Genomic DNA, 132,665 nt, shown 5'->3' on the forward strand with positions numbered 1-132,665 from the left:
TATGAGAGATAATTTGCCTCCACTTTGTTTCTTGCAACATGGCTAGTACGAAAACAGTTTTGCATGATTTTCACATGTATAATTGATATATTGTTTATATTCTCAGTGGGTGGGGAAGAGGCTGGCGGGAATTTGGAACTCAAATTTTAAAAATGAATATTTAAAATAGTGTTGTTAAAATGTGCTGACGGCCCTTCACGCTTTCCCCAAGCCATGTTTGATGCACATAACAGCCCTGTTGAGGGGGGTCTCAGGACATTTTGTGAAAGAGAAGTGTCTAGGAGCAGAGTTCCCTTCAGAGGAAAATCTCTTTTCAAAAAAGGATTAATGCCTAGTTAAGAACAAGGACTGTACAACCTTCGGTTTTCATATCCCCTTTGCCTAACACCAAGTAGGCCCAGAGGGACTTGACTGGCTGGCTGCTAGGTGAGGTCGTGGGGCAGAAAGCCTTGGACTTGAATCTTGCTTTTGACGTGGGAGCTGCAAGTCAGTGAACGTCTTTGAGTTTAATTTTCCTCATCTATTAAAAAAAAATGGGAATAATTTTTATCTGCAGTATTGATCTCTCAGTTCAAATGATCAAATGAAATCAGGTAAAGTGATTTGAAAATTTTATAGTGCTGTATGAATGTCATCTATTATTAGTAACTGAAGGGGCACAGTCACCTACCTTCCTTTTAGGAGTTTATGATTTGTGTGCTCTTGGGCATCTCTCTCCACTGTAGTTTCCTCCTCTTCTAATGAATAAGTTGGGCTACATGACCTTTAAAGGCCCCTTCCTGATCTAAATCCCGAATGAAAAAAAAAATGAGTGCAATAAAAATATTTATCAAAAATGGGAGTTAACATGTGTTTCTAGAATACTCCGTGATTTGATCAAGTCAGATTTCGCAGTTCACAGTCCCAAAGAGCAAGTAGAGGCTTGACTTATATTCATGTATTACTTCTTTCCTGGAACATAACGGATGAAATCATGTTTTATGAGACTTTCTATATGTATTCACAAGTATAATGTTTTATTTAAAGAAATTATTCTTTTTGCTATTTGTGATGGCAATCAAATTAGGATCTTTTGCTCTTTTTGTTTTACTAAAAGTGCCTGTGATTGAATAATGTGATTGAAGAAGATCTTCCCCACCCATTGATGGACCTACCCATTGAGGGAAGCTTGATTAGGGGAGCTGTTTTGTAGGAGGGTCCCAAGTACCTTTTGTTTTTTCTATTGAGGCGCTGGGTCAGAGGGTCATACCCTCTGGTTCTGAAAAATGTATAACTGCTTTGAGGGTGAGGTTTCACTTTGGAGCTTAGTTTTTGGAAGAAGGTCTGTATGCCAGATGAGACTCTGGGAAGCCGCCAAGCAGCCCCCCACTCCCACCCGCAGCTTTTTGAAAACCCAGATGTTGGTGCTTCCCTCTCTGGTACAGACATATGTATGTTAATGGTCAAGCAGTTTGGACTGCTGTCCGTTGATTGTGGATTTCTCTGAAATTTTGATTTTCTCTGATACCTGTCCATGATTAAAGTTATTGTTAACACCTCAAAAGTTGCCTTTCCTTTTATGAATGCAGATCTAAGAACCTCTGATAGCAGGCCCCCTTGTATGTTGTATTACACTATTACATTACTTTTTTAAAACATTGAGTTCCAAATTCTATCCCTCCCTCCCTGAGACAGTAAACAGATATGTTATACATGTGCAATTATGTAAAACATTTACATATTGGTCATTTGGTTCAAGAAGACTCAAAAGAAAAAATGAAAGTGAAAAATAGCATGCCTCAGTCTGTATTCAAACAATATCAGTTTTTTTCTGTAGAGGCAGAGAGTATGTTTCATTGGTAGCACTTTGGGATCGTCTTAGACCATTGTATTGCTGAGAACAGCTGCCATTCATAATTCTTCGTCCAACAGTACTGCTATTACTATGTACAATTTTCTCCTGGTTCTGTTCAACAAATGTATTTTATTAAAAGGACACTGGCTAGCATCATAGCTTGTGTCAGTGTCCATCCCAAAATATTCCATATTCTGTGATGTCACAACAATAAAATGTAATACTATCTGTAAATCCTGGGACTAAACATAATGGTAACAGTTCACAACTATAGAATAAAACAGACCAAGTCTCAATGTCTGTAGTCTGGATGTTCTTTGACAGAAAAGGCCTGATAAGAGCTAGGAAAAATTCATTGCCTTGTGGAGATGTTGGTTTAGTCAAAAAAGTTGAATTAGAATTATGGGAAAACATAGGCTGGGATCTTTGAATTGGTAATGGGAAGGAATTTAGTCCTATGAGAGTATAAACTCCGCAAGAATAACCCAGAATCAAAGCTTTGCGCTAAAGCAAACATTTAGAAGGCTTCTTGTTCCTCACAAGTAGCACTCCTTCTCTAACCTTTGTACACGTTGCCCCCCATTCCTGGAATGTACTCCCTCCTCTCACTTCCTCCTCATAGAATTCCATATATCCCTTTAAGCTCCAACTTCTACATGAACCCTTTCCTGATTTCCCCATTGTGATAGTAATTTAAATGGAAAGATCTGTAATTAATAGGCCCATATGATCTAGAAGCCTAGGTCACATGTGGTAGGAAGAGCTTGCTGAAGAGGTGGAACAGGAAGGGTGGAAGGGAACCAGGAGGAAGTGAGTGAGTGGGGTCAGGTCAGAGGAGAAAGAACACAGGCCAACTGACACAGGCCCAACTTGACACATTGTGACAGTTGATGGCGAAAAGGCCCTGGTTGAGGGAGGGGAGGTTTGAGAATGGCTTTGCCCTCTGCTATGATCATGTTTATTAACTTCTTTGTCACCATGATGGATTTTGCTTTCTGGTTCTGGGATTTGTCTTGGTGGTGTTTAAATAAATGTTTTTCTTCTGCCTTATATACAGAGAGTCTTTATATTTTGTGATTGAGAACTATGCTAGCATATTCATAGTCACCACCAGTGCTGTGAATATTGACTTGGCAATATGCCCATGTATCAGTCAGCACCCCAACATACACAGGGGGCCCTGCTACCACAGGTTCTTAGATCTGCATTCATAAAAGGAAAGGCAACTTTTGAGGGGTTGATCACTTTAGTCAAGCACATGTATCATTTGTTTAACCAAGCACATATATCATTCACCTTGTTCAGGGGAGTCATCACCCTGAACTTCAAAGAAAATACAGAGAAATCAAAGATCAACAGATATGGCTTCCTCTGCCTAACCATCAACAGACAGGTCCAACTGTCTTACCACAGTTACCAGAGAGGGAAGCACTGACATCTGGGTTTTCATGGCGGGGAGGGCTCCTTAGCAGCTTCCCAGAGTCCTCTTCTGGCCAAACAAACACACCCAGTAAGCCCCAAAGTAAAACATCAACTCAGACTATACCTTTTTTAGAGCCAGAGGGAGTCACAAACCTTGAGAACCAGTGCCTCATTAACAAAAGGCTTGGGCCTTCCCACAAATCTTCCATAATAAAACTCCCTTTAATGAACAGGCCCATTAATAGGTGGGAAAGATCTTTAATCACAATAAAATAATTAACAATACAAATACATATACCATTTCTAGTTAAAGAAACTCTTGTTTCTGTACTTTACTCCTAGTAAAGATTCTTGATTGATAAAGGCAAAATTCAATCAGAGGTACTTGATTATACTGAAACAAAAACAGCAAAACATCCTATTTAGCTTGCCATCACACTCCACCCTTCCAGAATCCTTGGCCTTACAATATAAATGGTCATAGATCCTGGAACAAACAGAGGCATTATACTTCCTGATTATACTAAAACAAAAACAGCAAAAAATTCCACTTTGCCATTACACCCCAATTGCTAGTATGCTCCCTCATTTGCATTAACTATCTTGTATGTATTCTCATTATATTTATTCTGTCTCCTCCAATAGGATATAAGATCTTTGAAAATAGGGATTGTTTTATTCTTTGTATTTGTATCCCCCAATACCTCCCAAAGTACCTGGGTTCAAATACCATCTCTGATGCTTACTATCTGTGTGACTTTGAGCTTAACCTTTCTAGGTCATATTTTCCTCAGCTGTAAAAATGACATTGGACTATTCAGACTAGACAGACAGAAGTTATAGATATATGGGTTATTAGTTATTAATGTTTTCTATTTTATTGATGTCACTTTTTTGCAGTAATTATTACATCTGGGATTTTTTTTCCTTAAGCACCCCTCTCCTTCCTTCAGATATCTTAATAATGCTTCAAAGCTGTTGTTCATCTTTTGTCTTCAAAGAGGACCAATGACATCATGATGTGATGGGTGATGTCTTGACCTATGAGTGAACTGGATTTAAATGAGATAGTTGTGTGATATCCTCAGCCTCACTCTCTCTTCCAGAGTCATCAAAGCCCAGTGGCAGGACAAAAATCAAGATAATTGGCTAAGGCCCAGGATGCAGTGGATGCCCTTGGCATCTTTTATGTCTGACCAAGTTCTAAGCGCTCCACAGGATCTGCTTCAGTCTCCTTCATGGCCACCGAAATCAACTGTTCTCATCTGCCCATTCTGATGGGGGAAGTCTTCACATGCTTCAGGCAGGCATTCCTTAATGCCTGTTGGGTTTGCCTGCCAACTTTCCACCCGGCTTACCCCCTCTGCCCAGATGGTTTTACTGGGGTTTGACAGCTGAGTATGCTGTAATTTCATGGAGTCAAGGAGTGTATCTGGTCTGGTTGAGGTGAACATCCCACCTGTTTTCTTTAGTATCATTTTTACTTCCTCATGCAATTTATAAGGATCTTTCCAAACGTGGTAGCCCACTGTCATTGACAGAGAAAATTAATTGCTATACAAGTTTTAGCAGACTTTTTTCCTTTTCTTATTGGTTTGTTGTCTTAACTTCATCTTTAAATACTCTTGGGATGATCTGATTTAGTTTGATTTTCATCAAAGTTTCTGTAAACTTATTTTTTATCTTCCATTGCTTCTTTCAGCTTTATGAAACAACACTTCTCATACTCTTCCACCATCATCCTCTGTAAGATTTTACAAACAAGTTTATATTATTCCTAGGAATTGTCTTCAGCTGCCAAATCTCTTTGCTTTGCAAGAAATAAAGTATTTGCTAGCTGAGATGATTTCTCATGCCTTTTAATTTCTCTGAGGTGACAATGAATTTATATTGCTAAAATTTCCTTAGCAAAAGGAAAAAGTCTGTGTGAATGTCTATTAACAACTCATTTAATAGGTTGGGTTGGAATTGTCTCAATTACATGTCACATCTCATTATTATTCTTTCTTTTAGGAAAAAATATATTTTAAATAGTCTGTGAAATTCCCCACACAATTTTTATACTGAATGTTAATTAATCTTAAAGATGTTACTAGCCAGGTAATATCATAGATAACTCCAGAAATAAACTTTAAAATACTGGAACCCTGGATCCAAGGTTGACCTGGCTTGAATCTAGGTCTAGTGCAGGCTTTACCACCCGCACTTAGAACTGAAAAAGATAAAGGAAACAGAACAGAACACCAAGCCTGATTCTCTGGATCACAGTACCTAAAAGTGGGTAGAGGAAGGTAGTTCTTCCCCTCACCCAACTCAGTTCATGGAGCTATCAATTCGCCCCATTTCAATCCAGCTGCAGAAGAGACTGTGCCATTTTGTTAGTTTAAAAGATACAGCCTGTTACAGCTGTTATCAGTCAACATGATAGAAGCTGTTTCCAACCATGTGGTAGAAGAATGCAAAATGTTTTTTTCCCAAAAGCAGGCCCCTGGAATCTCTGACAAAGGTGCCTCTATATTAGGTAATCTGGGAATGTGTCAAAGCCCAGTTACTTTAACAATAACATTTCAAAACTTTAAGTATCTGATTTCTTTGTATGGATACTCTCTCCTCTGAGAAGCAAATCAAATCAAATTAAGTCAATAAAACTAGATGTTTATTATGTGCCAGGCATGGGGATACAAAGAAAGGGAAAAAAACAGTCCCTGCTCTCTAATGGTGGACACCGTATGTAAACAATGATGTACAAAAAAGATATATAAGAAAATTTGGAACTCAATATCCTTGGAAGTAAATGTTGAAAACTAAAAATAAATTGATATATATTTTTTAAAAAGATATATACAGGATAAATTGGAGATAATCACAAGAGCAGGCACTACTAGCATTAACAGGATCCAGAAACTTAAGTGAAAATGCAAATCACAACCTCTCTATGAGTTAGCAGATAATCTTCAAAAATGGCTGTGGCAAAAAAAAAAAAAAAAATGTCAGCCAAGCCCAGCCAAATACCTGTAAAAAATGACTGAACAAATTCTGGAGCTGCAGAACTCACAGAATGATGTAATGAAGCACATCTTCAGCCCAAGACAGCCTGGAAGGTCACTGGGAAGTATCTATTGCACCACTCTGGGAGCAGGGCACAATCCAGTGTGGGCCACACGTGCACAGTGGGGACCTGAGCAGGCCTTAGGAGGACTGAATCTTTCGCACCTGTGGTGGTTCCCAGACTCCATGACCCCAAAACACTGAGGACAAATTGGAAGGTCAGTGGGAAAAAAAAATGTATCAACTCACTTTTGGTTAACCTAGAGAGGAGCCTCTCCAAACTTAATTAGGCAGGTCCTCAAGAGATCAGACATTCAATCTTTCTTCATCTCCCTACTTGAGGCCTTCAAACTTGGTGGACCTGAGAGACTTTGCAGTCTGATAGCCCTTTGTTGACCAAGGATCCCCTTCACACCACAGTTAGGCACCAGAATAGGATTTTAGGTAATGAGGTTGAAGGGGAAAAAGAGAATGACATAAAATTCAAACTGTCTTTCTGCTATTTTGTGGATGGAAATAATCTTGTTGTTTTTTATTTTGACAGTAATGATTTGCCACTTGAAATATAGTAACTAGTAGCCTGCTCTGGTAGACTCAAAAAAGCCCTCTAATTTATGAGTAGAGGATTGTTCTTTCTGATAGGCTGTTTCCACTCCAAAGTTGCCTCCTCCACCTCTTTAACCCGGCCTCCCTTTTCTGAAATGTTCTCTAACTAAAACCTTTCATGCTTGGAATCTTGATGCACTGCATAACCTTTTTTAAAAAACTGTATTTTTTATTCTGAACTTAAACACCAAAAAAGAAAAAAAGCATTTCCATAGAAAAAGTATAACACAGAAGAGGCTTATGTATGAAGCTATTAATTTAGATTTCATGCAACTTGCTTTTTAAATAAAAGTTTACAATAATTCCACACTACTTTCAAAACTCTCTTGCTTATCTAGTCTTTCTTTTGAACTTCATTTTATTGCCCTCTATATTTTTTTAAATGTTTCAATAGCCCTCTGCTCTTTTCATCACTATTACTAAACCTCCCTCCCTTCTTCCTTATTAAAAAGCAACAAAAAAGAAACAAAAAACCTTGTAACAAAGAAACATGGTCGAACAAAATGAAACCACACAATGGCCATGTCCCAAAAAATGTTTCTTTCTTTCTTTACCTTGAGACCATCAACTTTCTGTCAAGAGCAGGATAGCATGCTTCATCATATTTCTTGTTGAGACCCTTGGTTGAAAGTCTAGGACTCAGCCTCTGTCCAGCAGCTGCAAAGTTCTGAAGCTTCAGAGAGACAGAAATTCAGGCTTTGACCTTCCTGCACTGCTTATTACATGGAGGGCTTCAGAACAGTTTGGGGCTGGATCTGAGACCCCGCACTCCATTACTGAGGTCAGGGCCACGTAGCTGCTGCTTGGGTCCAAGCTCAGTGGGTCCAAGCTCAGTATCCATCTTAATGCCTATGACTTCTCCATTCCCTGAGCCTCCGGCGCTTGGTGTATTCACTTCCTCAGTCTGCCCTGTATCTTTCACTTGGAACTGGGTAATGAGCAGCAAAGCAGCCAATTGGCACCTGTTCCTGCTCCCTTCATAAGGTCAGGCCTCTCTGTGCTGGACCTGGTACTTTTTCTCTCCCTGGTGGTAAACCTCAGTCAGGTGAGTCTTCCTTTATTCAAGGACTGGAAGCTCTGTGAAGCATTTCCGGTCTAGGCTGTGTTTTCACTGTCCACACACCTCTTGGGTTTTCTCCATATACCAGTCTGGGCTGGAAAATAATTCACTGATTTTTTTCTTATATTTCCTGATCAGGACACTAGTCTTGAGTGTTTTCTGGATGCTTGTGAGTTTTGCTGGGGTGAGCTCAACTATACAACTTCCTTCTACTCCTGCATCTTGTCTGGTCTTCTACTACATGAAACTTCTACAAAAACTGGGGCACAGAGGTATTGCAAAGAAATGTAAAAAGGCAGGAGCAGGAAACACAATTATCACAGACAATAATGCAACAGAGAGTAATCAATTCAGGGAGCACAGATGAAAAACAGAACCAAATGTAGACCTGACAATAAATTCTTAACTAATGAGTAGATCAAAGAATAAATCATAGAAACAATAATTATGTGAAAAAAAATGATGATGAAACAACATACCAAAAATTTTGGAAGGCAGCTAAATCAGTTCTCAGAGGAAAAATTGTATCCCTAAAAAATTAACAAAATAAAAAAGGAGAGGATGAATTAAAATATGCATTTGAAAAATCAGAAAACCAACAAATAAACCCAAAGTAAGTACAAAAGAGGAGAATTTGAAAATTAGAGAAATAGATAAACTGGAAACCGGGGAGATTATAGGAATGATAAATATAACTAAAAGCTGGGTTTTGAAAAGTTTAACAAAATTGAGAAATCTTTAGCCAATCTTATTAAAAAGAAAAGGGCAGGAAATAAGATTAACAAAATAGCAAATGAACAAGGTAAAATTACAATGAAAAAAATGAAAAAAAATTTCAGAACCTACTCTGCAAAAAACCCACAAGCTAACAAAACTGACAACAAAATAGAGGAATACTTTCAAAACGTAAAATATGCAGACTGACAGAAGACCAAATAAAGATCATAAAGAGTTCAAATTCTGAAAAGGAAATACAACTAGCTGTTTAAAAAAAAAAACTACCAAAATGGAAAAAAAACCCCTGCTGGATTCTTAGGAGAATCCTATCTATCTTTTAAAGAACAATTAGTACCAATACTATACAAATTATTCTCAAAAAATTTAAAAAGGAAGCATTCTATCAGACTCCTTTTATGACATAAATATTATCTTAATATCTAAATCAGAGAAGGATGAAACAAAGAACTATAAATCAATATCATTTATGAATATCTGTTCAAAAGTTTTAAATAAAATTCTTTCTAACAGGCTACAGAAATTCATCCAAGAAATCATTCATTATGATCAAGTTGGAATCATGCCAGGGAAATAGAAGTCATTCAATATTAGGAAACCAACCAACATAATGAATGGGATTAAAACAAAATCTTCCAAAATTACATGTTGATCTCTTTGGATTCAAAAAAGGCCTTTGGCAAAGTACGAAACTCATTTGTGCTAAAAACTAATTAATTAAACAAAACAAAACAAAAATACCATAAGTAGAGATATAGAGGGGCTTTTTGTAATGTCATATAAAGTATGTCTGAAAGGAAAAGCAGACATCATATGGAATAGATGTACAATAGCAGTAAAACAAAGATGTCCGCTTTCACCACTATGATTTGATAGAGTTCTAGAAATGCAAACAATAGTAATGAAAAAAATAGAAAGAAATTAAAGGGGTAAAGAAAGGCAAAAACAAGTTGATCTACCTTTCTATTTTTTTAGCCAGTACCAAATAGTTTTCATGATTTATACTTTATAATATAATTTGAAGTGTGGAAGTGCTAATTCCCTTTCATTCCTTCCTTTTTCTTTTTTTCCCAATATTTTCCTTGATGTTCCCTTGATAATTTAGATGTTTTATTTCTCCAAATGAATTTTGTTACAATTTTTATCAAGTTCTACAAACATGTTCCTTTGATAGCTTGATTGCTATGGCATTAAAAGTGTAAATAACTTTGGTAGTATTGTCACTGTTATATTGACACAGCCCAGATGTGAGCACTGAATCATCAAAACCATTTGATATTGGCTGAAAAAATGGAAAGGCAAATTACTGGAACACATGAAGGATAATCAGAAAAAAATGAAACTCAATAACTCAATGTTAAATAAACCAGAATACGTAAATTACTTGGGAAAAGAAAAAACTCATTATTTGATAAAAAAAAACTGCTGGGAAAACTAGAAATAAGTCTGGCACTAATTAGGCTTACATCAACATTTTATGGCATATTCCACAATAAAATTAAAGGGATATATAACCTTCATATTAAATATTATACCATAAAAAGTTAGAAGAGCAACACGACACGTATCTCTCACAACTATAGGTAGGAAAATATGTTCTTAACCAGACAAGAGATAAAGGCAATTAAAAAAGATAAAATTGGTACCTTTGATAACATGAAAGTTAAAAGCTTCTAAACAAATAAAATTAATATAAATATAGAATAAGAAGACAAGTAGTAAGATAGGAAATAATCTTTGTGTCAGATTTCTCAGATAAGGGTTTAATATTCAAGATATATAGAGAAATAACTGCTTACATAGAGAGATATAGATAAGAATGATCAAAAGCCATTCACCAATAGATAAGTGATTAAATAATATAAACAAATAATTCTCAAAGGAATTGTATAACAACCAAATGAAACAATGCTCTATGTTAACTAACCGTTCTGGAAAACAATCTGGAAGTATGTTCAAAGGGCTCTTAAAGTGTGCATACCTTTTGATCCAGTAGTACCACTACTAGGTGTGTACCCCAAAGAGATCAAAGAAAAAAGAAAAGGATCCAGCTGTACAAAAATAGTTATAGTACCTCTTTGTATGGTGGCAAAAGTCAGAAACTGAGGGGATGCCCATCAATTGGGGAATGATTGAACAAGTAGTAGTATATGATTGTAATGGAATCCTGTTGTGCTATAAGAAATGACAGGAGGAAGGTACTTTCAGAAAAGCCTAGGGAGACATATGAATTAGTGCATGATAGGTACCATATTTCTTTCCTTCTCAATGGTGGGCAAAGGAGTGAGGGAGAGAATTCCAAACTGAAAATAAAAATATTTTCTAAAAGAATGTTCCGAATCACTAATAATAAGAAATGTAAATTAAAAATAACCCTATACTTTCATCTTACATCTGCAGATTGGCAAATATAGTAATAGTATTGGAGAGGCTGCAAGAAGAAAGGCATGCTAGTACACTGTTTAGAGATGCCCCAAAATTTTAGTTGCCCCAAAACAGTCCAACCATTTTGGAAGGAAATTCAAAATAATACAACTAAAGTACAAAGAAAGTGTCCATTCTATTTGACCCAAAAATTCTACAATTAGGCTACTATCCCAAGGAAGTCATTGATAAGAACCTCCCAGATATACCAAAATATTTATAGCATCACTTTTTTATGATAGCAAAAAATTGGAAACAAAGAAAATGCCCGTCACTTAAGGAATGACTAAAAGAATTGTGGTACATGAATGTAACAAAAATATTACTTTGTTATAAGAAATCGTGAATATGACGAATACAAGGGCACATGGAAAGATTTACGCAATCTGATGCAGAATAAAGCAAGCAAAGCCAAGAAAACAATATATACGATGATGACAACAATGTAAATGGAAAGAATCATAAAACACTTAAAAGTGAATGATGCAAAATTACAGAGTAAAAATAGTCCCAAAGAATGAAAATGATAAGCTAATCCCATCCCCACTCCAGTGGACTTGGTAAATATTTGTTACATATTTGCATATATTTTCAGACTTAATCTCTTTATTAATCAGTTTTGCTGGGTTTTTCCTCTTCCTCTTCTTTCTTTAAAATATATTAGTTGTTTTACATGGTTTTTCTGGAACATCAAGGGTTAGGGATACTGAAAAACAAAATATATCAATGAAAATTCATTTGTTAAGAAAAAAAGAAGTAGCAGATGTGATTGCTGAGCTACTATTAATGGTATTTTAAAGGTCATAAGTGGGAGAAGTACCAAGCATGAGGAAAGGCAAATTGTGCAAACTTTCAAAAAGGGGAAGAGAGCAGAGACTCAGGCGGTGAGCTTGACTTTGATTTCTGAGAAAATTGTTTAATATAATGACTAAAGATATAGTTAGCAGTGATCTAGTAATAGTGAGATCCAATGTCCTTTTTCCAGTCCTGATTCTTCTTGACTTCTCTGAAGCTTCTGACAGTTTTTTTCCCCCTGCTAATATTCTCCCATCTAGCTTTTCATGCCATTATTCTTTCCTGGTTCTCCTCCTGTCTATTTGAGCTATCCCCAGTCATTCTGATCTATATCTTGCCCCTTGGGCCAGATGGCTCCAGAGGAGAAAGTGAGGCTGGTGATTTTGCACAGCTCTCCCTCACTTAAATCCAATTCATTTGCAAGTCATATCATTCCCTTGATTCTCTGGTGTCATGATGTCATGGTTCTCTTCTAGAACAAGGACAAACAATAACAACCTGTCTTATCTGACCACTGCTTCTCAGTTTACTTTATTGGTCCTTCATCCATGTCATACCCACTAACAGTGAGTCCTGGGACTTCCTTTTTTCATTCTATACTATGCCACTTGGTAATTTCATTAGCTACCATGGCTTCTATTATCATTTCAATTCAGGTGATTGCCAAATTTGCAGATTTAGTCTTAGTTTCTGCTGAGTTTTGACCATGCATTACCAACCATCTCTTGGACATTTTGAATTGGAAGTCTCACAGATATCTCCATTTCAACATCTACAAAACAGAACTCATCTTTCCTCCAGTGGAAGGGGGTGATGTGCTGCCAGTTGATGTGCTGTTGGTCACTGCCCTAGTTTGGAGGCTGCACCATACAAATTAGGAGGAGTTACCAGAAAAATGAAGCAAGGGAGTGCCACAGGACCATTACTTAAATTCTTTCATCCTCTTGCCATAGTCTAAAGATTTGTGGGGTGTGTAGGTGTTTAGGGAAGACTAGCTCCTCTGGTGTGAGGGCTGCCTATTCACTTGTGGTGTCCATCTGCCACCTAGCTATCACCTATGGCAATACCCCCGTAAAACTATCTTGGCAGGCTACACTAGGTTGAGAGTCAATGGGCTTCAAACTTATTGGTGAATTAGTGGGGTGTCTAACCCAAGCATGTGAAAATTTGCCCAGAAGAATAGATGTTTGTGAACATTTTGTTTCAATGGGCCATGAAGGTGGCAAAAACAAGCGTTGTGGAGTTACTTAGAGTCTGATCAAACACAGAAGACACCAAGGTCATCCAGAAACATCCCAGTCATCTTGAATTTTATCCTGCCACTGGGTTCTGATAACTCTGGAAGAGGGAGTGAAGCTGACAATTTCATGTAACTCTGCCTCACTTAAATACAATTTACAAGTGAGTCAAAAGGCATCCCTCGTATCATTTTACTATTTTATTATTTTACTATTCAACTATTTTATTATTTATTATTTTTGCTATCTTACTATTTTATTATCTTAGTATTTTACCTACCTCAAAGTCCTGTGGCAATGGGCTAGTGGCAAAGCAGCAGGTACAGATATACTGGGAACTATAGTCACAACCCTGCACACAGGTGGCTCAGGCTAAAAGGGTTGTCTTCTCACTAGACTAAAGCAGCAGTGGGATTTGGTAGCCCCCTGGGTGTCTGAGCAGCCTTCTTATGGACTACACTGCTCATTTTCTGGCATGGAGATGGGGCTAGAAAATGTGCCCTAAAAACTGTCTGCTTTACCTAACCCTGGCCTGCTTACTGTGGCAAGCAAGAATCCCACAGTAGTAGAAACACACAAAAAAATATGCAAAAACCTTTGTGAAAATGATTTCACTCACCACTGATACATGGAATGTATACACACTTATGGACAAGGATTTCAGCATACCTGAAAAGCAAACACTTTTTGGAGAGAACTTAACAGGTATCACATCCAAATAGCAGCCCTGAGTGAAACAAGGTTGACAAATGAAAGCCAACTTAGCAAAGTCAGAGCTGGATACTCATTTTCCTCTAGCAGCCTCACTGATGGGGAATATCATGAAGCTAGCACAGGTTTTGCAATCAAATCCAATCTAGTCAGCAACCTTGTATGCCTGTCAGAAGGAAAGAGCAACAGACTCATGGCAATGTGATTGCCACTTAGAGGAAAGTACCCCACCACCATCATTAGTAGTTATGTTCCCACTATGATGAACCCTGATAAGGTCCAAGAAAAATTTTATGAGAAAAAGAGACTATCATTATCAATGTGCTAAAAGAGGACAAACTTTTAAGCAATCATCGAAAGTATTTGGTACTGGCTAAGAAATAGAGTGGTGGATGAGTGGAATAGATTAGGTACACAAGACACAACAGTCAATGACTATAGTAATCTAATGTTTGATAAACACAAAGACCCCAGCCTCTGGGATAAGAACTCACTATTTGACAAAAACTGCTGGGAAAACTGGAAAATAGTATGGCAGAAACTAGGCATAGACCAACATCTCATACCCTATACCAAGATAAGGTTGAAATGGTTACATGATTTAGAAAAAAAGGGGTGATACCATAAGCAAATTAAGAGAGCAAGGAATAGTTTCTGTCACATCTATGGAGAAGGGAAGAATTTATGACCACATAAGAGACAGAGAATATTGCAAAATGCAAAATGGATAATTTTTATTACAATAAATTAAAAAGTTATTGCACGAACAAAACCAATCCAACTAAGATGAGAAGGGAAGCAGAAAGCTAAGAAACAATTTTTACAACCAGTACCTCTGATAAAGACCTCATTTCTACAATATATAGAGAACTGAGTCAAATTTATAAGAATACAAGTTGTTCCCCAGTTGATAAATGGTCAAAGGATGTAAATAGGCAGTTTTCAGCTGAAGAAATTAAAGCTATGTATAGTCATATAAAAATACTTTAAATCAGTATTGATTAGAGAAAAGCAAATTAAAACAACTCTAATGTACCACATCACACCTATCAGATTGGCTAATATGACAAAACAGGAAAATGATAAATGTTGGAGAAGATGTGGGAAAATTGGAAAACTAATTCATTGTTGGTGGAATTGTGAATTGATCAAGCCATTCTGGAGAGCAATTTGGAACTATAAACAAAGAGCTATAAAACTGTGCCTACCCTTTGACCTAACAATACCGCTTCTAGGTCTGCATCCCAAAGAGATCATGAAAATGGGAAAAAGACCTGCATGTACAAAAATGTTTATAGCAGCTCTTTTTGTGGTGGCCAAGAATTAGAAATTAAGGGGATAACCATCAACTGGGGAAATGGCTGAAAAGTTGTAGTATATGAATGTAATGAATTACTATCGTTCTATAAGAAATGATGAGCAAGTAGATTTCAGAAAAACTTGGGAAGGTTTACATGAACTGATGTTGAATGAAGTGAGCTGAACCAGGAGAACATTGTACACAGCAACAGAAACATTGTATAATGATCAGTTATGATAGGCTTAGCTCTTCTCAGTAATACAATGATCCAGGACAATTCCAAAAGACTCGTGATGGAAAATGCTATCCACATCCAGAGAAAGAATTACTGTATTTTACCACATAATCATCACTACCACATAATTGTCATACCCTTTTTTTCAGTCCAAAACTTGGTTTGTAACCTTTCATCATGTAATTATAACATAGTATAATTCTGTTCATCATGCTGCTTAAAAGGTAAACAGAGCAGCAGTGAATTCACCAGTGTCATATGGACATGCATTTATCTCTCACATGTTGCAAGCTGGGAGTCTAGAATTCTCAGCACATGCACATTGCCAGTATCCAATTTTAATAAGTATTTGTTAGTATTCTGTGCATCCTAAACTTTCACCAAAGTCAATTTAGTAATAAATTATTTTAAAGTAATACTGGCACAATTTTTTAAAAAGTTTTATATAATGGCTGCACCCCACTTGTTTGCAAAAACTGACAAAATCTGTGACCATTATTTGGTGAAATACGGTATGGAGTCTGAATGCAGATTGAACCATACTGTTTTCACTTTTTTTTTTTTTGGTTATTTTTTTCTCATTTTTCCCTTTTGTTCTAATTCTTCTTTTATAATGACTAATGTTAGGTTATATGTATATAATCTATATCAGATTGCTTGCTGTCTTGGGGAGAGGGGAGGAAGTGAAGGAGGAAAAAAATTTAGAGCTCAAAATCTTACAAAAATGGATGTTGAAAACTATCTTTACGTGTAATTGGGGGAAAAACTATTAAGTTAGAAAAAAAGGACAAGCATTTAATTCTAGGTGACTTTAACACCAGAGTAGGTATAGACTAACAGACATAGCAGGGAGTCCTTAGAAGGAATGGAGTTAGAAATAACAACAGTAATGGTCACTAATTATTGAAGAAGTGTGCGTCTCATGGCCTTCTCATCACCAACACTGTCTTCCATTTATCTAAATACAACAAAACTTCATGGAGGAACCCTTGCAGCAAACATTGGCATTTATATGGTTGTAATGACTGTGTCATTATAAGGACAAGAAAAAGGCAGGATGTAAGTGTAACAAAGACAATATGTGTTACAGAGTGCTGGACTGATCATAGATTTATCCTCTCCAAGCTAAGCATTCATATTCAACAGAAACAGTGGCCCCCAAGGCAGAAGACTCAATGTCAGCAGATTAGAATACTTCTGTGTGTGTATGTAAATAGTTTGTTACTGACTTGGAGGGAAAGCTGAGCCAACACTCTTGGTAATGATGGAGCAGAAAAAAAGTAAGTAGTTTTCAGAGATTTGGTATACATCACTGCATTTACTCATCTGGGCCAAAACATTCATAATCATTGGGACTGATTGATGAAAATGATGAGGAAATTCAGAAACTACCAAAAGGGAAACAAAAACGCTACAGGGTCTACCAGAAGAATAGTTCATCTGTCTCTAAAAAGGCAACATTTAACTCCATCAAAAGTAAAGTACAAGAAAAGCTAAGAGAGATGCAGAATTTTTGGCCCAGCAAGAAGGCAGATGAGATTCAAGTTTATGCTGATAGTAACAATCCAAAGCATTTTTACAATGCCCTGAAGGCTATTTATGGGCCAAACACCTTTGGTGCATCTCAGCTACTCAGCCCCAATTGATCAGTGATCAAGGACATTATCCTGGAGAGATGGCCTGAACACTTCCATAGTGTTCTCCACAGACCATCATTAACCAATGCTGAAGCCACTGACCATTTAACTCAGGGTGAAATCAATCCCTCTGTAACTGAACTTCCAACTGAAAAAGAAGTGTTGAATGCCATTAGATTTCCCTCCTATGGCAAAGTACCTGGTGCTGATTCCATTACAACAGAGTTCTATGAGGCAGGAGGGTCCACTGTTCATACAAAAGCTGATAGAAATCTTTTGGGTTATGTGGCAAGAGGAGATTATCCCCCAGGAGTGTGAGGCTGCTTCCATTGTCCATCTATAAAAAAATAAAGAAAATAAGCTGTCCTGTAACAACCATAGCAGTGGGTGAAGTGGGGTTCTTTTTCTTAGTCATTGTTGACAAGATTCTTGCCGGAGTCCTCTTTAATTGGTTGATCCTTTACTTGGAAGATGGCCATCTACCCAAGAGCCTGTGTACCTTCAGAAAGGATCAAGGAACGGTTAACATATTGTTTGCTGCCTGACAACTTCAGGAGAAATGCCAGGATCAGAACAGAGGTCTATATACAACCTTTGTCTATCTAACCAAAGCCTTTGATAACTGTCTCTTTGTGAGAGCCTATGGAAGATCATGGTGAAATTTGATTGCCCAGAAAAGTTCATCAGTATTGTAGGTCAATTTTTGTGACAGCATGCTTGCATGGGTTCTGGATAATGAACAATGCTCTCACACTTTCCCAGTCACTAATGGAGTGAAGCAGGGCTGTGTACTTGCTCCCATACTTTTCAGCATGATGTTTTCAACAATGCTCTCAGAAAGTTTCAACAAGGACTAAAACAGTATTAATGTCAACTATCACACTGATGGCAAATTATTTAAATTGAAAAGGCTACAAGCCAAGACTAAAGTGGATGGAGAATTGGTGCCTGGTTTTTTGTTCACAGATGATTGTGCACTCAATGCAACCTCTGAAGCTGAAATACAACAAAGTATGGATCAACTCTCTGCCACTTGTGCTAATTTTGGCCTAACAACACCAAGAAAACAAACGTTCTCCACCAGTCAGCATCACACCATACATATATGAAACCATAGGTTTCAACAAATGGAGAAATTTTGAATGTTGTGGACAAGCTCCCTTACCTTGGCAGTGTACTTTCCAGGGATGATGAGATTGACACATGCATTTCAAGAGCAGCATTTGGGAGGCTCCAAAAGAATGTGTGACAGAGAAGAGGTATTAGGCTGCCTACCAAAATGAAGCTCTACAGGGTCAATGTATTATTGACTTCATTGTTGTATGTTTATGAAGCTTGGATAGTCTGCCCATACCATGCCAGGAAACTGAATCACTTCCATTTGAGTTGTCTTAGGAAGAGTATGAAGATCACCTGGCAAGATAAGATACCAGACACTGAGGTCCCTTCTGGAGCTGAACTGCCAAGCATTCAAATACTTCTGCAGAAAGTGCAACTCCACTGGGCTGGCCACATTGTTCAAATGTACATTTGCATAAAATATTATTTTACAGAGAACTCATAAAAGACAGGCAATGACATAGTGGTCAAAAGAAGAAATACAAGAACACTCTCAAGGTCTCTCTGAAGAACTTTGGTATCAACTGTGAGACATGGGAGATATTGGCACAGAATCTCTAGCATAGTGTGCCTGCATCAAAGAAGCTTCTATGCTCTGTGAGTAAAGCAGAATTGCAGTAGCTCAAAGGCAATGTGAGATGTGCACACTTAAAGACATTTTTCTCGTAAATGTTCACGTAGACTGTTTGTGCCTGACTTGTAGTATAGCCTTCCGAGCTTGTACTGGTATGATCAGCCACAGACAGACATGCTTTACATTGACCCCAACACTGTGTGGTCATTTTGGTTTTTTTCAAGTACAAAGGACAAACAACAACAACAAAGATTTCTGGAACCATCTGCATCATATTTTCAAATTCAGGCCATTTTAAATATTTCATGTATCCTTAATGCTAGTGCCTTCCCTTTATTCATTATCTCCAATTTGTCTGGTACGTTTCTTGTTTGTACAATTTTTTTCATCTTGTCTGCTCCATTAGACTATGAGGTCCTTGAGAACAGTGACTGTCTTTTGCTTTTTTTTTCATCTCCACAGCACTTAGCACAATGCCTGACACATAGCAAGCATTTAATAAGTGCTTATTGATTGGTTGACATCTGGTTACTCATTGGCTCAAATGTGTTGGCTCTTGTCTTAAAAAAGAATTTTTACAAACAGCCCCATTTATAATAATTCTGCATTTAGAAGAGTGTTTATGAAATTGCTTATGCTTGTGCCCCAATTTAAAGATGACAACTACCAAACAATCTAACAATGGGCTAGGGCCCTTTGCTAGGAAGGTCACTCTCCTGCATGGCTCCCATTGTGTTCTCATGTTGAAAATAGAGATATCAGGTGACATAAGAACAAGATCAAATACACATATCTAGATATTAAATATGACTCCTGTATTCTTTAAGATAAAAAAAATTAAGTGTAAAGGAAGTAGCCACAGGGTAGCAACCACCAATTCCTCATGGCTGCTTTTTTCCTCTTAGCTCTCTTGCTATTGGAGTGGCACCCTGTATCAGCAAGAACCCGAGCATACCCACCAGGGCCTGCTGTACAGTTTCTTAGATCTGCTTTTCTAAAAGAAAAGCAACTTTTGAGGGGTCAACAATTTACTTTAATCAAGCACATATATCATTCACTTAGTTCAGGGTGCTAAACTGCAGAAAAAATACAAACAGAAATTGCAAGCAGAAATTACAAACAGAAAGACCAACAGACAGGGCTTCCAACTGTCTGACCATAGACAATACATACACCATTACCAGAGAGAGAAGCACCAACATCTGGATTTTCAAAGCCAGGGGGCTTCTTAAAAAGACTGCCCAGAGTGTCATCTGGCACACAAACCTCCTTCCTAAAAAAATGAGCCCCAAAGTAAAACCTCACCTCAGAGTATATATACTCTTTTCAAGGTTGGAAGGCACAACCCTGTGCCTCATTAGAAATTAACAGAAGGTGTCTGAGGCCTATTAATGGGTGGGGAAGATCTTTAACTCTTCCTTCTACCCACCATTAACCTTAAATTAACCTTACACACCCCTATTTAAAAAATACTCCCTCTACATTTGTCTATTTAGAAGTTATCTCTCAAGATAACTGAAGAAAGGAATTGCAGATGTGGCAGAAACCAACTATCATCACCACCATGAGATGACCACCACCTCTCACTTCTCCTCTCCTGACTCTCCCAGAGTCTCCAAACACCATCTATTGCCCATAAGTAAAAAGCAAAACAAAACAAAAAACAAAAAAACTTCCACCTTCCTGTCCCAACTGGGAAGAACTATAAATCCCAGGGATCTGTGACCAGTCAGCCCCTTGTCAGAAGTTGTTACTTTAAGAAAACTAAACGTCTACTGAGATTTCTATTTCAATTCCTATAAGGAAAAAAAATAGTACTTTAGAGAATGAGTATGTTACTAGTTACTGACAGAATATAGGTTAAAGTTCAAATGTAATTGCTTGGTTCAGTGTTCTTGGGACAAAATGATCTTCATTTGTTCTGTGGTAAGACCAGAGATGTGCTGAAGCCAGCTTTAATGGGCACCAGAGAACAAATTGTTAAATTTTCAGTGTGAACATTTACATTTTGGAAATCAGCAAATGCTACCAATCAGGGCTTGATTTATTGTTTTGTTGATTGTCTGGACTTAAAAAAGTGATGGAAAAAATTTTAATAATGCAGTTTAAAAGTATGCCATGTGTACATTTCCCCCCTGAGAGTCGGTTGTTAAAACATTTACCAGAACCTCTGGCTTAGGAAAGAACTATCTACAGGATGTGGAATTGTTCCTGCTGCCTTTGGAAGGGATAGTAAGTTGTAAAATGCACTTGCCTCATGTTGCTGTTCAGTTGTGTCCAATTCCTCATGATCCCATGTGGGGTTTTCCTGGCAAAGATGCTGGAATGGTTTCCCATTTCTTTCTCCAGCTCATTTTACAGATGAGGAAACTGAGGCAAATAAGGTTAAATGGCTTGCCTAGGGGGTCACACAGCTAAATGTCTGAGTCCAGATTTGAACTCAAGTCTTCTTGATTCCAAACGTCTATCCACTGTATCACCTATCCACTGTGTCACCTAGCTGCCCTATTTGCCTCATAGCTTCTTTCTAATCTCTTAAGCAACAGGATTTAAGAGGAGGAAACAGGTTTCCTCTATATAACATACCTATTATACCTTCTTGGTATGTCCGCATTAAGCAGAGAAGAATTCAAAAACTATGAGCAAGCTACATTTTAATCTGAAAGCACGATATTTATAGTAATAGGAACTTCTATGTGCACAATTCTCTGTGTAGTACTGATGTCAGAGGGTATTTAGAACTTTCTCCTAAGTTAGAAAGACCTGATTATATTTTTCTCCTAAGCGTCAAGTCCTAGTGAGTTGTTATAACTCATTTGACCAAAGAATTTGGCATAAAGCTGATCCAGAATGTGAGAAGTTATTTCTGGTATAGAATTTGAAATTCTGCCTGTTTTAATTCTACTTGCATTTACATCAAGAACACTCCTCATATTATAAAAAGCAAAACTACTTGTATTCTTTTCTAAAATTCTCCTTTATTTTACCCTTTCCTATAATAAGGGCATAATTTTTCATTCCCTCCCCAACTGGTTTTGCTTTCTGCCTAATGCTTAATAATTCACCATATTTTTATGGGATATAGGGCTAAAAGGAATATTAGAAATAAATGTTTACTTTATATACAGAAAGACGTAGTACCAAGACCTATTACAGATGAATGCATACCTGGAGGTGGCAGAAATGTTAAACTGTAATTCTCTAAAACAGGGATTCTTAACATGGAGTCGGTCCATGGACCTACAGACAGATTTCAGAGGATTCATGAGCTTAGAAGAGAAAAAAATCATATCTTTGTTTTCATTAATCTTTAACTGAAATTTAACATTTCCTTCCATTGTGAACATAAGCAGCAAATATAAGCAGCAATACTTGTGACTTTGTCACCAATGGAAATGACAACTTTTCCACATCATGGAGTTGTCACAGATATCTCAAAATATTTGTCCTCCTTACTGCAAAATCCCTATAGTTATAGATCCTCCACTAGATCACACATGACCTTCCTGTGTACCAATTGTATTCAATAAAGTTGTTTTCCTTTTCAATCCTATGTATTTTATTTTGTGCATTTAAAAATATTATTCTGAGGTATCACCAAAAAAAAGAACTTCAGCAATCCCTTCACATAATCTCTTATAGTTTCATAAATTGATATAGAATTCCCTTCCCCCAGCAAATAATCTCTTTATATCAAACTTCTGGTGATGAATCTCTCCAATTTAGCTACACTGATCCTTGTGTAAGGGGAGGGGGTGTGTATGTGCTTTTGCATATAGGTTATGTATGTCCACATGAGTCTACCTAGATGAGGCTCACAGGGAGGCATGAATAGGTATCTCCCCTGTCCCTTTCTTCAAAGGAAACTTTGATTCCTACCAGGCAGGGGCAAAAGTTTGGAGCCTCAAGAATGGTCACTCTACTCTTTTCAGAGAGGCAAAATAGGCCAGAATTATATGTGTGTGTGTGTGTGTACACACACACACAACACATGTATACACATGTATATACACGTGTGTGCATGCACACATATAATACACATGTGTACATGCACACATACATGCACGTGCATATATATGCATATACACACACACACACATATCTGTTTCCCCTAAGGATTGTTAAGCTAGGGGAAATAATTGTTAAAGAGAATTAATTTTTAGGTTTAAGTCACCCTCCTGATTGCTATCCCTTTACAGGGAGGAAGTTTCGAGAAGTTTCCCAAACCATTTAGAAAGGTTCTCTCCCCACCAAATGCCAGCTACGTAAAGAACAACACACATAGTGGAGAGTGAAGAAAACCATTTATCTCAGCAGAAACAGAAGCCGGAGAAGTGTTAAAGGTTAGACTACACAAGACAATACACAGAGTGAATGGGGAGCACAATAGGTCAACAGAGGCAGGGAAAGTCCCTAATCTCAGCCAAGAGAAAGCTCAGTGAAGTCTCTCAAGTATGATGACTCTTCTACAAAACAGCTTCTTTCCAGAGTCTTCCTCTTCTTCTAGGGACCTCTCACTGAAGAGAGCTTGGAACTTCCTGTGTCCTTTCTTAAAGCCAGCAAAAGTCTGCTTTCTCTTTCTTACGTACTCCCCCCACCCCTACTTCAAATGAGAGAAAAATAAAACACCTGTTATAAATATTTATAGTCTGAACAGCGTACTAAAAAGCAGAGACGTCATCTTGCCAGCAAAGGTTCATATGGTCAAAGCTATGGTTTTTCTAGTGGCAACGTATGGTTGTGAGTGTCGGACTATAAAAGACAGCTGATTGGCACATAATCAAATTGTGGTGCTGGAGAAGACTTTTGGGAATCAAGATCAAATTAAATTTGATCAGAGATCAAATCAGTCAATATTTTAAAAAATTCAGACTATTCACTAGAAGATCAAATACTGAAGCTGAAGCTTAACTATTTTGGCCATAAATTGAGAAGATGGAACTCACTGGAAAAGACTGATGTTGGCAAAGATTGAAGGCAAAAGGAGAAGGGGAGGGCAGAGGAAGAGATGAATGGATAGTGCCAGAGATGGATAGATAGTGTCACGGAAACAATGGACATGAGCTCTGAGAGATAAGGAAGGATACAAGGGCCTAGCATGCTATATGGTCCAAGCAGCTGAACAGTAACAAAAAGCTGCAGATGCAAAGTGGAGTGAGCCACAAAGTCTGGGTTCTGCCTTCCATGAAGGAAAGCTTTGGGTGCAATTAAGCACTTTTCATTCCAATCAGGGGAGAGAAGAGGCTGAGGGTGTGGGGAAGGTGTTGAACACATCCAAGGCTGAGTTAAACAGCATTATGAGGTTTCTGGGCATCAGCTTATCCTGGGTGGCGCATCTTGTTTCTTGAAGTTGAGACCAAACAGGGCTGCAGATGCAAGCACTAGGGATAAAAAAAAAGATAAAACAAGGTCCCTGCTCCCAAGGAGCTCAAATTCTAATGAGTGAGAAAACATACAAGCAACTATGGACATACAAGATATTTACCGTGTGAATGGGGATCAAGGATGGTACTAGGGAGAAGGAGACAGGAAAGGCTTCTGTAAAAGATGGGATCTGAACTAAGGGAAGCCAGGAGGCAGAAGTGAGAAGACAAAAACATTCCAGGAATGGGAAATAGCCAGCAAAAAAAAAAAAAAAGACCCATCATTGGGAGAATGAGTTGGGTACAAGGAAAAGCAAGTAGGGCAGGTTTGCTGGATTGTAAAATAAACGTAGAGGATTTTATTTGACCCAGGAGGCAGCCAGTTGAGATCATTGAGAAGGAGGTGGCATAGTCAGACCCACACGTTAAGAAGATAATTTTGGAAACTGAGCAGATGATGGACTCTGGTCTAGGGAGAGATTTGGAGTGGGAAAATGCTGACAAATGAATGAAAGCTCTATCAAAATGTAAATGTAACTATTTTTAAAATTGCATAATCTTTTAAAATCATTATTTTCCATTTTTATGTCATCTTAATTTTAATGCCCTAGCAAAAAACACAAATTGCTCCACTATTATTTTGTTACATATTATAGGATCCATACATATTCTATATGTATAGATTTAAGAGGGTCCTTGTTTCTCTAAGTTGTTTAAGATGTTCCCTTTTGTGTCATAAGTCATGTATCAATTTGGAGTTTATCCAGTATGAGATATTGGTATATCCTAAATGACATACAGATGGCTTTCGAGTTTAATTAGCAGTTTTTATCAAATGTGGGTCTTTATCCCAGGAGCCCTAGAGTCTTTGGGTTTACTAAATGTATTTTCTTCTGTAGGCTATGGACCTAATCTATTCCATTTATCATCCTATTTTTTAACCAGTATCAAGCAAGTTTGAATATTACTGCTTCATAGTAAAGTTTGAGATCTGCTACTCCTAGGGACCCTTCTTTGCCATTTTTTTCATTATTTTACTTTAAATTATTGACTCTTTGTCTTCTGGTTGAATTTCATTTTTAATTTTTTAACTCTATAAAATAATTCTTTGTTAGTTTGATTGGTATGGCACTGAATATGTAAGTTAATTTAGGTAGTCATTATTTTTTTCATATTATTACTACTTACCCTTGGAGCAGTTGGGTGGCACAGTGAATATAGTACTAGGCCTGAAAGTCAAGAAGACTCACATTCCTGAGCTCAAATCTGGCCTCAGAAGTTTACCAACTAAGTGACTCTGGTCAAGTCAGTTAAACCTGTTTGCCTCAGTTTCCTCATCTGTAAAATGAGCTGGAGAAGGAAATGGCAAACCACTCCCATTTCTTCGCTTAGAAAACCCCAAAGGGGATCACAAAGAGTCAAACATGCCCTTTAGCAAATAGTATTTCTGTGATCATTTAGGTCTGCCTTTATTTTTGTGAAGAGTGCTTCACATATATACATATATACATATATAGTTACTAGTTGTGCCTTGTTAGACTCCCAAATATGTTATATGTTCTTAAGTAAATTTGAATGCATTTCTCTATCCTTTCTGGGTTTTGTTGGTAATATATAGGTATACTGATAATTTATGTGGTTTTATTTTATATGTTTCAATTTGGCTGAATTTATTGTTTCAATTAATTTCCTTGTTGACATTATAATTACACAATATTCATTTTCTGTTGTTTTAAAAAAAAATTGTTTTTCAGTTGTGTCTGACTCTTCGAAACCCCTTTTGGGATTTTCTTGGCAAAGGTCCTGGAGTGATTTGCCATTTTCAGCTCATTTTACAGAGGAAGAAACTGAAGCACACAGAGTTTAGTGACTTGTCTAGATCACACAGCTAGTAAGTATCTGAGGCTGGATTTGAATTCAGGTCTTCCTGATTCCAAGCCCAGCCTTCTATCCACTAAGCCACCTAGCTACCCTTTTTTTAAATTAGCAAGCATTTATTTTTTCTTCTTCCTTTTCCCTTACCTCAATTGAACAAGAACAACAAAGCCTTTGTAACAAATATGCATAATCAAGCAAAACAAATTCTCACACTGGCCATGTCTCAAATGTACATTTCCTTCTGCATCTTGAGTTTATCACCTTTAAGGGTGAGTAACATGCTTCATTTTCAGTTATTTGGAATCAGGAGTCAATTGTGCATTGATCAGGAAATTTTAATCTTTCAAAGCTGTCTTTATAACATTATTGTTTTATAAATTGTTTTTATCAATAAATTTTATAAATTGTTCTCTTGTTTCTCACTTCACTTTGCATCAGTTCATCCCTGATTTCTATGAATTCATCATTTTCGCAATTTTTTAAAGATGTAATAATATGCCAATACATCGACATGCCAAAATTTCTTCAGCCATTCCCTAATTGAGGAACATCTCCTCAGTTTCTAGGTTTCCATACTCAGGGGATAATTCTCTGTCCTTGGGCATGTAACCTTTTGAATGTATTACTAATAACCAATCATTACTTCTGTTTCTTTATAAATTATGCTATGATAATGAAAAAAAGAAGCTAAGCAACATTGAAAAAAATAAGCCCACTATGTCTATCTATAATATTAACTAATATCCTGAAACTATCCACCAATTTTAGGTTTAATTGAATTTCCATACAAGTAAGAGAGAATAAAATCTTGTACATGATATTTGAATGATAGTAGATCATGATGTAAAGAGGTCCCAGTCTCTTGTATTTGAGAATAAGTAGTAAGTTGCAGCCAGAACTTGAGCCTAAGCACAGGCTACTGCTGTTCCTGCATGGATGGACAGGATGACAATTGGGAACAACTGAGGAAGGCTCAGCTCAGATGCTGCCTCCTACAAGAGGACCTTCCCAATTTTTAGTCCCCAAGCCTCCCTCTTCTCCTGTCACCATACTTTTCTCCAACCACTTTACCCACTTGACAGAATTATTTTGTATTTTGTGTTTGTATATAATTTGCATTTGAGAGGTAGAATGAGTCAGTGAATTCCAGACCTCAGAATCAGGAAGCCCTGGGCTTAAGCCTTACCTCCCTCAGTTCCCCGAGCTAACTCTGTCCAAGATTAAGAAGTTTCCTCATCAGGATTTCCCTGTGTAAATGAAGTCACAGGGACCAGTTCCATTGCACATTTTTCTATTTATTTTCTATTTTCTATTTATTTTGTTATTTCTATTTATTTATTTTATTATTTCTATGTTCTATTTATTTATCTATGTCCATGTTGTTTCTTTCCAAAGAATGCCAGCTTCTTCAGAGAAGAGGCTGTTTAATACTTGCTTTTGTGTTCCTAGAACCTAGGACTATAAGATTGCTGTTTGTCGTTTGTTCTTCCTTTTTGAAGAGGACCAGTGGCATCACCCTGTTCTAGTACGAGTCCTCCCTGAACTGAGGAGGGCCATCTCCAATCATCCTGACCTGTATCTGGCCATTGGACCCAGATGGCTCCAGAGAAGAAAGTGAGGCTGGTGACTGCACAGCTCTTCCTCTCTTAAATCCAATTCACTTACAAGTCATGGCGTCACCTGCCTGATGTCATGATCCTCTTGAAGAATGAAGAACAAACCACCACCACAACTACACCCCATACCCCCACTGTAGGATTACTTGGCACTCAGATGGCTCTTAGAGGTCATAGAATGAAACCCCTTCATTTTACAGACAAGATAACTGAGACACCCCCCCCCCCAAGAAGTTCATTTATTTGCCCAGGGTCACACAAATATTATCTGGGGCAGGATTGGAACCCAAGTCATCCTAAATCCAAGTAAAATGCTCTTTCTGTACCTGAGGCTTAGAAATCTATGGCCTATTTAAAAAGAAACTAACATTTTCATGTTGCCTATCCTGACTTTTTGTGCTCAGCCATCCTATGGCTGACCAGTATCCCACAAAGTGTCTACCTGAATTCAGAGAAGAGAGAAAACTGTTACCATCTCAGCTCCCTGGGGCCCTGAGCCTCCTCTCAGAGGTCAGACCCCTAAGGATATTGGTAATCTATTTAAATCCATTCATCAACAATCAACAAACTCCCATCTGGTTATTCTGAACCCTCATTCTCGGTCCCCTATTACCCACTCTTTTATTCCCATCCTCCTGTGCCCACCCCCTTCCCTCAGGCCCTGCTCTAAAGCTCCTTCCACTGTGCTGCCTCAATTACCTGCTCCAGAAGTAAAGTCTTCTTTTCCCACTTTTTCTACCCTCTGACTATCCACCTGCCTCCCTCCTACTGACATAGCATCCCTAAGTTCCTTTTTCAAAACCGGCTGTACTTCATTAATTCCTTCTGACTCCACTGGTTGAAATAGCGAAGTTTAAATACTTCTTGTTCTCCATTGCCACTTCCATACTCTACCTCTCATTCAATAACTGCTGTTTCTTTGAAATTCATGCAAACTATCTCTGGGAAGATAAATGTTTTAGTGGACAGGGTGCCAGGCCAGGAGTCAGGAAGATTCCTCTTCTTGAGTTCAGATCCAGACTCAGACACTTACTGTGTGACCCTGATCAAGTCATTTAACTCCACCTCTGCTCCTCATCTGTAAATGAGCTGGAGAATGAAATTGTAAACCACTCCAGTGTCTTTGCCAAGAAAACCCCAAATGGGGTTGAGTGGGATAGGTTTAGTGAAGACTTCTCAGATTGTAATTCTTCTCCCAGGGGTGAGGTAATACTGAGAGGCTCAAGGTTACTATATTTTTAGAACAGAATAATTCCATATAAGGATATAAAGCTGTGTAGTACATTAGGGTCTCAATGATTGGATAAAGTTTACCTAATTCTTCAATGTCTTCATTTCAAAAGGGATTGGTTAGATTTTGTGTCTAGAATATAAGATCATATTCTCAGCTAATGAGAATAATGGTCAGTGGAGGGGGAGGGACTTGCATTAGGGTCTATATAAATCACTGCCCTTTTCTTTGTCTTTGGCTTTCCTACTCCTACAGGTTAGCCCCGCTTCTCGAGAATCGAATAAATCACTTTTCTGTCATCACTTTGAGAGGCCTCTGAGTAATTGATTTATGTAGGGACCTGAGCCATCCCACACAGGGTCACAAAGAGGCAGACAAGACTGGACAACAACGATCCATATCTATGACCCAATGAGATTTCTTGTAGTTTTTGTGTACCAATCTCCAGGACATGTCCCTTCTTTCCTCCATGTGTTCATTGCCTGGCTCAATTGTTTTGTTTTTCCTTTCATACCAAGAGACTTCAATATACATACTGATTATGGGGTTTGAAAGGTGGCAGGATTCAGGGATCCCCCAAGGACTGGAGTGCAGGAGAAGGTCATCTGAAATGAATTTGCAGACTCAAGCCACAACTTTTGAAGTCAAGGTAGCAAAAATGTATTGTTACTCTCTTCAGCGGGCAAGAGTTCTTAGGGAACGTGATTTAAAAAGGGGTACGGGGAAAGTTTACATAGGTTAAACTATGTAGTAAAACATGTGCCAAATATCCTTACTAGGTGATTCAGAGAGGGATTAGGGAGTGGTCAGTTCTTAAAGGAACATGCACTTTTAGTACCTATTACACAGACATCTTACCCAGAATTCACTCGGAAATAGCCCAAGGTGGGGCTGGTTTTAAGCCGGCAATGTCACTAAGTCAACTGACGGTCAGTTCTGACTGAGGAATGCCTAGGCTGCCCAACAATGTCTTGTTCTGACAAGATAAACATAAGGGAGTATACGTACATCTAAGTCTAGGCTATGCATAGTGAGGAGTCCGGGATGCCTATGATAGCTTAGTGAGGAGTAAAGATCTTTGTGAGCCAGTACACAGCCAGGTCAAATGAGTAAGTGCTGTAGGTGCAGCTGGCCACTGTATCAGGAAGAGAGAGAAATGGGCTGTCCTAGAGCTGGAGAGAAACTGCCAGGCTCGTGTTTTAGGGCTAGGCAGAAATGTAATTTTGGAATTGAGGTTCAAGCACCCCATCCCTGATACTCCCTCAAGTGCCCTAACTTCCCAGTTCCTCAGTTTGCTCATTTCATTACCTACTCATTAGTTCATATTTCATTATCTGCTCCTCTGCCTCATCTCAGCTACAAACATAGTCACTACTTATCATTATTTACAAATGTCCCACTTCTACCTTCATGATCTCTAAAGTTCCCTCATCTGACCATAATTTGCTATCCTTGTACCTCTCCCTTTACCTTGTAACCTCATACCCTGTCCTTTGTTCTCACCACGACCTCCAATCCTTTGACACCCCCACCCCAGTTCTTTCCCAGACCATTATCCCTGAACTAGCTACACACTCCTCCCTTTTCCATCTTGACCCTTTGTGAGCCAGTTCCATTCTACATGATTTTCTTCTTTCAGCTTCCTTGTGTTCTCATTCTATTTCTAGTTTTGCCTTACCAAGCATCAGCCTTTGATTACTCCCAGCATCTATTGCCTTCACTCCTACTTACATGCTGCTGAAAAAAGCTGGAGAAAATTGTGAAACTGTGCTGACTAGGTACACTACGAATTTAAATTATACGATCTCAACCAGGCCCTCTTTGCAGCAATGTAATTCTTTTTTACTTCTCTGAGTGACTCACTATCTCAGAACCCTGGTGACCTTTCCAAACCTTTTCATCCCTCTTCACACCTCCTGTGGCTCTCCCTTCTCTCTCAGCTTCACATTTCACTGAAAAACACTGAGGTCATTCAACAAGAGCCCTCTCTTCTCCCCTTCTCATTTAATATCATTTAGATGCTTTTTACCACTATCTCCTCCTTCAACACTGTTTCGCATGAAGAGGTGGCCCTTCTCCTTGCCAAAGAAAACCCCTCTACCTGCACGAGTGATCCCAATCCACCCTGTCTTCTCCAGATGATTGTCCTTTCTATCATCTTCACTCTCATTTATCTTCAGTCTTCCTCAGTCTACTAGATGCTTCTCTACAACCTATAAATATGTCCATGTTGCCCCAATCCTCAAAACACCCTCACTTGATCAGTCTATCCTCATTTGCTGTCACCCCAAATCTCTCTTCCCTTATGTGGCTAAACTCTTTGAAAGGTCTGTTTATAATACTTCCTTTCCTCTCACTCTCTTAATTCTTTATAGTCTGACTTTTGACCCAATCATTCAACTGAAACCTTTTTTTCAAAATTACCACTGGTCTTTTAATTGCCAAATCTAATGGCCTTGTCTTAACCTTCTTGACTTTCCTGCAACCTATGGACCACACTGTATTGTGGACCACCCTCATCTCCTTGATACTTTCCTCTTTCTTGGCTTTCTTGATGTTACTTTCTCCTGGTTCCCCTCCCAACTTTTGGACCATTCTTTCATTTCTTTTACTAGATCTTTGCCTGGGTCATACTTGTTAAAGATGGTTGTGCCCAAGGTCTCTGTCCTGGACCTCTCCTTTCTCTATATTATTTTTTCTTGATGATTGCATTAGGTCCCATGGATTATAATTTCTAATGCTGTTGATTCTGAAATCTGCCTCTCCAGTTCTAACCTCTAGAAACATCTCCACTTGCTTATTACGCATCTCAGATTGGATGTGTCAGATATCTTAAACTCAACATGTTGAATACTGACCTCATTATCTTTTCCCCAAAAACCCTTTCCTCTTCCTAACTTTCCTATTACTGTAAAAGGGACTGTCATCCTCCCAGGTTACCCAGGCTCACAAGCTAGATGTCATTCTCAATTCCTCACTCTCTCTCACCCTCCCTCCCAAACCCATAACAATCTATAGCCAAGTTCTATTGATTTTACTTTAATAACATCTCTTGTAAATGCTCCCTTCTTACTCTGAACTGCCACCATCCAGTTATAGGCCCTCATCATCTCATGACTGGACTATTGCAATAGCCTTCTGATTGGTCTTCCTTCCTTAAGTCTCTCCCCACTCCAAACCAAATTAATCTTCCTAACATTCAGGTCTGATCATGTCACCCCTTATTCAATAAACTCCAGTGGCTACCACCTCCAAAACCAAATAAAAAATCCCTAGTTTGACTTTTAGAGCTCTAGCTTGGACCCCTCCTACCTTTCCAGTCTTCTTATTCCTTTCTCCCCACCAGTATACTCCGTGATCTAGTAATATTGGCCCACTCAGTGTTCTTCACACACAAGACACTCTTATCTCCTGACTCCAAGAATTTTCCCTGGCTTATCTTCCAAGCCTGGAATTCTCTCTTCCCTCATCTCTAGCTCCTGGATTCCTTCAGGTCCCAGCGAAAATTCTATCTTCTACAAGAAGTCTTTCTGAATATTCCTTAATGCTAGTGTCTTCCCTCTGTTGATTATCCCCAAATTATGCAAGTGTATATCTTGCAGAGTTGTTTCAATGTTGTTTTCCCCATTAGACAATGAATTCCTTAAGAGCAGGGACTGTCTTTTGCCTTTTTAAAAAGCCTAAGTGCTAAGAACAATGCCTGGAACATGGTAGGGAATGGTTAGGGGATATTTTCATTACTTAACAATTCAAATTTATAAAGTGCTTTATAATTTAATGCTATTTAAATGTGGGGCTAAGGAGGCATTATAAGCTGTTAGAGCAGAATCAAGTTCCCTACAACTTGTACACCAACACTAGGGACCCCTCATTCTGCGTGTCATCAAGGCCAATGTTTTAAGCAAGAATCATGGCAAGCATGGGGGTAGTGTTGGGCACATAAGCAGCCTGGGGAAAGAGGCAGATAAATTATTCTCCTGAGATTCTTCATATGTCAGGGAAGGAACTTCAAGGAGGGTACAGATATCTGTGCTGAGTTCATAAGTACAAGTCATTGCTTTAGCTCACACACTGGTTTCAGATAACTACCCAGCTTCCTTGGAATTTGGGCATCAAAATCAACGCTTCTTAAAGCAGATAGTACAGCCTGAAGATGCCGAGTTGATGTAATTTACCAAATTTCAAAGAATGGTTTGGCTTTTGTTGTTTTTGTTTTTTAATTTGAAAAATTCTCAAGAAAACAGTATGAGGTCCAGACTAGACATTCTCTCCAAAAGTACAGAGATTCTGGCCCTAACATAAAGTCTAAAGTTAGAAAATAGGCTAGAATAAATGAGCAAACAAACAAAAAAAAATCATACAATTAAAAGCTATTATGGTGCCAGGAATGCTCAAGACACAAATACAGGAGAATGACAGAGAAACATTTGCAAAAAAGCTTCAAAGAAAAACTGAGCTTAGGCACAGACTGAACTAGAATTCCTGTAATAAAGCAAGAGCTGAAAAAAAGAATTTATAATGTTTTTGTCAATGAAATTAGAGTGCTAGAGAAAAAAATTGGAAAAGAAAAGAACTGGAAACTGAATTCACAACTTGATACAAGAGATATAAAATCTTGCCCAAGCAACAAACTTCTTGAAAATCAGAACAGATCAAACAGAAGCCAATGATTCCATGAGACAAAAAAAAAATTAAAATAAAGTCAAGAGACTGGAAAAATAGGAAATGTACGGTATCTCATAGCAAAAACAATTGATTTGGAAAACTAATCAAGGAGAAAAAAAATTAAGAATCATCTGACTACCTGAAAACCATGTCCCCTTCCCCCCCCCCCAAAAAATAAATTTTTCAAAAAATCACAAAATAAAAGCGTCTGGATCTTCTAGAATCAGAGGCAAAGTAGAAATAGAAATTATCAACTGGTTATATCCTGAAGGAAATCTCAAAATGAAAACTCCTAGGAAGATTAGAGCCGAAATCTATACTTTCTACGCCAAAGAAAAAATACTGCAAGTAGTCAGAATGAATTCAAGTACCAGGGAGTCACAGTATAGCAGCTACTATCTTAGAGGAGTAAAGAACTTGGAATACAATATTCCAAAAGGCAAAAACCCACTTACCTGGCAAAACTGAGTGTAACCTTGACGAGGAAAGAAACTTTAATGACTCCCAAGCATTCCTGATGAAAAGACCAAAGCTTTGTAACAACTCTGAAGTTCAAATATAGAGAAATATAAAGGAAAAACAACCAATCATAAGTGACTGAACAAGGATAAACTGCTTATGTTCTAATAAGAGGAGAAGATACATGTGTCCCTTCTGAACTCTCTCATCATCAGGGGTCATAGAGGGAGTCTACCTGGAGAAGGCCTGGAGGTGTTCTGTTACATCTTGATGATCTTAGGAAAAGAATGAAAAGACAGGGTGAGAGAATACATAGGAGAAAGGAAGGTTAAGGAAAATTATGTCACATAACAAGGATGCACAAATAAACATCTATACAAATAATGAAGAAGGGTAGAGCAAGCAACTGACATATGAACCTCACTCTCATTTGAACTAGTCAAAGGAAAAATATACACATACACAATAGAGTTGGTTACAGAAATACATTTTATTCAATGGGCAAATAAGAGAAGGGGAGAAGAGAGAAGGGGAAATTAGGAGTGTAGATTCAGGGAGAGATTAATTCTAAGAAAAGCAAACCCTGAGATGTACAAAAATATTTTAAGTTCTTTTTGAGGAAGCAAAGCATGGGAATCTGAGGGGGTACCCATCAAGTGAGGAATGGTTGAATAAGTTATGGTATATAAATGTGATAGGATTATTTTTTTAAAAAATAATTTATTTGTTTTTAGTTTTCAACAATCACTTCCATAAATTTTAAATTTTCACACTCTTCCTCTCTCTTCCCTCCCCAAGACAGCATGCAATCTTATACGGGTTCTACACATACATTCTTAATAAACACATTTTCATATTAGTCATGTTCCACAAAAGAATCAAAACGAATGGGAGAAATCAGGAGGAAAAAAACAAAACATAACAAAAGAGAAAATAGTCTGCTTCATTCTGTGTTCTGACTCTATGGTTCTTTCTCTGGATGTGGATAGCATTTTGCATCATGAGTCCTTTGGAAATGTTTTTAGGTCCTTGAACTGGTGTGAAGGACTAAATTTATCAGACACAGTCCTCACACACTGTGGGTCTTACCATGTATAATGTTCTCCAGGTTCTGTTTGTTTCACTCAGCATCAGTTCATATAAATCCAGATTTTTCTGAAGTCAACATATTCATCATTTCTTATAGCACAATAGTATTCCATTACATTCACATACTGCAGTTTGTTCAACCATTTCCCAGTTGATGGACATCCCCTCAATTTCTAATTCTTTGTCACTATAAAAAGAGCTGATATAAATATTTTTGTACATGTGGGTCCTTTTCCCATTTTTATGATCTCTTTGGGATACAGTCCTAGAAGTGGTGTACAGATTTTTATAGTCTTTTGGGTATAGTTCCAAATTGCTCTCCAGAATGGTTGGATCATCTCACAGCTCCACCAACAATGTTTAGTGTTCCAACTCTCCCACATCTTCTCCAACGTGACAGAATTCTATTGTGCAGTCATAAATGATGAAGGGGATGATTTCAGAGAAACTTAGGGAAACTTATATGTACTAATGTAAAGTGAAATGAACAGAACCAGGAGAAAAAATTAGACAATGGCAACATTATAAAAACAAAAAACCTTGAAAGACTTAGGAACTCTGATCAGTATATTGACTAAGCATGATTCCAGAGGATTAATGATAAAACATGCTATCCATCTGACAAAGATGAAGTACTTGGGGGGATGGAGCCAAGATGGCAGAGGAGAAAGATGGAGATACTCTAGCGCTTCCCCTACAGCTCACAAAATACCTGTAAAAAATGACTCTCAACAAATTCTAGAGCAGCATAAGCCACAGAACAAGAGTGAAAGAGATTTCCAGCCAAAAGTAACCTGGAAGGTCCACAGGAAAGGTCTATCTTATGGAACACTGAGCAGAGCCCAGCCCTGGCCATGTGGCACTGGGAGGAACAGGATCTGAACAGACCTCTGGGGCAGAATTCCCAGCAGGGAGGGTCCCAGATCGCTCAACCCACAAGTGACAAAGAAAGCTCCAAAGATCAGTGTGGGAGGGCTTTCCCAGCTGGGAAAGAGGGGAACAGAGTTCCCACAGCACTGGGCCCAGGCAGTGGGAGCAGCAGCAGCAGCAGCAGCAGCAGCAGCAGCAGCAACAGCAGGTGGCGGGCAGCTATGCAGAAGCAACCTGGGTCCATTGTCCAGGCAGCTCAGCTTAAAGCCTCTGGCAGAATTGAGCAGCTGATCTGAACCTCAGCCCTCAGTGGCAGCCCTACCCCCACCCAAAGCCCCTGGGGGAGTTGAGCAGCTGATCAGAATCTCAGCCTTGAGCATGGTACTAAGGACAGGAGGAGCACTAGGACCCTCCTCTTGACAAAGGATTCAGAAGTCAAGTAACTGGCTGGAGAAATGCCCCAAAAAGGAAAAAAAAAATAAGACCATATAAGGTTACTTTCCTAGTGAACAGGTGTCTCCTTCCATCCTTTGGGATGAGGAAGAACAAAGCATACTGTCAGAGGAAGTCAAGGCCTCTGCCTCCAGTACCTCCAAAATGAATATGAAATAGGCTCCACCATAGAAGAGCTTGAAAAGCATGTCAGCAGCCTGCTAAAAGAGAACCAAAAAAGTGCTGAGGAAAATAACACCTTAAAAAGAGGCTAACTCAAATGGAAAAAGAGATCCAAAAAGCTAATGAGGAGAAGGAGACTTTAAAAAGCAGAATTAGCCAAATGGAAAGAAGAGGTTCAAAAGCTCACTGAACAAAATAGTTCTTTAAAAGAGAGAATTGAGTTCAGGGAAGCTAATGACTATGAGATAAACCAAGCACTTAGAAAACAAAACGAAAAGTTTGAAAAAGTAGAAGATAATGGGAAACATCTCATAGGAAAAACAACTGACCTGGAAAATAGATCCAGGAGAGACAATTTAAAAATTATGGGACTACCTGAAAGCCATGATCAAAAAAAGAGCCTAGACATTATCTTTCATGAAATTATCAAGGAAAACTGATATTCTGAACCAGAGGGCAAAATAAATATTGAAAGAATCCACCAATCACCTCCTGAAAGAGACCCAAAAAGAGAAACTCCTAGGAATATTGTGGCCAAATTTCAGAGTTCCCAGTTCAAGGAGAAAATATTGCAAGCAGCTAGAAAGAAACAATTCGAGTATTGTGGAAATACAATCAGGATAACACAGGATCTGGCAGCTTCTACATTAAGGGATCAAAGGGCTTGGAATAGGATATTCCGGAAGTCAAAGTAACTGGGATTAAAACCAAGAATCACCTACCCAGTAAAACTGAGTATAATACTTCAAGGTCATTCAATGATATAGAGGACTTTCAAGCATTCTTGATGAAAAGACCAGAACTGAAGAGAAAATTTGACTTTCAAACACAAGAATCAAGAGAGGCATGAAAAGGTAAACAGAAAAGAGAAATCATAAAGGACTTTCTAAAGTTGAACTGTTTACATTCCTACATGGAAAGATAATATTTGTAACTCTTGAGACTTTTCTCAGTATTTGGGCAGGTGGAGGGATTACACACACACACACACACACACACACACACACACAGAGTACAGGTTGCGTTGAATCAGAAGAGATGATATCCATAAAAAATAAAATAAAATAAAAATTAAGGGGTGAGAGAGGAATATATTGGGAGGAGAAAGGGAGAAATGGAATGGGGCAGGCTATAACTCATAAAAGAGATAAGAAAAATCTTGTTCAATGGAGGACAAAAGGGAGGAGGTGAGAGGGGAAAAGTGAAGCTTACTCTATTCACATAGGGCTTAAGGAGGGAATAACATGCTCACTAAATTTGGTATGAAAATCTATCTTATGCTATAGGAAAGTAGGGGAGGAGGGGACAAGTGGGGTGAGGAGGGGACAAGTGGGGTGAGGAGGATAATAGAAGGTAGGGCAAATGGGAGAAGGGAGTAACTAGAAGTAAACACTTTTGGGAAGGGACAAGGTCAAATGAGAGAATAAGAAAAAGGGGAGGACAGGGTAGGATAGAGGACAATATAGTTAGTATTACACACAACATGACTATTACAGAAGTCTTTTTCAAAACGACACATATATAGCCTGTATAGAACTGCCTGCCTTCTCAGTGGGGATGGGTGGGGAAGAAGGAAGAGAAGTTGGAATTCAAAGTATTAGAAATGAATGTTGAGAATTATTATTGCAAATAACTGGGAAATAAGAAACACAGGTAATGGGGTATAGAGATTTATCTTGCCCTACAAGAAAAGAGAGAAGATGGGGATAAGGGAAGGGTGGGGTGTGAGAGAAGGGAGGGTACATTGAGGGAAGGGGTAATCAGAATGCAAGGTATTATGGGGTGGGGGAGAGGAGAGATAGGGAGAAAAATTGGAACTCAAAATTTTGTGGAAATGAATGTCAAAATCTAAAAATAAATAAGTAAATAAATATAAAAAAGATGAAGTAGAGTGCACAATAAAAAATATGTGCATGTGTACAGATACACAAACATATACAAAGTGTGTGTGCATATATATGTACATATGTATGTATATATTTTTTTTTCTTTCAGACACAGGCAATACAGAAATTTATCTTGCTTGATTATACATGTTTGTAACATATATAAATATATATAAAAATAAATTTTTCTTTCATTCTCAAATAGGTGAGGTGGACTAGAGGGAAAAAATGTGTATTTTTACCAACTAAAAACAAAAATAAAAGTGATTAGAAGATGTCAATAAAAATTTTTTTAAGAAAAAAAATAAAATATAGCCTCTATATGTGAATGCTTTCCTTTAAGACCTATGAAAACTGAAAAATCACAGCAACTTTGAAATATAAATTATGATTTTTTACATATATTTCCAATGGTTAATTATGGGATGGAGACAGGGAATACATAAAGGTTAGTATTACATACAATTAATAAGATTTTTTTCATGATTATCAATTTATGTCAAAGCTAATAAGGTCCATCTATGATTTGGCAGTGGTGGTTCTAGAGATTCCCTTGCAAATGGTCAAACATTTCATTGTTGTTTGGTATTTTTAAAGAAGACGCCTTGTCTAAATAGTTTTCCTTTTATCCTATTACAACAGGATTAACTGAAAGTCAGATTATTTTCTCAGATGCTTAAACTTCAGAACAATTTACTATAAGCTGATACCATATTTGGAAATGATCTGGCTCAAGAAAAATAATCAAAAGTAAATTCCTGTACAGTACTAGCCTGTTTACACTGAGCATATTTACACACACATACTTCAATTTAGGTTTCAGAGACAAAGGAATAAATGATGAAGGAAACGTTTAATGCTTTGGGACACTCTGGTAGGCGATGCAATTGTTTATATTTCTACCTGGATTCCTTTCTAAGAGAAGCCTTGAGTCTCAAGTGATATGGAATGGGAGGAAAAACCCTGTGAAATATTAACCAACAAATCAAATAGTGTAGCTGCCTTTAGATGGTTTTAACTGAGAAGGCAGCTCAGTGCTGCAGTGGATAGTGTGTTGGACCTAGTCAATGTGGCAGATGAACAAAGAAATGATTGAGAAAACACAGGTTTGAGCTTCTGAGCATATTTTTTACGCAATGTATGCTGATTGCCTAATAAATCAGGACCAGTCCCCCCCCAGTTTTGGCACTGAACTCCAGACTTTTATACATTAAAACAATTAATCAAATAAGAACAATAATTAAAAGAAAATAATTAACCAGGCTACAAAACTAAGTTATCTGATTTCTAATTGGATGAAAAGTTAGGGATTTTCTAAGTTGGGAGTGTTAAAGCGAATAGGTACAATTGCTTGAATTCAGAAAAAAGAGGTGTTCCACTCCCTCCCCGCCCCGAGTGTATTCAGTAAAAGAAACAAATAATTGATTGACCATTACAATATCACTTTTCAGACAAGACATATGGGTTGTTCGAGATGTATAACTGTGAGAAAACTCCTTGCAAAACTTCAGATCTGACTGGGTTTCTTCTGGTCAGCATAATCTGGGTCCTCAGTTTAAGGATGTCTAAGCAGCAGCGTAGAGGTGGTCCTGCTTCCCAGCTATGCAGGGCTAGGTTCAGACAAAGTTACAAGGTTTTCTCACAATTCCCACAATTGAATAAATTTTTCTCACAAGACAGAAACTGGAAAAAACTCATGATTGAATAGAAAGGGAACTGAGTTAGCTCAAGAATTGAGTCACAGATGAAGTCAGTATGGTCTCACCCAATTCCCACCAGCATTTGCTGTTCTAATTCCCTCATCAGGAAGATCAGAGTTCAGATGCAGCCACAGGCTCAGGGTAAGTCATTTAACCTGGATAGGAGCACCTGCCTCACAGGAGTGTCATGAGGGCAAAATGAAATAATTGTAAAGTGCTTTGCAAATCTTAAATCACTATATAAATGCTAATTATTATTACGAGAAAGTTTTTTTAATAGATCAGAGACTTGTAAAAAAGGGAAGATATTTCTTTACAATGTGACTAATGTGGAAATAAATTTAATATCATTGTACATATATAGCCTGTATCAGATTGCATGCCATCTTGGGGAGGGGGAAAGGGAAAGGAGGGCGAGAAAATTTAGAACTCAAAATCTTAAAAAAGTGAATGCTGAAGACAGGGAAGATATTAAATCACAGTTTGGGACATCTTATCTGAGCTTTTGTTAGGGTAAAAAATCTTCCATGTTCATCACTACATAGTATAGTTCTGAAATTATTTTCGTAAATCTAGGCAAAGATTTCAGCCAGCATGTTAAAAGTTACATGCGTTAGAAAATGTGAGATCTGGATTCGTAAACAAAATTAAAGAATCAAGCACTGAAAATTTTATCTTAGCAGGAGCCCTAAGATCCAGCATTTGAAGAAGCAGCGTAATGACTTTAGAATGGCTGCTGTTGATTGTGTTTTTTAGGAGTGCACTAAGATGTAGATATTTTATTATACAGTTTTTATCCAAGTCTCCATCTCAAATTACTAATTTGAAACATTAGCTTCCTTTGGTCCAAGGGGTCTGCTACTCAAAATTTTGGCTCACAGTAAGCATTCTTTTAAGGTAGAACACCTGATTACTTAGTATCTCTCTTGGGAAATTATTACCAACATACTGAATTGACTTCTTTTGGTTATGTACCTAACAGATGTTATCGTAATATCTTCCCCACAGGATGAGTTAAGCTTGTCCTTCTTCCCTCTTACATCATAGATCCCTAAAAGGAGACAAAAGTCTCTTACAGACAAGTCCCAGACTTGACTGGCTTCTGCTGATGAAGCTTCTTTCCCCTGACCCACAACATGGAGTAAGCTGTTGCTCCTTTTCTCTTGTGACATATATTAGCTTTCCCTAAAAAGAGATAAAGCTGCCCCACTCTGCTTCCCTGGACACCTGAGGACATACAAATTTCCAGTGACATGGAGAAGGGGCCCTTCTGATTAGAATGATTTCTGAAGACAACATGAGTTACCACATCCTGCCTTCCCATATATAAGGGAGAGGGGGCCTGATGAGCTTCACCAGACTGTCGATAGGGGAAAAAAAAAAAGGTTATGAACCCCTGTATTTAAGATGTACTAAGTTCTCTGAAATGAGCTTGGTAGCTTCTGTATTATACTTGCATACTTTGGATATTGAAAGCTTCCTAGAGGATTAAGGAATTTTAGAGCAGAAAGCTACCATGCAAATCACCTATATAGACCCAAATGCTTACTGTGATATGCTAGGAGTCAGACATTGACCCCAAAGGTTACTTCACTGTAATTTCATTGTAGGTCCCTCACCCTCAGTTGAGGTCTAGCTGTTCCCTATTATACTTTTCCTTCTATGTAGGAGCACTATAACTCAGAAACTAAAATGTACAATTGACATATTATATAGGTGTTTTGTGACTATCTCATGCAACAGATTGGTTGCAACACACTTTTACATCATTGACAAAACTACTGAGTATAAAAACGATTTTGGTAAATCTTCTGCCCATATCCAATGACGCAGAATGACTTCAGTATGTAGTAAAATCTTCTATGGCATTTTTCTATATGCAGACTCAATCAGAGGACCTCATAGTTGAAAAGGATCTGAGGTTGTTGCTTCTAAGCCGTACCTGAAAAAGTATATTCTCTACAATATCCCCCATAAATGGGCAACCAGATTTGGCTTGAAAATCATCAGGAATCCCACAACCTTCAGAGGCAGTCCATTCCATTTTGAATAGCTCTTATTGGTGGGATGATTTTCCATTAAGCCTGTCCCTAGGTAAATTCCATCAGCTCTCTAGGGCCAAGCAGTCTTATCTGCTCTATTAACAGCCCTCCAAATACCCAAAGACAAAGATCTTGTACCACTCCGCAATCCACTCAAGCTATTATATTCAGTTTCTTAACCAGTCCCTATATGGCACGAACTCAACCAACAAGACCAACACTTTTCTTGATGCCCTTCCAGTTTAATTGGAAAAGAATTCCCCAGATATGAGAGGAGAGTGGGACTATTAATGCCCTAGTCTTGGACAGTATGACTAGCTTAATGTAGCCTAAAATCATATTAGCTTATTTTTTGGCTGCTACATACTTGCCTGGTATTGAGCTTGAAATATACTAAACCTCCCCTCCCAGTTCTTTTTCAGTGTTTCCTTCATTTCTTACTTAAAAAGGTGGATTATTGCACTGCTTGTTTAAATTCCAAGAGGCCCAAGATACCCATGAAGATGAAGGGACATACTCTGTTTCAGGTAACATTTTGATGGAGTGCTTATTCAAAAGACAGTATTACTTTTCTCATTTGTCTAAAAGAATAAAAATTATAACAGCAAAATATGATGGAAAACTAGTGAACAAAGATGATTTAAAGAAAAATGCACACTTATTTTATTATTTTATTTTTGGAGGAATTTAGAAAACATAGGAACAAATATTGATATATTGCATAAAAAAAAGTTGAAGTCTGTACATCATCCAAATCTTAAAAATTCAACTGTGCCAGTGTGACACTAGGAACAATGAGCTAACATAGTTTGCTTTCTGAACAAAATAATATTTCCAGCATGGCTTCTCTTGATAACTAGCATGACAAACATGAACAGAGTTCTTAAAATGGTTTAAAAAAAAAAGTCTCAACCCCAAAGTGACTGATGCTGGTTGAAAGCAGCACCAACTGTCAAGTGTGTAGGATGGAAATACACCATCAGAAGGAAGCATAAACCATCGTAGACTGAAGAAAATAAGTAAATAAATAATCTTAATAGAAAGAGATCTAAGAGATGGCTGAAGTTTGAAATTATCTATTTTGCTTGTGTATTGTTGTACACACAATATGTGGTTCTTTAATCTGCCACCAGGAAAACAATGGACAAGGTGGAATCAGAAACATTAATTTCTAGGTGACAGCTTTTCAGATAAAAATGCTGCCCTGAAGTTGTAATGGTTTGACGTCCTCTGACACTTAAAGCTATTTAACATATTGTTAAGAAACTGAGTTTGTGATACTATTTACAATGTATTATTTTTTTAAACTGTCCTTCGCTCAAGTAAAGAGGATTTCTTGTCTCTTAATTAATAAAAATCTTCTACCAAAGCATTCAACTCCTGAAAATCTCTCTCCATTCAGACAGTGTCTTAATTTGAAAGACTTGTACTAAGTACAGATAGGCCCCTGGGTGATCAAAATTTCACAGCCTAAACCAGAAGAACACCATGGAAGCTCCAGATCCAGGAATTTATGTCATCTGAGGGCTAAAAAACAAATACATTTATGACTAACCCAAGAAATAAGCAGTTGTTTCCCTGAAGAGAGGCCAAGCGTTAAGATGAATGCTAGGTTATAATTTTGCTCCATAATTTTAAAGAAAAGCAGTATACATTCTAATAAGAGCAATCTAGTATTGAGGGTGTTTGCAGATATCAAATGTAGAGATACATAATCAAACTATTACAGAGTTGGGAAAAATCTTACTCTTTATAGATTTGGTTATAAATATCAATTGTAGGGGTTTTAAAAATTTAATTCACAAATTAAAGGGCAATCTAAAATCAAAAAATTTTATGCTACACATTTTTAATTTATACAAAAAACACAAAAGAGTTCAAACTATTATCCATTTGCTATTCTAAAAGTTAAAACAAAAACTCTGAACCCATATTCTAAATATTTGAGGATAACAACCTCATTTCTAGTTCATATTCTTTGATGTATGCCAATTAGATTCGCCAAGAAAGGCAAAAACAAGCCAAGAAAGAGAATGTTACCCTTTGTTTAGGAAATAAATCAGCATTTCACTGTAAATTAGTAATATGAATTACACCAAAAAAAAAAAAACAAACCCCAAAGTTAAAAGTGTACTTTACTAATTTCCAATGAAATGTCCAAATCTTTCCATATGTATTAAGTTGGAGTTCGTCAGGATTAAAGTCTATTTAATCCATATTTCCATACTTGTAAGTATATAAATAATGTTCTAAAGGAAATCATACTCTGCAAACAAGTTTGTTTTAGGTCTGATAGTCTTAGGGGAGTGGAGAAAGATTTTTTTTTTAAAGCAAATACTGGTTTTTCTTATATAAAAAAATCAGCAAGACAAAATTTTTAAAAATCTTAATTTACAATATACTGTAAACTCCAAAGACAAGAGAAGCCACCAAGTTTCACACACCAGCAACTGGTAAAGAGGTTTTCTCCAGATGTTTATAAAACTTTATATCTTCCTTTATTTGTTGGCTGATAGGAATTTTGCTGTAATTGAAAAAATTGCTAAGGTTAGAGAGAGCAAAAAACACCCCCAAATGGAATACCACCTTCTATATAAATTCAATAGCAAAACTTTAAAACAATAATAAACTTACATTCAATTAGACTAAATCAATTTTTGCCTCTTTTCACTTGATACTTCATCTAAATAATCTGACCATGAATGGAGAAAATACTAACTTTACTGGATATAAGTAAAATATTAGCAATCTTTCAAAAGCCTATTTACTGTATGTCATTACTCAACTACTTATTTATCAGCGGTTTCTACATATCTAATTAGCACACATGCCAAGATGCAGACATATATTTAAGACAGGATAAGGATCTCTAATTTTTCATTGGTATAGAGAACTTCCAGATGATGAAACCTCCTCTACCAATGCAGGTCAGCACCTTCTCTGAAACTAAGTCTTAGAGAGCTGCCTAGAGCGCTAAGAAATTAAGTGACTTGTCCAGGCTCCATAGCTAGTATGTGTTAGAGGCAGAATTTGAACCTAGGAGCTTTGGTTACTCGTTATGCCACACTGTTTTTTTATGACAGATGCTGGTGGAAAAGTAGTTTAAGATTTTATTTTAAGGTTATTTCCTTCTGTAGAATTCTTAATTTCTTCCATTAACTTTGTGTAGTGAATAGCACTTTTTCTGCCTCACAAGAATGCTGCATAAGAGATATCTGAATTGAAAAGTCTGATAACACATACTTAGAAGCAAAAATCAATTTTTCAAATGGATGTGGGTCATACTGTTAATTTTCTAAGTAAATATTCACAAGTTCCAGCTAGGGATACAATGCCTTCAAAAGTACTGCTTTTTCTAAACCCAGTTAATACAAACTACCCAAAAGATTTTTACTTACCAGTCTGATTAGTTCTTCTTTTATAAGCCTAGTAATTTCTGCCTTTGCCTTCTGCACAGCCAGTTCATTGGCACCTAGGAAGATGAGTGGCAAATATATTATTAGAATCACACATATGTTTACAGATACGTACTGCAGGTTAATTTCAGGTACTCCCCATAAATGCCAAGGGGAAAGCTTTCAATGGCTGCCTAATGGTGGGTCACTCATAAAAGTTGTTTCAAATTACAGGCTTTAATATATTATTGCTGAGGTCATATTTTGTGACAAATTAAGGCTGGTTAGTATTTTACTAGATGCAAAATGAATAACAAAGGATAATAATGCAGGAGAAAAAGAACAATCTACAGTTGGGAAGATTTCTACTGTGAAGAAATTTTTATATCTTTTCCACTGACATTTTTCATCAAAACAATAAACCACACTCAGTGAAAATGACTGGGTGCAAGTAAAGTATTCGTAATCTCTCAACAGCATATTATTTATCTGTACGTCACTCAAGTACTCACTGGCCAGCAGTTTCTAGATTATGGTAATTTTCATACATATCCAGAGGTTCAAGTACAATTTGTCTGTAGTAAGGAAAGCCAGCCCAAACCCCCAAAAACAGACCTGAAGTCTATGAGATCAGAGAGAAGGGGCCACACTATGAAAAATCTGAGTGAGGACTTGAGAATAACAATAAAATTATAAACCTGAAGAGGAGAAGAATTAAAATACCTTTGATAGAAATAAGGAAGTTTCAACAAGGGTCTTGAGACAACTAGAAATATTTGAACAGAGCAAGAGAATGAAAGAACGTAAGAAATTATAATGCTCTATTTTTTTAAAAAACCTGACCTGGAAAACAAAAAGAGGTAATTTAAGAATCACTAGACTCCAAGAAAATCATGACCAAACAAAAATCCTGGATAATCTACCTTAAGAAAGCATTAAAACAAAACAAAACACTGCCTACATCTATTAGAATCAGAAGGCAAAGCAAAAGTATAAATTATATACCAACCCCCTCCTGATCACCTAAGAAACTCCGAACTGAAAACACCAGCAATATTACAGCCAAAATCTAGCATTTCTTATCAAATTAAAAATGTTGTAAAAAATCCAGAAAGACAGACTTCAAGTATCAAAAAACTTCCTTCAAGATCATATAAAACTATGGTACAACAATAAAGAAAAAAAAACCCTGAATACTATTGCTAAATCACTAAAAAGCAATAAAAACTTACAACCAAAATCCTACCAGGGAAAAAACAAACAGAAACTTTGAAAGATAATAATCATAGGCTTTTGGCTGGCACCATCATTTTCCAGTATCTTGCCAAAATGAATCACACAAAAGGAAAGGGGAGAGGTAAAGAGAGTTTGTTTTCTCTAGGCCTTTTGAAAACATGGTGGGGTTCCTTGGGGAAAGGAGGGAAACAAGCATTTATTAAGTACCTACTGTGTGCCAAGCATTATTTGAAGAGCTTAACAATTATCTTATTTTATCTTTGCATCAATCCTGTAAGGTAGAAGCTTTTTTATCCCCATTTTTACAGCTGAGAAAACTGAAGCAGACAGAAAACAGTTTGCCCACCAAGCTAGTAAGTGTCTAAGGCTGGATCTGACCTCAAGTCTTCCTAACAACCCCAGTGGTCTATCCATTGTGCCTCTTATCTGCGTTGGCTACACATATATGAATCTACAAGGGCAAATACTATAGATATCAAGGGTATGAGCAAGTTCAGCAATTAATGTCACATAAATGTTACCATGGCAAAACTAGAAGGGTCAATAATATTATTAAGCATGCTATAATCATTGTTGCAACTGAACAAGTTAAAAGCAAGATTTGAGCTAAGAGAATCAATGTATGTACTAAACATATTAAGTACTCAAGGAACAGAGGTTGTGAAGTAAAGGAAAATAAAGAGAGGAAAAAGCCAAATAAAAAGACATATCAGTTCAAATGAAGCATTAGCCTGCTGCACACAAAAAAGCACACTTTGTGAGAACTAATGATTGCTGGAACTAGTTAGTGGCTTAAGTTCTACATGTTTATCAACTCTTTGCTCCTTACTTCCTCTGCAGACAAAAAACTGCCTCAGTCCCAGATAACACAACATATACGACTCAAAAACATTTTGATCTGTTATGTCCATATTTCAATTTGACTATACTGAGGTGATACTGGATAAGTCACAATTCTCTATGTGTAGCTAGCATAAGCCATATTCAGTGACGATGACTTTATAGCTTAGCCTACATCACAGCCACCTTTTACCATGGCTATTTATGCAACAAGTAAGTTGTTTCTTCTATGAAAAAATGAAATTTTTACCAAAATGATTAAATATAGATCACGGATATAATCATTACAAAAGAAATCTCCTGCAAAGATAATTCAAGATGCAAAAAAAACCTTTTAGAAAAAAAAATCATATTTCAATTTCCTGAGTTTTTTCTTTCCTCTCTAATATGACAGATCATTAGAATACTCACAAGAAAATTTACATCCCCAAATGTATTAGGCACTATAGCCACAGACAAAACAGGCCGCCCCACTTGAACTATCTGTTGCCCAGCTCCGTGGCCTATTTCTCAAATGGAGATCCAAATACTGATCTATTTCATAACTCTAATTAGAAATGAAGGTCTTAAAGCATAGATCCTACTCCTTGGTACTTACGACTGCTTTTAAACAAAAGGCTTTAAAATCATTCAAACATACCTAAGTTTCCCATTTGCAGATGAGGGAGAGGAAAAAAAAGTTTCTTACCTAATCTCCAGTTCCTTGGCTTTGACCTCACTACAGTGTCTATCTACTACCAACAATTTGTATTTAACAATGATCAAACTCAGGTAGTCTAATAATTTCTGAAGTACGTACTTTCAATTGCCAGGTAAATTTTTCGCTCTCCTTCCTTGGGTTCTTTGCCAGGAGGAAAATATGTTCCTCTGATCGTAATAGCAGCTTCAGAATATTCACTGATTCTCTGCAGAGCTTCCTTAGAAGTAACTTTCCACCTTGCAGTCTATGAAAGAAAAAGGGAGAAGAAGCTACTTTATACTAGGAAAAAAAGTTCAGGGACACAACAAAAAACATCAAATAACATAAAAGAACAATTTGTTATAGCACATTATAACATATCAAAATCAGAATTAAATAGATTATGTTCACAAGCACTCTAGTCTATATATATATATACAAAAAGTACTTTCATAATAACATTTCCATTATTCTCACATTCTAATTTTTTCGAACTCATTAGAAACTGAATTAGCTTTGAAAATATGTATTTTTATCAACTACGGGTGTTTTTTCTTCTGAACAAGCAACCATCAGGAGGATAAATATACTGAGCCACCTGAAATGTTCTTCAACTGGCAGTGATTCCAATGGCTTTTACTATTGTCAAGACTGAGCAGTGAACAAGTGGTGGAAATAAACAGATGAGAAAGTTTTTTTGTTGGATAAATCATGGTAACAGGATTCAGGAGGATTCAGGTGAAAGAGATCCACGATGTTCATTTAAAAGGGGACAAAGGAAACCTGTTGCTTACCTGTGGGAAATCATTGATCTCTAATTCTTCCTCATATCTCTTAAAAGATTCATTTTGTCCACCATCCTGCCTTTCTTCCTCTTGTTTCTCTATAGGCACATAATTGAGCTTGGCATTGATCTTTTCAGCAAGTTGTTCTGCAATGGTTTTTGCAGATACAGTAGGGGCCAAAATAGTGCCCCCTCTTAGGATTGCATTGGTAGCCTGTTGCATTACATCCTGTAATTAAAGAAGGGCTACAATCAAATCACGGACTAATGTAGGAATTGGCCCGCGGACCCCATCAGAAATTCTTTGATAACCCACTTCAAAGTTCCAAATTCTCCCTTTCCTACCAAACTAAGTCCTCATCATAAATACAAGTAAGCATGCTATAGATTTGACAACTACACAGAAACACACATTTTGTTTCAATGCATATCCTCTATTTTGGAGAAATTCAAAACCAAAATACCACTGAGGTTTGTAAATAAAAATGCTACTGATACACAAGTGATATTCACTTCCTTATCTTTCATATTAGATTGTTTGCCCTGACCTTTCCTATATTACTTACATATGGAGTAGATTCTACTCGTACTCAGAAGTTCTTTTAAATTAGAAAATGTGTACCACCACAACCCCATGGAAAACCAACCCAACCAACAATAATTTTACAGTAACTGACTTGACTTACCTTAAGTCTTCAGAATACTGGAGAAATTAATAAACCATTCTTTGGGAATGCTACTAAAGTTCACATACTTGATTAAAAAATTATTAACATAATAAAGACTATTAAACATTATTATAAAGTCATCCATGACAAACATGCTATATGCAATGTTATTCAGAAACACGTCTCTATGTTTGCGTTATCAACCATAACCCATGATCCAATACAGATATAAGTCAGGCATTCCAGAACAGGTTATCATTATATAAGCAACTACAGTGGAAAACAGAAAGTCAAACTTCCTATAAATTACGTAATAGATAGAATAATTTAGATATTAAAAAAACAGCTACAAAATTCGGCATTTTTTAAATGGTTTAGAAAGTAAGGAGCTGAGGCACTGAACAAACCACTTAATACCTGAGCCTCGGCTCCCAAATTCTTCTGGGCATTGATTCTCAGAGCCAACCTCTTTGCAATTTCCAGTTTTTCTGCATTTCCAGCAGTTGGAGCAGGGACACTAGAAGTTCCAGGGGCTGCCATATCTTTAACTCTCTTCTTTGAATTGAACATACTTTCAATCTGTTCATCAATCTAAATCAGAAAGAAAGCAAAGTTACGAAATCACCTTATCTAATAATAACTGAGATATATGTGAGGCTTTAAGGTTTTTCAATTATACAAATTATTTCATTGGAGTCTCAACACCCCAATGAAGTAAGTACTACTAGCATAATTATCCCAATTTTTTTTTCAGATTAGGAAACAGAGGCTAAGAGATGTTAAGTGAGTTGCCTATGATCACATAGCTAACAAAAACTTCTGGAGTGTACTTTTTCTTTGCTTCTAGTTTTGTTCCTTTATAATTTTATAGCCAATAATTAATTGCACACAAAATCATGATACTTATTCTCTTTCTTCTAATACTCTTTTTGCATTTTTTGCAAGAAAAATTCTTAACCTTTTTTCTATACAGACTCTTAAGATTAAGTTTTGTTGGGTCCTTTTTTCATTCAAAATTGAAGGAAATACTAAATTTCAATTAGAAGTTAGTGGAAATAAATATGTAATTATTTTTTCCCTGCAAGATAAGGGTGTCTATGGGGCCTCAGGTTAAGAATCTCTGACTGAACAGTATTTTTTTTTTTCAAAAAAATAAGATCTGCCTTATATTTACATTATTATGTTACCTTTACGCTATTTATTTATGTTACTCAAGTCTAGCAGATTACAAAATAGGGGCCTCATCAAAATACTTTATGTACTAGACTACTTGCCCCATTTAACATTTTAAACTAGTCCCCTATAGCAGGTAGGGATAAGGAGTAAGAGACTTGACTACTTTGCATTAACAATTTAAAGAGATGCTCTAAGAATTTCAGATCAAATATCTGTGGTTCAGCATGCTACTAAGGCATCAGGTAAGTGAAAACAAAGCAGCCTGATAGTCCTGCTGAAGAACTCATTAATTTGCGGCTCACAGGGAGAATAGGTGACATATACACTAAAGAAGACTAAACAGAGGGAAAAATGGAAAGCATGGTAGAGAGTCAAGTGCAAATGGAAAGCTAAATGCAGAGCTGCTTATTCTCTCTCATTTAAGTTGTTTAATAGCGAGCCCCCCAAAAAAGCCCCCAAACTCTTGAGATCCTTAAGTTCCAAAAAGGCAATGAAATATAATTAAGTTTTCTTGGGCCCAAAATACTTTTCCAAATAAAAGAAAGACATATTATAGAATTTTATTTTAAATATAATTAATAATCATAGTAGCTAGGATTTAAATAGCTCTTTAAAGTTTGCAAAGCCTGGAATAAATATTTTGATCTTCACAAACATCCTGGGAGGTAGGTGCTGTTATTATACCCTTTTGACAAATGAGGAAATTGAAGCCCAGAAGTTAAGTGACAGCTCATATCAGAGGGAAGATTTGAACTCAGACCTCCCTGACTCCAGCTCTAGTGTGCCACCTAAGTTGCCTTTTGACTGGAGAAAGTTAAGGAATTAAGGGGAAACAAGCGAAAATTGGTTTTCCAGTCAATCTACCGCCACTGTTAAAAGTCTTTATATCCCAAGATTCCACTGAGTATCCAACATCTCTCTGCATTCTCACCTTTCCCAGCATCTTCTCTCCTGGCATATTTCTTTACTCAAAAAAGAACCATATAATGATTTCAAGGCTATTATGTTTGTTTTTTTTAATAAAATAACTTTTCTTTTAATGAACACTGAAATACTTAGTTTGGGAATAATAAAGAAAAAAACCCACCCCCAGAGAATCTCAGAGTTGGAAGGTGTCTCAAAAACATTTAGTCCAAATTATACTTAATCTTCTTTTTTATACTCAAAAAACTTACTAGCTGTAGACAAGAGAAAATATTTTCTATCTGTTAAGATCCACATATTGAAAAGATCTTGATTCAAGACTTTAGAAATAAATGAGGTTAATTTTAAAAAATACTTTTATTGCATAAGTCAGTTCCAAATCAATTAAACAATTTAAAGAGGAAGGGCACTCAGAGATCATCTATAATTGAAATACAGTTGAGCACAGGAGCTCAGATAGTTTTTGAAAGGGTCTATATGTAGGATATATATGGTAATAGTTAGGATTAATGAAGAATGTTTATATGAATACAAAAGTGTAAAAGCTTTCTCTGTTATAGTTAAGCTCCTTTGAGACTACACTTATTCTTTACCTCACCACACAAATTTTGTGTATAAACACTAAATTTGAATTGAAAAGAATCTGAGTGATAGTATTCAGTTGATGTTCTAAATAATGCTCACTATTTTAATGTAATTAATATTTAAAGGTTCAGTTCAATAACTTTAGCAGTATTACAATGCAGCATAATCAATACTTGTCTTTATCCTGAGCTGGCATTTTGCTCAGCATTCATGTCTCATCATCCCTTTTTGATAGAAGGAGACAATGCCTTGATTCTGTGAAGGCTATCTGGCACTTTGAATGGGGGTTCCATGTTGCCTGGAGCAAAACTGCTAGTCAAGTTTATCTTTTATCTAACAGTGAGAGTTCCACAATCTTTTTTGTTAAATATTGACTTTAGACCTTAAGAATTCAGAATTTTTAAAAATAAGTTTTAAATAACTATGGTCCACCATCTGCTGCTACTTCAAGTTTTATTCTAAAGCACCAAATTTAGTTTCTCTTAAATAGATCTGTACAAGGGGATGGTGTGGAGAACACCTTTCTCTTGAAGAGTAGGCCCTACAACTTGTAAATAAGATGGTTTCTGCAGAAAAACTTCAACTAGAAGATTCCAAAAATGCTCTTTGGATCTGAGAGCCAGCCCCAAACTAAGAGACACATATTTTTCAGCTTTTAAAGAAAAATTAAAATGAGGAAAGATAGCATGTTGCCATAAGGTATTTGGTTTGCAAACTGAGGTATAGATCTAAAATAGGGTCATTGAGGATCCACAAAAAAGATCTCAAAAGATCTTCTAGAAAGAGTTAGAGGCAGGGAGGTATGCCTGCCCAGAGTTAATTCCTAAAGCCATATTGTGAGGGGAGGGAAGAGGAAAAGAAAGGGACATAGATGGCTGGCAGAGCAGTGGATAGTTCTGAGTTTAGAGTTACGAAGATCTCAGTTCAAATCCAGTCTAAATCACTTACTAGCTGTGTGATTCTGGGCAACTCACTAGACCTCTGTTGGCTGCAGTTTCTTCATCTGTAAAACGGGATATCTCTGAGAGTTATTATGAGAATCAAATAAATATTTTAAGTGCTTAGCACAGTGCCTGACACATGGTAGGCACTACACACATAAATGCTTGCTCCCTTCCTCTTTCCCCTCCTCCCCATTATGTACTTTACTCTATTTGTGACCCTTTCTTATCCTATTCATGTGCTCATAAATAATAGAATAAGCCTGAGTAGCCACCCAGGGGGTCCCCAGCTTTAGACATGCAGTAGACCTGCTACTAGGGATCACGTCTTTTCAAGGTAGCACATAAAAAATAAAATATAGATGCTAAGTGATAACTCCAAAGTATGTAACTATACCTTTTTATAGCCACAACCAAAAGATGCCTTTCATAATGAAATTATTAGATATCATGATGTTGAGTATGTGGGATTTGTTGGGATGCTTCAACTAATCCAAGAGTTCAATAGTACCAGAGAAGACACCATATCCCCAACTGCTATCATTGTTCTCTGTGTTTTGTTCTTGAAGAGGACCGATGACATCACCAGGGTGGTGTCCTGACCTGGACATGAGTGAGGCAGAGCTGCTCAAAGTCATCAACTTTACACTCCTCTGGTCACTGAGGTCCAGTGGCAAGACAAAGGTCAAGGCAACTGAAGCTGGGGCAATTTACTTTTTGTTCGGCATGGTTTTCATTTTTGGTTTCTTGAAATATACCTCTGGAAAGAAATGCTTTTAAAAAGCCCATTGTGCTTTAAGGGGAGTTACCACCTTAAAATCCAAATCACACTGGCTTTCACAGAGTGATTATTAATAGCTTCAACCCAAGTCTCTGTGGCTCACTGATAAGCATGGGGCAAACCCTCAATAAGCCTAAAGATGTAAATAAGTAGTAAATACAGTAATGAAGTATTGAATAATGTCAAGAAACAGCATTCTCTAAAGCACTTTCTGATAAAAATGCAGTTTAGGATGAAAATACTTACATCAACTGCAGTATCTTCATCATCTGAATCCTGCAGACCAAGTGCTGCTTTTTGTAACTTCTTCCTCTCATTGGCCAAAGCTTGTTCTGTTTCATCAAATTTGAATCCTTTACCAGAAAAGCCACTACTTTTTTTAATTATCTTCCCTTCCTACAAAAAAGAAGAAAAAAAGGACAAATATCATTTTATGAGTTTTTTTAATGTGTGCTAATGGAACTACTTTCCAACTTGCTATACTAATATAATATCCTGATATGTAAAGACAGATTAATATGTAGACAAGCCATTTGAATATCCTCAAAAAATTTTTTTAATTTTCAGATTAATTTCTCCTTAAGATGGACTTATAAATAAAAAAGTAGAAAAATATTAAAATAAATCAACAATTTAGGCAAAATTAATGGGGCCAGGAGCGGAGTAGAGTGAGTGGGTATAGGGAGGTTTACTTACAGCTTTCTGTTGATCTTTGAAATCACTCCAAAGTTTTTCCAGATCAGGAGGGACTGCAGTCCCTGACAACTCCAGAGCTTTAATTATATCACCTGCATACCTTGCTTGGTCTTCTGTGATGAAAGTATAGGCATATCCCTAGTAAATTAAGAAAAACAGAACGTAATGCAATACAAATCCTACATGAGATAACACTAAGATTACAACTAGAGTCATTTTCACAACTATGATTTCTGAGTCAAAATCTTAAAAAGGATTAAGAAAAACTTTCTAAATTTGATGTTTTAAAATAAAACTTAAAGTAGCAGAAGACTGTGGAACACAGCTATTTTTTAAAAATTCCGAGTCAGTTCTGAGTCAATATTTAACAAAAGTGGTCTTCATGGAACTCTCACTGTTGGAGAGATAAAAGATAAACTTGACTAGCAATTTTGCTCCAGGCAACATGGAACCCCCATTCAAAGTGCCAAATAACCTTCACAGAATCAAGGCATTATCTCCTTTTATCAAAAAGGGATGATGAGACATGAATGCTGAGCAAAATACCAGCTCAGGATAACAACAAGTATTGATTATGCTGCATTGTAATACCGCTAAAGTTATTGAACTGAACCTTTAAATATCATTTATGTTAAAATAGTGAGCATTATTTAGAGCATCAACTGAATACTATCACTCAGATTCTTTTCCATTAAAATTTAGTGTTTATACACAAAATTTGTGTGGTGAGGTAAAGAATAAGTGTAGTCTCAAAAATAAGCGTAGTCTCTAGAACACAGAAAGTTTTCACACTTCTAGGTACATATAAACATTCTTCAATAATCCTAAATATTACCATATATGTCCTACATATAGACCTTTTCAAAGATGGTCTGAGTTCCTTTGCTTGTCTCTGTTTCACTTATTTTTTTAAATGCAAAAAAGACACTTTAAAGAAAACGGCAAAATAATGCAACTTCTTTTACTTTGTTGCCTGCTCTTCCAGTTCTGCCTGCTCTGTGGACATAATCCTCATAATGGTTAGGGCAGCTATAATTCACCACGAGGATTAGATGTTTCACATCAAGTCCTCGTGCAGCAACAGAAGTGGCCACCAGAAGTTTACATGTCCCATTCTTAAAGTCGTTAATGATGCTATCTCTGTCATATTGATCAATGCCTGCAAACAAACCACACAAAAATGTGAAACCATATACGATCAAGTATTGTATTTCATTGCATACTAATAGGATAATAATGAATCAAGATTAGAAGCAAAGAATGAGACAAATTCAATTTACACTGGCCACTTTCTCAATTCATCAACTATACGCAGGAAATAGAAGATTGTGAAATTAAGAATTTTAGTAAAGTTTCTGTCATCTTCAAAATCAGTCTTTAGCTTCCTTTCTGAAAGGACTGTAAAAAAGACCTTTCCAACAATTTAAAATTATGTAAGAGCCATTAAAAAGTGCATATCTTTTCTTTAAAAAATTTTAAATTCGTTATTCTGAACTTAACAAACATCAAACAAATATATATTTCCATATAAAGATAGAAAAAGAGTGCTATATATGAAACAGCAAATCTCTTTCATTAGAAATAACATGAATTTAGAGTTAGAAAAGACCTGAGTCTAACCTCTACATTTTACAGATGAGAAATGGAGTTACATGATGTTAAATGACTTGCCCAGGATCACAAATTTCTAAAGCTGATTCAAACCCAGGTCTTCTTGACTCTAAGCTACCCACATCACACTATCCATCACCTCCTAATACTAACCTCCTTGTCGGCGTTTATCTTGAAACCTCTTTCTGTTCTTCTCTATGCATTTTTAAATGCTTTATAGATGCATTCTTTTTCTTTTATCCTCTGATAGCTATCACTCCCTATTTTCAATTTATCCCTCCCCAAAATAAAAAATCCTCCCTTATAACAAGTAAGCATAGTCCCGTAAAACAGAAACACATACCAGCAATGTCCAAAAAGCATGTCTTACACTACATCACTAGAACATCACCTCTTTGTCAAGATGTGGGAAGCATGCTACTCTGGAGTAATGCCTGGTCAGTGCAATGATCAGAGTCCTAAAGTCTAAGTAGTTTTTCTTTGTAATGTTAATGTCATTGTACAAACTGATCTGTTTACTCCACACTAGTTTGTAGGGGTTTCCCTAAATCTTTCCCTTTAATCATTTTTTATAATGCCAAAATATTCCATTATATTGACATAATATAACAGTCAATAAATACCCAATTGGAGAGATAAGTCATATAACAGAGGTCAACTACAATATGAATGGAATGTCCTGAGGGCACATAATGGCAAGGCAGATGATAAAATCCAGTGGTCCTCCTTCTCACCAAAGGGTTGCAGCTGGTGATTCCTAGATCATTTAAGTGGTGCCAAAAAACCATGTTACATGAAATCTGAGCCAAGAGTATGGCTTTAAAAGAGGAATAGTGCACCTGTTAAAGAAAGCCCAGCAGGAAGCTCTCTAGTCAACCTGAGAGAAGGAGTCCTCCTCAAGGAGGGCCCTGATGAATTATATTTTTAGATAATGAAAAAATGGTTGAATAAATAAAATGGGTCACATACATTGCTGGAAAAAGCTGGTTTGAAATACATAGACATATGGATATCCTATACTTTATGTTTAATTTGAGTGTTAAAAAATATATAGTCAAGAAAAGCAGATGCTATAGAATGATGTTACTCAAGTACCACACCTCTCCATCCTACCATTCTATATATAATGATAACTAAAAACTCTTAAGGAAAATCAAAATGATAATTGAAGACATTTTATGAAATGTAAACCTTGCTTAAAAGAAGACTTATAACATGTAAGAAAGTAAGTACCCAATAATCTTAACTGTTTTATACCAGATCATTTATGTAAATTTAAACCAACATTGTATATGAGAAACACAAGTGAACTAATAAATTTCTTGAAACATCAATATTTTAAATATTAAAAATCTGACCTAAAGACAAGTAGTTACCTATTTTCTTACTGTACACAATGTGTAACATTCTCAGCCTCAACCCTGTTCCAATTGTATAAACCAAGAAACAGAAAATAAATAAACAGCTTTAAGGCTTTAACTAAATTCAGTGCTAACCAATCAATACACATACATTACCTCCATGAAGAGACATGCAAGGATAAGATGCTCTCATTAAGTCCTTCAAAAGACCATCAGCATGCTCCTGCTTATCTACAAAGATGATAACAGATCCTGACTCCTGGTAATGGCCTAGAAGCTCAAGTAACTTCAGAAACTTGTTTTCTTCTTCGATTACAATCTAAAAAATACCAAGAAGTTAATAATATAAATTCTAGTATTTTCTTTGGACTGATCATTATTCACATTTTATTTATGAAAAAACATGATTTAAACCCATAATAGGACAAAAAGAAAAAGGTTATTGAATTTCTTAGAGAAGATTGATAGATCTTGGCAACATCTTGAAAAATCAATGTCTGCTCCTTCTCCTCATTTTCTCCATGCTACTGTGTAACTGGACATTATAACATGGACAGATCGTGGCTACACCTAGCCTACTAGTTTTGTCACTTCTGATTTTCCACTCTTATGTTCTTGGTGTGAGAGGGAAAAGAGAAGAATAAAAAATGGACAGTCATAGAGTCAGTTACATGCAATCTCTCTTTATGTCTATCTATCTGTCTCTTAGAACCTTTGTTTTTAATTCAGACCCAGATAAACTATTATTTCTCTTTTGTAAAGATGTCCTTGACCATCCCCTACACCCAAAGTATTAATATTCTTTCTCTCCTCAATTATCAAGTATGTATTTATCCAAACACACCTTCTCTCAGGAAACAGATTTAGAACTAGATGGACCAAGGTCATCTTCTAGTTCAATTCCCCATCTTTTAGAGATGAGGCAAATAAGGTTCAGAGAAGTTAAATGATTCTATTCATTTGTGTTCTAATAACATTTCAGTTCTGTGACTGCATTAACTCTTGTGTTTTGTTTTCACATCCCTACTACCTAGAAGAATGTTTTGCTCATAGAAAGTACTTAACAAATTTTTGTTGAATTGAATTTTTCAAATGGAAAAAATTTTAATTTTTAGTTCAAGATTGAATGGCTTCCACAATCCAAAAAATAATCATTCCTTTTTTAAAAAAAAACATTCCAAACCACTTTCTATCTCTTTTACATATTTATCATCTTTTGCTTTGTATTAACTATTTGATTATACATTATCTACCCAACTAGACTATGGGCTCTGAAGGAAGAGGCTGCCTTAAACTACCTTTAAACCCCTATTAGTAATTAGCATAAAGCCTCGCACAAAGAAGCTTAATAAGGTGGTTGAATTAAACAATTTCCTAACTTTTGGAAATAATTGTCTACCTTCCCAGAGCATTGCTAAAAGGATCAAACAGAATGGCAATTATAGCCCCCAGAAAATCCCAAAGACCTAGAGAAATGCAACATAGTTTGTTGACAGCACAAATGGTCTAGAATGCAACATATGATACAAGATGCAGTTAATGTGTTAGCTGGTTTTGCTAAACTGTTTATTTTATAAATTAGGAAATTTGGTTGAGAGGGGTTTGTCTAAGGACAAAATGATGGTAAATATCAGAACTAGGACTCAATTCAGATCCTGACTGTGAGAATGGAGCTCCTTCCATTATGTCAAAGTGGAAGGTGTTGGTCAGGGGTTGGGGAGTGGTGACAAACAATGTCTGCTCCATCCCCCATGCTCACACCCACCCTGAAGCTAAGTAGATAGCAGCTAAGAAGATCAGCCCCTGGCTAATTAAAGCAATGACCTAAAGGAATGAATTCCACTGCTTACCTCTAAAGCCAGATTCAATAATGAAAGTTTAGCTATGAACTTTTACATTTCACAAAGGGTTATACTTACCACCTGTTGTTCAACATCAGAGCAAACCACGCTTCTGCCTCCAACCTGTACTTCAATTGGTTTACTCAGGATCCGACGGGCCAAAGCCTCCATTGCTCTAGGAAAAGTGGCAGAAAACATAACAGTTTGCCGATCAGGTCGGACATTATCCACGATGCGCATGACCTGTAGGAAATATAGCAAATAAATAGTCATGACTAGTATCTCTCCAAAATTTCTTTGGAGAAAATAACACACCTTCCATCTTAGCAAAACTATAAAATTATCCTCTTATTTCTTGCACATGGTAATTACATAATACATAACATTATATGTGAAAGTTTACAAAATGCTACATTCATTCAACTAACACAGTAGTTCTATGAGAAGTCCTAGAGGTTTTCCTCATTTTACTGGTGAGAAGGTCACACAGTAAGTAACCAACCTTTACCAACAGTCAGACAGGCACAGGAGTCCTTGACACTAGAAACTCCTCTTGGACCCACTGGTCCTGCTGGCCTGGTCCTCAATTCCATCATTGGGGGAAACAACTCCTGTGGAGAGGAGTCAGTCATACTCAAATGCCAGTCAACCATCACAAAGAGGGCAGGCAAGGCAACCCAGCTAAAGCAGCAAGGCACCCTAAAGAAGAGATGGGAGGTAGCATTCTCCATCAGGTCTTGATAGAGACAGCCCAGACCAGGAACAAGAGTCTTGGGAAGAGCAGAGCTTACAGCCCAGTGTCCCTGGGAAGCACCCCTATGGAGATGCAGCCTGGCAACTAATGTCTCCTGCAACTGCTATATCCAGAGCCACTGAATTCCCAGAAAACAAAACTCTTGCCACCAGTGACCTTGGCACTGTCAAGTGATTCTATATCAGAAACTATCATTTTGTCAGGGAAAATGACATTAAAGAAGAAGTATTAAAATCTGCTTTGCTGCTGTACCCTCCCATCTGACTTGAACCTGAAACTTTCTATGTATGTTGTCTTTCCCACTGGAATGAGTGGCTCCTTGAGAGCAGGTTCTATCTTTTCTATTATAGTGAACATAGTGAATGCTTAAAAACTATATTCATTCAAGTAACAAAGCTAAAATTCTTATATTAAATCTTATCCTTTTACATAACCTACAATGAGTTCAATAATACTAAAGGACAGCTAAACTCAAATCAATTACAACAACCAACTTTGGTCCTAGAGAATATAATGTTCTTCCCTGACCTCACCAAAGAGGTAGGAGACTATAGCAGTAAAATACTACATATGCTATCAGATATGATTATTTTGTTGGTCAGTTTTGCTTTATTACAGAGAAGGTTCAGGGAATGGGGAAGACTGGAAGTACATTAATCAGGACTGTAGAATAAAAAACAAAACCTTAAAAAAATTTGAATGCTTTTTCCACTAATGCCAAGCTGCTTTTACAGGTAGCATGTTGTGGATCACCAAAAAGAAGTATTCAACACATACAATTAAGATAATAAAGAATCCTAATTTAACTGACACTATGGCAAAATGGACCAAAAGCGAATATACAGATTAAACTGAAGCTTATTCCTTTGTGCCAAATTTTTAAAAATCAGATAAAAATCTCAGAAATGTGAAAGACAAATATCCTGTCTTCTTAAAGGACAATGAACATAAATTAATTTTCTCTTAATAAAAGCCTTTCTCTATCATTGTACTGTATATAGATGCCATGAGGGGCTTTTGAGGTATGTGAGGTACCTGTGACCCTTCACTAAACTACCTAAGACTGCTAAAGATTTTTTAATTTTTTCCCTTTCTTGATATCAACTGTTCCTTTTCCTGCTGTTTGCATACGTTCCTCTAGCAGACCTGGACAATCACATCATCTACTTTTCATTTTTAATTTGCTCATTGTAACTATGATTACCAAGATTACACAACCCCTTCTCAGAGAAGTGATCAATAACACTGCTGCTCAGGTATGTGCTAAATTACATGGCCTCTGGGGTTCCTTCCAGGTCTAAGATTTCTATGATTCTCTAATGTATCTAGGAAGCCAATCTCTAAACTTTTCAGAATTATGTCTTTAGTAAAAAGCCAAGAGACTCTGAGTGAGGGGCTATTCTATGAATAAAATGTATGATGTTTAATGCAAAGACACTAATCTTTACTTTTGCAGTTAAGTGGCTTGTACTGATTGTATATGCATTTATGGAGAGGAGGCAGTGAGGTGACAGAGTGGATACAGCTTTGGGTCTGAAGTCAGGAAGACCTAAGTTCAGACTATGCCTCAGTCACTTACTAGATTTGTCACAGTGGACATGTCACTTAACTTTTCATAGCCTCACTTTTCTCATATCCAAAATGGGGATCATAATAATACCTACCTCACAGGGTTGTTGTGAGGATCAAATGAGATATCATATGCTAAGTGCTTTGCAAACCTTAAAGAATGACATAAATGTTAGCTATTATTATTATTATTTGTTTACTCAAACACCTTTTAAAAAAATTTCCATTCAATTCAATGCAGTATTCATCAAGCAAAGTCCTCTTTAAAGCTATTTTTCAGGAAGCTAAAGTTGCAGACTTCTAGAAAAAACGAGATCTTTTTCTACCACTACATTATTTCTCTACCACAATATCTCTGTATAAGTCTCCTTTTTTCCTTCCACATAATCAACCTAGTTCAAGCCTTTATCCAACTGATGGCATAGTAGCTACAATACTTAGCCTGGAATCATTAAGACACCAATTCAAATCTGTATTTAAACACTTTACCAGCTATGTGACCCCCAACTCATTTAATCTCAGTCTGCCTCAATTTTTTCATCTGTAAAATGGGAATAATAATAGCACCTACCTCCCAAGGTTGTTATGAGGATAAAATGAGGTAATATCTAAATAGCACTTTGCAAACTTCTATAAACTAGCTATTATTATTTTTTACTGTTATAATAGCCAATTTGGGCCCTCTGCTTTAAGCTTCTTCCTACTCCAATCCATCTTTCACGGAGAGTCCAAAATGATTTTCATAAAGAACAGATCTGACCATGAGACCTTCCCACCTCGAGGATCAAACCTCCTCTCACTTGGTACTGAAAGTTCTGCAGAACCTAACCCGCCTTTTTATCCTTGCTACCTTTTCAGACATTACTCTGCAATCAAACAGTAACTGCCTACTTGATGCTCTGAATTCATATGACACTCAATCTCTTGTCTCCATTCCTTTAGACTTAATATCCTTCATCCTTGGCATGCAGTCCCCATCTCCCTTCTGTCACTTGGAAACTAATTTCCTTCAAGAATCAGTGCAAACACCACCTTCTATGTGAAGCCTTATCTGATCCTTGCATGTGACAGTAAACTCCTGCCCAAAACTATCTCCACTCGATTTGAGTATGTTATGTATTACATATGTACATGCTGTCCACTCTCACAGAATATTAACTCTTCCAGGGTAAGGGCTATTTCATCAAATGGCATCTGAAACCAATGTGATTGCAAGTCCTAGTCTACAGTAGGGGAAACAAAGCCAGTTCCTCATAGCTAGTTGCCCTAGAAGATAACAGATGAGGCAGAGGAACTCAGGCAGTGTGCATTATGAATCAAATTGTTGGAAGGGCTAAGGTAAAACATGTAAATTAATGAATTACTGGTGAAACTTTGAATTGGTAAAGCCATCTGGAAAGCTGTTTGGAACTACGTCCATAAATAGTGACCAAACTGTTCATATTCTTTGACCCAGTGACACATGCCACTATTAGGCCCATATCTGAATGACAACAAAGTAAAAGAAAAAGGACTCTCATGTACAAAAATACTTATAACAGTTTTTTTGTGGTGGCAAAAGAATTGAAAACTAAGAGGATGCCAATTATTTGGTAAAAAGCTGAATGAATAAGTTATGGTATATATAGCTGTAATGGAATATTGCTGTAAGAAATGCTGAATGTTTCGGAGAAGGGAGGACTAGTATAAACTGATATAAAATGAACAAAATCAAGAAAATAATTTATACAACAACCACGTAAAGACAAACACAACTTTGAAAGACTTCAGAGATCTTATCAATACAATGACCAACCACAATTCCAGGGGAAAGATGATGAAGCATAAGCTAACTACCTCCAGATAGAGATGGTGGACTAAGAATACAGAATAAGACATATTTTTTAATAAGACATAGCCAATGGGAGAATTTGTTTTGTTTGACTACACATACTTATTACAAGAGTTTTGGTTTTCTTTTTTTAATGGGTGGGAATGAAAAGGAGAATATAACTTTTAAGTAAAATTTCAAAAAAGAGAAATACTATGGATTAAGAGAAGCTGAAGAGGAAAAAATTTAAAACTTATGGAAGTGATTGTTGAAAACTGAAAACAAATAAATTATTAAAAAAAAAAAAGAGAGAGAAGTTGAAAAGATAAATCCAAAGAAGAGATAAACAATAAGTACAGGTAGAGCTTTAGAAAAAAGAATAGTCTGGACATACATACTCCAAAAGTAGATGGAAGAATTGGTGCAAGAAAATTAAAAATGAAATTAAAGCTCTTCAAAAATAAGTCGGAAGGAGAAAAAATTGCTTAAAACAGAAGATCCTAATTAAAACCTGATCAAAATAGCAGATACTCTGAAAAACAACAAAACAAACAGAACTTAGTGATTTAGGGAGACAGCAGGAAAGCATAAATAATGTAAAAGAAAAACTGAAAAACTGGAAGAATATGTGAAATATCTATTATGAAAAAAAATTGATCCTAGGATCATATTATAACTGAGAGATTTATAACCTTGGTAATATAGTAATAACAAGTAGTTAAACTGAATCTTCCTTTATAATGGAAACCACAGCTCAGTGAATGAATGAATGAAAGACCTTTATTAAGTATTTATTGTGTACCAAACACTGTGCTAAGTACTGGGGATGCAAATACAAAAGTAATAAAGTCCCTGGCTTTTTTATCTTCTATTACAGAGATATAAAATCAGCAGTCCTATATAGTGTGAGTACTTGTATTACAGCAAGGCAGATGATAAAGAGGTCAGATGGGTGGTCCAATGGGATGTAAGGAATGGTCTGGGGCATGCTATATATAGTTTGTCTTGGCTAACTTACCAACCATGACATTTACTGTTGAGTTTGAGCCCCTTCAACATTCACTTCCCTCTGTAGCAGCTCAAGCACTATATCCTTGGCACAAAATTCTCCATAGTTGTTTCAGTCAAGTAGCTACCTATATATAATGACTTTAACTGCTCTGGCTGTCATTTTGCCTTTTAACCTTTTCTCCCTTTAAAATGCATGTTCATGGCTTTTTGAAATATCTCTCTTATTTTCAGGTACATCTGACAGTCTCTAACTCAGGTTTTGGAATTAATATGAAAATTGGACAAAATGAGCTGTGCAGTAGTGCAAGAAAAGTACTAGTAAGGGGCAGAGCTAAGACCAAATAACTGAAAGGTAGCAGTCCAAATGAGCTCCCCCCACAAACTTTTCCAAACAGATCTAGAAAATGCACCAGAATGAATCTTGATGGGGAAATTCAAAAAAAGTCAATGAGTCATTTGTCCAGCTCGGCTAAGAAAGAAAATGGATGGACAGGAAAAGTCTGTGAATATTCAAGATAAGTCAATTAAAGAACAAATGGTGCACAGAGTACTCTAGTTCTGAGGAAGAGGCTGTAAGCCTGGATAAGAAGTGGTCCCAGACCTGAACGGGGGCACCCCCAGGCCACTGTGACACAAACAGGTACAAAGAGGCAGCTGCACAGTTCCAGGTCACAGATTCATGGTGGAGTTGAAGACGGTACACCAACGTCACTGCTAGGTATGCTCTAGGATATGTATGGGGAAAGGATGAAATTCAGAAAGTAGCAGAAGAAACAGTAGTGTGGCTAAGACCTCAGCAGAATTTCATTTCCAGCAACTAGCCAACATAAATCAATCTCAGGGCAAAAACCCCACACCAAAGGAAAGTCTACAACTCCGATGCTCTAAGCTAACAGAGCTTTCCAGCTGCCTGATGGAAACTAAAATTCAGCAACAGTTTACACTTTTTAGACCCAAACTCAGGTCAAGAACTTGCATTGCTCAGATTGGGTAGCAGCATGAAGGTCCCTAGCCTGTCCCTGAGATCCTGGAATTTCATAACACTCAAAACTCCAAAGAAAACAGCAACGGGACCAGTCCAGATCTTCCTTCTGGAAGTACCATAGAGTCCCTCCCTAACAACAAAGGTAAAGCCAGGAAGCAGGTTTGGAAAATGAGTACACAACAACAACAAAAAAACCTACCCCATTAAATTATTATGGTAGCAGGAATGCTCCAGATACAAACCCAGAAGAAGAGAATAACTCTAAAACATCTACAAAGCAAAGCCTCAGAGAAAAACACTCCTTGGGCACAAACCCAGGAGGAGGAGATGAAGAATTTTTTAAAAAAGAATTTCAAAATGTCTTTGATAAACAGAACTGAGAACACTTAAGGAAAAATTGGGAAAGAAATGAGAGCTATGGAAGAAAGAATTGCAAGAAAATTAGGTCAGCCAAGAGGTACAAAACCTTTCCTAAGCAACAAACTCCCACAAAATTTGAACTGATCAAACAGAAGCCAAGTATTCCATGAAGCAATAAGAAATATTAAAACAATCAAAAGGTTGAAAAAACAGAAGAAAATGTAAGGTTTCTCAAAAAAATTAAAAAATAACCTGAAAAAACAGATCAAGAAGTTAAAATTTAAGAATCATTTGAATACCTGAAAGCCATGGCCCAAGAAAGACCCGAGATATCATAGTTCAAGAAATCTCTTAAAAAGAAAATTGCCCAGAACTACAGGGCAAAGTGGAAATCGAATCACTGGTCACTTCCTGAAAAAAATCCAAAAATAAAACTCCCAGAAACATTGTAGCCAAAATCCAGGGCTTTCAGGTCAAAACAAAACAAAACAAAACAAAACAACAAAACTCTAAAAAATTACTGCTCACAGCCAGAAAGAAAGAAGTCAAGCATCAAGGACTCACAGTCAGGATCACACCACTATGAAGGAGTGGAAAATCTGGAATGTGATATTCCAGAGAAGGCAAAGAATGTGGGCTTACAGCCAAGAATAACTTGCCAAGCAAAACTGTGTATAATGTAAACTACAAATGTACTGGTATAATGGAAGAAAGGACCCTTAATGAAAGAGGGCTTCTAAGCATTCCTGATGAAAAGACCAAAGCTTTAGAAAAACTTTCAAGTTTCTCCACACAGGAGTGAAGAGCAAAATGAAAAGGTAAACACGAATGAACAAATGATAAAGGACTAAACAAGGGCAAATTACACTGAAATACTGGAAGATGATACGTGCCCCTCTGAATTGTACCATCATCAGGGTTCATTGAGTTCTGTCATGTCTTGACGTTCTTAGGAATGGAAAAAAGAGGGAATAAGAGGAATACACTAGGAGAAAGGAAGGGAAAATTATCCCACACAATTGGGTAGATATCCATACAAATAAGGTGTGCAACTGATGCTTGAACCTCAATCATCTGAACTGTTCAAAAGAAAACACACACACACACACACACAGTTTTTACAAGCTATTATATGCATAATCCAAAAAGTAAATGCCTGTTCTATTTCAATGTATCCCTAAACATTTATAATGCTACCTTTTCTCAATTCTTTTCCCATATTAGATAACACATGATTACAAAGTATCAAGACTGGTATTCATATGTGACTCATTACATTAATCTCATCATTATTATAATCTCAATCACTGAAAATGGAAAATTCTATGAAATTCAATTTTAAATGGTCATTTAGAGTTTGTGATTTGGAAACTATATTTTTCAAATATTTACCTACTGAGGAATGGCTCTTCTACATATTTATGGTGATTTCCTATATAGCTTTTACTGGTGTCTTTTATATAAATTTAATGGAATATTATTACTCAAAAAGAAATGAGAATTCAGTCCCACATGCAAAGATTTATATGAACTGACAGAAAATGAAAGGACATTCTACACAATGAATAATATCATGACATAAAGAAAAGCTCATTAAAGGAAAGCCAACCTGAGAAAAATTATGGTCCCAGAAATTGGATAATGAAAGCATAGCTCCTTCTTCATAGCAGAGGGACAGGGAAATATTAGGGTAGAATACTCCATACATTATCAGATGCAGTCACTGGAACATGTTTTAGCTTCATTGTTTTGTCTTTGTTACAAAGGAGTACTCAATCTAGGGAGAGGATCCCCACATAACTATGATGTAGAAACAAAATGTTTTTTAAAGAAATAAATTCAATTTTTACCTGTGGTTCAAAACCCATGTCAAACATCCTATCTGCTTCATCAAGAACTACATATGTTACTCTTCGAAGATTTGTCACCCTACCTACAATAAGAAGAAAAATAAAAACAGGAACCAAAAATCAATTGCAAGTCATCTTTTAACTACCAAGGACTTTAAAAAACTGCAAGGGAACTAAACTAACTAATTTAAACACAGGGGGATAGGTAAATAATTTTAAAACACTGAATTAGATTTCAATCTTAATTGTTTTAATCTAATGGCAAATATATTCTGGCAATGGGTATATGAGGCCCTTTATTTTTTCAAATTCTTCTCTTGCATACCATCATAGGGCCTGAAGAACCTGTAAAATTCAGAAAACAGCCCTCTCCAAAACACATCATAAAACTAAGACTGAGATGAAGCATCGAGCCACATCAGCCATTATCTGACAGCATCACCTAGGAAAAAACATATTAGAGATTACAGCGTATGTGTGGAAGGCAAAGTTCCAGTGCTAACTGATCCAGTCTCAGAAAATCTCCCTTCAAAATAGTCTATAACCTATGATCATGTATTTAAAAACAATTTATAGACATGAGGGATTATCAATATTATCTTATATGAAACATATTACTATACACATAAACCACTTTTCTGTATGAGGATTCAATTTAGTTAAATTTTGCCACTGATTCACATAAGATCAACACGTTTCATTACCAATGAAAATTGGACAAACAAAACAGAGCACAGAATTAATAAGCACTTCTAAAAAAGTTAACATTAAATTACTTGGCATTTAAAGACAAATGCAAGAACTATTCAAGGAAGAAAACCAGAAGATTTCAAGAGGAAAAAAGTCAAAGGTGTTTTAAAGTAATGCACCATTAATCAAATTTTTTCACCGTTTGCAGGCATGATTATCTAGTTTCTCTTGATATCAATTTCCTGAATTCACATAAAACTCAGTTATTTAGTAACTGATACAACTCTAAAAGAAAAAGAGCACAGTTACTGGTAGTCCTTAAATTACTTTGCTTTGTTATTTAAACAAACTATGCAAACTCTTGAAAGTTTTATTTACAGTGTTAAAACAAAGAAGTGACTTCTAAGAATTTATCCCTGTTACAATTTTACATTCAAAGCCCAAGCAGTTTGGCAAAATTTGGGAACAGCATTAAATTACCTACCTTTGATGGTTAAAGTCTTGGAAGCCCAGTTCTATATATCTTGAAGGGCCTTTTTCCACAGAAGTTAAATAATGTCAACAGTTTAGTAATAGTTTTGATTTGGAATACTTCAATAAAGCATTAAGACTTGTGTAAAAACATGCAATATTTATAAAAGACAAAATTTCTTGAAGCTGCAAGATCTTGATTTAACTAGTATCTTATGTATCAAGCTTCTGCATTAGGAAAAAATTTTCAAATTTACCAAAAAGAGCAAGGCAATGTTTATCAAAATAAAAAAATAATAAATTTAGAACAACATTAAGCTGATACATTTTCATGTTAAGGATTATTTGATATGAGAAGTGTAAAAAAAACCCAAAGTATTTAAATAACTGCAGAAACCTTAAGTTAAACTCAAATATGCATTCAAATTAAAACATGTTGCAATCCCTTCATAAGTAATATGTCTCCAATTTAATTTTTTTGGAATCTATTCTGTAATAAAACATCAAATGTAAAATTCAAGATATTACAGCTTTAAGAGGTGAATTCCAGAAATCTAATCATTAAAACTTTTTTCTTGAATATGCTTTAATTTAAGCAGAAAATGTATAGAGTCCCATAAAAAGAAAAAAAAATATAAGAAAAAAAAGTCTCTTACTCACCACTATTAGCTGCTAACATGTCAATCATGCGACCAGGTGTGCACACAATAATTTCAGCGCCTCTTTTCAGTTCAGCAATCTAACAAAAAAGACAATATATTTACAAACTATGTAATACTCAACACTGGTCACTTTCCTAAGCACACTTCATACAGATTTTAAAATATGTCATGTAGTCTTTCTAAACTATTAAAGGCAATAGCTCAAAGCTGATAGGCAGCTCCCAAAACCTCTAGAGTTTAACCTAGTAAAATCCAGCTTAAGTAGGGTGGGAGCATCATATACAAATGTTCCAATAGCTACAAGGTCAAAGCTTTCAAGAAAACTAGGAATTACTTCAGTACTATTTTCATTTCCTATTGGTCTTCAAAACCCAGAAGGAATATAGGGCAATATCAATTTAAAGGACTTTTCAAATTAAATTTTTAAGAGTGGCTTAAGTGTTGAAAACAAGTCTTACCAAGTTAAGTAATATTTATATACATGTATAGAATACAAAACAGGATAAAAGTTAATTAAAATACTACCTTTTTGGAATATTTTAAAATGAACATTTATTTCATTTATATATCTACCACTATCTTTTCTGAAAGGTAGCACAGTATCCTGGAAAGAGCACTGTCAGTGAACCTAATTTCACCGCCCAGCCACTTACTAATCATATAATTTCAGTTCACTGCTCTGAGCCTGAATAAATAGGGATAACCATATCTGTCCTGCTTACTTCTCAGGCAAGAATCAGCAAGAAAGCCTGCTGTCAAAACTACCTGGAAACTAAACAAGCACAATAGAAGCATGAGGGATTATTATTTTTATTATTGACATTCTTATGAAACTTCAGTACTATCAAGGAAGCACTAAATGAAGTAAGGTTATCCTGAGGTGGCATCATTACCAACCTACTTTACAGAACAACTTGATTATAGAAAATGAGAAACGAATCTTTTATATGGGGGTGTGTGTGTGTGCGTGCGTGCGTGCGTGCGTGCGTGTGTGTGTCTCTGCCTCTCTCCACACACACACGTAACAACTTTATTTAATTTAGAATTATTTTAAATCCAAGCATTTCTAAACTAGTAAAAGAAATGTCCAAACTGAAACTGCATGCTCTACCTCAAGATGATCTAAGGTAACATTTATCGTGATCTTAAATACAGCAAGATCATATACAAAACATAGTTTGGGGCTAATCCTCCAGAAGTCACTTCTCAGTCCCTTCCCTGACCAGTCTCTTCAAGTGGTAAAAAAGGTTTTCTGTGCCCTTAAGATGAGATGTGGCTCCAAAACATTTCAGATGGGTGGAGAGGCAATGATCTTACCTAGACAAAAGTTAAGTTTGGATATCATCCTTAATTCATTTCTCTAAGAAACGCCTTAACTTTTGTTCTACATCTTGAGGAAGAGTCTGAAAAGGCTAGAGAAACCATTATTTAATAACTTCCAGGTAAGCAAAAAAAAAAGAGGTCTTTCACAATACCTGTTCACTGATTCCTGTCCCTCCATAGACACATACAACTCTAAGGCCCAATGTCTTGGAAAACTTCTTACATTCTTTAGTAATCTGTAAAGCCAGCTCTCTAGTTGGAGTCATGATGACAGCTGAAAAGATAAATATGTTACAAGTCTAACCACCAAAATTTTAAAGAGATGATATTCTTTTAAAGAGTAAATGTAAGTCTCAGCAATGAAGTTTAGATCACTTATGGTCTACATTTTAATATTTTGATTTATTTTATGCAGCTTTAAAAGCTGAATTTAAAAAGATTAACAAGAGGCTTGCATAAAAGTTGAAATAAAATTTAACTGCAGCTTTAGTAGCAGGCTATTTGAAAGATAAATGAGGGGAAAAATTCCTCATTCAACCTATGTGAAGTCTTGTTCAAAATGAAAGTAAATGTCTCAAGTGCAAACCATAGCAAATGAAAATTGAGTCACTCACTGTGATGCCAGAATCCACAATGCTGTTTCAGGAGACAACCTTCAAGGGATTATAGACAAAGAAGAACTACATAGTCCCCTCTGTTTCCAAGAGAGGAGGTATACAACTTTCCAAAACCTTAGTGGAGTTTAAAAATGAAATCTCTGACAAAATGAACCAAAAATTCTGTTTCTGAGGACCTGATGGTAAGATTCTGGCACTAAATGCTTCCAAGGCTAAAATACAAGGGAAAATAAATTTCCCTCTTATGTTTTGCGTCGAGTTTATAGATCCATGGATACTGGCCAAGAACAAATCTCAACATAAATAAACAGATAGATGCACAAGGAGTCTACCTGCCGAGTCAGAGTTTAAAAACTGAGCTGTGCCAGGAGAGAGGCTGTTTTTGTACTTCTGAGATGTCACTCCAGAGCTCGGAAGATTCTCACTCCACCTGCTGGTAAGGGGAAATCAGCCCCAAAGTGCCAAATTGATACAGGGAATGTACACAAAGACATTTTTATTGTCACACTTATGAACAGTATAGATTATCAGGTCTTATCTGGTTAACACTCAACACAACCTAGAAAGATTTTTAAGAAAAGGAATCTGTACCTATGGGACCCTCTCCTTCTTCTAAAGCCCTCTGATCCATGATGTGTCTAAACATGGGCAAGAGAAAGGCAATCGTCTTTCCACTTCCTGTTTTGGCAATGCCAATCAAATCTCGTCCAGACATGATAGCTGGTATGGCTTGGGCCTGGATTGGTGTAGGCTTTTCATAACCATGTCTTGAAAAGAAAAATAAGAGAATATAATGTTAAGAATAACAATCTACTATATGCTGCTACAAATTTCATAGATTTCAAACACCTATCCAGAGGGGAGGGGAAAGCTATACTATTAAGAAACACATTGCCAAATATCTAAAAAAGGGGACTAATGATTTTGCTAATACAAACTCCATAAGAACCCACTTACTTTTTGAGGGAATTTAATATCTTCATTGATATTCCACATTGGACCCAAGTTTTTATTGGTTTGGGGCAGCCTTTTCCCTTGACTGTAATGCCCTCCATTTCCAACCGAAATATATTCACCTCTGTAAAACACAATTTAGGATTAAAGACTGTAAAGTGTATTCCATGTAAATAGAAGTCTTTTGAATGTTTTTAATTAGGCCCGGTGACATTTTGAATCTTTATTTTCCCTCATTATTAGATTAAGTTCTGTGATTATTCCACAGAGAAGTCTGTAGAGAAAGACATGCAGATTAGTGGAGAAAGAAAGTAGAAGCCACTACTAATTCCTGATCCAGTTTTTAAAAATCCAGTTTAGAAAGACAGTACTCAGGATGCATGATTTGTTAATTTCTGAATCCGATACTTGGACAAAGTCCATTCTAGAGATCTCTAGGACCACTAAGGTCACAAAGATACCACCAGTTTTCCCTCTTAGCCTTCCTAAGTCAAGACAAGGAAAATGCAACAGAAACATTTTGTTTGATGTCTATTCTTTGAATAATATCAAAATATCCCCAAACATTAAAAATATATTAATTTACCATCCTGAGACATTTTTGCCAGCTCTGGAACTTCAACATAGAAGTTTTTTCTGTACGGTTCATATTCAATTTTTCCATGATCAACTGGTTCTAGGAGCTTCCTCTGTTTGGTCTGATACCCTGTTAGGGCTGTCTGAAGATCAACTTCTTCCTCTTCTGATGAATACTACAGATTAGAAAATTGTAAAATGACTCATTTGAAAAGGATGGTTCTTCCACAAATGTTAACTCACTAGAAACCTGCTTTGCCTCTTCTCACTTGGCTTTTATGGCAATCACAATACTCTAGACCTCTCAAGTCTGTCTAAAAGGAAAGAGTCTTGACTAAAATTTTCAGTAAGGTTCTGATAAAATATCATTTTACTGCAGCAAAAGGAACGGTCTTAAAATTCCTCTTACAATATTTAACTGTAGATTCTAGGATACAACTCCATCATCACTTAATGTTTCCTTCCTAGAGAAGCAATAAAGTGAGTTTTTTGACACTTTATTTTCTATTCCTGCTCTGTTGCAAAATCACACAACTAAAGAAAGATTTGAGCATTATAAAGTAAACCACAGTCCAAAATGTTCAATTAAACCATCAGTTTTCTTATTGCTCCTCACATAAAATTCCGAAACAGCCAATAATGGTAAAAATAACTGACTTTCACCTTCCTTTTTCTAAAACAGTTTATAAATTTGCTAACCTGTCCCCAAATAATGGAGAATAAGATGGAAGAGTTATCTTTTCTAATTTTATTTTAATGAATTTACAAGGCTTCTATAAAAACATATCCATAAATATTTTCTAATGAAAGGTCATGAACCCACTATGACATAAGTCAACATGAATGATGAACTACCTCCATTGCATCCTGGTCATTCTCCATAAGTTCTCCTTTCTTCTTTTCAGATTCTACAGTGGCCTTTTTAGTTGTCACAACAGTGACAACTTTTGTAACAGTTGGTCCTGATTTCTGAAACACAATAACATATAAAATTTCCCACAAAACTGAAAACTGTCACAGACTACATCACACTAATTTTAAACACCACTTTTGCTCAACAGACTTATCTTAGTTTGTGAGCAAGTTAATCAATGATAAATAAAATAACAAGAGTGTACATATTTTTAATGGTTGTACAACTGAATATTATATAGCACAGTACTATTAAGAAAACTATTAATAGCACAAATATATTTAATTTAAAAGTAAAAAACTTTTCAATACTATATTTGTATAATTTATCAGTCCTATGGGACACTTCTGACAGGAAGAAAAACTGAAATATGAATTAACTTTTCTAAAGTCACGTAAGTAACAAATAGTAGAGTTCATAACAGAACCAAGATCTCACATTAAGAATATTTAAAATTTAACTTCTTAAAATCATAGAAATCAACTCACATATGTTCGAACAAAAATTAAAACCAAAAGATTGTTTAAAACTACAAATTTCCATCAATTATAATTTTTTAAACTGCATATTAACTTTCAATACAGAAACTAAATCATCTTGTTTCCATGTCCCCCTCTGGACGTCAGTTCTATATATTTTCCCAGATTTTGCTGCTATAATATATATATGTATATTATATCCTATATATATAATATATCCTATATTCATAGGATAGTCACTGTATATATAATTTCCATTGTTTCTTCACACTATGGCATTTCATGTGTTTTTCTATTTTTCTCTGTATTCTTCAAATTTATCATTTCTTATTCCATTTCACTCAAATGCCACAATAGTCATTCTTCAATTCTTGGTCATGTGTTAAAACAGCGGTTTTGCCGCTGTAATGCAATATAGTGTATCTGTTTTTCCACAAATCTGTCAGGTTAAATTTTGTTTTTTAACTAACTTTGTCAATTGAATAGACAGAAGGAGCTCTCTCACACTTGCTACAATTTGCATTTCTGTGATTATTTGAGAGTCTAAACACTTTTCAAGAGGGTAATTAATTGATATTACACATTTTGGGAGAAACTGCCATCATGTTATAATGACCACTCTTCTATCAAGCGTAAACAGGAGTGAATCTCAAATTCTCTTACACACTTTGTGCCAATTCCTTAAACATTTATAACAATTGTTTATTCCACCCTATTTCCATTTTGTTCTGGATATATTTCTACTGCATTAAAAAACTTTTGCTATTTTTCCCCCTATAATATTTTCTATTTGTTAAATAACCAATAATTTTTCACTTGAACTTTTTATAAGAAAATTCGATTAATTTCCATGAAAGATTATAAGTTTTAAAATTTCATATTATCACTACCATCCTTAAAGTTATTTATTTTTTCAGAAAATACAATCATCCCAGTATTAATCTGTGTTATGTGCATGCACAGACACCCTAGTTTTAATTTTTATTATTCACAATTCTCTGCAAAAATTTTACTCTCTCTTCTATTAAACATATCTCAGTTATTGTGAAATTATTTTTACACTGCAGAGTACCTTAATATTGTCTCTGGCCTAAACAAACCATTCTAAGGCATCTGAACCCTGAAATGAACATCTTAGTCTTTGGGGGGGAAAATGTTTATATTTGCTGCAAGGCTGATCTAGGGATGAAATCCAATAAATCTTTTCTGTACCCTTTTAAGCCACCATATATAATTCTGATTTTTTTGTACAAAAACCTTGTGGAGTTCAAATTTCTGTGCTTTGAAATCATTTTTTTTCCTGACTATTTATAAAATCTTATCCTTGTTATTTTAGTCTTGAAACTGGATAATGATGTGTCTGAGTGAGTTGAATTTGACGTTTGCCTCCTTTTAATTCTGTCATTTGGAATCTATCACACTTTTTCAACATTTCTAGGCAAGTTTCCTATACATTATAATCAATAAACATTTAAGTGCCAACTATGCACTTTGCACAATGGTAATCCTGAAATATAGTGGCCTAACTGCTTTCATCATCAGTTTTCAATTATCTCTGCTTATATTCATTCCTTTTCCAATTATATAATTTTCTGATTTTTCTTCTTTTATAATTTTGTCCAGCAGAAAAAAATATTTTTCTAGGGTCTATATTTACATTTTTTTATGCCTGGAAAATTGTCAATTCCCAATGACTATTCTTACCACCCTCAAAGAATTTTCTCTCATCACCAAAGTAGTAAAAGTTAAGCCAAACAAACCAACACACTGGCCATAGCTGATAATACTTACTAGTTTCACTTCTCTAAGGAAAGGAAGAAGAGGCATATTTTTAGTCCTTTGAAATCAAGATTTGTCATTCCATTGGTCATAGTTCTAATGTCTTTAAATGTTGTTGTCCTTTATGTTACTGCAGTCATAAGCATTCCTAAATTTCTCTTAACTGTTCATTTTTCTCATTTCTTACACAGTGCAATACTATTTCATTACACAACTATGCCACTATTTATTTAGCCATTCCCTAAGGCCTACGCAATAAATAGATAATGATTCTATTTACGGCAGGTATTCTTTCTGTGTTGCAGATCCCTTTAGAAGTCTATGAAGTCTACAAACCTGTTCCTTCTCAAAATGTTTTTCAACACATAAAAGAAAATACAAAGGGTTTCAAAGGAAACAATTATAACAAAATACAGTAATAAAAAAGTTCACAGACCTCAGATTAAGAACCCCTGCTTTACAGCTTTTTTCATATAAAATGCTACTCTATAGAAAATACATGTGATTTTTGTATATATGGGAATTTTCCCTCTATCTTAGACCTCATTGGTATTATTGGTCTAAGGGTTTGTACAGTTTGTGACTTTTCCAGTACAGTTTCAAAGTTGTTTTCTAGAAAAGCTGGACCAATTCATAACTTGATCCAGTATACTAGTATGCTTTTCCTCCCAAGATTACTCAAAAAGTGACAGTTCTTGTCTCATCATCATCAAACATAAATCTGATATTTAAGGTACAAACTCGAGATTCTTCTAAATTACAACAGTCATGTAAAACATTTCCATGCTATTTGTTTTGCCCAAGAAGACCTGAACAAAAAATAAAGTAAAAAACAGTATGCTTTCTTTAGTCTGTATCAGCCAATATCTTACTAGCACTTCTTAATTATATAAGAAGTTTACCCCTTTCCCCAAAGAAGTTTGCATTCCTGGGTTTATCAAACGACTAATATATTCAATTACTTTTTTTTTTTTTTAGTGAACTTTACTGACTTAGCTTCCTGCTTTTCTTATTCAATTACTTTTGAACTGATCAACTTTTAAACAAGACTAAAGAGTACTGTTGATAATTACTGCTTTACATAAAATTGAAATCTAGCTATTATTTCTGTTTTCCACAGATGTTACCAAATGCTTGTTTTGTCATCTATTTTTCCATTGCACTCATTTCCTTCATCGTTTTATATTTTTGCTAATTTCATTTCTTCCTTCAATCCCTTAACAATGTACATCATTCATGTGTTCTAAGGAAATTCTAGTTTCATTACTAATGCTCCTGTTTGTGAGTTTGAGTATGATTTTCATATATTTTCACTGCCTCCAGTTTTCTTAAATTCATAATATTTTTTCATTGTCATAAAATTATATATTTGCTAATTTCTTTGAGCATTTGTAGCCTTAAAAATAAATTCTCCTGAGCATTTTATTTCCTTTTGGTATTTCTGTTGTTTTTAATGAAGATAATGAGGAACTAGACTCTTTTGCAGTCTTTCACTTTTCCATCTTCCTGGAAGTCTCTAGAGATACAATTTTTTAAAAAATGATCAAACAAGAATAAAAATGATATAATTTACCTTCTCACTTCCACCACCACCTTTAACACTCCTCATATTAAATTTCTTGACCTCCTCTTTTACTTCCTCCATGTATGCATCTAAAGGATCTAATTCTTCATCTTCAATTTCATTCCCTTCCTTTTCCCCTTCTGCAGGCTCTTCTTCATCATCTAAAACACAAAAGTACATGTATATACAGATCTGAATTTTTTTTCTCCATTTGATTCACACCTGAATGACAATGACAAAGGTGATAAAATTAAAAGAAAAAGGCTAACAAGAGCCTGAATCAGAGCAGAGTTAGGCATACAGTAGATACTTCGTAAATATCTATTTTTATTTGTCTATTACAATCAATTATATCATCATCATCATCACTGTTTAAGAGGAACAGGGAAAGAGAATTGGATTTGGCAAAGCAGTTCCCAAGCAACACCAACTAGATTGTATACCACTGAAAATTATCCTATGTGCAACCTCTGGCATAAGGAGTTTACCCTTGAACTTAATTCTAAATAATTTCTTACATCATCCTCATCTTGCATTTACCCTATCCCTAAAAAGCGACCTTACATTAAATATTATTTCTTGAATACTTATTTTATCTATAATCAAAAAGGAGGATTTAACACAAAATCTATTGGTGCTACTCTGGCTTCATTTTTCTTCCTTCCCAAGCTTGACAATAGAGTTACAGTTCAACAAACACAACACTCTCCTCTACTCTTAAATCCCTTGCCCCTTGTCCTGTCACTACTCATGCCCTGCCAAATTGCAATGCTTTATCAGGAACCTCCTCTGTTCCTACTCCCACTGTGTTGACTGGGTCCAATACAAATTTAGGTGATCTACTGACTTCACTGAAGCAGAGAAATGCTTTTACTTCCCCCTTACAGTGGCTGCTACAAAATGTCTCCTTATCCTCAAGACTCACAAACCATCAATCCCCTCCTCTTAATTGAAGACCTTGCTTTGTATTTTACTCAGAAAACAGACTATTTACTGTGAACTTGTCGCTCATTTTCTACATTTCAAAACTCTGACATCAACAGACATTTTTTTCTGCCTTTACCCCTGACAAAGGCTTTCTCATCAAGGCCAAACCCTACATATATATCCTCAATCCCATCTTTTCACCATCTCCTCCAGCAGATTCTCTAACAATCCTCCTCCTCCCTTCTCTAATTTTTAATCTCCTCATTTCTAATGGGTCTTTCCCTTCCACCTAGAAACATACCTCCTTCTACCTTATTTATAAAAAGTCCTCATTTGACCCTACCACCCTGTCAAGGAATTAGTCTAATATTCCATATCTCTTTCACTCCAAACTCCTAGAGTAAGTAGTTTAATCTAATAGCCTGAACTTCTTTTTCTCTCATCTGCATCTAGCTTCTGACCTCATAATTCAGCTGAAATTGCTCTCTGGTGCACTGGCTTCACAATCAGAGGACCTAAATTCAAATAGCATTAGTGATACTACCTGTGTGATCTTGGATAACTCACTTAACTTACATCTGGGTTTCAGTGTAAATGAGGCATTAGGGTTAAATGTAAAATGAGGCAATTGGCAAAGCCTCTCTAAAGACCCTTCTAGCTCTATGTCTATGACCTTGAAACTCTCCAAAGTTGTCATAGATCTCTTATCTCTTTCTGCCCTATTTTAATGATCTCATTTTTATGTAAACAACCCCCAGTTCTATATATTCATCCCATCTCTCCTTTGAGCTCTAGACCCCTGTCATCACATACTGGCTGTATGTTCTGAACTAGATGTTCCATAGGCATCTCAAACCTATCACATACAAAACAGAACTTATTATTAATCTTTCCCCACAAAAACATCTCTACTCTGAACCCTGATATTTTTGTTGATAGCACCACCTTCCCTCTATTTATACTGACTCAACTCCCTTGCTAATCTTCACCCTATATACAGAATCAATTATGAAGTCTTGTCCCTTCTGCCTCTACAATATTGCTTGTATCCATCCCCCCCCCACCCAATCTCTACCCCACTTCTCTTATGGTCATCGTCCTAATTCAAGACATCATCACTTCATGACTAGACTACTGCAACAGCCAATACTAACTGGTCTTTCTGCCTCAAATCTCTCCCCTCTCCAATCCATCCTCCATGCAGGTCTATAACGTCATTCCTAGTTAATAAACTCCAATGGCTCCCTATAACCTCTAAGATTCTCTGTTTGGCATTTAAAAACCACCACAACCTGGTTCCAAACTACTTTCCAATATTATCTATTTAACTCCCCTCCATGCACTCTACCATCCAGCCAAACTGGCCTTCCTGCTCCTCACACATCACACTCCAATTTCCTTATGCACCTCTTTGCAAAGGCTGGAATTCACTCTTAGAATCTCTCACTTCTCTCAAGCCTCAGTTCAAGCACCACCCTCTACATGAAGCTTTCCTGATTTCCTTTGACAGAACTCCCACCCCCAAATTACCTCATTTTACACATATCTCCCTCAACAAAACGTAAGCTATTTAAAGAGAGACTTTCATTTCTGTCTTAGTATGTCAAGTGCTTTAGCATAGTACCTAGCACAGAACAGGCTCTTAATAAATGTTTTACTGATTTGATTCACAAACTGTAAGTCAACAAATTAAGAATATACCATCATCATCTTCAAGACTCCATTTTTTCCCCTGCTTCATCTCTTCGATTTCTTTTTTCAGTTCTCCTATATTTTCCATTGCTTTTTTACGCTGTTCTTCCCTCCATTTTTCCACTCTCTCCTTCCGTTTTCTCATTTCCTCTTCCAACTTATTCTGATCAAAGTTCTAAAATAGAAAAGAGTTAATAATTATGCTTCATGCTTCAAGTGAGCTCACAAAACAAGAAAAATATTGATGCACACTGATATCCACAAGTAAACTGCTGAGTATACATCAGGAGCATATTATCCACAGTAAATTAGTTTTTTTTAAAAAAAGTCTTTTCCACTAAGGAATTTGACTTTAAAGTTCAAAGAAATTTACCAAAGCAGTTTCACCTACATTCAGATTTGAATCATATTCTGTGAGGTATGCATTCTTCTCATATTGCTTCCACAAAAAGCTCTATTTTCCTACTACAAAGCTGTGAGTAAACCACAATTATCCATATGAAGGAAAATAAAGTTTTCATACATGTCATCTATCCAACAACAAAACTAACTCTTGGTGCTAGAGTTTCCTACATCACGTAACTATAATTACTTCTGAAAGAAAGAAACATATCACCATTAAAGTACTTCAAAGCTTGCCAGATGCTATGACATAAAAGAACACTGAGGTGAAATTTAAAAACTTTGGTTTCAAACCCAGCTATTCCAATTTACTACCTTTGTGGTCCTAGATAATTCACTTAGTATCTCTGAGACTCAGGTACCTCATTTGTAAAATGAGAGAATTGGAGTATATTACCACTAAGATCCTTCCAACTCTATAGCTGTCATCCTGTGATCTTTGCAACACCCAACTAAAATAAAGTTTAGTTCTAAGTTTCTGAATTTCCCTGTACAGGAGTGAAAAACAAATTCTACTTGATTTGGTCTTGTCAATCTGGAAGCAATTTAATAACACTTTTCATTATAAGTTAGTACACATACGCTAACATCTTTTTCCTTTTCTTCTTCCTTGTCATCTTTTTCTTTTTTCTTGTCTTTGGAAACATCTATACCATCTGTTTTCTCTTTAGACCTTGACCTGAAGACAGAGAAGACATGTTAATCTGAGACCAACTGTGCTTTTTGGACCATTAGAATGAAAATGCTTTCACATGTTTACATATCAAATTTCCAAGCAGTTTATTTATAAAAGGCCAAAACCAAAGTTTTTACAGTCTTCTTTTCAGAAATGAATGTCTATTATTTGTCTACCAAATACATTCATAATGTAGGCAAAAAGAATTAAAAGTGATGAATCCATGTATATATCAATTGTATATAATTAAAGGTTTTACAACATATAGTGAAATTAATATCAATCACCCTTACAAAAAAAAGGCATAATGTAGTAGAAGTAATATTAACTAGGGTCCATGTTACAGAAGGAAAGCTACTTTTTCCCCAAGTTACCTTGTCAACAAGGCTTGATCAATCCAGATTAGTTATAATCTGCTGATGAAGCTTTCCAGTTGCCAAGGGCATAAAAAAGGGCTGATCCATTATAAAGTCAGTGACTCTCATATTTGATGGATATCCTACTGCTGCAAGAGTCATCACACTCATCTGACCCAAAGACACTCTGACTAAATATGTTTCTATATAGAGACAAGGGAAGTTGTGTCTACATGATACTGTTCTGTGTCCTTTCCAAGCTAATGCTAAGTAAATCTCCTTTCTGTTAAGTGCTAGATGGTACAAAAGCATCATCTCACTTTAAGTCAAAGTGTGGCTAGGTGCTGGTTCAGTCATTTTGGAAAACAAGAAGGAATTATCCAATAAGTGTCAAAGTATGCACGCTCTGCAATTCCACTGTTTAAACTCGACTGACATACGGATAAAAAGGACTTGTAGAAAAATATTCTCAGTAGCATTATTTGCGATGGCAAAAAGCTGACAACTATGGATACAATGATTAGGAAAACAGCTGAAAAATTGCAGCATGTGAATACAATAAAAAATTAGCTAACAACAGATATTAAGAATTCAACAAAGTATGGAAAGGCATGAGGTGAAAGGAAAAAAAAAACCAAACCAAAAATATGCACACTGAATGCAACTATGTAAATAAATGCAACAAAATTCATATTAAACACATAAGATTGTTTTGTTAAAATATGCTTGGTTTATTTTAATAACTGACAAATAAAAACAAGCATATGATTACATATTGCTTTTGTCCTTTGTTCACATACAATTATTTTCAATCGCTTTTTAATTTTTATATTATTTTATTATGCATATCTAGTCTTTTTGTATTTTCTTTTTCTGCTCTTATTTATATATTTTTAATATTAATACTTTTCTGATAGAAGGCAAAAGTACATGTTATTAAGAGTGGGTAGGGTTTTTTTTAAAGGATGAGAAAAATGATTCTGTTCCTATTCTAGAATGATGCTGGATGTTGATATTACCTATTCTCGGCTTTCTTATTTTTGCCAGGACTAGATGATCGTGATCTCCTTCCTCGGCTTCTGCTTCTTGATCGTCTTCTGTCTCGACTTCGAGATCGTCTCCGCTCTCTGCTTCTTTCTCTCTCTCTACTTCTTGACCGTCTGAGAAAGGGAAAAGTCATCAATTTAGCATCATGTCATTTGAAACCTATGGTCACATCAGATCTCTTTTTCACAATTCTGTTAAAACTGTAATGATTAAGAGAAGGCTTAACAAACTGGAGAGATTGCTGGCCTTGAAGCAAGAACTGCAGCCTGGGCTTATGGTCTGATCAGACTGTGAGCTCCTTAAGGCCCAGACACTGTCTTTTGGCTTTTTTTGTAGATCCAACTCTTTAGCACAGTGCCTAGCATACAGTAGGCACTTAATAAATGCTTAGTGATCAATATGTTTGTATGCAGTCTCTCCCATCAGACTGTGAGCTCCCTGAAAGCAAGTACTGTTTTTTTTTGGGGGGGAGGTGGGGTTTGCCTTTGTATCCCCAGATCATAGCACAGGGTTTAGCAGATATTAAGTGATTAATAAAAGCTTGTTGACTGATTGCTGTCATTGACATTTCTTAGCTATGTGACCTTGGGCAAGTTACTTAATCTCTCAGGCTCTAAACAAAACTTTAAGACCAGGTTACTGAGAAATCTGCATTGGGTGAGGGAGCTTCTTCACCTGGGAATTCCCTACACCAATGAAATCACAGGTCCAGTCCCTTTCCTTTCCTCTTAATGAATATCAGCAAGTATCATGAATAAAAATGATACTTGCAGTGACAACTAAACAAGAAAGGAGCATGTGAAAAAAAGCTAACTTATTATTATATCTCTTAAGCAACTAGTCAAGAAAAAACCCAGCACGCTCCTCTTTTCCCAATCACAGTTGAGAAATATCTATAAAATAGCTCACTATTATTATTATTATGCTTATTCCAGCGCTAGTGTTAAGGTAAACTAAGGAAGGGATCCTATGGCAAATCTATGACAAATCTTCTCAATAAGAAGAGAACGGAAAGACAAGTAACAGATCTTGGAAAGTAACAATATGACTCAGAAAATTAAACTGGCTCCAGATTCCAGTGTCATGTTGACCCTTTTGGGGAAGGACAGACAGATCTAGAAACAGACTTGCCGAGCAGATATAAAAGCATATGCTTAGCACAACAATAGGGTGGCTAGCAACAAAAATTGTTATTGTTAGCAGATTTTATTCAAGTAAAATGAGGCTGTACAAGTAAACAAGTACTAATATCATAGTATTTGTCAGCATTTAGTGAAAATGATCTTTGATAGAGACAGATAATATGCAGGCTGTTAGGTGGTGCAGTGAATACAGCACAGGGCCTAGAATCTGAATGATCTGAGTTCAAATCTAACCTTAGACAGGTTAGTGCTTATGCTGTGCCAGGGACTATACTGAGCACTTAAGATTATTATCTCATTTGATTCTCACAACAACTGGTAAGTGCTATTATTATTCCCCTTTCACAGTGTAAGCACTATAGAAATGTTAGCTATTAGCTATTATTAATTAAGCTAATAACTCACATTTATATAACACTTTAGTATCTAACTGGATCAGAATGCTGTACATATTAGAAAATGAAGTGTAATGGAGTGATCTCACTCTCCTTCCAAGAGAAGGAGGTGGTCAGTAAACTGGAATGACAAAATCAAACTATTCATATTCTCCACGTTCCAGTAAGACCATTATATAATAACAAAGAACAATAGCATGAGTTAAATTTGATTAAAATCAAGTTGCTAAGAAAGACCTCGATTGGTAGGCTCTCATCTACCACTGTTAATTTACTCAATACATGCTATTACAATGTAATTGGCTTAGTAAGACACTGAGTGAATGTTTGCTGAACTGAACTGAATCCAGTCATATGGCTGAATGGGAAGGGGGGTTGGGAAGGAGTTGCCAGTGCACAAGGCCACTATATCAGAAGGATTCATTCAAAAAGCATCTATTAAGTACCCACCCAACAAATACAAAACATGTGCCTGACAATGGGCATATAAAGATCAAAGAAGACAGTCTAAGCACTCAAGGGCATTAGACTCTAACACAGAGCTAAGAGAGGTACGCAGATAGGAACGATAAAAGGTAGGCTATGATAGAAACAAAGTGCTGTGAGAAATTTTGACAATGGAGAAAATATTTGTAGCTAGTGAGGGGCTAGGCAGCCTCTCTTAAAACATCTTCCCACAAAAAATACTTATCACTGCCCCAACTCCATTCTGCCATCCAAATCTTTTCTCATAGGACCAGTTGCAAATTCCATATTCTTTATGAGCCCTGCCCCATAGGAAAACTCTTCCTACTCTAAATTCTCACAGCTCTTTGTCTCCACTACTAATGTAGCAGTTTAGCATTATTGTATTCTACATATCAGTCTCTATCCCTCTGGGGTAGATGTCATTTAACTTTAGTTTATCACATCTTATTTGAAATATCACTACCTAGAGCTGCAAACTGACCCAACCATTCCGGAGGGCAATTTGGAACTGTGCCCAAAGGACTACAAAAATGTGCATGCCCTTTGACCCAGCAATATCACTTTAGGGCTATATCCCAAAGAGATCATAAAAATGGGAAAAGGACCCATGTGTATAAAAATATTTGTAGCAACTCTTTTTGTGGTGGCTAAGAACTGGAAACTGAGGGCATGGCCATCAATTGGGGAACAGCTGAACAAGCTGTGGTATGTGAATGTAATGCAATACTATTGTGCTATAAAAAAGGATGAACAGGTGGACATCAGAAAATCCAAGACTTACATGAACTGATGCTGAGTGAAGCGAACAGAACCAGGAGAACATGGTTCATAGAAACACCCATCACGTGCAATGACTGACTGATAGACTTAGCCCTTCTCAGCAATGCAAGGACCTAAAACAATTCCAAAGGACTCATGATGGAAAATGCCATCCACATCCAGAGAAAGAACTAAGGAGTTGGAATGCAGAGCAAAGCAGACTATTTTCTTTTTTGTTTTCTTTTTTTAATTTCTCATGGTTTCTCCTATCTGTTATAATTCTGCTATGCAACATGACTAATGTGAAAACCTGTCTAATGGGTATGTATGTGTAGAGCCCACATCAGACTGCAAGCCATCTTGGAAACGGAGGGGAAAAAAATTTAAAATTTATGGAAGTGAATGTTGAAAACTAAAAATTAGAAAAAAATCTGAAAAGAAATATTACCACCTACCTCAAGCGTTTTCTGTCTCGAGATCGAGACCTTCTCTTATCCCTACTTCGAGATCTTTCTCGCCTTCTATCTCGGTCTCTGCTTCTTGAGCGCCTGTCATCTCCACGTTTAGTTCTTTTATCAGATGGGGAACGACTCCTAGATCGGCTTCCAGATCGACCCCGGGATGCTGATCGCTTCCTGTAGTGCCTACAGTTTTAACGATACAAATTAATTACATTTAGTAAAACCAAAGCATACAAATAAATCAGAAGAAAGACCAATTCTTTTTGGCATGAACTGTAAAAGAAACAGGGACCAGAAAATGAACATGTTAGGAATTATTTCTCATATAAGCATGTATAATCAATAGCAAGAAATGTCATTCTGGGAGGGAAGTAATCTAATAGAATTTATACAACCTGAACAGTTTCTGAAAGCATTAACAGTAACTAGTAATAATAATCCATCTTACAAACTTTTTTGTTGCTTTTGTTTACATATATCAAGTTTTGGGTTTCTTTAGATTTAAGTTTATAATAAAAATTCTTTTTATGAAAACAAAATAAAGCCACTTTACACTTATGCTATTTTGAAGCTTACAAAGTGCTTTTCTCATAATGACTCTGTGAAGTATCATTCCTATTTTACAAACCAGGAACAGAAGGCACTGAAGTGAGGGAATTTAAACATGAAAATTATTATTGTCCTCTAACGTATAAAAGGCAGTACGGCTTTGTGGAGAGGCTTCGCCTAGGAGACAGGAAGATCTTTCTCTAAGGTATACTTGCTGTAAGACCAAATTACAACCTCTCAGTGCTCCAGTCAATTTTTTAAGACTCTAAATTATAAAATTAATGACGTGCATTTGGTGTTGAAGTTTCCAGTTATGTATACTAATGAAATCACTGGTCCAGAGCAGAAAAAAATTTTTTTTAAAGATTTTTTAAAAGGACAAAAATGTAGAAGACAGAAGGATGTTCTGATAAGACAGAAGATATGCATGATGCAATGAAAGGTATGAGGGAAAGCAATGTGAAATTAAGCTTTTTAAAACAGCAACTAAAATGTCCATACTGTTTCACATACATATCTTAAAGCTAGGTATATTACTGTAAGGAGAACAAAGACATAAAGAAATGTCCCATATGTACCAAAATACTCACAGCAGCACTTCTTTTGTGATAAGTCAAAAATTAAAAACAAAATAAATGCCCAGTAATTGGGGAGTAGTCAAATTAGAGTGTATGAATGTAATACTATGAAATATTGATGCTACTAACATAATGGAATATTACTGAACCATTAAAATGATGCATGTGAAGAATTCAGAGAATTACAAGAACCAATGCAAATTGACACAAGCAGAACCAGGAAAACAATATATAAATGAAAGATCAGTACAAGAGATGACAAAATGCATTGCCTTCCTTCTTTGCACAGGTTGGGGAAAAATGGCTGCAGGTCATCAAATATACTGTCAAGGCTTATTTTCTGTGGCTAGTTGGGCAAATTGTTTTTTAATCTTTCTTTTGTTACAAGGACAGCTCACTGGATAGGAGAAAAAGGGAAAAGACGGAAACTAAATTGATATAAAAATAAATGTCAAAAAAATTTTTTTTAAGAAAAGCACATTTGGAAATATTTTATTTTTTAAAGAAACGACTGAAATAAAAATCAAGAGACTTGACCTGGGATGAGTTCTACCTCTATACTACTATGCAACAACTGGCAGGTCTCTTAATTTCTCTGACCCCAGTTTCTATTCTTTAAAAATGTGGGCGTTGGTACAAATGATCTCTAAAGTTCTTTCCAGTTTTAAATCCTTTTTACTTACTGCTCTCTTAAAATATATTCATTATAGTTCAGTACTTTTATCCATCTTTTCTAAACTGTAACAGGTGAAGGGGATACAAAGACAAAAAAATGAAACAATCCTTACTCTTAAGGACTTATGGGAGAAGGAATACATACATATAAGTATACAAACTGATCTATATTTTAATTGATTAGGGAGTTGCCACCAATAGAGATTTTAAACCATCAATACCTACCCAAACTCTCAAACCATCCATGTCAGTCTTCACTCTAAACCCATTATAAGTCCCTCTTTTCTCCTCATCGTATAATTCCCTGATGACACCCCTTACTCGGTCAACAACCATTTTTCAAAATGCTTGTTATATATTGCTAGGTACTATACAAAGTGATATGAAAAATAACAGCCCCTAATCTCAAGGAGTTTGCATTCTAACAAGGAAAACAACATGTAAACAAACAGACCCATATGAGAAACACAGAATAAATAAACTACTATTAGAGGGAAAGGCTCGGGCAGCTCAGTTAGGAGGGGAAAAAAGGTTTCCTATAAAAGATATCATCTGAGCTGAGTCTTGAAAGAAATCAGAAATTCTCCCAAGGCAAAAATTGGTAGAAAGAAAATCCCAGGCCTGGAGGACAACCTAGAGGACAGTAGGAAGGTAGATAATAAACAGAAAAGCAAACGGGGGAAAGGGGAGGGGCAGAGCTAAGATGGCAGAGAAAAGGCAGCAAACTCACCTGAGCTCTCCTCAAAATGCCTCTGAAAACCTTTACATAGTGCCATAAAGCAATCCTGGCACAACAGAACCCATAAAAGGATGGGATGAAATACTTATCCAGCCAAAGATAACTTAAAAGATCAGCAGGAAAGGTCCATCCTACCCAGGTGAGCATGGAACACAGTCCAGCATGGGCCACACCAGCACAGACCCAACACCAACTCAACCACAGCAAACTAGGAGCAGGCCTTGGGAGCCACTGAATCAGCAATAGCAGCACCTGCTGCTTCCAGAGCTCACGGTCGACAGACAGTAAAGGGGTCAAGCTATTACTCAAAAGGAGATTACAGAGGTCCCTTTGCTAGCACTAAGACAGGACTCTGCTGCTCTGCCCATAAGAGGATATGGGTCATGGTCCTGGGTGGCAGTCCCAGGGCAAGAAGGGGCACAAGCACACTGGAGCTTGCAGCAGCAGTGGACCACAGTTGCAGAAAAGAATGCTTGTGATCATTCATGGACCAGAACACAAGTCAGGAGAGGAGTAAACACACCTCTTCTTAGATCATACCACCTGGGAAGTATATCTGAAAATAGCTACACAAAATCCCTGAAGTTTGAGACCGTGCACTGTGCACCCTCCACACTACAAGAAGAGCCCTACTTTAACAACAAGCTAAAATTCAATAGGCTGGGGAAATGAGCAAACAACAGAAAAAACATTTTGACCGTAGAAAGTTACTATGGTGACAAAGAAGATCAAAACACATTCAGAAGAAGATAACATAGTCAAAGGTCCTACATTCAAAGCCTCCAAGAAAAAATATGAATTTGGCTCAGGCCATGGAAGAACTCAAAAAGGATTTTGAAAAATCAAGTAATAGGTAGAGAAAAAACTGGGAAGAGAAATAAGACTGATACAAAAAAACCATGAAAAACTAGTCAACAGATTGTTAAAGGAGGCACAAAAAAAAAAAAAAAAACCACCAAAGAAAATAACACCTTAAAAAACAGACTAGGTGGCCAAATGACAAAAGAGGTACAAAGAGGTCATGAAAAGAATGCTTTGAAAAGCAGAATTTAGCCAAATGGAAAAAAGAGAGGCAGAAGAGTTCACTGAAGAAAAAAACTCCCTATTTGTAGAATTGGCCAAATGGAAAAGGAGAGCTCACTGGAAAAAAAAAATAAATCCTTAAAAATTAGAATTGAGCAGGAGAAATCAGGAAACAATAAAAAAAAAAACCAAAAAGAATTTTTAAAAAGATAATGTGAAATATCTCACTGGAAAAACATATGACCTGGTAAATAGATCCAGAGAAAGCCATGATCAAACAAAGAGCCTAGCCATCATCTTTCAAGAAATTATCAAGGAAGATTGCCCTGATATATTAGTTAAATAGAGGGTTAAATAGAAATTTAAAGACTACAACCATCACCTCCTGAAAGAGATTCCAAAATGAAAATTTTCAGCTAGCCAATCAAACAAATATCAAAACAGACTTGAGAATGACTTCCAGGTCAAGGAGAAAATACTACGAGCAGCCAAAAAGAAACAATTAAAGTACTGTGGAGCCACAATCAAGATCATATAAGATTTAGCAGCTTCTTCAATAAAAGCAGAGGGTTTGAAATACGATATTCCAGAGGGCAAAGGAGTTAGGATTAAAACCAAGAACCACCCACCCTGAAAAACTGGGTATAATCCTTCAGTAGGAAAAATGGATAGTCAATAAAATAGAGGACTTTCAAGCATTCTTGATGAAAAGACCAGAGCTGAGGGCGGAGCCAAGATGGAGGGGTAGAAGGCCAGACCTGTAGAAGTTCTCCCCAAAAGTCCATAAAATACCTGTAAAAAATGACTCTAAACAAATTCTAGAGTGGCAGAAACCACAAAACAACAAGAGTCAAAGAGATTTCCAGCCCAAGACAGCCTAGAAGGCCAACATGAAAGGTCTATTGCACCTGGCTCAGAGCAGAGTGCAGACCACAGCACACAAGCCCAGCCTTGGCTGTGCAGCACCAGCAGGAACAGGACTGGAGCAGGCCTCAGGGGACAGAATACCCGACAGCAGCTGCTCACCAAAGACAGCTTCAAAGGTCAGTGAGAAAGCTCTTTCACCTGGGGGGGGAAGGATATGCAGTCTGGCCCTGCATAGCATCTACAGTGTCAGCATCCATTTTGGAGCCCCCAGTCTAAAGACCCTGGGGGAATTGAGCAGCTAATCTGGATTCTCAGCCCTTAGTGGCTCTCCTGGGTTGAGGAAGAGTGCTGGCAGTGGAGCTGAGGGTGGTTCTGAAGAAAGAACCCTACTGGCAGATCCTGGGCAGAACAGTATGCTTGTAGTTGCTTCCAGAGCAGAGCACAGGCCAGGACAGGAGTAAACTTCTCTCCCTTGACTATGTCACTGTGGAGGAACTGAGAACTTACAGGTCCCCAGAGTATACCTTCCTCTTGACAAAGACTCGAAAGTCAAGTAATTGGCTGGGAAAATGCCCAAAAAAGGGGGAAAAAATAAGACTATAGAAGGTTACTTTCTTAGAGAACAGGTATTTTCTTCCATCCTTTCAGATGAGGAAGAATAATGCATACCATCAGAGGAAGACATAAAAGTCAAGGCTTCTGCATCCAAAACCTCAAAAAAAAATGCAATGATCTCAGGCTATGGAAGAGCTCAAAAAGAATTTTGAAAATCAAGTAAAAGAGGTGGAGGAAAAATTGGGAAGAGAAATGAGTGATGCAAGAAAATCATGAAAAGTGAGTCAACAGCTTGCTAAAGGAGATCCAAAAAAAAAAAAAAATGCTGAAGAAAATAACACCTTTAAAATAGACTAACTCAAATGGCAAAAGAGGTCCAAAAAGCCAATGAGCAGAAGAATGCTTTAAAAAGCAGAATTAGTCAAATGGAAAAGGAGGTTCAAAAGCTCACTGAAGAAAATAGTTCTTTAAAAATTAGAATGGAGCAGATGGAAGCTAATGACTTTATGAAAAACCAAGAAATTACAAAACAAAATCAAAAGAATGAAAACACAGAAAGACAATGTGAAATATCTCACTGGAAAAACAAATGACCTGGAAAATAGATCCATGAGAGACAATTTAAAAATTATGGGACTACCTGAAAGCCATGATCAAAAAAAGAGCCTAGACATTACCTTTCATGAAATTACCAAGGAAAGTTGCTCTGATATTCTGGAACCACAGGGTAAAATAAATATTGAAAGAATCCATCAATCACATACTGAAAAGAGATCCAAAAAGAACAACTCCTAGGAATATTGTAGCCAAATTCCAGAGTTCTCAGGTCAAGCAGAAAATATTGCAAGCAGCTAGAAAGAAACCATTCGAGTATTATGGAAATACAATCAGGATAACACAAGATCTAGCAGTTTCTGCATAAAACAATTCTGAGGTACCTCAGATTGGCTAGTAGGACAGCAAAAGAAAATGACAAAGGTTGGAGGAGATGTGGGAAAAAAATGAAACATTAATGCACGGCTGGTGGAGTTGTGAACTGATTCAACCATTCTGTAGAGCAATTTGGAAATATCACCTAGCAATACCACTACTTGGTCTATATCCCAAAAGGAAAAGGACTTATATGTACAAAAATATTTATAGCAGTTCTTTTCTGGTGGCAAAGAACTGGAAATTGAGGGGATCCTCAATTTTTCCCCATCAACTGGGGAATGGCTGAACAAATTGTGCTAAATGATTATAATGGAATACTAATGTACTATAAGAAATGATGAGCATGTTGCTCTCAGAAATAACCAGGAAAGACTTACATGAACATCGCTACAAAGTGAAGTGTACTGTGTATAAAGCAACAGCAATATTGTAAGATGATCAGCTGTTCTCAGCTATTCTCAGCAATACAACAATCCAAGACAACTCTGAAGGACTTGTGATAAAAAATATTATCCACACCCAGAGAAATTACTGATGGTGTCTGAATACGGAATGAAGCATACTTTTTTAACTTTATTTTTCCTGAAGTTTTTTTGGTATATGTTTTCTTTCACAACATGACTAATATGGAAATGTTTTGCATGATTACACATGTATAACCTATATCAAATTGCTTGCCTTCTGGGCAGAGGCGGGGGAGAGGAAGGAAAGAATTTGGAACCCAAAGTTTTAAAAACCAATGTTAAAAAACTTTTTAAGGGTAACTGGGGAATAATAATAAATAAAGTTTTTAAAGAAGAGGTTGTAAATCACAGAATCATATTCAAAACTCAAGTCCTAAAAATTAATTATTTTTAAATAACAAAATTTTTTTAAAAGGCAAAGCAAATCAACTTTGAAAATAACATGATGAATTTATTATTTATTTTTTAAAAAGCAAGCTGAATGTAAATAGATTCACACTTTTGCATATAAGCCTCTTTTTATGTTTTATTTTGTACGTGGAAATGCTCATCTTTTTTTTAGTGTTTGTTAAGTTCAGAACAAAAAAAAGATTACTGATAACTCTGGAAAGAACAGTTTAAGTTGAATGATGAAGGAGGCAGAGTGAAAAGTTTAAAATGTTGTAACTGGCTCACACACCCAAACAAACCAATCTACTCTTCCTGTTCAACTCAAGGCCCAGCTCACTGTTTCCTGGGCTTTCACAGACATACTAAATACTCCCTACAGGTTGTCCAAATAGATGCATGTTGAAATATGGGCCAATAGATACTCTTAATTCACCCAGTCTTTGTTGAAAGGATGGACAGACTAAATTTATTTGACTGACTATAGATCTCTTCTGTAAGGTTTTATTCTCTATAAGCTGTGAGGCTTGATATAATCAATCCAGCATCACTTGCAAATTAGAGCATCTAAAGATCCTCATCATCCACAGGAAATCAATTCTCAACCTGAACTCTGCATGGGATCTTTTTGTCACACTGGTTAATTCTGTAGGTGATCATACATCTCCTTGTTTTATAATTTACTAGATTCTTATTATCAGAGCATCACTGAAAATACCTCTGCTGTTGAATATTCCAAGGAATCTTGGATGAGGTTGATATATAGCTGAGAGACACCTTGTCATAAAGAATCTATAAAGTGATGTTTTCTACTATGCACATGGTGAGTGTGTATGTGTAGTAATCAATAAACAGTGAGTACAATGGGATTTCATATTCTTTACATCTTTTAGTTAAATGTGAAATAGTAAAGATGTCACCTATACTAATATTGCTTATGAAAATTCAATAAAACCCTCATTAAGGATGCCCTCAATTTATATACAAATGGTTCTTCTAAACATTCTGGACAGACTAGAGAACAGTAACCTAGGCCAACAGTTACTGATGTTCTCAGAGTCACTTTTTTTTTTTTTTTTGGTATTAATAACAACTGAGACATTTTCCATGTTTGGCACCTTTTCCTTCATGTACTTTGTATATCTCCTCTGGCATTCATAATTGCATCACCTCTAGCACAGATCTCTTCTATATATTATTTTTCTATATATTTTTGGTGTCACTGGCTGCTTTTCCCATTTTTTTTCTTTTCAATGCCATTTTTACATCCCCTAGAAGCTTATCTGGGACTGTGATGTTAGGGCCCAATTGTAGTGGTTCTACCATCTTTAATGGAGAAAAAGTTTATTAAAATAGTTTTAATAAATTTGTTTCATTTTTCTTTTATTTGCAATCTTCATTCCATTTTCATCCTTGAATGCTCTTTGAATGACAGTGCTTAGCTGGACAGCTTGCCAGGCTTTCTTCAAAATGGTTTCCCTTCACTGTTCAAATTTTTAATCCTTCTTTATAAGATTTTACAAACAAGTTTATTTTCTAATCTAGTGCATTCTTTGGCAGCCATCTCTTCCTATTTGGCAAGTCATGTTTGCTTACAAAAGTACATCTGGGGCTCTATAAGTCTTCTTGTTGTGACAATTTATTTACACTGATTAAATTTCTGGATGAAGTTATTATAGTCAGTGTTGTTATTTTGGTTGTCTATTTCCCATGAAACAAAAAAATATAAGTATATACAGGATAAATACAAATAGCTAAATACAAAGTAATAAGGAAGAGAGGACATTAGCATTTGCAGAAATCAGGAAAGGCTTTGTGTGAGAAGGTGGTGCCTGAGTTGAGTTTTGAAGGAAGTGAATGCTTCTAAGAAGTGGAGGTGAGAAGGAGTAAATTCCAGGAATAAAGGACAGTCAGTGTAAAAGGCACAAAGGAGATATAGTGCTGGGTATGAAGAACAGAGAAAAGGTTGGCTGGACCAAAGAGTGTGAAAAATAATGCATAATGAATCTAGAAAGATAGGCTGGAGGCTCAGGTTGTGTAAGGCCATGGTGTTATATTTTATACTAGAGGGAAATAGGGAGTTCATCAAACAGGGGAATGACATGATCAAAACTGTATTCAAGGAAAATGACTTTGGCAGCCACGTGGAGGAAGAACTGGAATAGGGAAAGACATGAGGTAAGGAAACCAATTACCAAGCCATGGCAATCCTCCAGGAAAAAAGGTGATGAATACCTGAGCTAAGAAAGTGGTTGTATGTGTAGAGAGAAAGAATCAGATGCAAGAAATGTCTGTGGAGGTAGAAAAAGCAAGATCTGAAAAGTGACTGGATACATGGGGTAAAGAAGAATTAGGAAATGAGGACAATGTCAATTTATGAACTTCAGAGACTAGAGGAAGGTACATTTTATTATAGACAGCTCAGCAATTTGCCAAATAAAATACTAGTATTATTTTTAAATGTGGTCATGAGATCTACATAAATTTTATTGTGTGGCTAATATACAGATTCAACTATAAATAGTACTGAAGAGAGGAATGTCATAAAATAAATCTGGAAAGGAAGACTTGTTCAAGACTTTAAAAATAAGGATGAGGACTTTGTATTTTATCCTAGAAGCAATAAGAAACCACTGAAGATTTCTGAGTATGGGGAGACAAGGTCAGATCTACATTTTAGTAATATCAGTTTGTCAGTTGTAGGGAATATGGAAAGGAAAGAAGCTTAAAGTATGGGGTCCAATTAGGAGGTAACTGCAATAGGGATGATAAGAACCTGAACTAAGACAGAGACTATGTGAGTGGAGAGAATGGGACAGCCCAAGGGATGTTGTAAAGGTAGAAATCACAAGATTTGGCAAATGAATGGATTGCAGGGTTAAGGAAAGAGTCAAGGGTGACACCCAGATGGCAAACCTGGTCAATGGCAGGATGGGAGATGTCATTTACAGAAATGGGGAAGTTTGGGAGAGGAGGAAAGTATAGTGAGTTCTATTTTGGAGATATTCAGTTTGAGATGACATCCAAGAAACATGGGCATGCACAGAACATGGTCTTGATGTGCTGGGACATCCTGAGAGTACACTCTCCAGCTCTATAAAAATGATTTTTAGGGAGGGGCGGAGCCAAGATGGTGGAGTAGAAAGACAACCTGCTCTAGCTCTCCCCCCAAAGCCATTAAAATACCTGTAAAAAAAAGACTCTAAAATTCTAGAGCAGTAGAAGCCACAAAATGAGAGAGTAAAAGAGATTTCCAGCCCAAGACAGCCAGAAAGACCGACAGGAAAGGTCTATTCCTCTGGGTTCAGAGCACAGTGCAGCCTTGGCAGCACAGACAGGACTGGAGCAGACTTCAGGGAGTAGAATTACAGGTAGCAGCTGCGGTTCCCAGATTTCTCAACCAAAGATAGCTTTAAAGGTCAGTGGGAAAGCTCTTTCATGTGGGAGAGAGGAGTAAGCAGTCTGGCCCCAGCCCCACCTGAGGGCAGCAGCACTATCCACTTTTGGAGCCCATGGTCTAAAGACCCTGGGGGAATTGAGCAACTGATCTGGATCTCAGCTCTGAGTGGTGGTTCTGCGTTAAGGAAGAGCACTGGCTTGGTGGAGCTGGTGGCAGTTGCAGAGAGGGAATTCTACTTGCAAATCCAGGGCAGAAAAGAGTGTTTGTGGTTGCTCCCAGACCAACGCACAGGTCAAGAAAGGAGTAAGCTCCTCTCCCTTGATTGTGCCACCTTGGAGGAACCAAGAACTTACAGGTCCCTAGAGTATATCCCCCCACTTGATGAAGGACTCAAAAGTCAAGTAATTGGCTGGGAAAATGCTCAAAAAAGGGGGAAAAAATAAGATTACAGAAAATTACTTTCTTGGTGAAAAGGTATTTTCTTCCATCCTTTCAGATGAGGAAGAACAAAGCGTACCATGAGAGGAAGACATCAAAATCAAGGTTTCTACATCTAAAACCTCCAAAAAAAATTATGCAATGGTCTCAGGCCATGGAAGAGCTCAAAAAGGATTGAAAATGAAGTAAGAGAGGTGGAGGAAAAATTGGGAAGAGAAATGAGAGTGACGCAAGAAAATCATGAAAAGTGGGTCAATAGCTTGCTAAAGGAGATCCAAAAAAATGCTGAAGAAAATAACACCTTTAAAAATAACTTTAAAAAAAACTAACCCAAATGGCAAAAGTAGTCCAAAAAGCTAATGAGGAGAAGAATCCTTTAAAAAGCAGAATTAGTCAAATGGAAAAGGAGGTTCAAAAGCTCACTGAAGAAAATAGTTCTTTAAAAATTAGAATGGAGCAGATGGAAGCTAATGACTTTATGAGAAACCAAGAAATTACAAAACAAAACCAAAAGAATGAAAACACAGAAGACAATGTGAAATATCTCACTGGAAAAACAACTGACTTGGAAAATAGATCCAGGAGAGAGAATTTAAAAATTGCTGGTTTACCTGAAAACCATGATCAAAAAAAGAGCCCAGACATCACCTTCCAAGAAATTATCAAGAAAAACTGCCCTGATATTTTAGAACCAGAGGGCAAAATGGAAATAGAAAGAATTTACCAATCACCTCTTGAAAGAGATCTCAAAAGGAAAACCCCTAGGAATATTGTAGCCCAATTCCAGAGTTCCCAGGTCAAAGAGAAAATATTACAAGCATCCAGAAAGAAACAATTCAAGTATTGTGGAAATACAATCAGGATAACACAGGATTTAGCAGCTTCTACACTAAGGGATCAAAGGGCTTGGAATATGACATTCCAGAGGTCAAAGGAGATAAGATTAAAACCAAGAATCATCTACCCAGCAAAGCTGAGAATACATCAAGTGAAAAAATGGAATTTCAATGAAATAGAGGACTTCCAAGCATTCTTGCTGAAAAGACCACAGCTGAATAGAAAATCTGACTTTCAAATACAAGAATCAAGAGAAACATGCAAAGGTAAACAGGAAAGAGAAGCCTTAAGGAACTCATTAAACAAACATTCCTACATGGAAAGATATTATTTGTAACTCATGAGACCTTTTTCAGTATTAAGGTAGTTAGAGGGAATGAATACACAGACACACACACATATATATATACATATATATATGTAGGTGTGTATGGCTACGTATGCATATACTATATATGTGTGCGTAGGTATGTATATGTACCTGTGTGTATGTATTTGCGTGTGTATATGTATATATACATATATGTTATGTATACATAGACAAAGGGCACAGCGTGACCTGAATATGAAGGGAGAATACTCCCCTAAAAATAAAATTTACTGTTGAATGGAATGTACTAGGAGTAAGAGAAAGAGAGAAGTAGAATGTAGCAAATCATCTCACATACAAGAGGGAAAAAAGAGTTTCTACAATGGAGGGGAAGAAGGAGGGGAAGAAAGGAAATAATTGACCCTTACGCTCATAGTATTTGGCTTAAGGAGTGAATAACACACACTCAATTGGATATGGAAATCTATTTTACCCTGAAGGAAGGCAAGGGGGAAGGGGATAGGAGAGGAAAGATAATAAAAGGGACAGCAAATTGGGGAAAGGGATAATCAGAAGCAAATGCTATTGTGGAAGGACAGGTCAAGGGAGAGAATGGAATAAATGAAGAGCAGAATTAGATAGAGGGAAATATGGTTAGTCTTTTACAACATAAATATTATGGAGCTGCTTTGCACTGTTACACATGTATGACCTACACTGAATTGCCTGTTTTCTTAGTGAGGATGGGTGGGGAGGGAGGGAGGGAATATGAAACAAAGCTTTGAGAATGAATGTTAAAAATTGTTTTAGCATGCAACTGGAAATTAAGCTATACAGGCAATGGAGTACAGAAATTTATTTTGCCCTACGGGAAAACAGAGGGGAAAGAGGAAGGAAGAAGGATAGGTAATAGAAGGGAGGACAAACTGGAAGAAGGGATGGATGGAGTGCATGCTATCCTGGGGTGGGGGGTGGAGAGAGATAGGAAGAAAATTTGGAATTCAAATTCTTGTGGAAGTGAATGTTAAGAAGTGAAAAATAAATTATATATTAAAACAAAAAAAATTAATTTTTTAGTATTTTGATTAGTATGGCACTGTCATTTTTATTATATTGGCTTGGCCTACCCCTGGGCAATTGATATTTTTTCCAATTGTTTAGATCTGACTTAATTTGTGTGAAAAGTGTTTTATAATTGTGTTCGTATAGTTTCTGGGTTTCTCTAAGCAGAGAGACTCCCAAGTACTTTATATTGTCTACATTAATTTAAATGAAATTTGGGGTCCATTCCCAACGACCACTTCCTTTCCTAATGGCAAGGTTCCCCTGAGTATCCCAGAAGGCCCAGCTTGGAACACGTTTAATAAATATTTCCTGAAATAGTCTAAATTATTTAATAAGTACCATGCTGTGTTCAGAGCCCTAACGTGGTCAGCGTGAATAAGAAAAGGTCCTTGCCCTCCAGAAGCATACAGACACCAGTAACCGAAAGCAATCTAGGTGCTGAAGAAGGCATTCCCTCCTGACTGCGGGGGTTGGGGAAGGCTCTGCTCTTCAATTCACCCGAGAGCGCTAGGCTACAAGGCTGAGCAGTCAACGTGGGCTCCGAGGTACCTCGGTCTGGAGAGCCGCGGCTCACGGGGCCCAAGGGAAAAGGAAAGGCGGACCGGGGGCCAAGGGCACAGGTGATGGGGCCGCCGGGCTCTCTGGAGCCTGAGGGCCTGGAGCCTCCTCCCACTTCCTGCAGTTGGAGAAGAAAGAGGCACAAGGCCTTGGCCCTGGGGGCGCCCGGGTCCTGCGGAGGTCAGGCCCTGGAAACCGGCACGGACCGCAGGCGGGGGCCAGGTCTCTGGGGGCTGCGGGGCCCATCGTACACGGCCCGGGCCTCACGGTGCCCTCGGAGCTCCCTTTCCCCGCACAAGACGCCTCCCGGAGGCTGCCCCCGGTCCTCTTACGTACCGTGACTCCCGGCCCATGGTGCCACGTCGAGGAGAGGCCGGCGTGTGGGCCACGGCTTTGCTGTGGTCCACGCTGCGGGATCCCTTCAATTGAGATGCGAGACTGGGCGCTAGGCAGAGGCGGCAGCCATTATAACGCGGGGCCAACGACGACCGGAAGTACCGGCGCCTGAAGCTAGAGCCCACCGGGAGTGACAAGCGCGGGAGGGTGCCGCCTCAGTTGCACTGCTGCCCCCTAGCGCCCGGAAGGCTCCCAAGCACCCTGCTCCGAGGCTGCGCTGGGAGAGGGGGAAGGGTTCTGTTGGAGACAGTGAGAGGCGGGTGTTGGGTCTTTGCAACAAGGACCATCTAGGTTCGCTACCTCCATCTGAAACGTACTTGTTGAAAGATGTTGGATAAATATGCAGAACGAGATACACATTTTTGAATGTGGTCATTTATTTTGCTTGACTACGCTTATTTGTTTTTATTTTTTAAGGGGTAACAGGTGGGAGGGAAAATAAGAGGGAGGAAAAATGAATGTTTGACAACTGAAAAAATAAATAAAATTTAATTTTAATTAATTAGCCAATTACTAACACGCTAACCGCGTAACCGTGGCCAAGCCATTTCTCAGTGGCCAAAACAACTAAATCCCACTTTTTCCTCCAGAAAAAAAAGGCTAAAAATACAAAAGAGTTGCCATCACTAGATGGAGTTTCCACAACAGAAATTTCACATGCTGAGATATTACAAGTCTTGACCTCTTATTTATAATTACTGACTGCTATAAGAAATAATTCACATTTTATAGTGCCATGAGGTTTCCAAAGTGCTTTCTTCATGAAAGCCCTGTGAGATAGTGTGAAAATTTTCAGCTCCATTTTAGAGGTTTAGGAAACTGAAACACTGCGTAAGAGCACACTAGTAAGTGTTAGGGCTTGAACATCCAAATATAACATTTTTCTCCTACACTTTGCTATTTTTCCCTAAACAGTTCCTGAACACTGAGTAGGACATAGCAGAATCTTGATAAGTGTCTGCTGTCTTGAATTTTTATATCTTTGCCACCTTTCTTACCCTCCCCTAAAGAGAGTTAGAAATAGCTAAACACCGCAACTCTTCCTGCCCTCATGTAGATTAGGAGTCAATGAATTAGTTACAAGTTGAAAATGTTATAATTATGGCACTGTCAAAGATCTTTGAAAGATCTTGGAAAATGAGAGAGATGCTAGAGGACTGGAGAGAGGAAAATATCCTGATTTTCAAAAATGGAAAGAAAGAAGTCTGTAAATTCTATACCTTGTCTTCATTCCTGGAAAAATTCTAGAACATGATTTCATGCCCCAGTTCTTTCACTACATGAGCATATAGTTCAGCTGGGTATGGTGACTTGAAGTCATCAAGCATAGTTATTGTTCCAAAGCTACATATCTTCTGTTATTTTTGTCAATGGCATCCCCATTCTTCTCGTCAATTTTCCACTTTGAAGGCATCCTAAACTCTATCTCTCTATTCTTCATCCCCTACATCATCAGGTGTCACATCTTATAGAGCAAACATCTTCACCCTTTCAACTTAAACCACAATCACCTCTCACTTCTACTATGCCAAGTCTTCAAGTTGGTTTCCCTGCCTTAAGTCTCTCCCTTCTCAAATCTGTCTTATCTGTCATACAGCTATCAGTGATATTCCTAAATCATAGATCTAATCATATCACTCCCACTCAAAAATCTCCAATGTCTCCTTAGTTCCTTAGTTTTTAAATCCCTTCATAATTTCCCTCCAGCTTTCCCTGTTACACATTACTCATATAACTCTTCTCACATTCCACTTTTTGGTCAAAATGGCCCTTTCAACATTCTACCTCGCCTCTCTGTGCCTTTGCATAGTCTTATCCCCTATACCCAAATGCACTTCCCCCATCTCACACAACTCACACAAGGCAAGCACTAACATGGAGGTCAGAAGAAAAAATACAAGGACATTCTCAAGGTCTCTCTGAAGAACTTTGAAATTGTGAGACATGGGAGATGCTTATACTGAATTGTCTGGCATGGTGTGTCCTCATCTAAGAAGGCACTATTCTCTATGAACAAAGAAGAACTGAAGTACCTCAAAACAAATGTGAAATGTACAAATTTAGAGACATCTCCACACCAGATGTTCATATAGACTATTAGTGCTAGACCTGTGGTATAGCTGTCAGAGCTTTTCTTGGGTTCATCAGTCACAGTCACACACCACATATACCTTGACCCCAACATCATGATGTTATTTTGGTCCTCTTTGAGCACAAAGAACAACAACCGACCAACCATATATCTCATCTGTATATAGTTGTTTCCATGTTGTCTCTCCCATTGGAATATGAACACTTTGAAGGAAAGGACCATATTTTTTTTCTTTCTTTGTATCTCCAGAGTTTAACACAATGCCTGGCACAAAGTAAGCTCTTATTACATGCTATATTGGCCTTATTATCAGGTACAAATTAGAACCATATGAGGTCAATAGCTATCTAGACTCAGAGTAATCAAAGAGTAATGACATATTGAGACAACTTGAAGGTGTTGATAGGCTAGAAAATTTGACTAAATCTAATAAGACAAAAATTTACTAAGGAGAAATGTAAAATCTCACACTTGTGTTCAAAAATTCAATCTCACAAGAATGAGATGGAGGAGACACGGTCAGAGAGCAATTTATCTGAAGAAATGACAGAGACTTAAGTGGATTTCAAGCCCAATATGAGTCAACAGTATGATATGGCAGCTACAAAAATGAATGTGATTTTGGATTACATTGGAAACCATCCAGAATTTAGCACTGAGAATCTTATTGTACTCTGACCTAGTCAGACCACATCTGGAGAATTATATTTAGATCTGTGTGTCACAATTTAGGAGGAACATTGGTTAGCTAGAGATAAGAGGGCAACCAGAATTAAGGGTCTTGAAATCAAAACATGTGAGGTATAAGAAATGGGCACATTTAGCCTAGAGAATCAAAGCTTCAGGGCAAAATCTTTCTTTCAATACTTGAAGGACTGTCACATGAAAGACTTGGCTCTCTCTGACCTCAGAGGAAGTTACAAATATAAAAATTTAGAATTGATGATAAAGGAACACTTCTTCATGTTTAGTTATCCAAATGTGGAAAGGGCTGTTTTGGGACGTAGTATTCCTCTTTATAGGTCTCTTTAAAGCAGAAGCTGGATGAACACATATTGAGTATGTTGTTGTAGGAATTCTTTCTGGGGAACAAGTTTGACTAAATGGTTCCTTCCACCTCTGATGATCTGTGATTCTAAAGCATATGTTAATTAGCAGTCATTTGCCCATTTCAAAAGCAGTTTAATTCATTGCTACTTTTGCTGCAATGTAATAAAACTAGATTATATTTGATCTAAAAGATCACTATCCTATTCATGCAACTGTAATATGTAAATATTTTTGGATGAATCTATTAATGAAAATGGACTGACCAAATGATCTCATCTCATGATGAGATATCACCATGAAATAGCTCTTCCTTTAGGTAGATAAATCTAAAGGGGGAAAAGCAAAACAAACACCTTTCCAAGCAATTGAAATTTCTTTTAAGAAATAGTTTTGTCAGTCAACAAAAAAGGAATTAATTTATCACTTTAAGTTCCTTAAACACTTTTTTTTATTCTGAACTTAACACCAAATAAAACATTGGAGGGAATTTTATATGAAATTGTGAATCTTTATTGTATAAAGTAGTGGTGTCATACCAAAACGGAAACAGAAGCCACTAACCCATACATAAGGATCTCTACAGGCTACACATTTAGTTGTAAGATATAATATATATTTTATTGTATTTTAATTTTGCTAAATATTTGCCAATTATATTTTAATCTGGTTCAGGTCACACTTGGAGGGGTGTTACCATTGTGGGCTCCATGTCTGACACCTTTGTTATAGAACTTGCTTTTCTTTTTTTAGTACATAATAAATTTAGTGTAACTTAAAAAGCCATCCTGCTTGTCTATGATTTCTTTCTGTTCTTCCCTTTGTTTTCTTCCATTTTCGTTTTTTGAGACCTTGTCTCTTTCCCCAATTGAAAAGAAAAGGCAATAAAACCCCTTGTAACAAATATGTATAATAAAGCAAAATACATTCCCTTATTAGTTATGTACAAAAATGGATGTCACATTTGTATCTTGAGTTCATCACCTTTCCGTCAGGAAGTAGGCAGCATATTTCATTTCCATACTCTGGCACTGTTCTTAAATCTTTCAAAGTTGTTTGTCTTTACATTGCTGCTGTTAATGTATGAACTATTCTGATTCTGCTTACTTGGCTCAACATCAGTACCTTTGAGTCTTTCCAAGTTTCTGTGAAAATGTGCCTTTCATAAATTCTTATAGCACAATAATACTCCATTATAGTCTTATACCATAATATGTTATACCATAATTCCTGAATGAGTACCCCCTTAGTTTTTGGTTCTTTGCCACTACCAAAAAACCCAACAACTCTGCCATAATTATCTTTGTCCATTAATTTCTACAGAAAATGATTTATACTTTTACCTTTTTTTGATCTGTTTGGGGTTTAGTCCTACAGGTGGCATGGCTGGGTCAAAGAGTATGATTTTAATGACATTGTCCCAACTGCTTTTCAGAATGGTTGTTCTAAGCCACAGCTACACCATCAGTGCATCAATATTCTTGTTTTACCTCAGTCCCTCCAATATTTGTTATTTTCCTTTTATGTTATTTTCATGAATCTAATGAGGTTGTAACATCAGATTGCTTTAATTTGCATTTCTCTAATTATTGATTAGAAACATTTTAAAATTTGTTGGTAGCTTGGATTTCTTCCTTTGAAAGCTGCCTGTTCATATTTTTTGACCATTTATTAATTAGGAATGGCTCTTGTTCTCATAAATTTGAATAAATTTCTTATGTATCTTGGAAATGATAATTTAATCAGAAAAACTTGCTGCACACTTTTCCCCCCAGTTGTTTCTTTTCTGGTTGTAGTTTCATTGGTTTTGTGTCTGCAAAAATAATTTTATTTTTATCTAATCAAAATTGTCCATTTTTTCTTCTGTAGGCCTCTATCCCTTATTTGGAAGAGTCATGAACTCTTTGGTTCCTAGAACTGAAAGGCAACTTCTTAGTTTCTCTAATTTATGACTTTTTATATCTAGAGCTTATGTCCAGTTGGCACCGTGTTCACATGTAGACATGCCAACAACTAGTTGATGGTCTATATCTAATTTCTGCTAAACTGTTTTCTAGTTTTTCCCGACATTATTGGTTGAATAGTGAATCCTAACCCTAGTAGCTTGGAGCTAAGTAGCACAGTAGACAGAGTACTAGACCAGGAGTTAGGAAGACATGACCTTAAATCCAGCCTCAGATACTAGCTGTGTGACCCTGGACAAATCACTTAACCTCAGTCTATGAGTTTCCATCTGTAAGGTGGAGATAACAAATAGCACTAATATACCACAGTTGTTGTGAGAATAAAATGAGATATCTATTAAAGTGTTTTGCAAACCTTAAAGCACCATATAAACACTAGCCATTATTTTTAAACATTAGGTTCATAGGTTCATTTTCTTTGATATAAATCTAATTTGTTTCATGGATCAACCTATTTTTTAACTAGTAGCAAATGGTTTTGATGATTATTTTATAGTATTGTTTATACTTTATAGTATTGTTTAAGATGCAGTAATTGCCAGAAATCCTTCCTCTCTACTTTTTTTTCCCATTTCCCTTCAGATTTTAAAATTTTTGTTCTATTAGATAAATACCAGTTTTATATTCTGTGAAATAATACTTTGATATTTTGATTGTCATAGAATAATTTAGTCAATATCATTTTTAATATATTGGCTTGTACTATGCATGAACAACTAACATCTTCTATCTATTTAGGTCTGTACTTCTGTAAAAGTTTTTATATGTATATTCCTATAGTTCCCATGCTACGTAGTTAGACTCCCAAATATTTTATACATTCCAGTTATCTTTATGTTCCTCTATACCTTCTTGCTGGAGTTTCTTGGTAACATTCAGAAATGCTTATGATTTACATGGATTCACTTTGCATACTGAAATTTTGCTTACTGTTTTAATTCTGTATTTGACCTAAGTGTCTTTAAGTATATCATCATATCACCTGCAAAGGTAGTAATTGTTGCTTTGCCTATCCCTTCAATTTCTGTCTTACTATAGGTAGCATTTCTAGTCCTATATCAAGTAACAGTAGTGATAATGCCTATCCTTGCTTTATTCCAGATTTTAATGGAAAGGCCTCCAGTTTTTCCCTATCATGTTTCTCTTGGTTTTTAGATATATTATTTTTTGTAATTCAATTTTATTGTCAGAAAGATTCACATTCACTTCCATCAACACTTCCTTCAACCAACATCAATGAGGTAAGAAAAACAAAATATGTTACAAACATATGTAGTCAAGCAAAACCAATTTCTTCCAATGGCCATGTTAAAAAAAAAAGTCTCAGTCTGCACTCTGAATTCAACACCTCTGTCAGGAGTGAATAACATCCATTTCCTTTAAGTCATTGTTTTTTATTGGAATATAGTTGGATATAAGTTTCTAATAATTTACTTCCTTTTCATCATGAGTTTTTTAGAATTGTGTTCTTCTGTTTTAAAGTTGTCTTTACAACACTTAAAGAGAACTTTAAAACACAAGAACTCTCATCAGCACAACCACAATTCTAAAAGCAAATCCACGTAAATCATAAGCATTTCTGAATACTACCAAGAAAACTCCAGCAAGAAGGTATAGAGAAACTTAAAGATGGCTTGTTCAATTTTTTCCCCATTATATGGTTCTCTATTTCTTGTTCTAGTCATTTATATTTTTGTCTATATTTGTCCATTTCCTTTAAGCTGTTAGTTTTTATGAGACTATATAGTTCAGCAAGTGTCTAATCATTTTCTTTCTTACTTTGTTGTGAATCGACCTTTTTTCATTTTTGATACTGGTTTTCTTTCTCAATTAAATTTGCTATAAGATTATGTACTTTATGGTTTCTTCCCCTCAAGAGTTTTTATTTATTTAGGGGTTTTTATCTGTTTTCTTTCAATTTTGTTAATTTCTTCTTTGATTTTCAGAATTTCTATTTTGTGTTTAAGGTTTTAGCTTCACTTTCTTCTTTTAATTGCACATTCAATTCATTGCTCTTTTTTTCCAATTCTTTTGATGATAAAAATGTTGAGATATAAATTTATTCCTAAGCATATCATTAAGGATTGGTGTATCCCATAAATTTTGATATACTGTCTGTCAATTTTCTTTTGATGAAATTATCATATTCATGTTTTGTTCTTTGCCCTAACCATTCTTAAGGATTGAGTTATGTTTAACTTCCATTCAATTCTTAATCCTGTCTCAAAGCCCATTTCTTAAATATAATTTTAACTGCATGTTTGATTAAATCATGTGTAGTCACTGTTGTGATCTCTGTGTGGCTTTTAGAAAGGTGAAGTGGGAAAATGACAGAGAAAACTAGAATTGAGAAATTCAAAGAGAAGAGCTATAGATATTTTGATTGGCTTCCAAGAAAGGGAAACCTTCCATGTTTGCCCCATGAAGAGGAGGAAACCATGTGGCCCCACAGGGTGGCAGTGGTTGGAAGTAGTGACAGAATGGCATGGAATTTTTTGAAAAGCTGGAAGCTGCAGGGATTGAAGCTGGCCTCAAGTGAGCAAGGTTGGGGGTTTCAGACAATGTCAAATTCCTAGATCAAGGTTCCTGGAGAAAAGAGAAGTTCCTAAATAAATTCAAATTCTTGGACTTCAAACTTTTCTCTGCTTTTGGGTTATGGACCTGAGTGAATAAGTTATCAAAGAAAAAAATCATTTTCCTTTTCAGATGAAAGAAAATAAAATATGAACAGTATAAAACTAAATCAACAAAAGTTAATGAAGGTTGATTTGGAATGCCATATTTTTGATCATTCAAAATAAAACATTTTCCAATAAAGCAGCAGAACACAACAGGTAGATCCCAAGCCTCCTCCAATTTTATTTGTACAAATGGATTCCTATATTTGATTAAATACTAGGGGCTAGATTGAAAATAAAGAAGTGTTTTCAATGAGGAAAAAGGCTAATGTTTGATTACTTCATTCATTAGATGTTACATTGTATACAAGAAGGTTAGAAAACACTGTTAATTTCATTTTATGTATAAGATGGACTCATTTATTTTAAGAGAAGGAAAAACAAATACCAGACGCAGTTCTTAGGGATGGCTAAGACAATGTTTAACAGTTCTGCAAAGAACACAAAGACCTTATCTGTGTTATTATAGGCCAAAAAGAAAGAATACAACCTGAGTGGAATGTAAGTCAGGGTAACAGAAATATGTTTTAACTGAATAAGACAAATAAATGAATGACACTTGTACTCTATTCTTCACATCAGGACTAGTACAACCGCAAAACTTTTGACCTGGGGACCCTGCCATTCCATTCATAATCCAGTGGTTCTACAACTCCTCTCAAGTAAGAATGCTATAAAAGTATAAACTGGTTTCTTTCCCTTAGATTAATAGAGAACAGAAAATTGGCTTTATAAGATACTCTTTTGTGTTCTATAGCTTTCATGGAACTTCACAGCCCCAAAAAACAAGCAGTTCATGGCAGAAGATGAAAGTGAAAAAGTAGACACAAAGGTCTGTGAAAACATCTCCCATTTTGCTATAGGTATCCATAGAACGACTGATTACTTCAGCTGGGATTCCAGACAATAAAAGTGCAGCAGTTAGAACTGTCGTCTTCACCTTCTTTTCACTCTAAATAAAGAGAAAAATCACGGACAAATAAATTCAAGCACAACTTTCAGCAAATAACATTTAAGTCCTGTCAAAAGTTTTAGCTGTGCCATTTTTCTAGCACGACTACACAAACTGCTAGTTTAGTTTTAAAGCATTAATGGAGAGAAAATCAAATTCACAAATGTTTACTGAGCATCTGCCATAGGCAAGACTGACACCGTGTCATGTGTTGCAGATACAAAGAATTCATAATTGTGGATATTTATATTGTCTTTTACCAATTGAGCCTAATGATATTATTTTTGAAGTACATTACTTTATATATTCTGCTTCCAGTCAAATTGATTTAATTTCTGTTTCCTGAATTTAGCATTCCATTTCCTGCCTCCATATCTTTGAAGAGATAATGCTTCTTATGCCTACAATGAACCCTCTCATTTTCCACTTTTAAAATTCCTGGCTTCCCTTGAACTGCTTACATTCCTATGTGGAAAGATGACATTTGTAACTGATGAGCCGAACATGAAGGGAGGCTATCTAAAAAAAGAAAACTTATTGTTGAATGGAATGTACTAGGAGTAAGAAAAAGGGAGAAGTAGAATGTACCAAATCATCTCACAAAAAAAGAGGCAAGAAAAGCTGTCACAATGGAGGGGAAGATGAAAGGAAATAAGCGAGCCTTGCTCTCATGAGATTTGGTTTAAGGAGAGGATAACACACACTCAATTGGATATGGAAATCTATTTTACTCTGCGCAAAGGCAGGGGGAAGGGGATAGGAAAGGGAAGATAAAAGAAGAGACAGCAAATTGGGGAAAGGGATAATCGGAAGCAAACACTATTGTAGGAGGCCAGGGCAAGAAAGAAAATGGAATAAATGGAGGGCAGGATAGGACACAGGGAAATGTGGTTAGTCTTCTGCAAGATAACTATTATGGAAGTATTTTGCATGGATGGCTACACATGTATGACCTATACTGAATTGCTTGCTTTTTCAATGAGGGTGGGTGGCAAGGAAGGAAGAGAATATGGAACTCAAACCTTTAATAACGAATGGCAAATATTGTTTTAGCATGCAATTGAAAAATAAGCTATACAGGCAATGGGGAAGAGAAATCTATTTTGCCTTATAAGAAAATAGAGGCGAGGGGGATTGAAGAAGGTGGGGAGTGATAGAAGAGAGGACAGACTGGAGGGGTGGATGGGGTCCCTGCATGCTGTCCTGGAGTGGGGGTGGGAAGAGATGGGGAGAAATGTGGAATTCAAATTCTTGTGGAAGTGAATGCTGAAAACTGAAAAATAATTAAATTATATATTAAAAAAAGGAATAATGATGACTATAAATAGTAAAGCTTCATAAAGGAAAGAGAAGCAGTTTAAGTTAAAAACAGCTTAAAGAAAGTTTGGCAAGACATTCCCCAATTGATAAATGGTCAAAGGATATGAACAGGCAGTTTTCAGATGAAGAAATTAAAGCTATCTATAATCCCATGAGAAAAACAAAACAAAACAGAAGAGAAAAAAGTCTGCTTCATTCTGATTCCATAGTTCTTTCTCTGGATGTGGATGGCATTTTGCATTAAGAGTCTTTTGGAAATGTTTTAGGTCCTTCTGTCCATCAAAATCAGTCCTTGCACACTGCAGCTGTTACTGTGTATAATGTTCTCCTGGTTCTGCTCACTTCACTCAGCATCAATTCATGTGAGTCCAAGTTTTTCTGAAATCTGCCTGCTCATCATTTCTTATAGCACAACAGTATTCCATTCCATTCATATGTCACAACTTGTTCAGACATTCCCCAATTGATGGGCATCCCCTTGATTTCCAGTTCTTGGTCACCACAAAAAAGAGCTGCTATAAATATTTTTGTACATGTGGATACTTTTCCATTTTTATGATCCCTTTGGGATACAGCCCTAGTAGCAGTATTGCTGGGTCAAAGGGTATGCACAGTTTGGTTGCAGTTTGGAACTATGCCCACATGGCTGAACAAGCTGTGGTATATGAATGTAATGGAATACCATTGTGCTATAAGAAATGAACAGGCGAATTTCAGAAAAACATGAATTCAGAAGAACTGATGCTGAGGAAAATGAGCAGAACCAGAAGAACACTGTACACAGTAACAACATTGTGCTATGATCAATTATGATACTTAGCTCTTATCAGCAACACAATGACCTAAGACAATTCCAAAAGACTCATGACAGAAAATGTGATCTACATCTAGAGAAAGAACTATGGAGTCTGAATACAGATTGAAGCATACCATTTTCACTTTTTTGGTTTTATTTCTTTCTCATGGTTTTCCCCTTTCATTCTTCTTCTTATACAACATGACTAATGTGGAAATATGTTTAACATGACTGTGCGTATATAACCTTTATCAGATTGCCTGTTGCCTTGGGAAGAGAGAGAGGAGGGAAAAATTTGGAATTCAAAAATCTTATTTAAAAAATGTAATGTTAAACTCTCTCAAAATATAATTGGAAAAAATAAAACAAAAAGAAAAAAATAGTTTGGCAAGACACCCAAATACATTTTGCAGGCATTAAAGATGAATGTGGAAGGTCAACAAACTGAATAAAAATGAAAAGTATCTACAAATATTTTTATATTAAAACTTTAACTACCAAGGTCACCACACTTGGAATCCTAAGTCTCAAATCTGTTTACAGAGAAAGCTGAAATAGCAACTGAGAATAAAGATGGGAAAAGCAACTAGAAAGGACAATGTACATACAGATGAGATCCTTATCAGAGATAATAAAATTTTGAGGGATCGATGCCCAGACACCTAAGGAAGGGAAAGATGCCAAAGGCATAGGAGGAAAAAATTCTACATTAATGCAAAAGAAAAAAAAAGTGACAGAACAATTAACAACTACTGACATATATGCCTACTTTTGTATAGGAAAACACCTTAATGAGATTCACCTACATATGCATAGGATATCGTTAATAAAAGTGTTAGAATGGGGAAGTTTTTTACAGAATTCTACAATGGACTACATCTTTTCCACTATGCAACTGACGAAGATATTCAGAGAAAAGATCTCGGTGTTCATTATGAAAAAGGAAAATGCTGATTTAAAGGCTCTTCCAATAAGGTCTCTTTCTTATACTTACATAAAATCACTCAAAATTCCTTGAAAGATATAAAAGAAGAAGCCTTTTTCAATAATCCTTTTATAATAAACATTGGGCAAGGCATAAAACAGGCAGACATGGTGTTTGCCAATGTGATGGAGAGCCAGTCCTGAATAAAAATTAATGAGGGATTCCCTGAGAATGGTGAACTTCCTCCAGATGCTCCTTTTTGAAGAAAACATAGTGGTTACTGCATCAAGCTGCAGAACACTGCAGAACTAACATTTATATATTGCTTAAAGATTTACAAAGCACTGAATATATATATATATATATATATATATATATATATATATATATATATATATATATATATGTATGTATGTACATCAATTATCTCATTTGATCCTTCCAACAAAGAGGGAGCCTTGTTATTGAGACAGGAGCTATTATTATTCCCATTTTACAAATGAGAAAATTGAAACTGAGAAAGGTTATATGACTTGTTCAGTTACATAGTAAATGGTTACGGCAGGATTTGACCTCAAATCTTCCTGATTCCAAGCCCCATCCAAACTTTTGAGTGGTTATGGATAGACTGGTTGTGTTTATACAAATAATAGGTAGATAGCTCAGGTGTTCTACTAGTATACTTATGATGTTAAGAGAAAGAAAGGCAGGCTTCCAGTATTATAAGAGGACATGGACAAGATTTATACAGGATAGACAGGGAAAGAAAGGTCCAAATTTGTATTGTTAGAGAAAATATTCAAAACAATGAGATCACAAATCCATTTTGTGATCAGTATCTGAATACAATAAGTTGAGTTTTAAGACATATTTGAGAGAAAACTAACTGAATGGAAATGTCCAAGAGTCAAGTGAAAAACCCAGGATATCAGGGCTGAAGATAGAGATGTGACCAGTCTAAGTAGTTGAAATAATGGAAACAGGAGGATGAGATTTACCACTAGATAATGTAGAAAGAGCTGAGAGTCAAGGAAAGAATTTTGGGGAAGATTCACAGAAGTTGAAAAAAGAACATAGCAGAGGAATGATTAGAATCAGGAAAGATGGAAGCTTCAAAGGTATAAGACTGCTACTCAGTGTGGATGGGATGATAATAGAGGAGAGAAGGAAAAGTAACGCAACTCCTAACTGCTTCTAGTTTCTTTGTCAAGACAATAATCTTTGGATGAGAAAGAGCAGAACAAACATGGCAAACAGAAAATTAATAACAATGATAAGTACAGAGATGTACAGTAAGAGAGCCCCTTGCTATCTCTGATGAAGCCCAGAGGAAAAACATCTCAAGGTATTTTAAGAAGCAAAGACTGCATTTGCTTAAGTTACTTTCAGTGATTACCGAAAAATTATGGAGGATGTTAAGAGATGGAATAAGAATGCGAAGGTCAAATATTCTAATTTTCAAAAGGAAAGAAAATGCAATATTGGTTAGCATATTTGTCTTTGAGTCATGGCAAAATTCTAGAATGTATTATTAAAGGGATGTATAGAAAAGGAAGTGCTAATCATATAGAGTCAATATAGCTCCATCAAGCATACTATATCATATAACCAAAGCAGAAAAACAGAGGTCAACTGGATACTATGCTTCTCTTAATGAAGTCTAAGATAATATAAGCTGCTGTCAAGTCAGGTGGTCCTGGAAGAGAAACCCTCTGAAATTTGGAGAAAAGTACTGGATTTGGAGTGGGGAAGATTTAACATCAAATCTTCCCTCATCGATGCTTACTATCTATATTATCCTAGTGGTAAATTCATCATGTCAACTAGCCTCATTTCCTACTCTGACAAGAGAGTATTACTAGGTTGGATGTCCTGGGAGATTAAGGGAACATGGTAAATATAATTTATCTAGATTTTAGTGAAATATTTGACAAAATCTCTAAGACTAGTCTTGTCTACAAACTAGAGATGTGGACTAGATGACAGGTACAGGTAAATATGAAAATTGTAAATAGTTGAATGACCAAGTGTAAAATAGAGTAATTAATAGTTTGATATCAACTTGGAAGATCTCCAGTTAGCGTTCATGGAGTCTGTGCTTGGCCCTATGCTGTTAGCCATTTTTAATCAATGACTTCGAGAAAAGCATACATAATATGGGCCAGAGCAGGGGGAAGAGTGAACAAGCTGGATTACAAAATCAGGAACTAAAAAGATCTTGACAGAAAAAAACACTGAACTGAATTTAATTGGGCTAAATGAACTTAAAAAACCCCAACAACATAATAAGGACAAGAAGGGAAGGGAGAGGTTCATAGTAGTTTACCTGAAAAAATATCTGTGATTTTTAGGGGATAAGTTCAATATGTATCAAGAGTATGATACAGTACACAAAAAGCTAACATAATCTTAGCCTTTATTAAGTGAAAGTTTTCCAGTTGTGTCCACTTTTTCTGCTACAATTAGACTACACTTAAAGCTGTGTTTGATTCGAGGTGCCACATTTTAAGAAGGACATTGGTGAGTTGGAGAATGTCTACAGGAAAGCAGTCATGATGGTGGGCTACTGAAATTATGCCATGTAAGAACTGTCTGAAATGGACATGGTTAGCAGAAGAAAAAAACTGAGGGGACATAATAGCCATTTTCAAGTATCTGAAGGCCTTTCATATAAAAGAAGGATAAGACTGTTCTCCTTGGCTCCAGAAAGTAGAATGAGAACTAGGAAAATTGGGTAGAAATTACAGAGGTTTGTAATGAGCAAAAAAACTTAAATTAGCTAATTTTTTTTTTTTTTGAGGCAGTAAGAGTTAAGTGACTTGCCTAGGGTTACACAGTTAGCTAGTAAGTATCTGATGTTGGATTTGAACTCAGGTCTTCCTGACTCCATGGCTAGTGTTCTGTCTCCACTGTGTCACCTAGCTGCCCCTCCAATGAGCTACTCTGACAGTGGAAAGAGGTAGTTGAGTTTTCCCTAAGAAAAAGCCATCAAACAAAGTCTGAATGACTACTAGATTGGATATATCATTGAATTTTGTTGAAGGACTGCTAAAACTACTTGGCCATTCTAACTCTGAGGTTCTTTGAAGAGAACAAGGAACACAAAAGTTAAGGAATCAGTTTTAAGAAGGCAGCCAACAATGGCAAATGATGTAGAAGGATCAAGTAGAATAAGGGCTGAAGTTTTTCTTTTTTCGTTTAAACATTTGTTTCTTCAAAGCTTCTCACTTTATCCTCGTAGAAAATTCACCATGCTATTGTTTTCTACCTTAGCACTGATATATTTAATCGTCATAAACCTTTCTACTCATTACTTAAAAGTTGGCTGGACACAGGAAAAAAATATCTTTCTACAAATGCCTTCATATAGTTAATGCTCAAGAAAATTAGATTAACAGACATTCTGGTGCAAAACTGTGTTTTTATAATAATTAAGGAAAAAGATATCGCCCTCCTCTCCCCTGTGCTCCAAATTATAATGTATCTAATACTCATGAATTATTATGGGTCTAGATGGCTTTGATTCAGCTATCAGTCAAAAAAAAATTTATAGTAAAGACACACACACACACATACATGCACACAAACTCATTCTCTTTCATATAGGACAATTATAATTGATCTGAGCAGATGACTCAAAGGGAGTAGTACATGCTCAATTCCTCAGTGAGAAATTGAAAACTAGGTAATAAAGTATGTTGTGATTTTTTTTCTTTTTTAAAGACACTACAAGAATGAGCAGACACCATTTTAACCTGTCACTTATTCATTCTAACAATGTAAACAGTTATTTTCCAAATTCTGAAAAACGAGTTCATATAAGAGAAAAGCTTTGAAGTAAAAAGACTATGTATATAATTTATGTAGGTAGACCCATCCTAGGCCAATAATAATATATAATCATGGCCAAGTGCAGCTCTCCACTCTGTTAATAGTTCTTTAAAAGTCACTTTTTAAAAAACATGTAAGTGAAACTAACTACATCTTTTTTTACTTTCTATATTTACAAAACATGAAATAAAATTTTACATGAAACCCTTGGCATTTAGCAAACCTGCTAAATCTCATTAGATCTAACCAGATCTAACAAATCAGCAGACAACAAATTATAAATGTCTTTGCTGGGTGTCCCTTTCAAAGTCTGAAGTTCTGCCATTTTAACCTTAGTTTTCATTTTTTATTTATAGTTGATTTGTATAAAATTCTGTATAAAAATTCTGCATAAAATCCTACCAATCTTCCTTTATATCATTTCCTATAAATTTAGTCATCTAGTCCAATCTTCACATTTCAGAGAGGAGGAAACTAAGGTAGAGAAAAGTTAAATGCTTTGTCCAGGTTCACTTTGGTGGTTACCAGAGCTGAGACCAAAGTTTACTGTCATTCTTCAATAGTTATTTCTAGTTTTTTTTTTACCATTACAAATAGATACAACAAATGAATGTTTTTGCACAGGTATGAGTATTTTTATATAAATTTAATCTTTCCTGATATTTAAAAAATAAAATCTTAGCAATGGAGTGTATCTTTCTTCTGGTAGCTTTGCCAATATTAGATTTTCTTTTTTTGTTCTTGCTATTCTGCCTGAGGAGTATCTTAAAGTTGTTTTCATTTATATATACATGTTTTATTACATTAATGCATCAATTTATGAAGTTGTAACAGTTTATTTTTCCTTCTTCATGTCACTTGACCATTGTTCTATTGGGGGGATATTATTCTTAAAAATACCTAGTTGCTCAGAGGTTGTGGATGTCCCTTTTTTCTGGCATGTTTTCAAAATGTTTTAATTTCAGAGGGATGGTTCATTATTATGCAAAATCTTTTTTATCTTTTTAAACACTAGCACTTATGGTAATATTTCTGGTTTAAGTTTTTATTTCAATAATGATGGGAGTTGTGGGATACTAGTTTCCAAAGAAGGATTACTCTAAAAGGCAATGGGAGAAGAACCTGGATAGGCATCAGTACACTGCAACATATTACAAATAAGGAATTTTGCAGATGTGTATAGAAGGTTATCTAAGGCGTCTGTATTTTAAAAAGAAAAAAAAGTCTGGTCACCTGGTAAGACTAGGGAAAACCAAAAGAGAGTTTTAATATTAAAGCTTCTTAACCTGGTATCTGTGGATTTGCATTTTAAAAAAATATATTTTGATAACTGCATTTCATTATAATTAGTTTCCCTTCTAATCCTATATATTTTATTGTGTTAATTTAAAGTTACTTTTCTTCTCACTGTTTCTATGGGTGTATGCTTGTGTGTGTTGGAGGGGAATACGAAGAGTCCAGATCTTCTTAAAACTCTCACTTAGCCATGTTGATTTGAAGATTCAAACATTTCTTTCTAGGAAGTAAACACTCCCTCTCAAATCCTTTTGAAAACAGAAGGAATATAGTTTTGCATTAAAGAATAACAAACAAGATAGCTAAAGCAATCATCAAATGGCAATGAGTTCAAAACAAAGGCATGTTCATCCTATCTTCCAGGCAAAGCCATACCATCAAGTTTTCCAAAACTTTATTTATTCTCTTCTCTTTACTAATTGATATTAACCTCATGCCTTTGTTTTCTTTTCTTTTCAAGGAATGACACAAAGCAGTTCACAGGGCCAAGAAAACCCTGAACAATGTCTTATTATTACTGTTTATTAGACACCACAATGAGATTTTTAAAAAAGCAGCCTATCTTAAATTTTAATTGATAGCTTTTGGCTTCCTATCAACTTTTCATTTCCAAACATATCCCATCCTCTCGGATAGCTATCCTTTGTAAAAAAAAAAATAAGAGAAAAAAATACAACGCAGCAAAGGCTGTGACTTACAGTAAACTCAATGTTCTACAACCAAAGTCCTTAACCTCACCAAAGAAGGGAGGCAAGTATATTTTTTTCTTTTTCTTCTTTGAGTCACACCCTTGTATGAAAATCCATTTTGGGGATAATTTTAGTCACTAATTTACTAAATATCAACTTACCTGTAAAATTTTAGTTCCTAAAACACAAGGATCATTTCCACTTTTATCTTTATATCCCTTATGCCTAGTTCAATGTTTAGCATAAAATATGTCTTTAACAAATGCTTGTTGAATTAAATTATTGATGCTGAAGAACATGATTCATTTCCCTGGGTTCTAAAAACATTTTTGTGTCATGGATCCTTCACAGTCTGGTCAAGTCTATAAGACCCCCTTCTCAGAATGTTTTTAAATGCATAAAATAAAATACATAGACTTACAAGGAAATGAATTATGTTGAAATAGTTATCAAAATATCTTTTTAAAAGTTTACAGACCTCAGCTTAAGACCTCCAATTTAGACCATACTGTCACATTAGTTTTTTAAAATTTAGAAGTATATCTTTGAATATAACTCCACAAAAACAGAATTAGAAGACTTGTATACATTTTAGGTATAAATGAACTTACCTTTGGGAAGTACTTAGATAATCCCATGAATGCAAGTTGCAAAGTAAGAAATGGAGCAAATATGGACTATAAAGACAAAAGAAAAATTAGCTGCTAGTGCAAATTATTCACAAATCACATTAAGTCAAAATTAATACCAACTGCAAAATTCAACTTAAAAATCACAGTAAAATGTTTAATTTTAGGTTGCTTTAAAGAATGTTGTTCCTATAGAAACAAAGGAGAGGAGGACAAAGGAATTTTATTCATAAATATTTTTGCAAATTTCTAAGTCGACATCTGGAAAAATATCAACTGCTTTTAAAGGACTGTCACTTCCAGCTAAAAAAGTCTTCCCTTATGAGATGGCTTAAAAGTTATGTGGAGTTACACACAAGTACTATTGTGTATATATGTATACATATGTAGGAATATATGCGAATGTGTATATGTATATCTAAGTAAATACACATATATACACATGTATACATTGGGAGATGGCAGGGAATAATGTAGGGGAGGTGTTGTATATATTTACAAGTGTTGTAAATACATTTTATGTAGTTATCTGAAAATCTTTTTTCAAAAATACAAAAATCTCAATCAGAATTTATATCCCCACAAAGTCGAGGTTCTCATAATCTAGAAATAGGAGAGTTCATGAGGTCTTCACTCATAGCCCGCTTACTCTAATTTAGCTAACTACACTATCATTTCTTACTACAAAACAATTAACACCTCTAACTGAAAAGGATCTAAAATGTAAGGTTCACATTTTAAAGAGAGACAGACCAAACACAGAAATTATGTTCATAGGTACAATTCCTAACTAAAGCACTGAATTACCAAGAAAAAATAAATTACGTTTAAAATATTTAAGAAGATAAACTGTTCCATAAAAATCTTTTTTTTTTTTAAAGTTACAATGTGTAAAATGCATATTCAGTTATCTGGAAAATTAACTTATTTGGAAAACCTTGTTCTTTAATGATTCCAGATGCAACTTTTTAAGGAAGTAATAAAGATATGACTTTACGTAGACCCCAAAGTTTTGAAAATAGTTCTAACATACCTGTTGAAGAAAAGCTGTATGTTCCCTCTCATTAAGTTTTAACGTCATGTAAAGTATGTAAAAATATTAGTATGTTTGTGCCATTTGTGGCAATGCATTTTTATCTTTGATATTTATAATAATCAGTTTTCTGAGTATACATCATCTTGAATAAAGGGAATGTTAAGTAAAAAAACAGTATTATTAGCTTCTTTGCATATGCTCTTTTACTGTAATACATAGTTACTATAGCAGATTTCATTATCCAGAATTCTATCAATTTAAACTATGGAATAACAGGAACTTGGACACTTTACAGTAAAGATGACTGATAGTTATGCTCAGAATAGTATTGTTTCAATTCATTTGATTTGGAAAAACAGTATTTAATATGTGGTACACATGATCTCTATTAGGAAAAATATTTCATTAAACCAGAGCACCACACTACATAACTCCTGAATAACGGAATTTATTTCCCACAAAAATCACAAAGCTGGTAATATTAATCTACTAATGTTATTAAAGAACTCTGAAAAGGACCCTATTTTTAGTTTTGAAATACCTGGTAATTGTTAATATCTTAGTGTTCTTTTCTTACCAAATATCTGCAAACAAAAGCCCGAACTCCAAGGGCAAGAAGAGCACATCCCACCAATCTGAAAATTCGGAAAGTATCAAATTCTTCCCCTGAACTTCCATTCTCTTGACTAGGTTTCTCACTAATCAACTGTTTTCTTAATTTCATTGCTTCATCAAATCTGGAAAGATACTGGTCTAAGCCATGCTGGGGGCTTCTCTGGACAGTTTCCGTTGTAAGATCCCCTCTTTTTCGATGACGGAGTTCAAGGCTGCTATCGCTACTACTCTCAAGTGGATGGATTAAAGAGTCCTTTTTATCTATCAGTTGGGTTCCCTTGATCTCTGTAATGCCACCCTGGTGGTCCACTGTTCCTGTGCTAGTCGTATCACCCAGCACCACTCGCTTTGAAACTGAAGGAACAGGGAGGGAGTTCAGCTTATCAGAGTCACGCTGTTTTGCTTCTGTGTTTGCTTCTTCTTCTGAGGGAAAAAAAAATAAAGCATGGATGCTATGTCATGGAAAACACAGTATGTATTAACAAAGAGCTTGCCACTGAGACAAGGAGCCATAAATATATTAAAAACTATGGTTCTGAATCCAATTTATTGAAGACTTTGCAAAAACAACAAAACATATCCTTAGATACACCCCCTTGTGAAATATTAAAACTAAACAAGCAAGAAAAGATATGTTCTTTCAGAGGATGAAACATGAGCTTCACAGGGACAGGGATTTCTGTATTTTTAATTTAAAATGATTATTAAATATGGATTTCGAATTGTACAGGGTGTGGCTAAATCAAATAGTGCCTGCTTATGTAATCTTTCTATTGCAGAATTGTATATTCTGACATATTCTTAATGATTTGAAAATGCTGTTCTTTCCAAAGGGACCTGAAAAGATAGTTAAGACCTGCGATGTAAAAATGGACAAAATGAAAATAGTAGCAGTTCTAGAAAGGGGAAAAAAAATACATTAGAAAAAGGACTGTGAAGAGGTACTTTTATCACTCCACAAAAGAAAATTTTCATAACCTTGGGAGGCAGGTGTTTTAAGCATTATCCTTATTTTGGATATAATCCAACAGAAGCTCAGAAAGGTTAACAGAAACTAGCCCATGGTCAAAAGTTGCTGACAAGTCCAAGGTTATTTTCACTATACCCTATTGCCTCCTGACATCTTTTTGGGAATTTGAAATGTTCTTTAACATCCCTTCACTGTTCCCAGCTCCCAGACAAATGTGCATATATGCCTATTTACATTTAAATAAGATACTTATATATTGCCTTGGGCAGCTTAGGTGGCACAGGTGGCACAGTGGATAGGCCCAGCCTCAGGACTGGGCCTTCAGACACTACCTACGTGACCCTGTTTGCCTCAGTGTCCTCATCCGTAAAATGAGCTGGAGAAAGAAATGGCAAAGCATTCCAGTTATCTTTGCCAAGAAAAGCCCAAGTAAGGTCACAATGAGTTGGACGTGACTGAACAACCACAAACTATACTGACTTACATTTTGTAAGGCTACTATAACTGAGTCTCACTCACAAAACTGCTACTTCACAAAAACACACGTGAATCTGTTATCAGTTTGCAAGTGATGATAAAGGCTATTTAATAAAGGGAATGTCCAATGCAACTGGAAGTACAAACTGGGAGACAATGTAGATTAAAAATATTTCAAAATTCGGTTTGTAAATTACTAATTTTATAAGCATCTTAAAGGGCTACGACTATGTCTTCTTTAAATTTGTGCTTTGTCAGGGGCCTACCACACTGCACTCAACATGGTAGTATGCATTTAACTTTTATTCAAAATCAAAGTTGTCCCTCATATTTATTCCATATGGAAAACTTTCTCTAAATGTAACCTGTTCAATTAAAAACCGTTGTTTTGCAAAGTGTCATTATAACATGCCTTACAAGACTTGTGCCATCTACAATAACATCTGGAAAGCTGTAAAATAAGCCTATTGGGATATCTAGAGGTGAAAAAGCAAAATAAATGAAAGGCTTTGTTTTCCACTGCCTGACAGGGTCGAAAAACAAGGAATGAGAAAGAAACAAAAGCCAGAAGATATCACTTAAAAATAATCGATTCTACCAACGTCTGAGACAGCTGTTTCAGAGAGAAGACAAGAGCTAAGTACCAGCCCTCCCTCCCCACAAATCCCATCATTCCTAGCCCTGATTCAGCAGGCCCACAGGTTTCCAATTTTGTGGGTAATAAATGCAAAGTATAATCCTTTTTTTTAAGAGCAGGTGAGAAAGAGATGAAAGAAAGGAAGGAAAGAAATAAAGACAGAAGGAAAGGGAAGAAAAGGAAGGAAGGAGGGAAGGAAGGAAGGAAGAGAAGGAAAGAAGGAAGGAAGGAGACAAGGAAGGAAGGAAGGAAGAAAGGAAGGAAGGAAGGAAGGAAGAGAAGGAAAGAAGGAAGGAAGAGAAGGAAGGAAGAAAGGGAGGAAGGAAGGAAGGAAGGGAGGAAGGAAGGAGACAAGGAAGGAAGGAAGGAGACAAGGAAGGAAGGAAGGAGACAAGGAAGGAAGGAAGGAAGGAAGGAAGGAAGGAAGGAGACAAGGAAGGAAGGAAGGAAGGAAGGAAGGAAGGAAGGAAGGAAGGAAGGGAGGAAGGGAGGAAGGAAGGAAGGAGACAAGGAAGGAAGGAAGGAAGGAAGGAAGGAAGGAAGGAAGGAAGGAAGGAAGGGAGGAAGGAAGGAAGGAGACAAGGAAGGAAGGAAGGAAGGAAGGAAGGAAGGAAGGAAGGAAGGAAGGAAGGAAGGAAGGAAGGAAGGAAGGAAGGAAGGAAGGAAGGACTAGTGGAGGGGAGGAGGGAAGACACCTGGGGACGGGTCAGAATCCCGAACGGCAAATGACTGGAGTGCATTGTGGGAACGAGCGTACATGGCCGGGCCGTCTGCCCGGGGGATGGGGGTCAGCAGGGAAAAGAAGCGCCCTTTGGGGCGGCCAGGAAAGCAGCTTTGCCGGGGCTGGCAAAGCACCAGCCTGTCTTGCAGAGGTACCGGAAATCTTCACCTCTCAAAGGTGTGCCCAAACGGGAGGGAGCCCTCCCCTTAGGGCGCGGGCCTCGGGGTCCCCCGCAGGGGTGCCCCCCTCCCGGGGCCGGGGCTGCGCCGGAGGGAGCAGGACGAGGGGAGGACGCCCGGGATCCCGGCTGGGAACCGCACGCCGCAGGGGGTGAGGCAGGGGCTCGCGGCGTGCCTCTCCCCGAGGGTCGGGCACCTATCGGGAGGCTTCTCACCCGTGGCACTCCCGCTCCTATGGAAGCCCATGATCCGGTTGATTCGCTGCTCCGAGTTCATCAGCAGCTTTCTGCGCCTCAGCTCCGCCCGGCGCTGGGAAGCAGACAGGCCCCCGCTCTCAGACGGCCCGGGCGGTCCGGGCCCGTCATCCCCGTTAGCGACGGTCAACGACTCCATCCCAGCCTGAGGCGGCGGCCCCCGGAGCAGCGGCAGTCTGCGGCCCGCTGGTCCCCCTCACACAATGGGCCCACTCCCCGGGGAACGCGCATGCCCCATTTTTCCTCAGCCTCGCGCAACCCGGGGGGTGGGGGGGACCGAGGGAACGGACTGCCCCGCCCCTCCCCACCCCAATCTTGTGCGCAAGCGCACAAGAGACCCTTCCAACGCCTTTCGTTGGAGGGAACGCGAGGACGCCCCCTCCCCCGCCCTGTATTCTAACCACGTGATGCACAGCCATCTTTGGTGTTGGTCAGTGCTAAATTTAATGTAAAGGTGGTGTCAAAAAACGTTCTTTTAGACGTGGTTTCTCTGTAAGTGAAGGAATTGAGAAGGAAGTACAAATCCTTCCGCCGAATACCTTGAGAAAGTTAGCCATCCTCCCAGTCACACAGGCGTGAAACCGAATTCTCTGGTTTTTACTGTCAATTCTACCTTCCCAGCATCTCTCGTATAACGGCGCCCTCTTCTGTCGTCCGACCCGCCCCCACCTGGCGCAGGCCCCGCCCCCTTGCACCTGGACAGTAACTGCCCTGTGGTTGACCTCCCTGCCAAAAGTCTGCCCCCGCGTGACTTCATCCTCCACCAGCGAAGTGACCGTCACAAAGCCAGCCCTCCCTCCTCTTCTCGTTCCCAGTGGCCCTCTGCCTCCTGAAGCAGATGTCAAGTCCCAGTATACGAAGGAAGCAAGCGGTTCTGCTGAGGCTTGGGGTGCCCAGGGCGGAACGAATGGGACCCAAGCCTTCTTTCAGTCAAAGTAAAGCAAAGATTGGTGAAGATTCCCCGTAGCCTCAGCATTCGTGATGCAGGGCCAGACAGAATCCGAGCTAGAGAGAGTGCCAGCGCCTTCGCGGAGGTACAGAAAGGCTGGGGGAGGGCTTCGACTCTGGGAGCCTCCCGAGCTCCCCTGGAATCTTCCCCCGCGGTCTGGCCTTGCCCACTCAGGTCAGTTGCTCTCAGCTTAGGCTGGCCTTCCCTTGTCTGTGGGCTCCGGACTGCCCCACCTGCTTCCCGCCCAAGCTCTCCTGGTCTGTTCATCTCCAGATCGCCTCCAGCTGTTAACAACCCTGACCCAGTCCCCCCAGCCCCATTAGGGTCCTCCTTGGACTTCACCTCAAGACCCTCCCTAAACCCCTCCTCCCATCACCCTCGACTGTTAGACCACCCCCAGATCCCTCCTAGGTCTTTTCTGTTTTTAAGTTCCATCTTGCCTCCATGAAGGCACTCACATTCAGTCCAGCCCTAACTCTGTCTAGCTGAGGTTGTATCTGGCCGACTTGTGAATACAAGCTTTACAAATGCTTAGGCTCCTTAAGAGTCAACCCAATAAGGCGAATCTTTAATAAACTCTGCTTTTCTTTGACTTTAAGAAGGCTTATGTTGAATTGATTCAAGCAGGATCCTGGCATGTTGATATTTGGGATGCCCAGCACCTTGAACCTCAAGAGGAGGAGGGGTTTAGGGAAGGTCTTGAGGAGGAGTCCAAGGAGGATCTTAATGGGACTGGGGTGACTGATTAAGGGTGGGAAACAGCTGGAGGCAATCTGAAAATAACAGACCATGGAGGGCTAGGCTAGGTTCAGGGTAACAGATCTGGGTATCAAAAGCCATATTAAGTGGGAAGATTCAAGGAGATTTCAAGGAAGTTCCCAGAGTCTGTACCCCATCAACTCCACTAATGGAATTTGTGGAAATGGGTTCTGGGAAACTTAATATGACAATTCTTTTAAAATACAGAGGTAAAGTTAATAAGTGGACTTCTAACACTATCAAGATTAGTGTTCAGTTCATAGATGTTTCACAGATAATACAGGGGGAGGGGCACTGGAGTTTTTGGACTCTAGCCTCCAACAGGTTCACTCAATCTGGTCAGACAGGAAGACAGCTTCAGAGGGGTTAATAATATTACTTTATTCTAGTCTAATCTTCGCAAAAGGGGTTGCTGATAGTGCTGATAATGGGAGCACCAACTCCTTCAGCATTCCCTAATCACTCTTCTCACAGGGGCTGGCGAGAATATGGTAGGAGAGACAACTTCTCTGGGATCCTCTAAAGCTTCAGTGGAGGCTGGTTGAGGCAAACACAGATTCTCCCCAAGCCTTGATGGGGGCTGATCATGCCACACACAGCATTACACTCTCATATTCCCCTGTGGGTTCCCCACTCACTGACCAGTGCCCACTTGCTTTATAGGGTAACAGACAAAAAAGGCATCTTACCAAGCAATAGCCTTTCAGGTTAACTTTTAGCAATATCATCCTTCTGTGCAAGTGTAATGAGTGTCACATTATGTCATCCCTGTGACATAATGACACTGCACATTCTTGGTAGGACTGCCTATCACTGTGATTCTAGGAATTATGATCTAGGATCCTTGGGGCTATTCTGGGAGTTACTGTTCAACACCTGGAAACTAGAGGTGGCCATCCCTTGAGAAATTACTTAAAGAAGCCTGTTTATTGAATGGGTGTATCTCACTCAAAGTGAGAATGCTATTATAGCTAATATAAACAACACAACAAACACAACAAGACAAACACAACAAGAGGTGGCCATGGGCATGGAGCCTTAGAAACTAAACTCTGAGAAACAATAACAAAATCCTCCTTACGTACAGATGTGAAACATTATTCTCTACTTTCCAATGTTAAAAGCAACAAATGAATTGCTTTACAACCCAAAAAATTCTTCAAATAGCAGCATCAAGCATAAAAACTTACATATACTTCATTGGATCTCTCTCCCATTCATACACAAATTTGATAGCCAAAAGATTAAAAACATGCAATGCAAAAACATCAGCAGAATTTTATTTTCATGACATTAAAACTTGATCAAAAGTTTTAATATTTCAGTGTATGTTTAATAGAGTAGTGCTCACAACTTACTGTAATCATATCCCTTTTATAAAATACATAAAATTTAGAACTAGAAAGATTTTGGATATTATCTGGTCCAACCCAGAACTTTACAAGTGAGGAAACTGAGGCCCTATGAAGTGGAGTGACTTGCCCCAGGTCATATACATGGCAACATCAGGATTCAAACCCAGATCCTCACCTCCAAAGTCCATATATGGTCTTTTCACAACTGCATACTATTTTTGTTTTTGTTTTTAAAGACTTATTGATGTCCTTTGTTTCCTAAAGGCAACTAGGTGGAGCAGTAGATAGAGTGGTGGACCTGCAGTGATGAAGACTCGTCTTCTTGAGTTCAAATCTAGCCTAAAAAAAAAAAAATTGGACTCAGAAACTTACTAACTGTGCGACCCTGGGCAAGTCACTTAACCCTGTGTACCTCAGTTTCCTCATCTATAAAATGAGTTGGAGAAAGAAGTGGCAAATCATTCCAGTATCTTTGTCAAAAAAACCCCAAATGGATCACATAGAGTTGGACAGCACTGAAAAAGATTGAACTTTCTTTTCTATTTACCATAATTTTCTCCCAGATTCCCTTAGGTCCCAGAAAGCCACATCATGACAAATAATGTTTTTAAAGACAAAAAAAAAAATGAAAAAAAATCTGAAAATATGTGCAAATGTATACTTATGCACCTCCCACCTCAAAAAAGGTTGAAGTGTCCTCTCATATTGTTTTGAGCCATACTTGTTCTTTAAAATTTTGCAACATTCACTTTTGAATGTGTGTGTGTGTGTGTTTCTCTTTCTGTTTATATTGCTATGGTCAGTTTGTGTATTTTTTCTTGGCTCTATTTACTGAGCCCTACGTCAATTCATGTAAATCTTTTCATGCTTCTCTCTATTCACCTCACTCATCATTTCTTACAGCACAATAATATTCCATTACTTTTATATACTGCAATTTGTTTAGCCATTCCCCAATTGATGGGTATCTACTTCGTTTCCAAAACTTTGCTGTCATAATTATGTTGCTTCTATATTTTGGTATACATGAGGACTTTCTTTTTATCAATGTAAGGGAATCTCTAGGTCAAAAGTGTGGGCATTTCACTTTATTTGTATAATTCCAAATTACTTTCCAAAATGGTTATACTTATTCGTCATTCTACCAACTAGTATGCTTATCTTCCCACAATCCCTCCAGCATCAATCATTTCTGACTTTGATCATCTTTACCAATTTACAGGATATGAGGTAAAATCTCAAGGTTATTTTGATTTGAATTTTTCTCAGTGTTTTGGAGCATTTTTTTGTATAGTTGTCTCACATTACTTTTGGTTAGTGGTGATTCCAAATTGACTTCAAAGTCACATAATTTTAGTTCCAGGTTTTGTCCTTTCAAATTGTTCCTCAATAAAGGGAAAGATTACTTGAACTATTATGCAACTTTGACCAAATAACTCCTGGCAGATCGGTGGGTAATAACCTGAGTTACTCCTTACTGATTATTCTTTTTTAAAAATTTATTTGTTTTTATTTATGGTTTTCAACAATCACTTCCACAAGATTTTGAGTTTCAAATTTTCTCCCCATCTCTCCTCTCCCCTCACCCCAAAAAGGCATTTTGATTATCCCTTTCCCTAGTCTGCACTCCCTTCTATCAACCCTCCCTTTCCCTTTTCTCTTATCACCTTCCTCTTCTATTTTCCTGTAGAACAAGATAGATTTCTGTACCCCATTGCCTTTATATCTTTCCCAGTTGCATGTAAAAACAATTTTTAACATTTGTTTTTAAAACTTTGAGTTTCAAATTCTCTTCCTACCTCTCTCCCCACCTGCACTCATTGAGAAGACAAGCAATTCGGTATGGGTTATAAGTGTGTAGTCCTGCAAAATACTTTCATAATAGTCATGTTGTGAAAGACTAACTATATTCCCCTCCATATTGTCCTGCCCCCCCCATTCTATTCTCTTTTGACCCTGACCCTCCTTAAAAGTGTTTGCTTCTGATTGACCCCTCCCCCAGTCTGCCTTCCCTTCTACCATTCCCCCTCTCCCTCATCCCCCTACTTTTCTGTAGGTAAGAGAGATTTCCATACCCAATTGAGGGTGTATGTTGTTTCCTCCTTAAGCCAAATCTGATGAGAGTAAGGTTCACTCATTGCCTCTCACATTTCCCCTCTTTCCCTCCACTGTAATAGCTTTTTCTTAACTCATTTATGTGAGATAATTACCCCATTCTACCTTTCCCTTTCTTCCTCTCTCAGTACATTCCTCACCTCTTAATTTTATATTTTTAGATATCCTTTCATATTCAACTCACCCTGTATCCTCTCTCTATATATTCTCTCCAACTACCCTAATACTGAGAAAGGTCTCATGAGTTACAAATATCATCTTTCCATGCAGGAATGTAAACAGTTCAACTTTAAAAAGTCTTTTATGGTTTCTCTTTCTTGTTTACCTTTTCATGCTTCTTGAATCTTGTATTTGAAAATCAAATTTTCTATGCAGCTCTGATCTTTTCATCAAGAATGCTTGAAAATCCTCTATTTCATTGAATATCCTCTTTTTCTCCTGAAGGATTATACTGAGTTTTGCTAACTAGGTGATTCTTGGTTTTAATCCTAGCTCCTTGAATCTCCAGAATATCATGTCCAAGCCCTCTGATCTCTTAATGTAGAAGCTGCTAAATCTTGTGTTATTCTGATTGTGTTTTCATAATACTTGAATTGTTTCTTTCTGGTTGCTTGTAATATTTTCTCCTTGTCCTCAGGACTCTGGAATTTGACTATAATATTCCTGGGAGTTTTCCTTTTGGGATCTCTTTCAGGAGGTGATTGGTGGACTCCCTCAATTTCTATTTTATCCTCTGATTCCAGAACATCAGGGCAGTTTTCCTTGATAATTTCTTGAAAGATATTATCTAGCCTCTTTTTTTGATCATGGCTTTCAGGTAGTCTAATTTTTAAATTGTCTCTTTTTCTTTACCACTCATTTCTAATGAATGACACATCTTAAAAAGAATGTTTTGTTTTTGGGTTTATCTTTGTTTTTAAGGTCATCAAAAAGTTTAAAATTGATAGTCTTCTAGTTGACTTACATGAACTCACACACGTATCTCAGATAGTGTTACTTGTGCTTTAATTAACTTGATATTTCCAGGGCAATGCTCCCCTTGTTTGTCAAAAACCACCTTCAGTTCAATGAATGATTGATACATGCTGTACACTGCACTTCAGGCCTTTGCTTTAAAAATCATGCTTTTGCCAAAATTGATCTACATTTAAAAAATTTTCTTACCCTCCTGGGTGGGAGGGTTTCTGGAGGGAGGCAAGGCCAAGAACCTGATATATGTACTTTACCATCTCTTGGCAGACCTTCTATTCCTTGGTCTCCTTGTAGGTTTCTGTAAATTGCATATATACTGTGTACAGCCAATTAAATACATAATGACATTTATATAGTGGCTTCATGTTGAAAGTACCTTCTTTATACTAATCATGTGAAGTACTCCAATTATTTTCATTGTTTTTACAGAGGAAGAAATTGAGGGCTGAAGAGGTTAGATGATATGTACAGTTCCAAAACTAGTGTCAGAAATAGTATTCAAACCCACATATCCTGGGTCCAAGTCTAGAGCCTTTCTTACAACTCCAGTGTTTCCAGTTAAGCAGTCCAAAACTATTCCACATGTACCTATAATTTAGGGCTATGATATAAGATCCCAGCCATCTGAATTCATGTCTCTTATGAAGAGAAGCACTTTCCTAGTAATTAGCAGTTTCCCAAATATCATGTGGAAATTGTTACATACACAAAAGTCCAATAACACACCAGATGTGGAATTTCTTCAGCTTTCTAAAGCAGTGGTTTTCTAAAACCTAGTGGTCCCTAAGCCAAAGAATCCTAGATCCAGGAGTACATATGCACACAAAGTATGCCGTTAAAAATAATTTTAAATCTTTTCTCACAGAATATAAAGCATGTAAAGCCTGGTGTAGTGAACACCTTAGAGTTAGGAAGACCTGATTAAAGTCTGGCCTCAACACCTATTACTATGTTACCTAAGTGAATTACACTCTCATTGGTCCAGAATACCAAGACCATATTATCAGTTGCGAGTCTGCATTGTGGAAAGAGCTTACACACTGCACACTTGTAGCCCCCTACTCCAATGTAGTCACAGGCTTAGACCCTTCACTCCCCCCAAAATAGCATGGTTAAGTATAATAGGTAAGAACAAGTAGATTTTGCAGACCATATAATATAGGTACACTTTTTATTCCTTTATTCTGAACTTAAACAAGCAAAATGAGCATTTCTGTATACATGGTATTCTCACATATGGATTACTGTTTTTCAAATATAATAGATGCTATAATTAAAATATAAGTTCATTTAAAAAGGTTAGTGGATTCATAAGTAGCTTTTTTCATAATTTCCTCAATTAAGGGACTAATTTCATGGGGTCCTTTAAATTTGATTCCAAAAAAGGTCCTTCATATTTAAAAAAGCTTGAGAATCACCAAATTACTCATAATTAAACTGTCTCAAAAATAAAAAAGATTTTAACTATCTTAGAACTGAAGCCTTAGATTCTAGGCCACTCCCCCCAAATCTGGGTTTAAAAAACAAATATATAGATATTTCTTTAATTCCCCAGTGAACCACAAAGTATGGAATACAGAATCTTGCAAATATGAAAACCCTGGATAAGAATTCTAATTATTTTCAGAGTAAAATGAATATTTTGTATTTTAATTTTGTTCCAACCTGCAATTTCATTGTTATAAGGCAATCTCAGAGAGAAAAATCCCGAGTGCAGATCAGTAACTACTCAGCAATGTATAATTTTTAGAGACTGGCCCAGGTTCTGAGAGTTTGGGTGACTTGCTCTGGTCCACAGCTAGTAGGTATGTGTGTGGAGGGTGGTGGTGGTAGGGTTTGGGATCCTGAAGCCAGGTCTTCTTGAGGGGTATCTATTCACTATCTAAATTCTCTCTTTACTAAGGGTGGATGTGTGGATGGCTAAATTAATCCATTTAAGTAAAAAAAAACAGCCATACTGTCACACTACTATTTTCAATGCACTCTGGTATATAATTTTTTTTTTTGATCTAACATTCCTGAGGTAGCTTAGTGTTCTCATTTTACAAATGAAGTTTAGACACAAAGCTTTATGTACTCAGTGTCAAAAAGGAAGTTAACAGTCTAACTCCCAAAGCTACATGTACAATTCCCAAAGTTCCTTCAGTTTTACTGTTTCCCATGAACATAATAGCATAGAACATACTGTAACATAAGTCAGATTGGTTTGTTTTACAGTATGGTGCTTCTATCTGTTCAAATGATTGATCATCTGTTATAAGCTCTTTCAATTAACTTTATTGAGTAGCCAAATTGATAAGTTAGTACAGATAAAATAAGAATTTGCATGTGTTACAAATGACTTTTCTTTTTACAGTGAAAATTACAAACTATAAAAAAAAAGAGGACAAGTAAATCTTGCCTCTTAATGTTTCAAAGGGGCAAGATTTAACACATCACACTGAAGAACAATACATATTTCGGTTTGAGAACAAGAATTTAATGTTACAGTATTATACACTACTTTACAAAATTAAAATTTACTATCAGGATTACATTGTAATATGGAACAAAAACATAAAATCACATTTGATGGTCCCCTAGATAATAGCTCTTATGCATCTTTGATAACTGTTAAATGAATAAAATAAATTTTATTCTAATTATTGCAGAACAGTCTATTAGACTCAATATATTAAATTAAAAATAATGAAAATATATGCAAATTAAGATGACAGCTTTTGACTGAATACTAGTAATTCAAACTTATAGATATATTATTTTAAAAATCCCAGAAACTAGAAAAATAGAGTGCATTTGCTGTGGTAGGACTGTCATTGCTCAAGAATAGGTAACAAACTTGCTCTTGTTTGTTTACCTTTAGCAGTTGTAGAGCTATAGAAAATGCAAGCATTTTTAATAGTTTACAACTACATTGAAAAGTATGGCATTGTGTAAATATTGGTGTGTTTTATAACATCAAAATGTAATGGAAGATGAGACAACAGGTCATGTGCCCACTATTGGGAATAAAACTAAAAAGGAAAATTTCGTATTGCAAAGAATATTTAAATATCAGTATTTCCAAAAGCATTCTACTTCCAAAAGGGTTCATTCATTCACTCTTTATAGAAATTACAGACCAAACATGGAGAATCCTAAATGGAATAGTCATTAGGACCCATGGATTGAAAGTTATAATTATTCTAGCTCACACATAAATTAGACAATATTTAAAATAGGAATTAAAAAAATAAGTAGATTTGTGAAATATGCTAACAAAGCATGGTGA

At 36.6% G+C, this 132,665-nt stretch overlaps 2 protein-coding genes across 5 annotated transcripts; both read right to left on the reverse strand.

Moving 5' to 3' along the window:
• Positions 1-42,791: 42,791 nt before the first annotated feature.
• Positions 42,792-100,375, reverse strand: DDX46 (DEAD-box helicase 46). Of its 3 annotated transcripts, XM_072629913.1 has the most exons (24): positions 100,077-100,375; positions 86,357-86,545; positions 83,110-83,250; positions 81,641-81,737; positions 80,666-80,831; positions 78,047-78,198; positions 74,158-74,271; positions 73,313-73,478; positions 72,730-72,850; positions 72,364-72,539; positions 71,308-71,429; positions 69,831-69,909; positions 68,010-68,092; positions 59,749-59,913; positions 57,986-58,148; positions 55,823-56,016; positions 54,858-54,995; positions 54,408-54,557; positions 50,169-50,345; positions 49,097-49,315; positions 48,423-48,567; positions 45,551-45,624; positions 44,597-44,676; positions 42,792-43,679 (listed from the first exon to the last, which is right to left on the reverse strand). In XM_072629913.1, the coding sequence occupies exons 1-23, from the start codon at positions 100,091-100,093 to the stop codon at positions 44,629-44,631; spliced, it is 3,096 nt and encodes a 1,031-aa protein (XP_072486014.1). In that variant the 5' UTR covers positions 100,094-100,375; the 3' UTR covers positions 42,792-43,679; positions 44,597-44,628. The 3 variants fall into 3 exon arrangements, with proteins under 3 accessions (XP_072486014.1, XP_072486015.1, XP_072486013.1); XM_072629914.1 differs by having other exon boundaries at positions 42,792-44,676; positions 50,172-50,345; XM_072629912.1 differs by having other exon boundaries at positions 42,792-44,676.
• Positions 100,376-108,074: 7,699 nt separating this feature from the next.
• On the reverse strand, positions 108,075-123,612 carry CAMLG (calcium modulating ligand). Of its 2 annotated transcripts, none has more exons than XM_072629916.1 (4): positions 123,206-123,612; positions 119,969-120,429; positions 118,338-118,403; positions 108,075-108,869 (listed from the first exon to the last, which is right to left on the reverse strand). In XM_072629916.1, exons 1-4 carry the CDS (start codon positions 123,381-123,383, stop codon positions 108,678-108,680), a joined length of 897 nt encoding a protein of 298 aa, XP_072486017.1. In that variant the 5' UTR covers positions 123,384-123,612; the 3' UTR covers positions 108,075-108,677. The 2 variants fall into 2 exon arrangements, with proteins under 2 accessions (XP_072486017.1, XP_072486018.1); XM_072629917.1 differs by having other exon boundaries at positions 119,969-120,426; positions 123,206-123,575.
• Positions 123,613-132,665: the final 9,053 nt, after the last annotated feature.

This window comes from Notamacropus eugenii, chromosome 1 (assembly GCF_028372415.1).
Source record: "Notamacropus eugenii isolate mMacEug1 chromosome 1, mMacEug1.pri_v2, whole genome shotgun sequence".
Taxonomy (NCBI): domain Eukaryota; kingdom Metazoa; phylum Chordata; class Mammalia; order Diprotodontia; family Macropodidae; genus Notamacropus; species Notamacropus eugenii.

What these genes read in the sequence shown, in the direction of transcription:
- DDX46 (XM_072629913.1), bottom strand. An exon ending in GTGGTGGTGGAAGTGAGAAG is followed by an intron (nt 74,272 to 78,046) that starts GTAAATTATATC and finishes ATTGTGTTTCAG; the next exon opens with AAATCAGGACCAACTGTTAC. An exon ending in TTGCATGTCTCTTCATGGAG is followed by an intron (nt 56,017 to 57,985) that starts GTAATGTATGTG and finishes GTTTGTTTGCAG; the next exon opens with GCATTGATCAATATGACAGA.
- CAMLG (XM_072629916.1), bottom strand. Translation starts at nt 123,383, where the DNA reads ATGGAGTCGTTGACCGTCGCTAACGGGGATGACGGGCCCGGACCGCCC. An exon ending in TAGGAGCGGGAGTGCCACGG is followed by an intron (nt 120,430 to 123,205) that starts GTGAGAAGCCTC and finishes TTTTTCCCTCAG; the next exon opens with AAGAAGAAGCAAACACAGAA. An exon ending in CTTTTGTTTGCAGATATTTG is followed by an intron (nt 118,404 to 119,968) that starts GTAAGAAAAGAA and finishes TTGTCTTTATAG; the next exon opens with TCCATATTTGCTCCATTTCT.